Here is a 137,383-nt window from a genome sequence, read left to right on the forward strand (position 1 = left end):
CAAGATGAAATAATCTGAATAGCCCTATAACTATTAAAGATACCAAATTCATTGTTAAAAAACATTTTTAAAAAATCCCTGGGCCTAGGTGGTTTTACTGCCAAAGTCTATCAAACATTTAAAGAAATAACACCAATTCCACTTAATCACTTCCAGAAAATAAAAAGGAAGAGAACATTTCCCAACTCATTTTATAAGGCCAGCATTACTCTCATAGATACCATCATCAGATAAAGACACAAAAACTCTACAAATCCATATCCCTTACAAACACAGGTGCAAAAATACTCAACAAAACATCAGTGCATCAAATATAACAACATAGTAAAAGAAAAATATGCCATAACCAAGTGAAGTTTATCCCAAGAATGCAATGTTGGTTCACTATTTGAAAAATAAATCCATGTAATCCACCATATGACAATCTAAAGATGAAAACCACATGATTATATAAGTTGGTACAGAAAAATCACTTGGCAAAATTCAACACCTATTCATGACAAAAATTCCCAGCTAACTAGACACAGAAAGGAATTTCCTCAAACTGAGAAAGGGGATCTACAAAAAAATTGGGAACAAGGCAAGGATGTCCACAGTTACCACTCCCAATTCCACACTATATGAGAAGTCCCAGTCAGTACAATATATCAAGAAAAAAAAGCATACAGTTGGAAAGCAATAAAAACTGTCCCTAGTATAAAACCCTAAGGAATCAACCAAAAATAACTACCAAAGACCTAGAATAATAAATGGGGCTAGTAAAACTGAAGGATATAAGTTCAACACACAAAAATCAATCATTTTTCTAAAAACTAGCAGTGACCAAATGAAAACTAATATTTAAATAATTAATATTACCTGCAATGGCTCCAAATTATTAGAAAACTAGACATAAAACCAATAAAACATGGATGGGATATGTAGACTGAAAACTATAAAATGGTGATAGAAGAAATCAAAGAATCCCTAAGTAAATGGAGAGAGATGCCACGATCACAGACTGGAGGACTCAACAGAGCAAAATTGTCAATTCTCTCCAAACTGATCCGTAGATTTTAATGCAATTGAAGTCATGGCAGGATTTTTTTTTTTATATAAATAGAGGCAAGCTTATTAAAATTTACACCAAAAGGGAAGGGTCCTAGAATAGCTACAACAATTTTGAAAAAGAGGAACATAGAGGAATCCCACTACACCATTTTGAGACTTAATATAAAGCTAAAATAATCAGTTGTGTGGCAAAGGGTTAGACATATCGATCAATGGAACAGAATAGAGAAACCAGGAATATACCCTCAATATACCCTGGATTTTGACAAGGATGCAAAGGTATTTCAATGAAGAGTGGATAGTCATTCAACAAGTAGTACCAGAAAAACTGGTTGTCTCTAAGTTAAAAAACGAAAACAAAAAAGCCACCTCAATCCAAATCTTACACCTTATCCAAAAGTTTACTCAAAATGAAAATCATAAAGCTATAAAACTTTTAGACCAGGAGAAAATCTTCATGAGCTAGGGTTAGGAAAAGAGTTTTTAGTCATGATAACAAATATACAATCCATAAAAGAAAAAAAATTAGTAAATGTTAAAAACTTTGTAAGACACTGCTAAGAAAATGAAAAGACAGCTGTAGATCAAGAGAAAATGTTTGCAAATCACATAGCTGACAAAGGACTTATTTAAAAATGTATAAAGAACTCTCTAAATCAACATTAAGAAAACAAACAATCCAGGAGAGGGGCCAAGATAGCAGAACAGCATGGAAGTTTTTTTGCATCTCTCATCCCTGAAATACAGCCAGATCAACACTAAACCTCCCTGCACACCTAGAAAACTGATTTGAGGATTAACACAACTATCTGCACAACCTGAACCACAGAACTCAGCAGGTATGCAGCAAGGAAAGGTGAACTGGAGGAGAAAGCCACAGAGGGCAAGGAGCTGTTTTGCTTTTGGAGAGAGGACAGAGATGGGGAGAGTACGGGAAAAGCACCCCTACTCCCCTCCCCCCACCAAAAGCGCTGGAAAGAAAGTAGAAAAGTGGAAACACCCGCAGGAACCGAACAAAAAAGGGAGACAGGAGAAAGGAGAGGGTTTAAATTCCATTAAGATTCTATAAACAGGGGGAGTGCAGAGTCTGAAACTCTCCAGCTTGATACCTGGCAGAGCTCTGGTGGGAAGGGAGAATGCCCAGGAGCAGACAGTGAGGTCCGAGGGGTCCTCAGGCCACACGGGGAGAGGTAGTTCCCCTGTGGGGAGGACATTTGGTAAAGGCTGTGCTGCCACAGCAAAGGTCCCAGCGGACCCTGGAGAACAACCACATTCACTGGTGCTAGAACAAGGACGTTAAGGGAGAAGCCTGGTGCCAGATGTGTGTTGTGATTTACCATAATCCCTGAAACACTGCTATTACACAATCGCGTGAACTTTTTCTGGGGTGGGCTGGCACCCAGGCGCAGTCTCTGGGCACTGGCAGCAGCACAGTCTCACGAACATTCCTGGGGGAAGACCAGCACCCAGCCATTGCTCGGTGAGACCCTCCCCCAGAGGGTCAGAACGGGTCAAAGCGGCAGTCCCTCAGAAGTGAGGGGTTGGGAAATATAGCCACATCTGAGATAAAACTCAGGAAGGGGGTGCTGCCTGGCAACCTGATGGCTTGGTCACGGATGGTGTAAAAGCCAGGAGTGGATGGAAGCCAGAGAAAAGGGCAGGGTGCGTGATTGCTGGTTGGGGAGAACAGAGTTCCAAAACTAGAGACTGGTAGCTGGGTGACGCCATTTTCACCCCTCCTACACATCAGCATACATACCTACATGCGCCACAACAATACACCCCAGTAAGCTAAGCAGTGCCATCTAGTGGAGAATGGAGATGTTACACTAAACCCCGTCCAACTGGGCCAACCTTGCTCTTCAGGAACACCACAAGTCTCTCCGCCTGCTTGGTTTACGAACTATAAAGTGCTTCATAGTTTGACCTGTAGGGGAAACCAATGTAATTTCAATCATGCTTAAGTCTGTTTGCTGGTCCATCTATTCAATTTCTTTTTTCACTTTTCTTATTCTTGAATACAGAAAGAGAAAAAATTTATCTTTATTTTCCATTTTTATTGAAAATATTTTTAATTTCTTTCTACATTTTTACTTTTTTGTAAATTTTTCAAATTCTATTTACTTCCATCATTTCATTTTATCCTATTTCATCATATTCATTTTTTTCAAATTTTCAAACATTCTTCTTTTTTTGGCTTTTCTTATCTTTCCCTTTATTATCTAATCTATCAATCTCCTTTCAACAACCAGACCAAAATACACCTAGGATCTAGCATCCTTTATTTGATTTTTTTGTGTTGTTTTCAATTTTTTAATTTTAATTTTTTGTCTTATTAATTCCTTTTCTTCCTTCAAAATAATGAAACAGGAATTCACCCCAAAAGAAAGAACAGGAAGAAATGACAGCCAGTGACTTAATCAATACAGATACAGGCAAGATGTCTGAATCAGAATTTAGAGTCATGATAAGAATACTAGCTGGGGTTGAAAACAGATTAGAATCCCTTTCTGTGGAGATAAAAGCTAGTCAGGATGAAATTAAAAATGCTATAACTGAGCTGCAATCTTGAATGGTGCCACAACAGCAAGGATGGATGAAGCAGAGCAGCAAATCAGCAATGTAGAGGACAAACTTATGGAGAACAATGAAGCAGGAAAAAAAAAGGGAGACTAAGGCAAAAGAGCACGATTTAAGAATTAGAGAAATCAGTGACTCATTAAAAAGGAACAACAACAGAATCATAGGGGTCTCAGAAGATGAAGAGAGAGAAAAAGGAGTAGAAGGGTTATATGAGCAAATCATAGCAGAAAACTTCCTAACCTGGGGAAAGACACAGACATCAAATTCAGGAAGCACAGAGGACTCCCATTAGATTCAACAAAAACTGATCAAGCCATATCATAGATCAAATTCACAAAATACTCAGGCAAGGCAAGAATCATGAAAGCAGCAAGGGTAAAAAAGTCCTTAACCTACAAGGGAAAACAGATCAGGTTTGTAGCAGACCTATCCACAGAAACTTGGCAGGCCAGAAAGGAGTGGCAGGATATATTCAATGTGCTGAATCGGAAAAATATGAGCCAAGAATTAATTCTTTATCTAGGAAATCTGTCATTCAAAATAGAAGGAGAGATAAAACGCTTCCCAGACAAACAAAAATTAAAGGAGTTCCTGACCACTAAACCAGCCCTGCAAGAAATTTTAAGGGGGAATCTCTAAGGGAAGAAAAGATGGAAAGTACAAAAAAGACCCAAAACAACAAAGACTAGAAAGAACCAGAGAATACCACCAGAAACTCCAACTCTACAGGCAACACAATGGCAATAAATTAATATATTTCAGCATTCACTTTAAACATCAATGGACTAAATGCTCTAATCAAAAGACACAGGATAACAGAATGGATAAGAAAACAAGATCCATCTATATGCTGTTTACAAGAGACCCACTTTAGACCTAAGGACACCTTCAGATTGAAAGTAAGGGGATGGAGAACAATATATCATGCTAATGGTCACCCAAAGAAAGCCAGAGTAGCCATACTTATATCAGACAAACTAGACTTTAAAATAAAGACTGTAACAAGAGATGAAGAAGGGCATTATATCATAATTAAGGGGTCTATCCACCAAGAAGACCTAACAGTTGTAAACATTTATGCTCCAAATGTGATAGCACCCAAATATATAAATCAATTAATCACAACATAAAGAAACTCACTGATAATACCATAATAGTAGGGAACTTCAATACCCCACTTGCAGCAATGGACAGATCATCTAAACAGAAAACCAACAAGGAAACAATAGCTTTGAATGACACACTGGACTGGATGGACTTAACAGATATATTCAGAACATTTCATCCTAAAGCAGCAGAATACACATTCTTCTCCAGTGCACATGGAATGTTCTCCAAAATAGATCACATACTGGGACACAAAATCAGCCTTCAACAAATACAAAAAGATCGAGATCACACCACACATTTTCATATCACATTGCTATGAAACTCAAAATTGATCACAAGAAAAAATGTGGAAAGATAACAAATACTTGGAGACTAAAAACCATCCTACTAAAGAATGAATGGGCCAACCAAGAAGTTAAAGAGGAAATTAAAAAGTACATAGAAGCCAATGAAAATGATAACACCACAGCCCAATACCTCTGAGAGACAGCAAAGCGGTCATAAGAGGGAAGTATATACCAATCCAGGTCTTCCTGAAGAAGGAAGAAAGGTATCAGATACACAACCTAATCTTATACCTTTAAGAGCTGGAAAAAGAACAGCAAATAAAACCCCAAACCAGCAGAAGACAGGAAATAATAAAGATTAGAGCAGAAATCAATGCTATCAAAACCAAAACCAAAACCGAACAGATCAACGAAACCAGAAGCTGGTTCATTGAAAGAATTAACAAAATTGATAAACCCCTAGCCAATTTGATCAAAAAGAAAAAGGAAAGGACCCAAATATATAAAATCAAGAATGAAAGAGGAGAGATCACAACCAACACAGCAGAAATACAAACAATAATAAGAGAATATTACGAGCAATTATATGCCCATAAAATGGACAATCTGGAAGAAATGGACAAATTCCTAGAAACATGAACTACCAAAACTGAAACAGGAAGAAAGAGAAAATTTGAACAGACCCATAAGCAGTAAAGAAATTGAATTCATAATCAAAAATCTCCCAAAAAACAAGAATCCAGGGCCAGATAACTTTCCAGGAGAATTCTACCAAACATTTAAAGAAAAGTTAACACCTATTCTCTTGAAGCTGTTCCAAAAAATAGAAACAGAAGGAAAACTTCCAAACACTTTCAATTCCGAAACCAAAGACCTCACTAAAAAGGAGAACTATAGACCAATTTCCTTGATGAACATGGATGCAAAAATCCTCAACAAGATATTAGCCAACCGGATCCAACAATACATTAAAAAAATTATTCACCACAACCAAGTGGGATTTATATCTCAGATACAGGGCTGGTTCAATATCCGCAAAGCAATCAATGTGATTCATCACATCAATAAAAGAAAGGACAAGAACCACATGATCCTCTCAATAGATGCAGAGAAAGCATTTGACAAAATACAGTATCCTTTCTTGATAAAAACCCTCAATAAAGTAAGGATAGAAGGATCATACCTCAAGATCATAAAAGCCATATATGTAAGATCCAATGCTAATATCATCCTCAATGGGGAAAAACTGAGAGCTTTCCCCCTAAGGTCAGGAACAAGATAGGGATGTTCATTCTCACCACTGTTATTCAACATAGTATTGTAAGTCTTAGCCTCAGCAATTAGGCAACACAAAGAAATAAAAGGTATCCAAATCGGCCAGGAGAGGTCAAACTTCCACTCTTTGCAGATGACATGATACTCTATATGGAAAACACAAAATATTCCACCAAAAAAATGCTAGAACTGATCCTTGAATTCAACAAAGTTGCAGGATATAAAATCAATGCACAGAAATCAGTTGCATTCCTACACACCAATAATGAAGCAACAGAAAGAGAAATCAAGGAATCAATCCCATTTACAATTGCACCAAAAACCATAAAATACCTAGGAATAAGTCTAACCAAAGAGGTAAAAATCTATACACTGAAAACCACAGAAAGCTTATGAAAGAAATTGAAGAAGACACACACACAAAAGGAAAAATACTCCATGCTCCTGGATAGGAAGAACAAATATTGTTAAATGTCAAAACTACCCAAAGCAATCTACATATTCAACACAATCCCTAACAAAATAACACCAGCATTCATCACAGAGCTAGACCAAACAATCCTAAAATTTGTATGGAACCAGAAAAGACCCCAAATAGCCAAAGCAATCTTGAAAAAGAAAGCTAAAGCTGGAGGCATCACAATCCCGGACTTCAAGCTATACTACAAAGCTGTAATCATCAAGACAGTATGGTAGTGGCACAAAAACAGACACTCAGATCAATGGAACAGAATAGAAAACCCAGAAATGAACCCACACACGTATGGCCAACTAATCTTTGATAAAGCAGGAAAGAATATCCAATGGAATAAAGACAGTCTCTTCAGCAAATGATGCTGGGGAAAACTGGACAGCAACATGCAGAAAAATGAACCTGGACCACTTTCTTACACCATACACAAAAATAAACTCAAAATGGATGAAAGACCTCAATGTAAGACAGGAAGCCATCAAAATCCTCGAGGAGAAAGCAGGCAAAAACCTCTTTGATCTTGCCTGCAGCAACTTCTTACTCAACATGTCTCTGGAGATACAGGAAACCAAAGTAAAAATGAACTATTGGGACCTCATCAAAATAAAAAGCTTCTGCACAGTGAAGGAAACAATCAGCAAAACTAAAAGGCAACTGACGGAATGGGAAAAGATATTTGCAAACGACATATCAGATAAAGGGTTAGTATCCAAAATCTATAGAGAGCTTATCAAACTCGATACCCAAAAACCAAATAATCCAGTGAAGAAATGGGCAAAAGCCATGAATTGACACTTCTCCAAAGAAGACATCCAGATGGCCAACCGACACATGAATAAATGCTCAACATCACTCAAAATACGAATCAAAACCACAATGAGCTACTACCTCACACCAATCAGAATGGCTAACATTAACAACTGAGGCAACAACAGGTGTTGGTGAGGATGCAGAGGAAGAGGATCTCTTTTGCACTGCTGGTGGGAATGCAAACTGGTGCAGCCACTCTGGAAAACAGTATGGAGGTTCCTCAAAAAATTAAAATAGAACTACCCTATGACCCAGCAATTGTACTACTAGGTATTTATCCAAGGGATACAGGTGTGCTGTTTTGAAGGCACACATGCACCCCCATGTTTATAGCAGCACTATCGACAATAGCCAAAGTATGGAAAGAGCCCAAATGTCCATTGATGGATGAATGGATAACGAAGATGTGGTATATATATACAATGGAATATTACTTGGCAATCAAAAAGAATGAAATCTTGCCATTTGCAACTACATGGATGGAACTGGAGGGTATTATGCTAAGTGAAATTTGTCAATTGAAGAAAGACAATGATCACATGGTTTCACTCATATGAGGACTTTAAGATACAAAACAGATGAACATAAGGGAAGAGAAGAAAAATAATATAAAAACAGGGAGGGGGACAAAACAGAAGAGACTCATAAATATAGGGAACAAACAACAGGTTGCTGGAGGGGTTGTGGGAGGGGGATGGGCTAAATGGCTAAGGGGCATTAAGGAATCTACTGCTGAAATCATTGTTGCACCATGTGCTAACTTGGATGTAAATTATAAAAAATAAATAATTAGATTTAAAAAAAAATCCAGGGGTGCCTGGGTGGCTCAGTCGGTTGAGCATCCAACTTTGGCTCAGGTCATGATCTCACGGTTCATGAGTTCAAGCCCCACATCAGGCTCACTGCTGCCAGTGCAGAGCCCACTTTGGATCCTCTGTCCCCTTCTTTCTGCCCTTCCCTGGCTCACATGCTCTAAAAATAAATTAAAACATTAAGAAAAAAACACATCCAAATAAAAAGCAGGCAAAGGCTTGAACCTAAAGTTCACTAAAGAGGTCACTGTATATGAAAGGCAAGTAAGAGATCCTCTTTCTCCACAGTACCCAGTAGCATGGCTAATGTAAAAAGCACTGGCAATACCAAGTGATGATGAACAGGCAGAGTGCTAAAACTCTCTTTAATTGCTGGTGTGAATGCAAAAATGGAACAGCCACTCTGGAAGAGTCTGACAGCTACATTAGACCATATGACGTACTCCAAGGTATTTACGCTGCAGTAATGAAATCTTATGTTCACACAAAAACCTCCACACAAATGTTTATAGCAGCTATATTCATAATTGTAAAAAAAAATGGGAAAAACCACACCGTCCTTCCATTGGTGAATGGATGACCAGCTGTGGTCCATCTGTACAGTTGGATACTATTCAATAATCAAAAGGACAGCATCAACAATACACAGAAGAATTGGGATGAATTTCAAAGGCACGATGCTCAGCAAAAGTAACCAATTACAAGAGATTACATAACTCATGCTTCTACTTACACGACATTCTCAAAACAGAGCTATGGTGTGGAAATATATGTCAGTAGGTAGCAGGGCGGGGTGGAGGACAGTTGGGAGGGCTACATTGCATGAGTTAGTGCTTGGGAGAGAGGACTGATTGGGATCTTAGTTGTGGTACTGGTGACATGAATCTATATACATGCTAAAATACAGAGACCTACACACCTCTTTAAAATGGGACCAGACAGGAAATCTAACTTTGAAAATCTGTTCTGTAGCAGTCACTTCGAATGTAATCTCATTAAATCCTCACAGCCCGCACGATTGGTTTATTATCTCTATCTTGCGGACAAGGAACCTGAAACTCAGAGATACTCATGAACTTGTGCTGAGTCACATCACAGTGAGTGGTGTGGACACCGGAGTCCACTACCCAGACCCTTCCTCCACCTCAGCCCCTGGGATGGTCAAGTCTGCCCACAGAAAAGACAGGCTGTCCTATTTGTTGATGTCACTTACATGTCTGGCTTCTATGCACAGCTGTGCTTGGCTGGACCTGCTCAGCTCTAGTCACGTGAACTGCAGCAGGATCCCTTGGGCTTCTTGGGCTGCTCTGCATATGCGGGTTGGACTTGGTGATTTTGAGGTATGTGATAATATTGACCTAATGGGAAGAATGCTGGACTAAGACCCACCTATGTTCAATTCTGACTCCTCCCTAGGTAACTCCATCCACTTCCAGGAAGGTGTTGCTGTCTCTTAGCAATGCATTTTAAGCCCAGATAGGATGTCAACCTGAGCTTCAGACAGTATTCCTAACTACCTCTTCATACATATCTATATGGCTGTCCCACAGGTACCATTTCCTAAAACCAAGTTCCTCACTACCCAGCAGCCCAGACAGCAAAATGCTCAGTGTAAGCCAGACACCTAGGAATCAGGGGGGGTCTCCTGAAAACCCCTTGCTCCCCACAACTCTCAGATCCAACATACCTCCCATGTTACATCTAAAGCTCTAGCATCTACCACTTCTCCATCTCTGTACCACCTTCCTGCCTCAGCCTACTTCCAAGACTTATCCCTGGATTCCCTCCAAATTAGTCCCTACCCAGCAGTAATGGGAATTTTTCAAAAATACAAATCTGACCATATTGTCCCAACTAAGTATCCTCCAAGGGCTTTCCAGTATCTTGGGATAAAGATAGTATCTTAATGCAGCTTCGTTGCCTGTCTCTCCATTTCCTTCTCTATCTTCCCCTGCAGCTTCCTGCAACCCTGTGTCCATCCTGGCTTCAAACACAGCGGCTTGCAGGTATCGAGCTGCGTTGTGCCCAAGGCCTTTGGACGTGCATTTCTATTGGCTGACACGCTCTTCTCCTTCCCAGTCCTACCTTTTGCCAAGTTAACCTGCTTCCTTTAAGGAAGCCTTTCCTGACATTCTACACTATAGAGCCACACTGTCCTCAATGTAGCCATTGGCCATGCAGTCCATCAAGCAACTGAAATGCATGACTGCTGCTGAGAACTGGACATTTTAATTTTAATTAATTTCAACTTAAAAACCAGTACCAAGTTCAGTCATATTTAAAACAACGAGGGGGTATGAATCTTGTTTTTTAAACTATAAACTTAATGAAATCTAAATACAGGTCAAGTATTTCCACAAAATTTAGCATCTGAATTGAGAGGCACTGTAAAAGTAAAGTGCATACGAAATTTCAAAGACTCCACAAAAAATAGAAATGTCAAATATCTCATTATATAAAAACACAGGCTGTATGTTATAATGATAACATGTTAGATATAATGGCTTAAAAATAAGAATACTAAAGTTCGTTTCACCTGTTTCCTTTTCCCTTGCATTAGTCAATGTGGTAGCATCATATTTCTATCAGATTCAGAGGGCATCATCCAGAGCAGGCATGGATGGCCCTCCAGGCTGGGGTTCTCACTGCCTACCCTCAGTGGAGGGCAGAAGGTCTCGTGGGCTGGGATGGGTATCCTTGATTTGAGCCAGCCTTGTGTACCAGGCCAGTCTTCAGTTCTCTCTTCCGTCAGACGCCCACCGAAAGGAAAAGAAATTTAAGATGATGGTAAAATAGCTCCACCTAGGTAACAAGTTCCCTACCAGGATATCATTACACGGTTACCTTTGCCAGAAATTAGTTTGTAAGGCACATTATCACATTCAAGTGCTCCCACCTGAGACTGGCAAGCCACCTTGGGTCTCGGGCAGGTAAAGTGTGCTCCACAAGGCAAAGGGAGGAGGCAGAAAGCTCGGCGGCAGCCCCCCTTCTGTCCCCCTATATGCTTTGCTGCCAGGCCACAGCGTATTGGCAGTTATGGAAAAATCGAAGCACATTTAGTGATAGAGCAGGAATTTAATTAATTCATCACTGCACTTATTGTACTGGCACCAACAGCATTCAGTTCTGGATACACCATAGTGAGCAGCACAGGTGGTCACCTCAGAAGGGAGTAGTTTAGGGCTTGGATCTCCAGATCCTTATTACACTCTTAAAAATGACTGAAGGACTTCAAAGAGTTTTTCTTCAAGTGGGTTGTATCTATCAATTTTTACCATGTAAGAAATGAAAGCTGAGAAAATTTTAAAATATTTTATTAATTTGTTTTAACAGATAAAAACTAGCCCCATATATGGTGACATAAATTAATAGAAGCAGCTGGATTCTTCTATGTGCAGTCAGGTCAGCCTGTTGTGCTATTACCCATCACATGGCCTCTGGGAAATAGCTGTGCACTGAACCATACACTCCTTTCTAACATTTGAAAGCTGAGTTTTCAAGTTAATATTTTTCCCCTTTGGAGGACACATCATGAGGATGGCAGAATCAGCAATTTATCCACAATCATCAAGCATTCATCCCTGATGAAAACTATTAAGCCAAAATTAAGTATTTTAGTAATATTTTTGTAGCACAAAAAATGAAAACTAAGGTAAGAGGAATGTGAAGGAATCTACAAAACCATAAATAATATTGCTTTAAATCTTGACACAACCTAGGCTCTGAGAATGAATGGGCGTCCTATCAGCTGAGTCTCCATTTCTCTTCTCAAAGGCACAGTCTGGGCAACATATCCAACAAAGGGGTCTTCCTTGGGCTCCAGTGCCCTGCTGTCATTTACAGGTACTGTAGTATTTGAAACCATCCACCTCTGCAGATGCAAAGACTATCTGTTTAAAGCTCATTTTGATGGCTCCCCAGACCCCTTCAGGCTGGACTTCTGATTTCTCCTTTCTTTTTGACCCTGAATTCGGAAGAGCTTCTTCCTGAGGTCCTTCTGTCGCTTCAGTTTCTCTTCTTCCTCCTTCTGCTTCACCTTGAAGTGTTCTTTATTGTGCAAATGCCGTTGTTCCTTGGCCTTCTTCATCTTCTGACTGTGCACCGTACTTAGAGCATCCAGCAGTGCAAGGATCTGACAAGGACAAAACGCATGAGCATCAGAATACTCTTACAGCATGCTTTCCTTCTAAGTTTCCAGGGGCCTAAACACCTCAGTTGATGTATCAAAACTAGAAGCAATCCATGATCCAAATGAACATTAACCTAGGAAAAATTTACCCTGAACTAGGACATCATAATTTGCATGGAAGCAGAAATAGGAGCGTATCTAGAGCAAAATACTTAAATAACGGCTTTCACCACAAAACCACCTTTGTTAATCACTCTGGATACTATGGACAACTACGATACAGTGACTTGTCAGCTGGATGCTTCCATTACTCCCCATTAAAATGTGTAAGACACAGCACGACTAAACAAAAGGGAAATGGACTCTGGCCTCTCCTCTAAATTTTGGTGCTAGTGCCTTGAATAAGTCTGGCCCTTACACTTTCCCAATGAAAAATGAGAATGCAGTAGAAGCACATGTGCTACTTGAAAGTGCTATTTTCACATCTAAATGCAAGATGCAGGAAGCCATTATCGACAGTACCTTCCTTTCATGAGGTTCCCGTATGACGGCTGGTCTCCGCCTGTCCTTCGGTATCTTGCCTGCCTTTGCTTGGGTCTTGGGCTTGTTCTTAAATGGCAGGGCCTTCTGCAAGGCTTTTGGAATGTGCAGTGAATTAAAATGTTTCTTTTGCCTCATGATTGGCTGAAAAGAAAAATAAAGACAGTGATGTATTTGAATGATGCTCTATATGCATTTAAAACTTGCCTAAAATCTTCTCAGTGAATTGACTTTTCCATATGATCAGTAACACCAGAGTCTGCTGATCATCAGAAATGAGGATTCAATTGTCTATCAAATATGGATTGCCTCAATGGATGTATACTTCTCTGTTGCAAAACAGAGAAATACATAGAATATATTTATAGTTCTTCCAAAAAAACAACTGTGTCCATGTCTATGGTATGAACTATGGGGATCTCAACAGAGCAGATCAACAGATCCAAAGTTTCTTTTAATGGAAAACCCACACCTTATTTTGGGGGCACTGAGGTAGTTTCTTGTATCTGAAGAAGAATAATCTAGCTGTTCATCTTCACAGTCAACCTCTGTGAATTTAAGGTCATAGTTCTTCCTCCAATCAGCAGCAGCTGAAGTGTCCCCATCCCCAACTGCCATTAAAAAGTTTAACTTTATTCTGTTTCTAATGGAAAGCCAGCTGAGAAAAAGGAGATTAAAATGACAGATAAAGGCCAAACACCCTCTGCATTCAATTTTTACAGGAGTCTAATTTCACTGCTTAAATTGAGATGATCAAAATTCTTAGCTGCCTCAAAAATACTAATAAGTTGAAAGTCTTGCCCTAGGTCTTTACCAAGGCCAACATCAACTATATAGAGAATATTTCTGCCACGTCTTTAAATTTACTATGAAAGACATCATCCATGATAATATTCAATATTCCTCTATTTAGGAACCTAAAATGCTTGGAATGAAGGAACTTGGAGAAGTCACATTCTGAAAAAAAGACTAAGCATCATAAGCTAGACAACAGGTACCACATCCTGTAATACATTTTAACAGAAATTCGCATAACATAATTCAAAACTGTATTATTAACTATTTCATTAAAAAAGTAATGACTGGGAAACTTCTGTTTCTGGCAGAATGGCAGACTGATATCCTGAACTACCCTCTTATTACAAAACAATTAAATACCCAGCATTAAAATAAATCTTTTCAAATGCATTAACGTGTGAAGAAAATAATAAAAGTTCTCCAAGACCAAAATCCAAATGAAATGGGATTTTGACAGGCACTGAGAACTTAAAATAAAAAAAAAATAGTGATGACGCCAACTACTGGCAACTATTGGTGGTGGGAATCTAACCTGGTATGGCTCCAGAATACTACAAGCATCATCCAGTGAAGCTGAACACATGCATACCCTATACCTGGCAATCCTAACCTGGGGGGGGGTCTATGTAAAAGAAATGTGTGCATATGTATATCAAACAAGTCACACGTAAGTATTCAGGGTAGCATTTATAATGGCTAAAAACTGGAAATAATGTCCAACAATGGATAAAACTGACACTGTCACATAATACAATTCTACTTGACAGTAACAAATGAATGCCTGCTATACAAAGAACACGAATGAGTCTCATAAAACCGAATGAAAGAAAACAGGCAAAATAGTTTATGCTGTATTTTATAAAACTCAAAAAATAGGCAGAAATAATTTACCTGTCAGGAGTCAAGATAGTGGCTATCTTTGAGGTGGAGATGGGGTATTGACTAGCAGTCATAAGGGAGGCTTTTGTTGTGCTGGTAATTCTATTGCTTGATCCAGGTGACAGCAATTTTGGGTGTGTTAAAATTCATGAGCTGTATGCTTATGATCTGTGTAGTTTTCTGTATGCATGTTAACACTTCACTACAAAGTTTATTAAAACTTTCAAAAAAAACCCCACCCACATTGCTTCAATAACAATTAGCACATTAGTGTTCTTAAAAGTAATACATGTATACGGCAGGAAAAAAACAGTTCAAAAGAGTATACAGTGAAAAGTCTGTCTCCTTTCCAACCCACGAAAACTATTACCACTTTCCTGCATTCTTGCCAAAATACTCTATGAATATACAACATGTTCATTCAAATTTAACATTAGATTTCCTACTTGAAAATTCAAAACATTCAAAAACATTATGTACAAAGCATCTGGATGACCCCCATCTACAGAGCACATGTGTGACCATACCTTATACAAAGAATCCTTGTTGGGCTTTAGTCGGACACCATGGGCAAGCCGGAGTTGACCGGTGGTCCGCATTCCTGACCATGTGTCTTTCTCACCAACTGGTTTTAACAAAGAAGTCACTGGGTTATAGAAGGCTGGAATGGAGACGGGATACCAAGTCCTCATGAAGACAATATCTGGAAAGAGAGGTAATTTACTTTAACATTTTCAAAAGAAAATTCGTAACGATCCTGTCAAACAAATGAACATTCACTCCAAACTTCTCTAGTTAGTTGCATGGTATTTGAAGAGAGACTTCACCAAGTAAAATTTTAAATATCACAAAACTCTTACTGGGTCTGAATCACATGGCTCCACACACAGCATGACTTAGCCTAAGATGCTCCAACTGGGGAGAGCTGGAGCTGATTCCAATTTCCTAAAACCTAAACTACAGCCTTGAATCCACACTGGCTAGAAATCAACAGTGAACGGTAACATGCTGTTATGATTACACCACGATTATATTTACCACTCATCAACAACTTATCCTCAAAGCTGGCCCGGAAAGCTCCTTCTGGAGCCCGAAGTGCTTTCTTGATCTGTCCCCTTATGCCACTGACAGTTCGAATCACAGCACCTTCAAATTTGGCCACTTCCAAAGCAGAGTTAAACATTCCCTACAGGTATAAGAAAAAAACAGCCCACATAACACAAAATCAGATACGTTACTTCCTAGTTTATAAATAAATCCTTGGTTAAAAAAACAACTCATTTAATGGTGATAAAATAATCAAAATGTATTTTCCCCACTACGAGTGAACTACTACGTCAAAAGGAATACAACTCTATTTCATTTTCCCCAAAATAATATTAAGATTCTACTGTAGGTTCATTAGCATGCTCATCACTGATATCTCTGTAGAAGAAAAGATCAAAAAGATATGTACTAGACTGAACAGCCCTAGATAGCCTCTGCTGTCATCTCACAGGGCTGGACTGCAGCTCATATCCTATGACTTAGGTGCACGTGCTCAGGAAATAATGAGTGTGGATAAATGCTGGTGATATTATTACTTTATATAAAGAATATTTTATGATCTTCACACTGTATTTTTAATGGAAACACCCTACTAATAAAATTTTCAATAAATGCCACTCAAACCACCTTCCCACATTACACTGCAGAACAGAGCGTCCATTTCTCTGTACCCCTGGCCAACAAGTATTTTACAAAATACTTGGTCTATTTTTCTACCGAGCTATTTAACAAAACTATGATTTTCCCCTTTTCTTAACACAAAACAAAAGGACAGGAAACAAAACCCAGTGAATGAGATTATATATTTTCACTATTAGCTCTGTCACAGTCTCACATGGAATAAGGAATAGCCTCAATTAGTAAATATCTCTGTTAACTTGATCTTAAACTTTTCTGAGCATACTTAAGTAACACAGAAACCAATATAAAGAAGTAAACCAATATCAAAGACCAAGTTTATAAAAGATTTCAATACTCTTTTGAATGCATCAGACTGTATTTTAGAAGTATTTCATTCCTTCTTTCACAAAATATACATTCATAAACATGAATATACAGATATACGGACCTTAATGAATGATGTATTCTTGAAAATTTTATATGGAAAACCAGTTAGCTTTAATTTCTTCACAATTTTTATGGATTTATCCAGATCAAGGACAACTCCTGTGGCAGCTATCCGGAAATCAGGCTGGGAAGAACCCCCAAAATTTGAATACAGGAGTAACATCAAGGAGAAAAACTACAATTCTATGATGCAATAAATTACCATAGTGCATTTCACTTACAATCAACTAAGAACAAGAAAGAATATGTGAACATGCAAAGCAATTATTTTAGAAAAAACAATGTGAAACTCTAATACATGTAATAAGCCAAACTAATGATGATGTCTTGAATATTCTCCAGAGGGTGATTTCATAATCACGTAATTTCACAACAATGACTGATTCAGAATGGAAAGCAATATGAAAATCTGGTTACAATGTTTAAGAAATTAAATTTTAGACCCCCAGGGCAGATTCCATCTGCTCATTGTTCAATTTTTATGTCAAACTGGGCCGATAAAACCTGCTCTGATTGATCAAACGAAGACTGTGTGAACATACTCTGCTAAACAAGCAGTACCAAGGGGTAGTCTTATGTCTACCTGGTATCTGGTATATCCCTAGAGCCGAGTACAATGCTTAGTACATGGTGAGCACCACTTAAATATTTTTAGAAAAATAAGTCCAAAAAACGCATACAAATATAAAATGTTATCAGTACCATAATAATTCTTCTACCTCTCCCTTCTCCATTCCCACACCTTACTTAAAAAGACACAGGAAAACTAAAAGCAAAGAGAAGCTTACTATAAATACTAAAAACATGTCACTTGCAACTTAAAGTTTCATGTACATATTCCATATTTAAGATATATTCCTCAAACATAATCTGGAAAATAAAACATTCAAGATATTTACCATTATGCCACTAACAGACTGTACTGCCAAGAACCCAGTTCCCTGTGGAGTAATAGGACCTTAAAGAAAATAAAAAAAAAAAAAAAAAAAAAAAGAAATACAGTGAATCACAAATTTTGGATTCTATTTTAAATATGTACTCCAATCCAAAAACAAGAGAAAGAAAAATCTTATGAATTGAGATTTAATGGAGAAAAGCAAAACTATAATGATAACAAGTAAACGGTTTAAATCAATCTACAAGCAAGTTATTCTAGTAGCGTATTACCCCAAAAAGTTGCTCCACAATGCATGTGCTGTGGAGTGTACTTTAGAAGCCTCTGTCTCCCATTGTGGTCTTCGATGTAATAGAGTGGAATGGTCTGAAACCTCCTCCACCCCACAGAGAAAATGATTGGATCTCGGGACTTGAGGATTTTCTTATACCAACGATGTTTCTTCAGACGCATCTGAGGGGAGAAGAGATTTCAATTTCAATAAGATTATTGGTGGAAGTACATCCAAAGAACCCCAATTGTCAAGCATGCAGCAAAGGGTACCTACCTGTACATATCCGACATTGCCTTCGCTATTGCCCAAACCACCCAAAATCATTGGGTAATGGGGGTCGAAGTTAAGCACAAATTCACAGGGGACATTTTCTATCTCAATTCGAACATACATCCCAGGTCGAAAACCCTCATATTGAACTCTAGCTTCATCATCTTGATCTTCAAATTCTGCTCGATTAAGCTATATATAAGGGGGGGAAAAACAATAAAAAAAACACATAGCTGTTATCTTAATAAATGTAAGGTTAACATTTTTAAGACAAGCAATTTCTCAATAGAGGAACATGGACAGAATCATTTACGCTTTATCCTTATTAAAAATAACATGCACTCTTATCTTTACGGTTTGTTTTCTTCCTTGCTACTCCAAGCACAGCAAACGCAAACAACTCTGAAAGCAGCCCTTCATGCTGGTCAGCGAACACTCTTAACTTCTTTCTTTTCTTACTCTGCAAACAACTGTTTCACACTTTTTCTTTCTTTGAATATCCAGTATCTCCTCCCTCATTCTCACTCTCAGCTGCTGTTTCTTAATTCACTCAGGATCTAAGTAGTCTAAAAGAACTTCCATAGTCAACTCCTCTACCAGGGTTTACGCCCCCATTCAGCCTTTTATTATAGCTTGTTACCATTATATCTATAACTTATTATATTACTGCAATTAATTAAAATTAAAAATTTTAAATTCAGTCCCCCGGTCACAATAGTCACGTTGCAAGTGATCAGTATCAACACGTGGCTCGTGGCTACAATGCAAGACAGCACAGATATACATTTCCATTATCACAGAAAGTTCTACTGGGCAGCCATTATAGCTTATTTATCCGTGCCTCTATTCAATGCCAAACTTCACTTGCAATACTAGCTATCATTCACTTTTATTCTAACAGGTCTTGCCTGTTATTTCTCCGGTCTTAACACCTTCTTTTGACTCTTTCTCCAACTATTGCCCCATTTCTCTGCTTCTCTCTGAAGTAAAATGGCCCAGAATTTTTCTATAGTCATGGCCTCCAGCCTCTGCTCCCATTCTTTTGAATCCTCCCCAAACTGGTCTTTAATCCACACTCCATAACAATGCTTACCAAAATCATGTAAGGCCTCCACATTCCCAACCCAGTTGTCAATCCTGTCTTCATCACAGTTAACACATCAGCAGGATTTAAGATAATGTATCCCTCTTTCCACAGTGGTTTCCAGCATACCTCATGTTCTCTTAGATGTCTTCTATCTCCTGAGCGCTGCTCAATCCCACTGCTGCTTCCTCCTCTCCAGCTGGCCTCTTACAATGGAGCAGCCACTGTCAGTCCCCGTCCTCTCTCCTGTCTCCATGCTCACTCCTCAGGTCATCCCATCCATTTTATGGCTTTAAGTAGCATCTAGATGCTGAGGGCTGTACATCTGAGTCCCTGGCCCCAACCTCTTTCCAGAGCTCCTCACCGACTACTTGATGCTCCACTTGTCTGGGACAGATCTCAAACCAAACAGCTCTAAACTTCACCTTCCTGGACAAACCTGCACCAACTAGAGGCTTTCCTATCTTACTGACAACTCGACTTCCAGTAAGTCATCCTTGTTTCCTCTCACACACCCCGCACTCAATCTACCTTTAATCCACCTTTCAAAAGTATACCCAGAATTTGACTCTCTTTTTCCTCCATGCCACACACCGCCCCACCCCACAGTGTGAGTCACCTTAATCTTACTGAACTCTTGCCACAGCAATGCTTTCAAAGGTAAGCAGGTCACACATATCTCTCCTCTGTTCAAAACCCCCATTGATCCCCATTTCACTCAGCATAAAAAATTCAAAGTCCTTTACAATGGCCTACAAGATTCTAGGTGATTTTACGTAATAAATGAATTGAAGCAAAGACTTCAGAACTAGCTTTACATGTCTTAGTTACTTCTATCAAAGGTCAGTACAGACTTGGAACCTACACATTAATGGCTAACCAGGAGGTACTTGAATAGATGAAGGCCTAGGTTGGGCAAAGCCTGCTGACCACATTTTTACAAATCACATTATTTAACCTGTATAAGATGTATTAGGGTATATTCTAGCTTAAAGGCATTCTTGGTACCCCCCACCCTTGTCAAAGCGCAATTCAAACACTCACCATCACCTGCACACACATCTTTGCGTGTCCTTCAGAGTGAGTTCATCAGCTCAGTCTGTTTAGCATAGCAGGTAGGAGGGCCAGATTACCTCCTTTTCAGCATTCTACATGCTCCCTTTATCTCCATATCTGACCTGACACTTGAAATATCCTGTGAACTCTGCCCAAGGTGAGTATTTAGAAAAGCTTCCCTGGAGAGCATTGGTACATGCATAAGACTGGTATTTGCAAGAATCACCTGCCCATTCAAATTATTTAATTATGGTTCCAGGGACCAGTAATCAGAATGCTACAGCAATGCTTGTATTTAAATAAATAAATCACTACACTGTGAGATCCTCAACAGTTGCAGCCTATCTTAACCATTTTTGCTACCTCAATGCTTGGTACAAAATAGACACTGGTATCTTTCTGGTCCATTTCTGACTGAAGAAACTATCAGATGATCACATGAATAAACACTCATCTGCAGCTTGACCTAAGAGTCCAAACAGGAGGCACAGAAGCAGGTCAGGGAGTAGAGACCTAAACAAAATTACATATTCACAATACTGTACTATAGCCTTGAAATGAAGCTGATAAGAACCAAGTTTTCTTACCTGTGCTTGTTTATGCATTTCTCCTTTAAGATCATCAAAATATGTGCTTTCTCCTTCATCATATTCTGCATCAAACATCTCCTTCAATTTTCTCTTTTTATCCAAATGCTTTTTCTTGGCACTTTCCTCTGCATTGGGGTCAATTTCTTCCTTAACTTCTTCTACATCTTCAGTCTTAAATTTCCATAAGAGAAACAGTTGTAAAAGTTTGTGGAGATCTTTTCTTTAAACATTAAAGCAGATTTTTAAAGTTCTTTTTTTTTATGTTTATTTCTTTTGAGAGAGAGAGAGAGAGAGAGAGAACAAGCAGGAGAGGCAGAGACAGAGGGAGAGAGTGGGTCCCAAGCAGGCTCCACAGTCAGCACATAGCCAGCACGAACCATGAGATCATGACCTTGGCTGAAATCAAGAGTCAGATGTTTAACCAACTGAGCCCTTCAGGCGCCCCAGATTTTTAAAGTTCTATCCGAGCTGCAAAAATCTTGGTTGTGATCATCATGAAAACAAAACAAAACAAAACACAGACTTTGGCTCTAAAAAACATGTACTGCTACAAGAGGCATTTAGGCATCTGCAGCACAATAAACTGTCACTCCTTAATCTGGCTGGAATGCCAAATATAAATAAAAATAACAAGTATTCCCACCCAGATGCTCCCCAGAAATTGTTCTAAAGAAATATTGGGGAGAATAGGGATTTAATTATTTTAAATGGTACTTAAATTTAAGAAGAAGAGAATGATGGCAAAAGGAACGGTAGAGAGAGAGACAGTGACTTGGGAGATAAACTTCTATGACTGAAGAATTATAATAACAAGAGGCAGTAGGTGTCACCCAAAAGATCAAGAATAACTAACAACTTTGATCTATTCACAACCTCCATATTTTTAGGAAGGAATCCATCCACTCTGTAATCTACACAGATAGTAAGATGTGCATTTCTTTTTAATGATAATTTTTTTTTAACGTTTATTTATTTTTGAGACAGAGAGAGACAGAGCATGAACGGGGGAGGGGCAGAGAGAGAGGGAGACCCAGAATCGGAAGCAGGCTCCAGGCTCTGAGCCATCAGCCCAGAGCCCGATGCGGGGCTCGAACTCACGGACCACGAGATCGTGACCTGAGCTGAAGTCGGACACTTAACCGACTGAGCCACCCAGGCGCCCCAAGATGTGCATTTCTTAATATGGGCCTCTCTCAAAACATAATGACCACAGATCAAGGACCATAATTCACAGCCAGCCACGGCAAAGTCATACCTGAGTATCTGGGCCTGGTTTTCCCTTGTGTACATCCCCTGTTTCCAGGTCTTCAAAGTCACCATAGAGCTCTTCTGGGAAAAGAACATCCAAATAAATCCTCTGTGAATAGGGCCAGCATGTGACACTCTAGCATTACCACATGCACTGTGCATTCTGAAGCCCAAACCTCATTTTTAGCCTTCTTATTGCTACACACCCCAGGAGAATCCTATACATACATAGCCTTCTTTTTCTTGTTAAATTATCAGTATTTCATTACCTGTTTAAATTTTTTTTTTAATGTTTATTTTTGACAGAGAGACAGAGAGACAGAGCTTGAGTAGGGAAGGGCCAGAGAGAGACAGAGACACAGAATCTGAAGCAGGCTCCAGGCTGCAAGCTGTCAGCACAGAGCCTGATGCGGGGCTCAAACTCACGAACTGTGAGATCATGAACTGAGCTGAAGTCGGACACTTAACCGACTGAGCCACCCAGGCACCACTTTCATCACCTGTTTAGATGAAGCAAATGGACACCCGCATTTCCTTCCTTTACTTCAACCAAGAGCGATCTTTCTAACACACGTGATAAACACTGTAGCAGAGACGCACACAGAGATGCGTGGATTACCCTGCAGGTGAGTCCCCAAGACCAACAGTAACCCAAAAGTGACATGAAAAAAACATGGCTTGATTAATAAATCCCACATGGGAAAAAGAGTCTGAAAGTAAGATCAACACAGCACAATGAGTGACATATCTAGGAAAAGTCTCAGATTACATAAAATACAGCCTTTAGAGTAAGACTGGTAGCTAAAACAGTGCCAAACCACATGAAAAGCTCATTAATTCATTCATCCTTTTGTTTTCGGAACTCTAAGTTTAGCTCTGGGTCCTATCCTTAAAAGAAAAAGATACTGAAACTCCTTCAGGAAGCAGTATTTAGATAAAACATTTTCATATAGGGGCGCCTGGGTGGCTCAGTTGGTTAAGCGGCCGACTTCGGCCCAGGTCATGATCTCGCGGTCCGTGAGTTCGAGCCCCGCGTCGGGCTCTGTGCTGACGGCTCAGAGCCTGGAGCCTGTTTCAGATTCTGTGTCTTCCTCTCTCTCTCTGACCCTCCCCCGTTCATGCTTTGTCTCTGTCTCAAAAATAAATAAACGTTAAAAAAAAATTTAAAAAAAAAAAAATTTTTTTTCATATAAAAAAGAGCCAAAGAACCACAGAGCCAAGGAAGATACAATAGATGAGAAGATTCCATTTGTCATAAAAACAAAAAAAGGATAAAATACTTAGTAATTAGCCTAAAGAGAAATGTGCTGGAACTTTATTTTAAAAATTTAAAAAAGCATTAATATGCTACCAAGGAACACATGGAATAACATTAGCTAACACTTTCAAGTGCTGTATATACCAGGCACTACTCTAAGTGTTTTTATATGTCTTAACTACATTCTTCAACATGACCTAATTAAGTAGGTATTATTAATGTTATCTACTAAACAAATATAGATTACCATATATTTGAAAAAGATGACTCAATATCAGGAAGCTGTCAATTCTCCCTTCACCAGTTATAATAAAAACCACCATCAAGAAAAAGACCACTTATGGAATGGGAGAAGATATTTGCAAATGACATAGCCAATAAAGGGTTAGTATCCAAAATATATAAAGAACTTATACAACTCAACACCCAAGAAAACAAATAATCCAATTAAACGTGGGCAGAAGATATGAATAGACATTTCTACAAAGAAGACAAACAGATGGCCAAAAGACACATGAAATGATGCTCAATATCACTTATCATCAGGGAAATGCAAATCAAAAACCACAATATCACCCTACACCTGTCAGAATGGCTAAAGTCAACAACACAAGAAACAAGTGTTGGTGAGGATGTGTAAAAAAAGGAACCTCTTACACTGTTGGTGGGAATGCAAGCTAGAAAGACAACATGGAGGTTCCTCAAAAAATTTAAAATAGAACTACCATATGATCCAGTAACCATACTACTGGGTATTTACCCAAAGAATATGAAAATACTAATTCAAAAGGAATATGCATCCCTTTGTTTATTGTAGCATTATTTACAACAGCCAAGTTATGGAAGCAGCCCAAGTGCCTATCAATAGATGTATATAAAGAAGATGTGGTATAAATATACAACGGAAGATTATTCAGCCATCAAAAAGAATGAAATATTGCCATATGTAACAACATGAATGAATCTAGAGAGCACAATGCTAAGTGAAACAAGTCAGAGAAAGGCAAATACCATATGATTTCACTCATGTGTGAAATTTAGGAAGCAAAACAAATGAATAAAGGGGGAAAAAGAGACAAACCAAAAGCTAGACTCTTAACTAGAGAGAACAAATAGATGGTTACCAGAGGGGAGGTGAGTGGGAGGTAAGTGAAAAGGGTGAAGGAGATTAAGTGCATACTTACCATGGTGAGCACTGAATAATATACAGAATTGTTGAATCACTACATTGTACACCCGAAACTAATATAACACTGTATGTTAACCATATTGGAATTAAAATGCAAACAAAACAAAACACCACCAAGGATTTCTGGTCTGGAAAAGATAGTATAGACATTTTCTTCTGTTCCTCCCAACTAAAGGTAGAAAGAAACAGAGAGCTGGCGAGGGTCCCCAGGACCAGAGGAATGACGTAATGACCAGTAGCTCACTACACCCACAGAAAGGCAACTGAGAGCCACTGTTTCCCAACCTCCAAGCTAGCAACCGAAGGTAGACCAGATAGACTCATTTCCTACCCCAGACAAATTTGGATCTCAGCAACACTGGACAAACGAGGCAGCACTGGCAAAGAAGTGCTTTGAGAGCCCCACTGACAATAAGTGATGAGAAGTGTTCACCTTCCCTGAAGAGCTTGAATCTCCTTTCCTCCACACCAAGATATACTAGGTGGCCAAGGGCTATTGGCAAAGGGACATTCTGCCAGGCCTGAGACTCTCCTCCCTCATCTAAAAACAACGTGTGCCCAGGCAGGACCAGCAAAGATCCTCCTACAGCAAGCAAACTTGCCCCACAAGCCAAGACAACCTTCCCCTACCTAGCCAAACCAGGGGGCCCAGACTGAGGAAGCTCCTCTGTCCTCTCAAACAGCACCTGCAGAGAGGCCAATGGCATAAGATAAACTAAGCAGATCAAAATAGCACCACAAAGGCTCTAAAATCGAATTGTCATTAGAACCAGCATCCACAAAGTACACCAGGACCTGCACACTAAACCCAAACAGGATGACTGCCTGCGAAAATAAAAAAATTACACAGAACCAAGTGTCTCCTAACGTAATAACCTAAATGTGCAGGACACAATAGAAAATCACTTTGTCATACCCAAAACTGGGAAAATTATAAGTATAATGTGAAAAGACAACTAACTGACTGACACCAACACTAAAATGAATCAGATGTTGAAACTATCTAAAATCTTACAGAAGCCATTACAAAAATGCTTCATCAAGCAACTACAAATCTTATGGCAACAACCCAAAAACTGAAAATCTCAGCAAAGAAACTGAAGAACCAAAAAAATTATAGAACTGAAAAATGCAATGAAAGAAATTTAAAAGCTTGCTAGATGGGATCAATAGTAAGAGTGGAGATGACAGAGGACAGAACCAGAGAACCTGAGGCTAGATCAACAGACTTCACCTAGTCTGAACAACATAGAGGGAAATAACCAAAAAACAAATGAATAGAGCCTCACGGACCTGTCGGACAGAAACAAAAGATCCACCACTTATGAGATCTCACAAGGATACTGGGGTTGAAAGATATACTGATTGAAGCTTCTCAAATTTGGTAAAAGACATAAACTTACAGATTCAAGAAGCTGAGAAAATTTCAAACAGAGTAAATCCAATGACATCTATACCAAACTTCTGAAAACTGAAAGCAAAGATAAAATCTCGAGAGCAGCTAGAAAGAAATGACAGATTACCTGTAGAGGCACACCATCAAAGTGACAGTGCTTTTCTCCTCTGAAATCATGAAGGCCAGAGGAAGTGGTACAATATTTTTTATGTGCTGAAGAAAAGAATGCTTTGCTATGAATTCTACATCCAGTGAAACCCCCCTTCTGAAATAAGGGGGAAAAGACATTCTCAGATGGAGAACTATAGGAATTTGTCACTAGCAGACCTCCCTTGAAAAATGGCTGAAGAAAGTTCTTAAACAGTAAGGAAATTATAAAAGGAGAAATCTGGGACCATCAGGAAAAAAAGAAAAAACAACAGAAATAAAGATACATACAACAAACTAGCCTTCTTATGAGTTTTTAAAATCATATTCAATGATTGAAAAAAATTATAACATTAATATTCAAGCCAATAATATTTAAATGTAGGAAAGATAAAGGGACCTAAATGGAAAAAAGGTTTCCATATATTACCCAAAATGGTAAAATGTTGGCACTAGTAGGCTACTATATTACAATGAGCAACCACTACAAAAACTATACAAAAAGATACTCTCAAAAACACTGAAAACATATCAAGATAGAGGGAAGAAAATGAAAACAGAAGAAAAACAGAAAAAAATAGAAAAACTAAAGCCAGAGTAAACAAACAACAAAATCAGGGCACCTGGGTGGTATAGTCAGTTGAACGTCCGACTCTTGATTTTGGCTCAGGCCATGATCCCAGGGTTGTGGGATCCAGCCCTATATAGAGGCTCCACACTCACTGTGGAGCCTGCTTGAAATTCTCTCTTTCCCTCTGCCCCTCTCCCAGACTCGCATGCTCTCTCTCTCTCAAGAAAAAAAATATCAGACTTAAGCAATTACATATCAGTAAGTACCTTAAATGTAAATGGCATAATGTACCAATCAAAATACAGACAAATACAGAGACGACAGAAACACATAAAACTATTATATATGCTATTTACAAGAAATTCCTTTCAGATTTAACGACCCAAGTAAGCTGAAAATAATGAAGAAAGATATACCATGCAACTCATCTTTTAAAAAAAGCAAGAATGGTTATATTAATATGTCATAAAATAAACTTCGGAGCAAAGAAGAGGATCAGGGCCAAAGAAGGACTTAACTGAACTGTAAGACCTAAAATTTCATGTGCTGCCTTGACATCTTTGAGCCTCACAGGGTCTCAAAGACTTAGTTGTGAGCAGACCTGCCAGCCATGTTCCTGCCCTACAAGAAAGGCTCCCCACTCTGTTAGTTCTTTTTCAGTTGGACCACCTGCACCCTACCTACTCCTCAACCTAATACATTTCACTTCACCTCTCTGCCAGCCCACAAATTCATTCAAACACATTAATTACATCATCTCAGGGGAACCAATTGTCATCCTATGCTATTTAGGTGCAAAGCCTGCCTCCCAAAGCCCCCTGGTTGTTCAATCCCTGTGTGGCATGCAGTGTTCTCTTCCCTCAGACTGTGAGCATATGTGACTGATAAACTGTTGTCAATCACATCTGTCCACTGTCAGGTGCTGTGTGTTTGGCCTTCTCCATAACCCTAGAGCGGGAATCTCTCCCTCACCAATGGGGTAAATAGGAGGTGACCATAATACATAGCAATAAAAGGATCAATCTACCAGAAAGACATAATAATCCTAAATGTGTGTGCATCAAACAGAACCTCAAATATAAAAAGCAAAAATTGATAGAGCTGCAAGAGATAGGTAAGTCCAGAATTATACTTGGAAACTTCAACATCCTCCTCTCAGCAACTGATAAAACTAGTCAGAAAATCACCAAAGATGGAGCACCTGGGTGGCTCAGTCAGTTAAGTGTCTGACTTTGGCTCAGGTCATGATCTTGTGATCTGAGACTTCGAGCCCCACATCGGGCTCTCTGCTGTCAGTGCAGAGCCCACTTCAGATCCTGTCTTCCTCTCTCTCTGGTCTTCCCACACTCACTCTCTCTCCCCCTCTCTCTCTCAAAAATAAACCTTTTTTAAAAAATCACCAAAGATATAGAAAACTTAATACAACCAACCTAACAGAATCTGACATATATAGAACACTATACCCAACAATTTTTAAAGTACCCACAGAACATCTACCAACACAGGGCACAGTCTGGGTAATAAAGTGAATCTAAACAAATGTAAAAGATTTGAAATCGTAAGGGGATGTTCTTATAATATAATGTAATTAAATTGAAAATCAATAACAGAAAGACAAGAAAATTTCTAAACATTTTGTAGTTAAATAACACACTAAATAATGCACGAGTCGAAGAGAAGTCTCAAAGGAAATTCATGAAAATGAAAATACAACATAAGAAAATTTGGGCAAAACAAGTAAGCAATGCTGAGAGAGTAATTTACAGCACTAAATGCTCACAGCAGAAATGAGAAAAGGTCTTACACCAATAATCTAAGCAGACTGAAAAGTACAAAATAACCTAACACAAGCAAAGAACAGAAATAATAAAGATATGAGCAGAAACCAACAAAATTAAAAACTGGAACACAGATATGAAACCAAAAGCTGATTATTTGAAAAAAAAATCAACAAAATTAATAAACCTTACTAACAAAGAAAAAGGAGGACACAAATCACCAGTATCAAGAATGAAATGGGGGGCATGTGGGTGGCTCAGTCAGTCAGCTAAACATCCAACTGGCAATTTCGGCTCAGGTCATGATCTCACAGTTTGTGAGTTCAAGCCCCATGTCGGGCTCCACACTGGCAATGCAGAGCCTGCTTGGGATTCTCTGTCTCCCTCTCTCACTGCCCCTCCCGTGCTCTCTTGCTCTCTCAAAATAAATAAACAAACTTAAAACAAATAAACAAAAAAAAAAACAGAACAAAATGGGATTATCACAACAGATTCTGCAGCTATTGAAAGGTTATCGGATGAACACCAGGATTACTACCCACTCATAATACCCAAGCTAGCTTCTTGGAGAAGGCACTTAATGAAACTTCCACTTCCCCAAATCCTTCGAAATTCCTTGAAAACCAGATAGCAAAATTTGGACAAGATGGAATAAACTAAATTATTTAAAGTATCCTATAACTATTAATGAAATAAAATTTGTCATTATAACTGCCAAGAAAGAAATCTCCAGGCCCTGACCTTTTCACTAGAGATTATACCAAATATTTAAAAAATTACATTCTAATTCTATACAATCTCTCCCAGGAAACAGAAAATTGGGAATACTTTGCAACTCATTTTATGAAGCCAGTATTATTCCAATACCCAAACTAAATGAAGATGGTACCAAAAAAACAAAACAAAAAAAAAACCCCCAAAACAAAAAACCAACAACACTATAGACCAGTATTTCATAAACTTAGATGCAAAATCCCTTCACAAAATACTATCAAATAGGGGCGCCTGGGTGGCTCAGTCGGTTAAGCATCCGACTTCGGCTCAGGTCACGATCTCGCGGTCCGTGAGTTCGAGCCCCACGTCAGGCTCTGGGCTGATGGCTCAGAGCCTGGAGCCTGCTTCCAATTCTGTGTCACCCTCTCTCTCTGCCCCTCCCCCGTTCATGCTCTGTCTCTCTCTGTCCCAAAAATAAATAAACGTTAAAAAAAAAAAAAAAAAAAAAAAAATACTGGGGCGCCTGGGTGGCGCAGTCGGTTAAGCGTCCGACTTCAGCCAGGTCACGATCTCGCGGTCCGTGAGTTCGAGCCCCGCGTCAGGCTCTGGGCTGATGGCTCGGAGCCTGGAGCCTGTTTCCGATTCTGTGTCTCCCTCTCTCTCTGCCCCTCCCCCGTTCATGCTCTGTCTCTCTCTGTCCCAAAAATAAATAAAAAAAAAAAAAAACGTTGAAAAAAAAAAAAAAATTAAAAAAAAAAAAATACTATCAAATAAAGTTCAAAAACATATACAAAGAATTATATATTGGGGTGCCTGGGTGGCTTAGTTAGGCGTCTGACTTCAGTTCACGTCATGATCTCATGGTTTGTGGGTTCGAGCCCCATGTCGGGCTTGATGTGGACTCAGAGCCTGGAGCCTGATTCGAGTTCTGCATCTCTCTCTTTCTCTGCCCTTCCCCTGCTTGTGCCTTTCTCTCTCTCTCTCAAAAATAAATATAAATAAACAAACCTTAAAAAAAAAAAAAGGATTATATATCATGACCAAGTGGGATTTATTCCAGTATGCAAAGCTGGTTCAAATTCAAAAACTGGGGCACCTGGGTGGCTCAGTCAGTTAAGTGTCCAACTTTTGGTTTTAGCTCTGGTCATGATCCCGGTTTGTGAGTTCGAGCCCTGAGTCAGGCTCCGTGCTGGTAGTGTACAGCCTGCTTGGGATTCTCTCTCTCCCTCTCAAAATAAGCAAATAATCTTAAAAAATTCAAAAATTAATCAATGTAATTTACTGTATCAAAATTCATACATGAAAAAAAATTCATATATGAATAAAATTCATATGATCATATCAACTGACACTGAAAGGCATTTGAAAAAATTTACTACCCATTCATAATTAAAAAAAAAAAAAAAAGAAAAACCACCTCCCAGTATACCAGGAATAGAGAGAAATGGAACACATAAAGAGCATCTAGAGAAAAAACAAACTAACATCATACATAACAGTGAAAACCATTGGGAAAAAGGCAGAATTTCCTCTTAGCACTAATCCTAGTCATTACATATAAAAAAATTAAAAATAAATATAAATATATTTAATATACATATAATTATAATTGCACTGCTGGTATTTACCCAAAAAATATAGAAACACTAATTCAAAAGGTACACGCACCCCATGTTTATTGCAGCGTTATCTACAATAGCCAAATTATAGAAGCAGCCCAAGTGTCCACTGACAGGTAAATGGATAAAGAAGATATATGTGTGTGTGTATATATATATATACACACACACACACACACACACACACACACACACACACACTGGAATATTATTCAGCCGTCAAAAGAATGAAATCTTGCCATCTGCAACAACATAGATGGATCTAGAGAGTACAATACTAAACAAAGTAAGTCAGAGGAAGATAAATATGATTTCACTCATATGTGGAATTTAAGAAACAAAACAAACAAGCAAAGGAAAAAAGAGAGACAAACCAAGAAACAGACTCTTAGTGATAGAGAACAAACAGATAGTTACCAGAGGTGAGGTAACTAGGGGGAGAGGGATTAAAGAGTACACTTACTATGATAAATAAATAAACAAACAAAATGATTATTAATAAATAAAAATAAATGGCACACAGGTTGAAAAGAAACAAATGATACTGTCCCTATTTGTAGATAACACAATTGTCTATGTAGAAAATCCCAAGCAATCTACAACAACAAAAATCCTCTCACAACTAATAAGTGAGTTCAGCAAAATAAGATAAACACACAAAAATCAATCAAAATGAAATACTAAAGTATAAACTTATCAAAATATATTCATTATCAGGATGCTGAAAATTACAAAATACTTATGAAGGAAATTAAAGACAAATAAATGGAGAGACATACCATCCTCCTGGATTAGAATACTCAAAATAGTAAAGATTCTCCCCAGTTAATCTATAGGTTTAATGCAATTCCTATCAAAATCCCAGCAGGTTTTCTGTAGACACAGACAAGATTATAAAATTTATACACAAAGTCACAGGCCCAAGGATAAACCAATATTGAAAAAGAAGAATAAAGTGAGAGGAATCATTCTACCCACTATTAATGTTTACTACATAATCACAGTAATAACCAAGATATGGGTGGTATGGGTGGAAGGACTGCACATGAATCAATGGAACCCAGAAATAAACCCAAAGATGCTCAACTAATTTTTTTACAAAGGTGCAAAAGCAAATAAATGAAAGAAAAAATGCTGGAGGAATATACACCTCAGGCAAAAAACATAACCTTTAACCTAAACCTCACACTTTATAAAGAAATCAAGATAGATCACTATCATACATGGAAAAGAACAGTTTAAAACTTTTGGAAAACATAGGCACCTGGGTGGCTCAGTCAGTTAAGCTTCTGACTCTTGATTTCAGCTCAGGCCACGGTCTTATGGTTTTGTGAGTTTGAGGCCTGCGTTGGCTCTGTGCACTGACCACACGCAGAGTCTGCTTGGGACTCTCCCTCTCCTCCCTTTCTCTCTGTCCCTTTCCTGTTCACGCTCTCTCTCTGTCTCTCTCAAAATGAATAAACAAGCTTAAAAAAAAAATAGGAGAAAAGCTTCGGGATCTAGGAATAGAAAATAATTCCTGGACTTGACATTATTCCTAAAAGTGAAAAAATGATAAACTGGACCTCATCAAAATTAAAAAGTTTTGCTCTGTGAAAGGAACTATATTAAGAAAATGAAAAGATATGCTACACACTAGGAGAAAACATCTGCAAACCACATATCCAATAATGGAATAAAATACATAAAGAACTCTCAATATTCAACAGTAAAAAAAAAAAAAAAATCCAGTAAGAAAAAGGGCAAAAGACATCCACAAATATTTTGTAAAAGAATACATTGCAAATTATAAAATGCAGCAAAAATGGCAAAATGCTCAACATCATTAGCCATCAGGGAAATATAAAATGAAACCACAGTGAAATATCACTATCAGATTAGCTAAAATAAATAATAGGGCACTGAATACTGGCAAGGACGTGAAGAAACTGGATCATTCATATATTGCTGGTGGAAATACAAAACAGCCCAACTACTCTGGCAGTTTCCTATAAAGCTAAGTATGCAATTACCATACAGCCCAGCAACTGTATTCTTAGGCATTCATCCCAGAAAAATAGGAAGTTTATATTTATATAAAAATCTGTACACAAATGTTCATAGCAGTTCAATTCTCAAAAGTCAAAAACTAGAAACAACCCAGATGTACTTCAGTGGGTGAATGGTTAAACAAAATGCTACATCCTTATCAGGGAATATTACTCTGCAATAAAAAGGAATGAACTACAGTCACATGGAACAACTTGGATGGACCTCTCTAGGAACTATGATGAACAGGAAAAAAAAATCAATCATAAAAAGTTACATATTCTATGATTCTATTTAACATTCTTAAAAATATAAAACTGTAGAAATGAAAAACAGGTAAGTGGCTGATGGGTCAGAACTTGGGGATGGGTGACAGAAAGGAGCTAAATGTATTTGTAAGAGTAATACAAGGTATCCTTATGGTGATGGAAATGTTCTGTCTGGTAACTGTGTGTAGACACATAAACCTACACGAACTAAATACAGAGAACTAAACACACACACAAACAACACATATGAGCATAAGTAAAACTGGGGAAATCTATATAAGATCAGCAGATGTTATCAACGTTAATATACAGGTTGTGGTCTTATACTATACAGTACCCAATACAAGATACAAGAAACCTATCTGTATGAAATATATATTAAAAAAGCTATGCATTATAAACGAGTGATTTGGCATGGTTGCAGGATAGGAGATTAATATACAAAAATCAGCCATTTCGTGTAATAACAAATAAGTGCCAACTAAAATTAAAATATCATTTAAATATTAATAACAATACAAAATATTTAGGAATATATTCGTTAAGAAATAAGTGAGAACAGCATCCTAAAATCACTGCTAAAAGAAATTAAAAAACAGAGGCAGCTGGGTGGCTCAATTGGTTAAGCGGCTGACTTCGGCTCAGGTCACGATCTCATGGTTCATGAGGTCGAGCCCCATGTCGGGCTCTGTGCTGACAGCTCAGAACCTGGAACCCGCTTTGGATTCTGTGTCTCCCTCTCTCTCTGCCCCTCCCCCACTCACACTCTGTGCCTCTCTCAAAAATAAACACTAAAAAAAATTAAAAAAAAAAAAATAAATGGAGAGATTTACTTATGTTCACAGATCAGAAAATTCAATATTGTTAAAATGTCAATTTCCCCAAAATTGTTTTACAAATTCCACAAAATCCCAATCAAAACTGCAGGGTTTTTTTTTTTCTGGCAGCAATGGGTAAGCTCATCTTAAAACTTAAATGGAAGTGCAAGGGACCCAAAATCGCCAGAACAACTTTGGAAAAAGAATAAAATTTGAAGACTTAAATTACCTAATTTCAAGATTAATTATAAAGCTGTAATAGTGCAGGACACCTGGGTGGCTTAGTCGGTGAAGCATCCAACTCTTGGTTTCAAGCTCAGGTTATGATCTCATGGTTTGTGGGTTTGAGCCCTGTGTCAGGCTCTACACTGCCAGTGCAGAGCCTGCTTGGGATTCTCTCTCTCTCCCTCTCTCTGCCCCTCCCCTGCTTGTGTTCTCATTCTCTCTCTCTCTCAACATAATAAACTTTAAAAATAAATAAATAAAAATAAGTTAAGCTATATATAACAGTGCAGTATTGCTATAAAAATAAACAAATATATGAATGGAACAGAGCCCAGAAATCTTGCCCATATATGGTCAACCAATGAAAGGCAATTCATTGTGGGTAAAGGACAGTCTTCAACAAATAGTGCTGGAAAAAGTGGATATCCATAAGCAAAAATAAAAGGAAACCTTGATCCATACCTAATACCACATAAAAAATTAACTCAAAATGGATCACAGAACTAAATGTAAACCTAAAACTGTAAGAGTCATAGAAGAAAATATACAACCTTGAGTGGGGCAAAGATTTCTTAAATACATTATCAAAAGCACAGTCCGTTAAAAAAAATATGGCCTTCATCAAAATCAAAAACTTTTGTTCTGCAAAAGACACCGTTGAAAATATGAAAAAACAGGGGTGGCTGGGTGGCTCAGTTGGTTAAGCATTCAACTTCAGCTCAGGTCATGATCTCGTGCTTCGTGAGTTCAAGCCCCACATCAGGCTCTGTGCTGACAGCTCAGACCCTGGAGCCTGCTTTGTATTCTGTGTCTCCCTCTCTCTCTCCTTCTCTCAAAAATAAACATTAAAAAAATTTTTTTTTTTAGGGGCGCCTGGGTGGCTCAGTTGGTTAAGCGTCTGACTTCAGCTCAGGTCAGGATCTTGCGGTTCATGAGTCTGGGCCCCACACTGGGCTCCGTGCTGACAGCTCAGAGCCTGAAGCTTTGCTTTGGATTCTGTGTCTCCCTCTCTCTCTGCCCCTCCTCTGCTCGTACTCTGTCTCTCTCTCTCTCTCTCAAAAAAATTAACATTAAAAAAAATTTAAAAAAATTTTTTTTAAATATGAAAAGACAAACTACACACTGGGCAAAAATAATTAAAATCACAAGTGATAAATGACTTAAAGAAATTAAATAGATTAAAATACTGGACAAGAGGTTTGACATTCACCAAAAAAGAAACAGATGGAAAATAAGCACACAAAAATGCTCAATATCATTAGTCATTAGGAAAATACACAATAAAACCATGAGGTATCATTCTATATCTAAAACTAAAAAGACTGTATCAAGTATTGGCAAGGATGTAGAATAACTGGAAGTCTCATAAAGTGCTAATGGCAATACAAAATGATACAATCACTTGGAAGAACAATTTGGCTATTTCTTAAAAAATTAAACATACATCTGCCATATCCATTTAACCCACTGTGAGATATGTACTCAAGAGAAATCAAAGCAGTTGTTCATGCAAAAACTTGTGTAAGAATGTTCACAGTAGCTTTATTTGCAATAGCCAAAGCCCAGAAATAACCTAAATGTCCACCAACAGGTGAACAGATAAACTGCAGTGCATCATACAATGGAATATTACTCACTAATGAAAAGAAATTAAGTATTCAGCAATAAAAATGGATGAAGATGCAAGAGCATGAACATATCTCAAAATAATTATGCTGAGTAGAAGTTAGCCAGAAAAGGGTACATCCTGTATGATTCCATTTATATAAAATTCTAGAGGGTACAAATTACTGTATAGTGACAGAAAGCAGGTGAGTGGTTAAAGGCACTCAAACACACAAAAATGAAGAAGGATAAATATCCTTTAAAGAATAATTTGCAAATCAGAAAAAAAAAATATATCTATATATAGATATATATAGATAGATGTATCTATATATCCCATTAGAAAAGTGAGCAAAGAACACAAAGAATTCGCCGAAGAAATGCCATACCCAATACATCTGAAATAAATATTCTCATTTACTGGTAATTAAAAGAATGCCAGTTATAAATTTAAGAAACAATTTTCCTTTATCAAACTGCCAAAAATAACATTTTTTTATGGGTGGTATTCAATATTGAATGAAAGCAGTAAAATGTTAAGTACTAAGATACACTGCTTACGGGCACATAAGTAAGAACAACTTTCTGAAAAAGCTTTTGGCAGTTGTGGTCCATAAAAATCACTCAATAATTCTAACTTTTATGAATCTAACTTATGAAAATAAAAAATGTGATCCAAGAGTTATTTCAAGGTGGCCCAGTGTAGAGTTACTTATAATACAGGCAAAGTAAATTGCTTAAATGACAAACTGTGAACTGAATTGGCATATGATAGAATAAAATCGCAAACATGAAACCTTTGAAAAAATTTAACAACAGTGTATATAAAGTAGAATTATAACTAGAAAATTTTTAAATTTATAAAAAACTAGAAGGAAAAAAATCTCAAAAAATTAATAAAGGTTTTTTTTAACACAGGCGGAGATTATGGTATGACATGAACTTTGTATTCTAAATGTTCTACAATGTATACTACCTTCATCATTAAAAGAAAATGTTATTTGAGTACATTTTTCACACACACAAAAATCCATTTTTAACAAACACATGATAAAAGTTATGGAAAGCTTCCTACTTTTCTTCAAGGTCCATATCTAATAAGGCAGTTAACCAAGGGAAGAAAGTAAGATCATGATAAAAAGAGGAACCAGAATACTACCCAGAAACTCCTCTGTCAGCATTCCCCAAAGCATTTCGCGTTTGCCTATTATTTCCGACTGTTAAAGATATGGAATAAAACAAAGTATAGATAACAGTCTTCTCTGAAGAATACTGTCCTTTACTTACCATCTTCTGCTAAGATCTTGGCTGCATCTTTATCATCTTCCCACTTCCCAGTCACAAAGCAATCTCTGATACTGTTCATGACCTTACACAAAAAAGTCAACACTTAGCTGACATGCTCCAATTACTCAACAAAACAAGTGCTATTAAGAAACAGTAGCAGGTGAAAACTTGCCTTTAAATACTTTTCAAGACACATTTTTTTGGAAATTCTCATTTCAAGTGGGTGAATGAGATAACCTTATCTTTGATGTAGATAGTATAATCACAGAGATAAAAACTTGTGTCTTAACATTAAACAATGGTTGAAGTGCTATTAGCCCACTGACCTCGTAAGTAAACAGATATTTACCAATGCAACTGATTTTCAAAGTTCATTAGTGTTCCTAAGGCAATGCAGTTAGATAGCATTTAGGAAGTTGGTCTTACTATTTGTTAATCCAGACTTATTATGGTTATTTGAAAATTCAACTCTTTGGCCAATGATAATATTCTGACAATGGCAAAATGTCTTATATGAGCACAATAGGGCAAAAAGTACTGATGAGGATCCCAGTCTCAGACCTGCTGGATCATCTAGTATATACATGTAGTAGATTCTGGGTACCCCTCTTAAATATAGTAAAGCCTTGTACATAACTCTCTGTTTCACAGTCTGTTTCCTGGGGAACCTAAGATAGCACATGTCATTTACTACCAAGGCTTCAAAAAGCACACTTACAGAAATCTTCAGACAGGTCCTGGCTTTCACCTCAATCACATTCTGGTCATGAATCATGTTTTTCATACACAACCTCACTCTCAAAGAGTAGCCTTGAGGCTAGCATGATTACAATGGATACAGAATCAAATTCATTAGCGTTGGTGGTATAGTGGTGAGCATAGCTGCCTTCCAGAATCAAATTCGTTCATATACTCATTCCTTCATGCCTATAATCACTCACCAAATATTTAAAGAAAATCTGCTCTGTGCTCAGAAGCTTTGCAGGGCACTGAAGGATGAAAAACTGTTAGAAGAAAATCCTTACTTAATGAAGATTAACAACTGACTTAGGGAAACCAAAGACCGAAAAATAATAAAAGAGACCTTTGGTGATAAAAACACTAAACAAACTAAGAGTAGAAGGGAACTTCCTCCACCTGATCAAGAGCATCCATAAAAAAACCCCACAGCTAGCATCACACTAAATGGTGAAAACTGAGGGCTTTCCCCCTAAGATGAGAAGTAAGACAAGGATGTCTCCTCTGACCACTTCTATTCAACACTGTACTAGACGTTCTAGACCGGACAATTAGGCAAGAGACTGAAATAAATGCATCTAGTTTAGAAAGGAAAACTACCTCTACTCACAAATGATATGATCCCATATATAGCAAATCCTAAGGAATCCACTGAAAAACTATCAGAATAAATGAGTTCAGCAAGGTTGCAAAATACAAGATCAATATAACAACAATAAATTTTGTTTCTATACACCAGCAATGAGCAATCCAAAAATGAAATTGAGAGAATAGCTTCTTTTGCAATGGTATTGAAAACAATACTAGGAATAAATTCAACAAAAGAAGGTCAGAGCTTATACCCTGACAACTAAAAAATGTTCTTAAAAGAAATGAAAGAGCAGGGGTGCCTGGGTGGTTCAGTCAGTTAAGTGTCCGACTTTGGCTCAGGTCAAGATCTCACAGTTCATGAGTTTGAGCCACGTGTTGGGCTCTGTGCTGACAGCTTGGAGCCTGGAGCTTGCTTCAGATTCTGTGTCTCCCTCTCTCTCTCGCTCTCTGCCCCTCCCTGTTCACAATCTCTCTCTCTCAAAAGTAAATAAACATTAAAAAAAAAAAATGAAATGAAATGAAGGAGGCAAATAAATGGAAAGGCAGCCCATGTTAATGTAACAGAAGACTGACTATTGTTAAGATATCAATACTATCCAAAGTGATCTACAGATTCAATGCAATCCCTATTAGAATCCCAATTGGCTTCTTTGGAGAAATGGAAAAGCTGATTCAAAAATAAAGAAAACACAAAGGATCCAGAAAAGGCAAAACAATCTTAAAAAAGAAAAATAAAGCTGGAGAACTCATGCTTTCCAATTTCAAAACTTACACAAAGCATTAGTAATCAAACAGTAAGGTACTGGCATAAAGAAAAATAGAAGTCAGTGAAATATAATTAAGAGTCCATAAATAAGCCCATGTATCCATGGTGAAGTGATTTACACTCAGGGTGCCAAGACAAGGCAATCGGAAAGAATAGTTTTTTCAACAAATGGTGCTAGGACAATTGGATATCCACATGCAAGAGAATGAAGTTGAACTTTTCTCACACCAAATACTAACATTAACTTGAAATGGATCAATGACTTAAATATAAGAACTAAACTATAAAACTCTTAGATGAAAACATAGGAGTAAAGCTTCATGATCTTGCATTTGGCAACTTTTTTTTAGATAGGATACCAAACATAGAAACAACAGAAACATAAACAAGTTAAACCTCATCAAAATTTAAAACTCTGCACTTCAAAGGGCACAGAAAAGACAACCTACAGAATGGGAGAAAATATTTGTAAATCACATACCTGACAAGTTGAATATATAAACAACTCTTCCAACTCAATGACAAAAAGACAATGCAATTTTTTAAATGGCCAAACAGTAAGAATAGACATTTTTTTAAATGGCTAGTAAGCACATGAAAAGATGCCTGGGATGCCCAGGTAGCTCAGTTGGTTAAGCATTCAATGACCGGTTTTGGCTCAGGTCATGATCTCATGGTTTGTGGGTTTGAGTCCCATGTCAGGCTGTGCTCTGACAGTGCAGAGCCTGCTTGGGATTCTCTCTCCCTCTCTCTCCCTTGCTCATGCTCTATCTCTCTCTCAAAATAAATAAATAAACATTAAAAAAAAAAAAAAAAAAAAAAGATGTCCAGCACCATAAGCTATCAGGGAAAGGCAAATCAAAGCTGCAATGAGATACTACTTCACACCAATAGAATGGCTATAGTAATAATTAAAAAAATATATATGCAGATAATAACAAGTGTTGGTGAGGATGTGAGAAATCAGAAGCCACACACACTGCTGGTGAGAATGTAAACCTACGTAGCCACTTTTGAAAAGAGAAATGGGGAAACATGAGGAAAACAACTTTGTTTTCAGTAATCATAGTAATACTAATACATGTAATGTTATTCTGACACTGTTTTGTACATAGGTGGGGTAAGGAAATTAGTAATTTTCTAATTTCATCATCTTCAAAGTCAAATGGAATTAATTCTTTAGTGGAAAAACAAAGATACACATGTAAGATAAAAGAGGTTAAATAAGAACTCTGCAGGTCTGCATCTGAATTGGATTCTCCTAGCTCTGGTCACTGAAAGGCCTAGAAACAATGACCAATCCATAGCAGTGTGTATTCCTATGCCTAGACTGTGATGCTGAGATGCCATTTTCCTCTAAAAGGAATCAGGACTTCTTATGGCTGCTTCCAAGTCTGGCATCAGAAGTGTACGAGACGATGCTGGAACACCTCATCAGATCAGGCAGAAACAAAGCAATCAAAGACTACTATCTCATATCCCAAAGATATGGGATAAATATGAAAGAGTATCAACAAGGATAACAAGTTCAGTGGAAGGAAGCATTCAATGATATTAAATTCTATGAGCTGAAAATGATACTAAAAAACAAAGTCACTTTTGGAGAATCATTCTGAAAACTAACAAAAAGAATCAAATATTCATCCTGCTTGTATAGAAATGGGTAAGCAAATAGATGAGGGGAAGTTTCCCTTTAGCGGGGTATTCCAGCTAATAAATTAAGAGCAATTTGAACAGAATATCACCATTTTACATCCTTAATAAATTAATAGATCTAGCTAGGCATTGAGGCTCAACAGATTTTAAAATCGTAAGATGATTTTATGTGCCTCCTAAAAACAAACACCACAATCTATGGAGCAGTCTTGACAAAACAACAAAAATCAAACCTAAATCTAATCAAATTCTAGATGTGCTGTCCATAGGGTAGTTGTAACCACATGGTTATGTACATTCTAATTAATTAAGATTAAATAAAACTAAAATAAAATTAAAAACTTAGTTCTTCTGTCTCATTGGCTACATTTAAAGGTCTTAACAGTCACAAGCAGCCACACTGGACAGCTCAATGATGTACAGATCATTTCCATCATCACAGACAGTTCTATTGGTATTGTTCTGTACCATTTTATAGGAAATACAGAGAGGAGCCTCATAAACTGCACTTAAGGATGTAATGCAATCCACAGAAACCAAAATATGAGAAACTCTACACATCAAACACTTAGTTTCTTAAATGAATAAAATATAAGAGGAAAAAAAAAAAAAGAGATGTGTGCAGGGGATTTGCAGACTAAGAGACTGAAAAGGCATAGTGAGAAATAAACCAAAAAAATCTGATAAAACTAACTTATGGTGTTTATTAATGCAAACTTGAAGGATGAAATTATGAAGAAAAGAAGGAAATGATTATCATAAAAGTCATGGTTCCTTCTGCAGGGAGGACTATGACTGGGACAGACACATGGGTTACAGGTGTAACCTCATCTAATCCATTAATTTAGATGGTTGTTTTTATGTGGTTTTCTATAATCTGTATGAAGTTTTACTTCAAAAAAAATTTACATAAAATCTCTTAAAGTGCCTAAGTGCTACTCAGTGAATTATATTAGGAATATGATAGTGATTGGGCCTCTCCTGAGAAGTGATATTTAAGCTAAACTGAATGATCAAAAGAAGCCAGCCTTAAGAACATCAGAACATTCCAGAAGAGAAAACTGAGGGTTTTCTAAGATGGGATTAAGCCTGTTAAGTTTGAGAACTTAATGAATTCCGGTGTGACTAAAGAATAGTGAACAGGGAAAGAAAATTTACCAGTGTCACGGATTTGTTTGCTTACAAATAGAAATTATAAATGTTAACTCAGGGTCATGAGGTATATCCTAGTTATAAAACACAAAATATTTCAAATATATGAAAACTTACGTGCAATGCTTCAAAATAAAGATTAACACTACCATCCACATTTTCCTTTTCTCCATAACACATGCACATAGTCTACCTAAACCCAAAACACATTATTGCTTAGGATGCATAAAATAAGTAGTCCAATATCTGGGGGAATGTCCTATTATCTTACAAAAATGAGGAGCCAATAACAAATAGGCAATACTGAAATCACATAATCTTCTTTTAGAACAATTCCTTAGATGTCTCTTAAGTCAAACATATTATTTCAGCCTTACCTCCTCTAAATCCCAATCATGGGGCGCCTCCACATGAAATCTGGAGCAGTCCAAAGAATCAAGCTTGTGCTTACATTCTCTTGAAGGCTGGCTGACACGGAACAATCCTCCGAGTTCCTCCCTGGTATCACCATCTTCTCCTTCATTGTCCTCTGTCACTGAAGAGACACCATGACGAAAAAGTGAGAAGAAATCTTCACCCTAAAGGACTGAGGGTCCCTGTTTGTGGTAGGTATGGCGGTGCCCCTGAGTGCATCAGCTATAGGCAGAGAAAAGGCCAGGGAACTACTGCTCACAATGTCTGGAGGACTTAGGCCCTCCTGCAAGAAAGCAACAAAGAATCCAGTAAGGAGATAGAATATTGGGGGCTGGGAAACGAAAGGACACTTAAAGGCAAGCTTTTAACCAGCATAAAGCCATTCTCTTGAAGACTGCTGAGTCTCTAATCACCAACAGTACTTAGGCAAAACCTGAAAGGAAATCAGTACACACCAACCCTTTGATTCAATGCTCTGCTCCTATACACTCCTTTGGCATTGTTCTAACCACACAGTAACTGGTGACCACAATACAAAATGCACCACTTTGTTCTTTTCTGGCACTCAATTCTACCCAAAAAAAATCCCATGAAGGACCTTGTATAGAGGGTATAAAATGACATAATAGAGAGTACTCTCATCAACAGTTTTATGGCAAACCTGTGAGCTGATGATTAAAAACATCTGCCACATACAAACTATGACAGTCAGGGATATCATACGGATATCAAAAGGACCACCCAAATCCTTCAGTCAACTTCATCTCCTTTCCAGAAAATTGTCTAAGAAACTAAAACGTTTCTGGATCTGAACTAGAGCTCTTACCTGTCCCATAAATAAGCTTTCGAAGGTTTGGAGTTGCCTGTTGCTGCCTCAGAAAGGCCTCAGCTGCCTTTCTGGAAAGGTCTTCCTTCCACTTGAGAGCGCCTGAAAGGACCAACACCAACATCAGTTAAGTCTGTTTATTTGTCCTCTCTGTATTCATCCTGAAATCCCATGAGGTGCAATATTTGAACAGTTAACAAAATCTCCAAAAGAGCAGACTCCCAAATGTAGACATTCTTTTTTAAATTTTTTTAATGTTTATTTATTTTTGAGAGAGAGAGCTAGATCATGACAGGGGAAGGGCAAAGTGAGAGGGAGGCACAGAATCTGAAGCAGGCTCCAGGCTCTGAGCTGTCAGCACAGAGCCTGATACAGGGCTCAAACCCACACACCACTAGATCATGATCTGAGCCAAAGTCAGATACCCAACGGACTGAGCCACCCAGGTGCCCCTGTAGACGTTCTATTGGTAGAACATTTTCAGTGCCAAGTTTATACCAACAGCTACATTAAATTTAAGCACACCTGAAGTTTCTGTGGAATAGTTATTTTCTTCCTTGTAATCTTCTTCCTCTTTGAGTAAGTCTTCTACATCACTGGTCTCATCAATTAAGTTCTCTGACCCCAGTCTCTGACCACTGGCCACTTTAGAAGACTCTGGAAACTTTTTCTTAATAGCCTCTTCATTTTCTGAGTCCTCGTCCTCTGTACTGAGAGAGGAGCTTTCTTCAGTTTCATCCCCAGATGCAAATGCCTCTTCAGCTGTGCAATGACCTGAATCTGAAGTGGTGAGGGTTGCTTTTCTGATTGTCAAAGGATTCTCCAGGTTCAAACTGTCACTCAAACCATTAGTTTGTAAAAGTCCTGGTTTACCACGGTCTCCAACAACCCTAGATTCTAAACTATCCCTCTCTCCTGAAGTGGAATCCTCTTCTTCACTGCTTTCATCAGCTTCCTCTGCGTCTCCTTCTTCCTCTGAACTCCTCTCAAGGTCATCATCACTATCAGCAAATGCTGGCAAATCCACCTCATTGTCTTCTTCCATCTCCTCAAGTCTCTGCCGTTTGACACCTTTACCCACCATATACATTTTATTAGTCATTTCAGCATCTGCTTCCTCTTCCGATTCATCAGCACTAGAGCCATTTTCCAACCTGTCGCCTTCAGACATCTCTTCATCATCTTCTTCATCACTATCTCCAGACTCATCTTCCTCATCTCCAAAAATGGCTTTCCGACGCACTCGACCGGTTTCCAAATCTATCTGCCTTTCTTCTTTTGGCATCCAGTGTCTATATTACCAAGGAAACACAAAATAACTCAATTTGTACAATAACTGGCTACTCTAGGAATGGCAAGTCAATAATTATGCACAGAAATAGAAAATAATATCATGGAATGGTTATAAATAACACAGCATAGAAAGGAATGATTTGATAAAAACTAGAATATATGATATGCAAACTCATGCACAGTTCCCTAACACCTCTCTTCAAACGAACTTACAGAGAATCAAAAGGTAAACTTCAAAAACAAAAATTCTGGCATTAGGGAAAAAGTGCTCCAAAGGGAAGTGACTGTTTAATCAATCTTTTAGAAGACTGATATTTTTTTTTTTAAGTAAAAAAAAAAGTTATTTTTGAGAGAGAAAAGAGCATGAGTAGTAGAAGGGAAGAGACAGAAGCACATACAGAACCTGAAGCAGGCTCTAGGCTCTGAGCCATCAGCACAGAGCCCAATGCGGGGTTCAAACTCACAGAACCATGAGATCATGACCTGAGCCAAAGCCAGACACTTACCCAACTGAGCCATTCAGGCATCCCAAGACTGACCATTTTCAAGCTCAAAATAGATGGTCCTTAAATACTGACTCCAGATCCAAGGCAAGGAAAGTACAAAGTAAGCCTGGAACACATCCTATTGTGTCAAAAGCAGTGCTCAAAGGCTAAGAGGGAAGTGCCAAAAGGACAGGAGACAGACTGAAGGGACGATATAGGCATGAAAAAAGAATGATAGCAATGGGATAATAACAAATGGAATTTTTTAAAAAGTCAATTAGTCAACAGTGTTATTAAATAAAAAGGTGTAAGAGCTTCCTGTTAAAGAATGACAGCTAACGAATGTAAAAAGAATAACATATCAAGAATATTGTACTTACCTACCATGCTATACCATCTGCTAGTTAGAGCAGATGAATGTTTCCAAAAAATTTTCCATGGTTTGCATACATTTACAATAAATTCTAACCTAGATAATTTCAAACATTTTCAGACTGATTTTTTATTGGGAGTCATACATAAATCACTACAATAAAACCAGAACATTCACTATGTATAAGGTATACAAATTCCCAACCCAGACTGAAAATAATTCACATGAGCTAGATATTAGTGGATACGACCCAGAAGATAATATAAAACAATTTAAAGAAAACTTTTAGAGACAAGATATGTAGCTTCTCAACAGCCACCTGAACAAGCTTCCTTACTCTGCCTGTACTAGTATTTGGCCACTAAGAGAAAGCCAAGTGGCCTCAGGTCTCCTAAGAAACCAAAAGCAACCTACAGAAAACATTTTGTGACATCTGAGGAGTATTCTGGGTCTGCTAAAAACTGAATCTTGTATAATATTTCAAGAATACCTCCACGTAATGTCACATAACTGAAAAGCCCTCAGAAACATATGTACATATAAAGCAGAGCAAACAAAACAAAACCAGCTTGGAATGCATCCCACCAAAATGTATATTGATGGCAGAATTATGGGTGATATAATCTTATAATTATAGGTAACATATTTTTTATGAAAAACAGGAAAATGGTAAACTTACCCTTGATTATCTATATCCTCAGATCCCAGTGGTTTAGAATCAGAAAAAAGTGTCACTCTACTTGAAGCCATCTTGGCATCAATAGTGGAATGGGTGGAAATGAGGCTCTGTACCAGTTCGTGGGTGGGCCTCACCTCGTCCTGTCAAGGCCACCAAGAAAGGGAAAGTGAGGAATACACAAGGATTCTGAAGAGAGACACACTGGTTTCAATCAGTTTCTCAAAATTATCCTAAACATAGTTCCTAAAATCATTTCTTACTGCCTCAAAAATAAATAAAAAGATAAAAAATAAAGAAAATTCTTATAACCAAGTCTAAAATTGACCTCTGTCTTCATTAAACCTTTCCCAGTCCATGGAGCATACAACCTGATAACCTAAATACTTAGCTACACAAACCGTAAGTGCCAATGCTACAGAAAATATTTATTCTGGCCCAATAAAACCCCTCTGCAGAATAAAGAAATGAAAATCTGGAGTCCATTAAAAAAAATTCTGTCTTTTGATCCAAAATTTTCATCTCAAGGAATTTACTGCATAAAAAGATCCCTCCCAATAAGCAAAACTGCATAATCAAGAGTACTAAGTGAGGCAATGTTCAAACCAGGGGAATCTAGGGGTGATCCCCCGCCCCCCGCCACAGACTGCCAAGGGTTGGTTCAATAAACAAGGTTTATCCATACAGCAAAATATCACACAGCTCTAAAAAAAGACCAAAGCAGCTCTACAAATACTAACAGGGAACAATGGAATCACATATTCTTTGGTGCCCCCCCTAAAGTTGCAAAAGCATTTAAAGTTGAAGCCCACATAATATTACTTCTCTCTGTCTCACAGACACCCCTACACACAAAGACCATATATGTACACAAATACATGGTATTGACATGTAATATGTAATAATCTAAATATACATAATATAACCTAGATAAATAAATATATGTTTAGAGAGAAAAATAAAAAAAGAGAAAGACCAAAGAGAGCTAAAAAACATACTGCTATTATGCAGGCATACTCCAGAGATACTGTGGGTACAGTTCTAAACTACCACAATAAAATGAGTCAAATGAATTTTTTGGTTTTCCAGTGCATATAAGAGTTAATGTTTATACTATACTGTAGTCTATTAAGTGTGCAATAGTATTATGTTAAAAAAGCAATGTGCATACTTTAATTAAAAATACTTTATTGCTAAAAAATGCTAATCATTACTTGAGCTTTCAGTAAGCGATAATCACTTATCACAGATCACTGTAACAAACATAATAATGAAAACAATTGTTAGAATTGCCATAATGTGACACAGAGACACAAAGTGAGCAATGCTGTTGGAAAAAATGGCACCAACAGACTTGTTCGAAACAGGGTTGCCACAAACCTTCAATTTGTAAAAAAGGTAAATTTTTGGCAAAATGCAATAAAGCAAAGCACAATAAAATGAGGTATGCTTGTATAGAGAGACGGGAAGTACAAGTACAGACCGCATGCAATGTTCACACTAGAAGACCTAGGATCCCCTGTGTGTCTTGGCAACAGAATGGAGGACATGACTTTTACTTTCTCCTTGGTAAAACTACATCATCTGTATATTTACAATACGCATTGTGGTTTTTACCGTAATTACAAATAGAGATAAAAAAGCTTCAGTGTGTAAAAGCTGACTACATCACTTCCTGTGACTTTCCTCTCACCGATTCCTGGAAGCCATGGCTGCCACCAAGATCAACATAGACCGCATCTTTGTCATACAGCACACCACCAACTCCAGACAGCGGCGCATAAACCAACTTCTCTTTCTCATTTAAACAGCGCTTCTTTTGTTGTTCAGGAAGCGCACAGGGGTCTGGGAGGAAACTGACATCACTCACAGCAAAATCTCCTACACCTGGAAGACAGACACAGAAAGACGGCTTCAGCTATAGGCGTATCAACTGTTGGCAAAAATGGCCCACAGTTGGAAGGCTTCAACCACAAGGGTATCATCTGACACTGGTCCTGTGCCTCTCTAGCTAGCTGACACCATCAGAGCAGAGGGATTTGGTCAACTCAACACCTTTGTGAGCTGAGGCAGAGTCGGGTTAGTCTTAAAACGTCTAGCAATGTAGCTCTATCTTGCTTGGCCATTTTTCAGCTTTCCTGAGAAATGAAGCAAGCCATCCTAATGGTTCTACAAATACAGTATATTTTATAACAAAACGATACCTGGCATGTGAATTTGGCTTTTACTTTTCAAGTGTGCTCCTCTTAAATAACCATAAAGAGATACTTTTCGGTCACACTTGATATTTTTTCGAATATCTTCTGGGTTTGTCAAATCTTCCATCCTAGAAAAATAAAACCCAATCATATAGCAGAAATAAATGTCAAAGTTCTTGTACCTCCCTTCACATGTCAAAGATGGATCAAATTCACTAGTTCACTAAACATATTGTTTAGAAAATTATAGAAAATACAGAAAAAATGAAGCACAGTTCACCATCTACCAGAGGAAAAGAAGCAAACAAATGATTGTATTGCTCTTAGGCTTTATGTGATATACGTTCTGTGAATAAGACACCAGAAATGGGAAATAATGTGCAATAGGGGTCAAGAAGAGATTAGAACATATCCAGAAAACCCCTTCATGGAAGAAGATTAAGCTTTAACCCGAGTTTTTTGGTGTGCCTTGAATTCTGGCAAGTAGAGAAAAGGGATTCCAGGCTGAGAAGACAATTTGAAAAAAGGCATAAAGGAAAGAAAGCACAGGACACATCCGGGTGACTGGAGCACAATGATTCAAAGACAGTTATCACTGAAAATTAAGGTTCAAAAAGCAGGATAGGACCACATCTTATAGCCTTAAATGCTCCAAAATCCTCACATTTTTCTAAGTGTTTCATACTTTACTCCTGAAGCCACAGCACCTTTTAGGTAATGATGCAAAGAAGTAGATCTCTTCCACCAACTACAATGCCCCCTTACTATTAAAAAATAAGCACAAAGTAAGCTCTATTATTGCTCTTTTTCTAACCTTTGTAGCTTTGAAATATATGGGCCAGGAAGAAAAACTTCACATGCAGTTTTTACCTGTCTGCCAGGATATAGGGATGAGAGGTCTGCCACGTAAGAGGCCTAAACTTCATAACTGTAATAAAACGGCCCAGATTGTGAATTTCTTGGTTTTGATATTCTCCATGTACCATTCCAGAAAGGTAGAACAGCTTAGCACCCTAAACATTAAAAAAGCAAAAAATTAAATTTCAATTAAATTCTTGTCAATACTACATCAAAATAAAGATGTGTAAATAAGGCGCAATCCTAAGGGAGACTTCTGGCATGCGACTTCTCAATGTTTCCTGAACTTCTCCGCCTCTTTCAGGACTCATCTTGTTAAGGCTTAGTACAGTCAGAACTGCAAATACATTTAGCTTCAAGACTGCTCTCCAGCCAAGCAGTGGTGTCTGGAGTATTGCATGGAGAGGGCAGTGAGGCTCCCAGACACATGAAAAATTCTATGACGCTGAGCCACAGCAGTATGCATGGGAGGGTGGAGTGGTGATATGTATGTACTGTAGTTGCTGGTCCTATAATTAGGAGAAACTTCTGACAAACTCTTTTAAACAATCACAAATGTAAAATACTTAGAGCCAGATACTGCCTGGTGCTGGGGGGGCTACAGAGTAAAGGAGATACACCAAAAGATCTGAAATACACACTATTTTGAGAAAAAATTGATATATAAGAACAGATATATAAAGGAAATTCCAAAGGTGAATCCTGAAGGATGTTTGTTAAGCTCTCCTATTGCTCCTATTTTTTTTTTTTTTTTAAGATTATAGTGTTAGTATTCAAAAACGAATTCTCTCCCTACCGGGTAAACTTCTGTCCAGAACCGGTGTTTTAATCGCTTCTTTGTCTTCTTCAGTTGTTTATTATACTTAAAGGAATCTAAGTGAGTGAGAACACCCATAATTTTAGGAAAGCCATGTACTTGACAGATGTTTAGAAACTCAAATGTTTCCATTTCAAAACCAAAGCTGGCATCTATAAGCATCAGAACCTAAAAACAGAAAACACAATTACTCAAGGAAACTACCCAAAATAGACCATAAGCAAACTATGGTCCGTGGACAAAATCTGAGCCATGACCTATTTTATAACTAAAGTTTTATTGGAACACAGCCACATTAATGTATTTATGTATTGTCTACCCCTGTGTCTGCACTCCAACTACAAAGTAAGTAGTTGTAAGAGAAAGTATGACCCGCAAAGCTTAAGATATTTACCATCTGGCCCTTTACAGAAAAAGTTTGCCAACTCCTATTCTAGACTAAATCAAAGCATTACTTAGGGATCATGATGACAGAGAAAATACTACCCTCTGACATTCCCCAAAAGACAACCATGAGGCAATAACCACCACAATATAAATTTCCACTTCAAGAATTTGGATATATTAGAAATAACTCAGAAAAAGCTAGGTCTAACTTGCCCCTCACCTGGAAAATTCCTCACTTCAAGAAATAAAGTTTTGTGTAAGGTATTTTTAAGCCAAATAACAGGTCTCTAACAGGAAAACCAAATAACAGATCTCTGACATCCAGAAAATGGGACAAAGTGGTAATCAATGAAAAATAGCAAAAATATAAGAAAATCAAACATTTTTGTTTCAGTCTTCTAACAGAGGGAAAAAAAAAGTTGCTGGGAGATAGACAGTAGGAAAACTCTTCTATGTTAATTTGTAACATGCAATTGCTCAGACACTAAAAAAAGCTTCCAGTTTAGAATTAATCCAAAAATAGTAAAGTTATGAATGCTAAGAAAATAGAAGCATATAAGACAATCTTTAAAATTTTGACTCTTCTGGGGCACCTGGGTGGCTCAGTCAGTTAAGTACCTGACTCTTGATTTTGGCTCAGGTCATGATCTTACAGTTTGTGAGTTCCAGCCCCATGTTGGGTTCTGTACTGGCAGTGTGGAGCCTGCTTGGGATTCTCTGTCTCCCTTACTCTCTGCCCCTCCCCTGCTGGCTCTCTCTTAAAAACAAATATACATTAAAAAATAATAATAAAATTTTGACTCTTCAAACATGCAAAATAACTTCAGAGCTGATTCTTCTAGAAGTAAGAAACTTCCAGTTTTAACAAACATATTAAAGACATCTCTGTTCTCACCTTTTTGTAGCTAATTCAAAAAACCACACACACAAAACCAGAAAAACTTATCTTTGGTTAAATTAAGGAACAGTCATAAAAGCACAAAATACATGAAGGTGGGCCACCAAGCACTACGAGAAAATGCAGCCGCCACTGCAGACCGCAGGCCAAGCTGGCGCAGTTCTTCCTCGCCACTGGACCAGGCTGAAGGTGAGTGAGCCTGCAGTGGAGTATCACCACACCCCATCTGACACCAAAGCGTGCCAAGGGGCAAGTGGTTCGTTGTAGAATCACAAGAATAGGTAGCAAACAGTCCTTTAGCGGACAATCTTGTCAACTAAAGATAAATGAAGCCTGTATTATTCCTTCAATGCACATACGTGCACATATACATAAATCCAGGTACTGTATGTGTCTTTGCTGGGACTTAGGAGGCTTTATGACAGACAACCCAGAGCAGAGCGATCAACATAAGACAAGTTAAATAAATTATGGTACATACAACAAAATACTTAAAAAGAATGAAGTTGAGCTACAGTACTTACATACCTTTAAGACACATTAAATGAAAAAAAGCAAAGTACAGAACAGTGTATATAATAAACAGTGTGTGCTTTAAAAGGGTTGCATGTATATTTCCATACATATCTAGAAGAATACTGCTTTGAGGGAAACTGAGAGACCAGGGGTCAGAGCAGGAAAAACACGCATTGTACCCTGTAGTATAGTTTGAATATTTACCAAATACATGGGTTCCTAAATCTTAAAAAAAGATGTATATGAAAAATATCTTTCTTAATATGCGTATGCTTTTTGTACTTAGGGATTTGGTACATTTTACACGAAAAACAAACCAATGGAAAAAAAACAAAAAACAATGACTTATACGCGAATCTACTTTAATCATTTCAAAAACACAAGATTTAATATGTTTATACTATTTTTTACCGACAATAACACTTATTTTTATTAATAGTAGCATTATATTAATAGTAGCATTCAAAATTTGAATGGTATTTAGTTTTCTGATATTATAATGGCACAGCTATAACATTCACACTAAATTACTTTTTATTTTCTATTTTAGAAGACTTCCTAGGCTACAGGATAAAATCTGTAGCTCTTGGTCACCAAGTAGCTTTCCAGAAATTGTTGAACCAAAAACAAACAAAAAGAGGCCTCTGTTACTCCAATCTTCCTAATCGATACGGCCTTACATTTTTTTAAATTGGATTTATTTTTGTTAATTTAAAATGTAACTAGGAACACTTGGTTGAGCGTCCAACTCTGGATTTCAGCTCAAGTCATGATTTCACGGTTCGTGGGTTCAAGCCCTGCATCGGGCTCTGCGCTGACAGCTCGGAGCCTGCTTGGGATTCTCTCTCTCTCTCTCTCTCTCTCTCTCTCTCTCTGTCTCTCTCTGCCCTTCCCCTGCTCATGCTTGCTCTCTCTCTCTCTCTCAAAATAAATAAGTAATCTTAAAAAAAAAGTTAATGAACATTACCACTAAATGTAATCAAAGCTACACAATTTCCATATGCTGCATACTATCTAGATTTTTTATTATAAATTCTGACAACTTCTCAAAGGCAACTCATGTACTTATTTTGTCACAATCATCAAGAATGGAAGTTCTGGGGGCACCTGGGTGGCTGAGTCAATTAAGCGTCAGAATCTTGATTTCAGCTCAGATCATGATCTCACGGTTCATGGGTTCAAGCCCTGCATCAGGCTCTGTGCTCACAGCTCGGAGCCTGCTTAGGATTCTCTCTCTCCATCTCTCTTCTCCCTTCCCCTGATCATGCTTGCTCTCTCTCTCTCAAAATAAATAAATAAACTTCAAAGAAAAAAGAACTTAATGAACATTACCATTAAATGCAATCAAAGCTACACAATTTCCATATGCTGCATACTGTCTAGATTTTTTATCATAAATTCTGACAACTTCTCCAAGGCAACTCTTGGAGCTCCTCCAAGGAACTCTGGAGGTTCTGGGGGCACCTGGGTGGCTCAGTCAATTAAGCATCTGACTCTTGATTCCAGCTCAGGTCATGATCTCATGGTTTGTGGTTTCGAGCCCTGTGTCAGGCTCTGTGCTGACAGTGCAGAGCCTGCTTAGGATTCTCTCTCTCCCTCTCTCTCTGCCCCACTCCCAACTCACTTGTGCATGCGCGCTCTCTCTCTCTCTCTCAAAATAAATAAATTAAAAAAAAAAACTAAAAAGAAAAAAGAACAAAGGTTCTGGCACTATCAAGAGCAGAGTCCCCATCCTCAGACAAACTACTTAACTTCTAGGACCTCCATTTCATCCTATGTAAACTAGAGAAAATACCTACTTACCTCCAGGGCACACTGGGGGATTAGATGAACTAAATTTCCAGAAAGGTGTTAGCACAGTGCCTCATAAGAGTCCAAGAAATAGTATTTACTATTATATATTTGTATGTCAGTATGTCTATCTGTATATCTTAATTAGCAATGATCATTAAATGGTTTCTCTGTAATTTGCTTTTAGATTTGAGAAAACATTTCAATGTGCATATTCCATTTTTATTATAATAATATCATCATCATCAATTCAAACACATCTATGGTATCCCTGATTAGACTCATCATTCCTTTAATAATCATAAGCCTTTCTTTCCTTCACATAAAATAATCTAACACACTGTTGTTAAGTCCTCCTCAGAAATTCAGACTGTCCCTACTGACTTACCAAATCTGCCACTTTAGCCAGATCAATCATCATATTAATGTCACACCCACATTCAATGATGGTAAGTCTGCGCTTTTTACCTATAAAAGACAAAAAGTTTCCTTCTAAAAAAATCTTGGAAAAAATGTAGCTATTAACTCTAATTACTATTTTAAATTGTATCCAGTAAAGTACCATACACACTTACAGAAAGTATGCCAGAAGTTCAATTTTATGAGAGAAAACTAATAAATTCCACCTTCGTTTTCTTGCTACATACATTCTTTAATTATAAATAATACCAAAAGTCTATGTACAAGAATAAAGTGCTCAAATAGGGAAAATTCTGAGTGGAATGGACAGACAAGAAAGCTTCATGCTGACCGTGATCCTGCTGTTCAGCAGCAGGCCAACATTTCATTCTTTATCAAAGTTTCCCATGTTCTCACTATAGCTAAAAACATCCTCAAACCTAATGTAACAGAATCTTCATGGAACAATCGTTATTTCTAAATTAAAAGAAATCAGTCTGCTACTCTTGATCTCGGAGTCAGGAGTTTGAGCCCCAAGTTGGAGTTAGAGATTAAAAAATTAAATTAAAAAAAATTAGGGTGTCTGGGTGACTCAATTATGAAGCATCTGATTTCAGCTCAGGTCATGACCTCACAGTTTGTGAGTTCAAGCCCTGCTGTAGGTGAGCACGAGCCCCACATCGGATGAGCACAAGCCCAGCTTCAGGTGAGCTCGAACCCCACTTCTAGTGAACATGAGCCCCACTCTGGGTGAGCCCTGCTCCTCTCTCTCACTATCCCTTGTGGGATACTCTCCCCCTGCCTCTCTCTCTCTCTCTCTCTGCACCTCACTCACTTGTGCCCTCTTTCTCTCTCAAAAAAGAAAAAAAATTAAAAAAAAAAAAAAAAAAAAAATGGGGCACCTGGCTGATTTAGCCAGAGCATGCAACTCTTGATCTCAGAGTCATGAGTTCAAGCCCCACAATGGGGGTAGAGTTTACGTAAAACAAAAACAAAAACAAAACAAACAAAAAAAACAGTAAGAAAGAAAAAAAAATCAGTTAAAATGATAGAAATGCCTTTAAGATAAAGAAAAATCTCAATCCAACTACATTACTGCTACAGTAAGAATTTCAGAAGCACCTAGCTGGCTCAGTAGGTGGAGTGTGCGACTCTTGATCTCAGGGTTGTGAGTTTGAGCCCCATGTTGGGTAAAGAGATTACTTAAAAATAAAATCTTTAAAACACCAACACCACCACCAACAAAGAAATCTTAGATTCTTCCACTGGCATTTTGGGAATGTGTTTCACTTTCCCTCAAACAGAAATGTCACCATCTCCCAGAGCAGGCAGATTCTCACAGAAAAAGAGAGGAAAACTCCCTCACTTCCGTAACAATGTGGCTTCATGAGGGCGAGTAAGTATGCCTGACATACTAGAGATACTCACTCCCTGTTAAAAGAAGGTGGTCACCAGGACCAACCCAGGGTGCCCAGGCCTGCCAAACCTTTCATAGATAGCAAATCCATGTAGCAGTGAGAATAGGGTATACATCTACATCATTATTATTTTTGGGAATCTATCCTTTTCTGAAGCTACAGCCAACTCAGCACAAGAGAGGTAATATGAAGTGACAATATTACTTTAACATTTAGAAATGTTCAACAAAGCCAAGCCTGTGCCTCAGACAACATATGCCATATCAGCCTGGGGTAGCACGCTCCTACCTGACACGATCGTAACAGGGCCTCTGATCTCTGTCAGTTTCTGCCTAGTGAAGTTCCGAATTAGGCACTGGATCAAAGTGCTCTTTCCAACTTTTGGAGGCCCCATCACCACTACCACTATTGGTGGGGGCTCTAATGGAGTTCGATCAACCACCGGAATGTGATGCTTTTTGGTCTTCAAATCCTGAGTCCTATTTGTAACAAGAAAAAAAAAAAGTAAATCCACTTTCAAAATATGAAGGACATCATCCTTATAAATAAAGATTTTTAAAAAGACAGCAGAACAGACAACATGGATACTACTAATTGGTTAACTTCTAGGCCCAATCCAAATGACCCCTTCAGTAAATACGTAACAAACTGACTTCGACCATACAAAGTACTGAAAACTAACCACAACTTAAATCTAATGGTTTTACTAGATGACTGTAATAGTTTAAAAAAAAAAGGTAAACATGCAGGCAGAAGATCACAATGAATAGCAGCAGAGGCTTTCAAGTTAAATTTGGCTCTCCTATAAGGAGAATTTAATTCAGCAATGTTTAAAGTACACTGCCTCGCATATAATAAGGACTCATTAAATAAAGCTACTCATTACTATGAGTTATATGAAACAAATTCAGAAAAAAACACAAGCACACCTATTACTACAGAACAAACAAATTCTATAAAGAAAAACTCAGAAGCTTTTCTCTTGGGCAAAAAAAAGCCAATCAACAGGCTGATACTGGAGGCAAAGTGGCTTCCACAGGGAAGACTACATGTTCCCATTTTAGTAAAAGGAATATCGCATGTATCTTCATGTCCTTCAAAGCTGTTACAGACTCAGGAATCCAAGCATCATCTGGGGAGGCGCCTTGGTGGCTCAGTCGGTTAAGTGTCCGACTCTTGGTTTCGGCTCAGGTCATGATCTCACAGCTTTGTGGGTTCGAGCCCCACATCAGGCTCTGCCCTGGCAGTGTGGGGCCAGCTTGGGATTCTCTCTCACTCTCTCTCTCTCTCTCTCTCTCTCTCTCTATCTCTCTCTGCCCCTCCCTCACTTGTGCTGTCTCTCTCTCATTATAAATAAAACCTTAAAAATAAATAAAAATAAAAAGGAAAAATGGAAAAACAGCTAGACCCCAGCTAAACATACCTGTGAAAGGATCGAGCCATCCGCACAGCAGACTGTACTGCAAAGGCTTTGGGGTTTCTCTTCCGGGCATCTTCCTCATCTCCAATTTGGAGATCCTGCAGATGCCGTTTCTTCTTCTTCTCAGCTTTGGGCCCACTGTTTTTCTTTCTGTGTTTCTTCTGGTCCTTAGTCTCCATAGTGGCTTTTTACCAATTCACAAGTAACTCTAACCTACATTGATGAGGCAGGGATGGGGGAAGAATTTTACAATCCAGACAACACCCAAGGAAAAAGAGTAAATTTCATTTATTTCTTTAGGAAGAAATATGTGTTCACACAAGGATAGAAACTGCTTAATACTATCCCTAATTTCATTTCTCTGTTATGCTAGAATTAGATCTGTTAGTTATTTCTGCTTAAATTACTTTTTATTCATCTTAAGTGTCTATATCAACTGCCCATTTCTTCAATGATGCAAATACTCCATTATATCTATACTTTCACAGTGGCCACTAACCACATGTGGCTTTGAGAATTTAAAATGTATCCAGTAAAACTGAAACATTGAAATTGTATATAATTTTAGTTAATTCCATTCTAAATTTAAATAGCCATATGTGACTAGTAGATACCATACTGGACAGCTCAGCACCTAATATCAATTGGACTAATGAAGTGGTTTCCAAACTTAAAGTATTTTGAAGACATTTTCTTTTTAAAACTTAAAGCATTTTAATGAACCTCCAACATGATAGCAGTGTTACTTTCTAGTACCTGTTGATACTGTAAAATTTTTAAATTATAATAATCACGTATATACATTTAAACAAAAACAGTAACATCTACATGTGTAAGATATGGCTGGTTGTGGAGGATGCCTGGAGACCACACGGATTTGCAGAAACCCTTACAAAGATTTCTGAGCATCCCGGAATTCATGGCCCATTAATGAGAACCACCAGATTTAGTGAGCTTTTTAAGGAAACCAGGCTGTATACAATCTGAGCGCTTGGTTAATTAAAACAAAACAAAAAGTCTCTTCACTCAGTTAAGGCACTGAATTAATTTCAGCTCAATAAATACTCGTGTCTGCCTATGATGTACGAGGCATTTTGCCAGGAGGGGACTACAGCTGTTACCTGACTAGCAAAAGAAATCCAAACCACTATCTTCCATGCCACACAGTAAGGGCGAAGTCAGAAGGCTGCACTTAGGCGATCAGAGATTTCCCACGGGCACGCACCAGCGCAAACAGAAAGTCCACGTATATACCAGCAAGAAACACTACCCAGGAGTGAGGGGAGCCGAGTTCAGGGAACGCTTTGAAACTAAACAGATATGTGATTTCGGGGCATTATTTTTCTTCTCTACCTTGTTTTGGTCCCGAACTTGTACTGACACTTTTCGCACTTTCAGGACGGGGTGGGGGGAGGCGGAGAGGGATGGGAAAAGCACAACTGGGAATCAACAGATGTAGCTCAGGTCTGAGCCACCTGCTAGGATTACCCCGCCAAGAAAAAAACTTCTCACTTCTCCCTGTCACCTCCCCACCCTGTGCCGACTCTCCGCACGAATTCATTCAGCCATTCCCAACGACCTCGCAGCAAGTCTCCGGCAGGTACGACGTGTGACTCTCCACCTGAGCGCCTGAGGCGCTCTTCGGGGGCAAAGACTGTCCTGAAGGACCTCGCCAAGTGCGACTAGCAAAGCTCTTAGAACCCCAGGTCCCGGGACCCCACCACCGCCGCCTCCCCTAACCCGCGGCCGTTACCGGGTTCACAACTGCTTCTTCTCAAGTCCGCATGGACAGCGCCGGAAACGGAAATGCGCCCTACGCGCGGACTAAACACGCCGGCAGGAAACAGAGAGGCAAAAGAAAGAGACCGACGCAAGGGCGAGTCTGGGAAAAGCCTTAAGGAAGGCTCCTGATTGGCTGAGGAGGGGCGCAGGAGACGACTGCGCGCTTGCGATCCAACCTGAAGCCACGCCCCGTGCCGCCGCGCTTCCAGTCTGGCGGGGACAGCCGCCGCACTGCAAATACTGGGATTTAGAGTCCCATGCATCCCGCTCCCCCGGGATCCCCGGAGGCTGTGCTGACAGTGCGGCCTGGAGTTCGTTCGTTGGTGCAGGATGAAAGACGAAGTAATATATTTAGTCCTGGTCAACCGGAGTCACGGCACTCGTCCCCTCTAAATGCCAATGGCATCGCGTCCCTCCGTGGCCTAATGGAATATCCTACGGTTGGGAGTCTCTCTGACATATTTGCCTGCCCTTCCTTAAAGATGACAAGAGCTGGAGGCGCCTGGGTGGCTCAGTCGGTTAAGCGTCCGACGTCAGCTCAGGTTATGATCTCACAGTCCGTAAGTTCAAGCCCTGCGTTGGGCTCTGTGCTGACAGCTTAGATCCTGGATCCTGCTTCAGATTCTGTGTCTCGTCTCTCTCTGCCCCTCCCCTCCTCATGCTCTGTCTCTCTGTGTCGCAAAAATAAAAACATTTAAAAAAATTTTTTTAAAGATAACAAGGGCTGACCATTTCTCGGACTCTTTTTTTTTTTTTAATGTTTTATTTATTCTTGAGAGAGACAGAGTACAAGCGGGGGAGGGGCAGAGCGAGAGAGGAACACCCAATCCTAGCAGGCTCCAGGCTCTGAGCTGTCAGCACAGAGCCGATGCTAGACTAGACCTCATAAGCCGTGAGATCACAACCTGAGCCGAAGTCCACGCCCAACCGATTCAGCCACCCAGGAGCCCCTCTCGGACTTCTTTAGTGGTGTAATTCCCGGGTTTTGCCAGCACCAACAGACTCAGGGAAGTGACAAACATCATCACTTTTACTGGGCCATTCCCATCACCATAAAATATGCAGCTATTTCTCTCCTCTTCCAAAACAAACTCCTCTCGGTTCCATTTTCTGTAACAGACACCACACCTTTTCTCCGTGCCCCTTTGTAGCAAAATTTCACAAAAGAATTGTCAATATGTTCTCCAGTTTCTCTCCTATTCTCTATTAGATTCTCTGCGCCCAGCACACCACCAACAATCTTGGCTGCTCCTTCTCAGTAGCCTTTGCTGAAGATTCTTCCACTCCTACCTGACATGCTTAAGTTAAAGACAACCCACAGGGCTCAGCCTTTGGTCTTCTTTTGTGTCTATACTTATTTCCTAGGTGATCTCATTATGTGGTGTGATTTTACATGTCCCCTGTATCAGTTAATGTATCTCGGCTACAAATTCATTCTTCATTGCCTACTTCGCATTTTTCCTTTGACGCTGGCATATATGTTAAGTTTTGTCAGTAGAGGGCAGTGGAGAGACCTTGTAGGAGCAAGCTTTCTGGTCCTGCTCTGCTCCTTGGTCAGGATTCTGTAGATGGGTCATTTCTCCAGGGCCAGCTCCTCCAGTATCTGGTGGCCAGCAGTGCCCCACTCTTTCTCCACGTTCCTCCACCTCCTGGAATTTTTGTCATGGAGTGACTCCCCTGAGACACTTACCTTTTCCGTAGCACCCGGAGAGGGATTTCCAAGTTCCAGTGGTGCAGCATCATAGGGACCACCCTGACACCAGTGGGCCATGGCCATACCCCTTCAATGAGGTCTAGCTCTCCACAGATGGAGGTTGGGGGTGAGGAGTGGGATTGTTCCTGGGCCCTCTATCTCTGTCCTAGGGTAGTAGCTACTCCTCAAATCTGCTATTCTTAATATTCTTTAGAGTTCTCTTCTTACTAGCCCATACCCCATTGCTCCAATCCCCTGTTGTAGCTAGTAAGTTTTAATGTAAACTCTCCCTGTTCAAATTACAGTGTAGTTTCTCTTTCCTAATTAGACCTTTAAAATACACCATCATTTGCCAACAACTCCCATATTTATATCAATGACTCAGACCTCTTTCTTGAACCCCAGCTGCCTCCCTCACATATCTATTTGGATGTATAATAGACATTTCAAATGTAACATGCTCAAAGAAAACCCCTGATCTCTCTCAAACCAAACTGGCCGTCCAGTTTTTTATCTCAGTTGATGACTGTTCTAGCCATGAAGTTGATTAGGCCCAACACTTCAGACACATCCTTGTCTCCTCTCTTTTTCTAGCCTCCATATCCAACCTATCAGGAAATTCCTATTAACTCTACCTTCAAAATGCAACCGCAGGGCACCTGAGTGGCTCAGTCAGTTAAACGTCCGACTTTTGATTTTGGCTCAGGTCAGGATCTCTTGTTTCATGAGACTGAGCCCCAAGTAGGGCTCTGCACTGACTGTGTGGAGCCTGCTTGGGATTCTCTCTCCCCCCTCTCTCTCTGCCCCTTCTCTGCTGTCTTTCTAAGATAAATAAATAATTTTAATTTTTTTTTAAAAAAAGACATGTACAAGAGTGTTCATAGCATTGTCCAAACTGGGAAAAAGCCAAAAGTCCATCAGCAGAAGCATGACTAAACTATATTGATACAATGGAATAATATGTAACAATGAAAATAAACTACCATGAGCAACAATATAGATGATATTTAGCAAAAGAAGCCAGACACAAAGGAGAACATATATGTTCCTATTTATATAGTCTGAAACTAGGCAGAATTGACATATGGCAATGGAAGTCAGGATAATTGTTCCTTTTGTAGAGGAGGGGAATATATGAGTGGGAGGGGTCTTGCAGACAGCTCTGGAGTGCCTAGTAGTGAGTGTTCTGTTTCTTCATCTGGTGCTAGTTTCTAGGTTGTTGACTTTGTAATTATTGAGCCATACACTTGGGCTTTGTGTATTTTCAGAATGTATATTCTATTCATGTTTACAAGTCATGTATTTTTTTAGTCAATAAATTGCCATTTTAGGTTCTTTGCCCATTTTTCTTTCCCTTTAATACTTAATTATGGATTAAGATTACCCATTTATATTTAGGAACCTTCCAGAGATTGCTGAGGGGCTCTTACAGAAAGCGGTTCTTAGCCTACTGGGGGCAATAGATCCCTTTGAGAATTTTATGCATGTCCAGAAAAATTCACTTTTTCACCCTCATATACAGTTGTTAAAATTTCACACATTTCTGGACCCATGAAAGCCTACCATAGCCCAGATTAAAGTTTTCCAAAGTCTACTTCTAAAATTCTCAGGAGTTCTCCTACAGGAAGAGGAGCAGGTATCCAGCGCTGGGCAGGCCTTCTGGGCAGTGGACCAGGCATGAGGCAGGGCATCCCTAGCGCACAGAGGCAGACCTGGGAGAATGGACAACAGTAAGTGAGGTCCTTATTCATGTCAGCTTATTGAGGTCAGGCTGTTCAACTTCACGGAAACAGCTAAGGTTGAGCATGGCTTCACTGGATGATTTCTGGGCCAGTTCTTGTCAGTGGGATGACTGTGTTCAAAGTTTACCATGAGCACGCTATGGTCAGGCAGGGGCACCCAGACAAAGTGCGTCAGGTTATGTGGCCACCAGCTCAGTCTCTATGGCAGCATAAAGATGCTGTGCACGAAGGACAAAACCATCTCTACTTTGTGGGTCTTCCATTTGCAAGAAAAGGACTTGTATCCCTGGTAAGGAGAAGTGCTCAGGGTGATAGAAGTCAGTACAGGACAAGCACTACTCCTTGGGGCTCCTTACTTGTAAACTCAAGGCAAGCTTCATGAGAGCAATTTCAAAAACAGGCTGGAGGACTTGGGGAGGTGGAATTGGAAGAGCTGATGGCCACAGTAAGAGGATGCTCTAGGGCCATGGTCTTCAAATCTAGCACACATCAGAATCTCCTGTGGGGCTCATTAAAACATAGATTGACAGGGGTGCCTGGGTGGCTCAGTCGGTTGAGCATCCGACTTCAGCTCAGGTCATGATCTCACGGTTTGTGGGTTCAAGCCCTGCCTCAGGCTCTGTGCTGACAGCTCGGAGCCTGGAGCCTGCTGCGGATTCTGTGTCTCCCTCTCTCTCTGCCCCTAACCCACCGCATTCTGTCTCTGTCTCTCTCAAAAATAAACGTTAAAAAAAAATTAAAAAAAAAAAACATAGATTGACAGTCCCATTGGAGTTCTGATTCAGAAGTGCTTGGGTAGGGCCCAAGGATTTGCATTTTAAGAAGTTCCCAGGTGAAGCTGATGCTGCTGGTCCTGGGACCAGCATTGAGAGCCACCAGTCTACAGGATTTCGGGTTTCCAGGAGTCCCTGCCTTTGTGGATGTGTTGCCTATCCTGTTGATCTTGGAGACTCAGGTCCTGCCCATAATTTTGGCTTACCAAATTCTTCTCTGTGGCACAAAGGATGACCAGGAGCCAGTAAGAACCATTTCCTGGATGCAGCAGAAGCCAGCCAAATGCTCCTAGCTGCACAATTTATCTTTCAGTGGCCTCGGCCTTCTCTCCTCAGTTGCACCTGCTGGGGAATGAGGCGTGGATCTGGCCTCCATAATACGCCCTGTCATTCACTGTGGGAGGCAGGTCACGCAGCTGCACTGGCCTCAGGTCCTAAGTTGTCAGGTAGGTGAGGGCAGGCAGGTGCTCACAAGAGCTGTGCACACTCATACACAGTCAGGTTCAGACACCTGGACACACACCATGACTCAGGCCACAGGGGGCAGGTCCAGCAGCTCTAGGGGTCCAATTCTCCTCTGCAGTCCTTAGTTAAGCAGCATATCCAGTTTGTAGAGAGAAGAGCAAGACTAAGAGAGTCTGAACACCGCTTTGTTCTTCAGTACTATAACCCCGAGCTCTCTTGCTTAACCCAGAGCCCTTGCTTTCTCCAGCGAGCTGCCCACCAGGGCACACCGTGAGAAGTGCTAGGATAGGAGGACTCAGGGCAAAGTCACCTGCCAGAGTGTGTGCGAGGTGGCATCAGGCCTGCTGCCTCTGGGAGCCTGGATGAATCTAAAGGAAAGAGAGAGGTGGGCCATGACCAGTCAGGTGGAGCTGTGCATTTTGGCCATGGCCCCACCAGGCCCCTGCTCCCCCTTTTCATCCTAATAATATCCATGAATGCCCACTGGGTACCAGGCTCTGATGATCTAGAAGCCATAGGGACAGCCCTGCCTTTAGGGACCCCACAGCCTTGTTGAAAAGAGCAGACACGTTATGGATACCTACAAAAATGAAGTAGAAATAAATCAAGAGAGAAAACCACCACTTATTTGGGGAGCACCCAGGAGGGACATCCAGGTGTGCCCTTCCAGCTGCTTCGTTCCTCTGAGAAGCAGCCTAGGGCCCCTCGGCCTCTGATCAGGTGCATGTAGGTCTGAAGCAGAGCACATTTTATGCAGTGAAGGCCTGCCAGCTTGCTCAACACTAGATTTCACCACCTGAGGAGAGCTCAGGCATCATACATAGTCCTTGGAGACATGAGCTCAGAAGATTGGATTCCCAAATATATTTTATGTATGTATATATAACTGATATATAAAAAAATCAATGATATATTAATATATATGTTCTATTATTACTTCCTATTACATTTCACATATTACCAGACCAATTTTGTATGTTCTACTTTTTTATGCTTTCCTTTTGCCTGACTGACCTTGACTCTTGATATTTTATTTTGTAAATTACAGTGACTGTTTTTAGACTCATTGTACGTAAGGGGGTAGTCATCAGAATCATCTGAGGAGCTTTTTTTTTTTCTTTTCTTTTGACAATCCATGTGTCTCTTTGTCTCTTTTATCTGAAATTCTCATTAAAATAGTCTAGGGTACAGCTCAGTCTTGGTTATTTAAATTATATATCCCCCAGGTCATTGAGATATGCACATCTAATTTAGAAGAAAAACAATCACATTCTGTAATAGAGCATCTTTAAATATTTCCTAAACATCCTTATCATCAATTTCTCTCACCCACGCAATAAGAATAGTAACCTTTGACCAATTTTTATGAAAAGCTAATTCTTTGTTCTCTTGTATTTTACAGCACTATCCTTCAATTTCCTGTTCTCTCTTGATTTACATTGGGCTGTTACATTCCTTATTTTAGTTCTTCTATCGTTTCCTTTAAAATATTTCTTTTGTAGTTTGGCATTGTGAAGCCTTCCAAACTAGCACACTTTACTTAGACTTGTTAGCACACACTTTCTCCCATTAATGGTTTTATTGGTTTGCTGACCTAATGCTAGCCCCATCCCATGTTTATGTCATTGGCTTTTCAAACATAATGTTTCTCATTCAACAATTATTCTGTTTGTTTATGTGTCATTTCTTTTGAGTCATTGGATGTCTGAGAAAATCTTGGTTTCTCCTACGAGGGACAATCTATTGAATTAAAAAAAAATTGATGTTTGGTTTATTTGTTCTTCTTCAGGAAAACATTTGGGCTATACTGTAAGTATTGCTACTAAAATGTTTGCTTTGCAAACAAATACAAGTGATGTATTTAAAGAAAAAATTGTGAAAATAATGGAAAACTGGAACTATGATTTGTTTAGGTATGAAATTCTATGTCAAATTTTCCCACACCATTATTATCTTGTTTTTCTTAAAGCTTATTTATTTTGAGAGAGAGAGAAAGAGAATCTCAAGCAGGCCCCACACTGTCAGCACAGAACCCAAAGTGGGGCTCGATCTCATGGACCGTGAGATGATGACGTGAGCTGAAATCAAGTGTCAGATACTTAACCAACTGAGCCACCCAGGTGCCCCTCACACTTTTATAGTTCTTAATGAGATGGTTACACTGGCTCCCAAATTCTCTGCAGTTCATGTAGGGACATTTGTCCAGCTTTGGGGCTGTGTACTTCTTTTGTCCACTTTTCATGTCTGGGAGTTCCCCCCACTACATGTTGTGCTTTCCTGAGATGAAGTCGGAGCCAGCATTCCAAGATGTCCTTGCAGCTGGTGTGGCTAGACTGTGGGCTGAGTCTGCAGCCCTAATGCTGGGGTGTCCTTACCTGAGACTAATGTTGGTGGTGGGGGAGAGCCACATACTGCAAAGATTCTTCTGGCAGTCGTGGCAACACAAGCGTTGGCCAGACCTGAATCTCTACCTCTCCTAATGACCAATATTTACAATTAATTTCAAAAACTGTATAAATATGGAAACAGTGACAACCTTAGTAAAATACGGGAAATAAGACTTTTTCTCTGTAGCTAAGAAAAAATGCACAAAACCAATTTAGTAGATTTCTATTTAGACCATATAGAATTATAAATGCACACCTGGTGCCCAGCTTCTTCTTAGCCCTAAATACATGCGTCAAATACAATCTAATCACCTAGAAAACTTGGAGAACATCTCTTGCCCTTCTCTTACCTTGGGGTGTTAAAGGGAGAAGTTAGGGTTAGGTGTTGAATGACTCAGGAGTGACAGTCTGGCTCCTTCAGTTGAGTGTGATTTTTTTTCTCTTATCCATTTAGTTCACAACTACATTCTGCTATGGTTTAAAAGCTAAAACAGGGGCGCCTGGGTGGCGCAGTCGGTTAAGCGTCCGACTTCAGCCAGGTCACGATCTCGCGGTCCGTGAGTTCGAGCCCCGCGTCAGGCTCTGGGCTGATGGCTCGGAGCCTGGAGCCTGTTTCCGATTCTGTGTCTCCCTCTCTCTCTGCCCCTCCCCCGTTCATGCTCTGTCTCTCTCTGTCCCAAAAATGAATAAAAAAATGTTGAAAAAAAAAATTTAAAAAAAAAAAAAAAAAAAAAGCTAAAACATAAGGTAAGGTGGGTAGGGATAGTGTCATTTTCATCTCTCTATCCCTAACTGTTCTTAGAACATTCATTATATATGAATATCTATGAACAAAATCTCCACCTTCAGAAAAATCTTTTCACATAAGTATTGATCACAGGCTCATGTAGCTAAGGTGTGATAACCTTTCTAGTGCCAATCCTCTCCAGAGCTGAAATGCTAGAACCCCAGGACCCCAGCACAAAACTTTATTTTCCCCCTTAAAATGACCACATAATATTGTGCTTAAAAAAATTTATACTTGCCAATTAGAAAATAGAATCTAAGTAAAGACATCAAAGAGGAGATTTCCATGGGCATGAAATTACATGGCATCTGCAATGGAAGTTAGGCCCCCAACTTGCATCTACCCTGTGTTACTTGCTTCCCAATATACATTCTCTTTTTCACCAGACACCACTATTTTTTTTAATTTTTTTAATGTTTATTTATTCTTAAGAGAGCGAGCATGAGCAGGGGAGGGGCAGAGAGAGACACACACACAGAATCTGAAGCAGGCTCCAGGCTCTGAGCCATAAGCACAGAGCCTGATGCAGGGCTCGAACTCACAAGCTGTGAAATCATGACCTGAGCCGAAGTCAGAAGCTTAAATGACTGAACCACCCAGGTGCTTCAGACACCACTATTTAGATTTTTCTCCTCAATGCTCCTCTGTTTAGTCAAGGGGGTTTCATAAGGCCTGAGCATATGCTGGAGAGAAATATATGTGGATATAATAGATGATGAGAGGATTTTCAAAAATCCAGGGAGAGAGAGTCAAAGGATGGTGATGTGTTAATACCCAACGCCTAGGCTGGAAACTTTTGCACCATCCTAAGATCATGCCTCCCTCAAAGAAAGACCATCCTAGGAGACAGTATTAGTCAGGGTTCTCCAGAGAAACAGAACCAAGAGTACATACATACAGAGATAGAGGTAATAGGATTTATTTTAAGGAATCTGCTCATGTGATTTTGGAGGCTTGGCAAGTCCAAAATCTGATGAAGGAGGCTGGCAGACTGGAGACTAAGGAAAGAGTTGTAGTTTGAGTCTGAGGGCTATCTGCTTGAAAACCAAGAGGAGCCAATATTGCAGATGAACTCTGAAGGCAGTCTTCTGGAGAATTCCTTTTAAACCCAGGCCTTCAATTGATTGGATGAGGCCCAACCAGGAGAGCAATCTGCTTTATTCAATCTCCACCAATTTAAATGTAAATCTCACCCAGAACACTCTCAGAGAAACGTCCACAATAATATTTGACCAAATACCTCAATTCTGTGGCCCAGCCAAATTGACACATAAAATTAATCATCACAGGGACCTGCTTCTCTAGGGCATGGAAACAAGTACCATCACCCTGGGGCTTCTGGCAGGCCTCCCTTCTGGAAGATACCTATCTCCCTTAATTCCACTACATAGCTATCTCCCCATACTCACGTGGCTTGGTCTAGGGGACATCAAAGGGGCTTCAGATATAATATGAAAAAAAGTCCGTGCATTTGCTCTATCAATGAGTACATCTGTTTTCATTCAATAAGTTGTCAATATTTTATAAGTAATCCAGAATCTTTTGGATACCTTAATGATGAGATCTTTTGGATACCTTAATGATGAGATCTAAATTATATTTAGATCTGCACTTGATGGAGACAATTATACTGCAGACCCACAGTAGTCATGTGGGTCTAAATAATGGTGCCTAATCCACTGGTGTTGGTCTTTCCTGAAGCAGCCTTGAGACTATTAAATTTACTGTTCTGCTTATTGCCATTTAACAAACAACCCCAAAACTTGGAACAACCACAAAATTTATTTTGATAGCTTTGTGCAACCCAAGATCACAAACACTTCCTCCTTTGTTTTCTTCTGTAAGTTTTATACTTTTAGGTTTAACACTTAGGTCTGTATCCATTTTTATCTAACTTTTATATTGTAAAAGGTAAAGATCTAAGGGTTTTTTGCATAAGAATATCTAAATGTTCCAACACCATTTGTGGAAAATACTACCCTTTCTCCATTGAATTGCCTTTGCATTTTGCTCATACAGTTCTCCATATATATTCTGGTCTATTTCTGCGCTCTGTTTTCTGTCCAAGTAATATATTTGTCAACATTTATGCCACTACCACCCTGTCTTGATTGATGTAGCTTTACAAAACTCAAAACCAGGAAATCTTTTCTTTTTATTTATTTTTTAATGTTTATTTATTTTTTTAAAGAGAAAAAGAGTGAGCAGGGGAGGGGCAGAGAGAGAGGGAGACACAGAATCTGAAGCAGGCTCCAGGCTGAGCTGTTAACACAGAGCCTGATGCAGGGTTCACACTCACAAACCTGAGATCATGACCTGAGCAGAAGTCGGATGTATAAACCAACTGAGTTAGCCAGGCATCCCTCGAAACAAGGAACTCTTAATCCTCTTTGTTCTTGTTTTTCAAAGTTGTTTTCATTATTCTAGGCCCTTTACATTTCCATATGAATTTTAGAATCAGCTTCTCAATTTCTATATTTTTACAAAAGCCTGCTGAAGCAGACGGACAAGGGCCTATAATGGCAGCTGCCAGCAGCTCCTTGCTCTGATTCACAGCAGGTATAGCAATGACCTCCCTCCCTACTCCTCTCCCAACTGGCCTCTACCCTGGCCAGCACAGGGCCACCCTCCCTCTAGCTGTAGGCATCTCACCCTGGGCCCTGGTAGCAGGAGGGACCTGGGACCTAGGAGAAACATGAGCCTTTCTCAGAGGGAGTGGGTAAAGGAAAGGGCCCTGTGTCCCAGACACAACAGTACTCCATCTGGGGATGGTGCCCTATATCCAGCTCTAGTGGGTTTGTCTGAAGATAGAATGGAAACACTCGGAAGTGGAAATGGGCCACGCTGCAAACCCAGATAGCATTTTTGCAAGGAGAAAGAAAAGATCAAGAAAACATGAAGTACTTAGAAGAAAGGTGTTAGCATGTGCACTAAAACAAGAAAGGGTAAAATATCACAAATTAAAATATGGCACAAAACTGAGCCATGATGGTTTGAAAATGCTATCTTTTGAATCAGAACAAATCAAAGATACAGAGGCTCCCATAGAACCTCAGAAGATCCAGTTAGAGTGGAAGCAAGGCAGCCAGCTGTTACGATAACATCTTCAGGAAGCAGGTTACACAGATACATTCTATGTACAGTGTCAGCAGGTAAGGTCATTACTTGGACAAATTCAGAACCAAATGGAGGAATGGACTCACCTGAATGGAGGTGAGTCTTCTAAGAAAAAGGGACAAATCCAACGGTCTTTTGGTGGTGTTCCTGAGACACTGTTTCTTAGAAAATGCTGATGAGAGTGATGAAGAAGACGATAATGGCATGACTGAAGGCATCCCAGAAAGAAAAGACAAATGTCAGACGAATAAACACGAAATAGGTAATGAAGGTTTTGCTACTGACCTAATGATCCTGATACTGAGGAAGAACTGAAAGAATCTGATTTTTTAGGGACTGCTGAAGACGGTGATGGAGATGAAGAAACTTGAGGTGCAGGGGAGGGCACAGAACCGGCTGAACCAATCACGTTTCTACCTGGAGGCGGCTAGTCATTTTTTAATGGGTTCTGATGCTAAGCGTATTGGACTTTGGAGACCTTGCAGACTTGCCAGTAATAAATCATGCAGACTATGGTTATGGCTTGTCTGGCTGTCAATAAAGATGCCTTTCCAAAGACATGGAACCCCAAGTATACACTATGGAAGCATTTTGATGGAGTACAGGCATTTGCTTTTCATCCTGTGGAACTTGTGCTGGTCACTGCCTCTGAGGACCTCTCTGAAACTTTGGAACTTAAACACACACACACACACACACACACACACACACACACACACAAAACAAAACGGCTCCAGCCCCAAAGAGTGCTTCTGTAGATGTAGAGCCTAGCTACACATTTAGGGTCCACACTGGCCATGTTCTGTCATTAGCTATTAGTTCTAATGGAGAACAGTGGTATAGTGGTAGTAATGATGCAACCATCTGGGGGTAGAATATGCCTAGCCCGAATGTGGATCCATGATACATATAAACCAAATGTTTTAGCTGGCACTTTAATTGCTTATACAGATGCTGTTTGGGGTCTTGCTTATACTGGAATTAAAAAAAAAAAAAAGTCAGTTACTGTCTTTCTTGTTCAGCAGGTGGCACTGTTAAGTTGTGGAATCTGGAAGAAAAATTGCCAGGTATTTGCACTTACAATAGAGACAAGGCGGGTGTAATACTGAATATCGGTTCACTCTCCAGCTGGGATCCAGTTCATGTGGTGACCTCTTTCAACACTGGCAGAACAGTTAATTTATGATTTAGAAATATCAGTCATTGGTGATGATTTCATCACAGATAGATTCTGGTTTACAATTCAATAAACACATTAACAGAGTAGTAAATCATCCCATACTTCCTGTTACAAAAACTGCTAATGAAGATAGACACATCCATCAAATTTTTCACAATATAAAATGGGTAAAATGATCCATTCTATGGTAGTTCCTTTGGATGCTGTTACAAGTCTAGCAGTAGATCCTGATGGAATCTATTGAATGTCTAGAGCCATGGTTGTTTCATTAGATTGTGGAATTTAGACAGCACATAGGAAGATACTTGGTAAATCAACATGTTATACTGCTTGCCATCCATCAAAAGCATGCATTGCCAGGGCAGAGGCTGATACCCTTGCCAAAGTATTTGTATGAATCAACAAAAACTTGCATCACAACAACAGATGTGCTTAGACAGAAAGAGGATTTTGTTGTGGTTCTCAACTACTGGATTTTCTGTATAGATGATCATGTTTCTGTGAAGATGCTATTACTTATACAATGTGGATGTGTTCTGTTTCTTCTCTGCATTATTGTACTAACTAAAATCCCTGGTACAATGTTCAATGGAAGTGATGAGAACAAATATCCTTTTGTTGTACTGATCTTTGGAGAAGAGCATTCACTCGCTCACATTTAACATGGTGGTAACTATATTTTCATAGGTTTCTATTGTTTCTTTTTCCCCCCTCTTGCTCCTTACCTTTGTGCCTTGGTGATCCTCTGTGGTGGTATGCTCTGATTCCTTTATCTTTTCTACTCAAGGTAGAATCTACTCTAGGTTTTTGCTTTGTGCTTATCATAAAACATCTTATAGATATAATAGTCCATTTACACTGGTAGCAGCCTATCTTCAATTCCATACAAAAATTCTACCCTTTTATTCTCTTTTGTTTTTATATCACAATTTCCCTTTTATGTTGTATATTTGTTAACAAGTTACAGTAGCTATAGTTAATTTTAATATGCTTTTCCTTTAATCTTTATACTATAGTTGAGCGATTAACACATCATATTACAGAATTAGAGTTTTCTAAATCTCCCTATTATATTTACCTTTATCAGTATGTTATATATTTTCATGTTTTCATGTTAGTTAGTGTCTTTTCACTTTAGTTTGAAGACCTCCTTTCCCCATTTCTTGTAAGGCAGGTCTAGTGGTGATGAACTCCCTCAGCTTTTGTTTATATGGGAAATTCTTTGCTTCTGCTTCATTTTTGAAGGATATCTTTGCCCAATAGAATGTTTTTAACTGGTAATTTTGTTCTTTCAGCACTTGGAATATATCTGCTGAAAATCTAATCTTTTTTTCTCTAGCTGCTTTTAGGGTCTCTCTCTTTGAATTCTGACAGTTTAATTATAACGTGTCTTGGAGAAGATTGTTTGGAATTGAAATAATGGGCTAATGTATTAGCTTTATGAACTTGGATATCCAAGTCTCTCTGAAGATTTGGGAAGTTCTCCATCATTATTCTCTTTAAATAAGCTTTATGCTCCCTTTCCCTCTTTTCTTCTTCTGAAACCCCAGTTCTGTTATTGGTTCTTTTGATGGTTTCCCAAGGATCGCATAGGCTTTCTCAGCTCTTTTTCATTCTTTTTCTTTGTTCTCTGACTGGGTTATTTCAAAGTGCCTGTCCTCTGGCTTCTGCCTGACCTGCTCGGCTGTTGATGTTCTCTATTGTATTTTTTATTTCATTCATTGAATTCTGCAGTTCTGGAACTGGTTTGGTCCTTTTTATTTTTTGTTAAATTTCTCAATTTGTTCATGTGAGAAATTGAATTTTGTTGAATTGTCTTTCTGTGTTTTCTTCTAGTTCATTGAGTTTCTTCAAAACAGCTCTTTTGAATTCTGTCTCTGGTAGACTGCAGATCTCCATGTCTTTGGGTTTGGTATTGGAGGATTATTATGATTGTTTGGTGATGTCATGTTTCCTTGATTCTTCATATTCCTTGGAGGGTTTTTGTTTTTGTTTTTTTTGCATTGCTGTGTTTGCATTTGAAGTAGCAGTCATCTCCTCTGATCTTTACTAGCTGCCTTTAGATGAGAGATACTTTTTGTAGGTCCTGTTTATGTTCTGGAACTTTCCCTAATCTTGTATGAACATATCTGTTCCACACATCTTTCTCCCTCTTGTGGTAGAATTCTGAAGCATGTAGATTTCCTCTTCATCTTATAACTCACCAAGTCAGCTGATGGTGACCTCTTTAGTTTTCCCAAAGATGGCCAAAGAACTTAAATTTGTGGTTTCTCCCTTACCTGCAGACATTGGTTTGTTTTCTGCATATACTCCATCCCCTGATCTTGCTCTTGCTACTGCCCTTGGAAGTCCACATAGGAGCTGGCTGCAAGTGGGGAAAGGTGTGGGTTTGGCACCTGGGGCATTAGTGGTGTCCACACACCAGTAGAGGGGATCTCAGGTGGCACTTTCCCAGCGATTCATGAGTGGGCTTCCTGCTGAAGTCTAGAATGCAGTCAGTAGGAATTGCATCCCTTTAATGCCTTTTAATATTCTTAGCTGCATCTTTACAGATCTCCTCCCCCCCCCATCCCCCACCCCCGTCTTGGAACTCCAGCTTTAATACTCTGGGTGATGTTGGAGAGATGGGTTTCTTTAGCAGCATCCCACACAGCTGGGGAAGTTGGGCATTCACTCTCTCCTCTCTCTTTTCTTCCATGGAAGGGATCCCCAGCCTTTTTCTCTAAGCAGTGCTGCCTTGAGGAAAGAGATGAGGTAGGAAAGCTCCTCTTACTAATATGTCCAAAGTCACTTGTTTTGTTTTGGTTTTGGTGCAAGGGAGTACTGGGATTTCTCCTCCTGAGACCTGGACTTCTACAAAGGATGTCTCATCAGTGGGTGTCTGCCCAATTCAGTGCGTTCCAGGTGTTCCTGGACTGCAGCCAACAGGCATTTAATACCATTTCACAGGCTCCTCTCAGATCCACAGCCCATATGGGGATCTGTCTGCTTATTATGCGAAGCACAGGTGGGTAAGGTACCTCCTGGGTCCCTTGGAGGATTGTACTGGATCTCACAGTTCCCACAAAGGTACTTTTGGTCATGGATAGATGCTGAAACTTAGGTGTTGAAAGGGGGGGGTGAAAACAAGGGATGTCTTAGGCTGTCATGATAACATTCAGTCCCCTGTATTTTTTCTTTTAATTGTGAAAACATTTTGCAACTTCAGGAAAGTTCAGTACAAAAATTCATGCATATATTTTACTCAGAGACCAAATTCAAGTTTCACCAACTGTTCTAATAATGCTCTTTTAAGAAGGATCCTTCAAGTGCCATGCAGTTTACTCAGGTGTCCAATCTTTCTAGTCTCCATCAATCTGAGACAGTTCCTCAATTTCCTGGACTTTGATTACCTTGGCGCTTTTGAGGATTATAAGGCAGTCACTTTGTAGAATATACTTCAATTTTGCTTGGCCTAGTATTTTCTCATGAGTAGACCCAGGTTATCCCTTGGCTGAACTGCCACTGAAATACTGTTTTCTCACTGTCTCCACTCAGGTATACATGATGTTGATCACAAGGGGCCCATGATGTAGATTAAACCATTTCTGATAGGGTTAACTTTGATCACTTGATTAAGATGCTGTCTGCCATGTTTTCCTGAGTTATCTTTTTCATCTTTTATAATTAATAAATGTTTTGTAGGGAGATACTTTGAGACCATATGATTCCTCATCCATTTTCATCCACTAGTTTTAGTATCTACTGATATTTTCCTGAAGTAATCATTCCTGTGATGATAATGAAAAGTTAATTTCTCAGTTCCATTATCTCCTTCTACATTTACTGATATTATTCTGTAAGTAAAAACATGTTCTTCTCCCCATTAATTCATTTATTAGTATAGACTCGTGGACCCCTATTTTGCTCAGTGTTGTACGATCACATTATTTAAATTCTTATATTGGCCCAGATTCTGTCAGTGGAAGTCCCTTTAAGTGTTCTTAAGCCATGTCCTTTTGACACAGTTCCATTATTCTTTAGCACTTGCTCCCTCTTACACACAAAAAAATGTTCCAGGCTCATCTTGTAATTTCCCTGACCCAGTCCTGGAATCAGCTATTTCTCCAAGAACCCTGGTTCCTTTTAGTGAAGAATGGTATTCAGAAACCAGAATGTAGGAACTAGCTAGGTCTATTACACTGTTGCTGCTACTGTGCCATTTCAGTGGCCAGAGCTAAGAAATGTATGTGATTGCATACACCCACGTATGCACTTCTGTTTATTTATTGTATTAATATTGGAAACCATAAATTCATGTTGGTAGCAATGCAACACCACAGTGTTTATTCCAATCTCCCTTATCTGTAAACAAAACTCTTATTCTGTTCCAAGGAGCCTCATGCAACAGAAATCCTGCCTAATACATATTCCCAAAAGTAAATCCTATTTCATAAATCACTTTTTAACGCTTACAAGTAAAATGTAATCATTAGTATTAGCCTTTGAGATTTGTAATTTTTATTAGATTCATTTTCTCTTTCAATTTTCCCCATATTTGTAACCTAATTGGGCTCTCTATAATAGTTTACTCAGAAATTACCTCTGAAACTTACATTTTTAAAATACACTTTCCAAGTCTTCTTTTTTGCTTTCCCAAAGGCATTTTTGAACAGATACTGAGTTTTTCACATACAGAATTTGGTATTTCTGTCAAATATCCTTAAATGTTGTACTACTCCTACTGGTTTTGAAAAATCGCACCCCATCATGATTCCTTATAAGTGACTGATTTTCTTTGTTTGGAAGCTTAGAAGACTCTGGTCTTGAAGTTAAAAGTTTTTATTATGATCTATTCATTGTAATCTTCTTAATTAATCCTAACCAGTACACAGTGCCTCCATAACTTTTATGTCTGAGAGAACTGTAATGAATAAGCAAATACTGAACATACATTTTTCATTTGATCCAGTGCCACTACTCATAAATATTTACACAAGTTAAATGAAAATCTGTGTCCACAAAAAACTTTCTACGTTAACGTTCATAGGAGGTTTATTCATAATAGATGGAAGTTGAAAATAAATGAAATGACCTTCCACAGGTGAACGGATAAACAGGTTGTGGTACATCCACACAATGTAGCACTACTCAGCAATAAAAAAAAATAACAAACTACTGATGCATGCAATAACATGGATGAATCTCAAAAGCATTTGTGTAGACATAAATGATTAAATAATCCATGATTCCATTTATATGACCTTTGAGCAACGGTGAAGTTGTGGGGGTAGAAAACAGGTGAATGGCTGCCAGTCTGTCTTAAGCATGGAGGTAGATACACAATTACATATATTTGTCAAAACTCATCAAACAGTACACGTTTAAAATGGTGAATTTAATTTTATGTAAAATTATACCTCACTAACCCTTATTTCAACAAGGTCTGTCGTTTTCCCATTGCATGTTCTTTTCTCCTTTGCTAAAGATGAACAGATCCATAGAATTACGGGTTAAAGGACTTACTCTATAATAAAAAGCATTATAAAGCCCTATTAAAGCCATATTAAAGAGAACATTACCTTTGGCATAAGCATAAACAAATAATTTAGTGAAACAGAAGGCAGAAATGGATCATGGTACACAGGGGATGTTAACATTTGTTGGCTTAATAATAAAACAAGAACAAGACAGTGTGCATCTTTGCAATATGCAGAAAAAGGGAGTCAAGCACAGACTGGTTTTGTGCAACATCAAGATTCCATCTGCCTCTTAAATGTTTCTCTCCACATGTTAACTATTTTCCTTCATGCAGACACTTTCTCATGGCTGCTGAAGTCCCAAGGTCACCAACCCACAGAACATGATGTTCTATTACAAAAGTCCCAGGTAGGGCTCTTACTCACCCATTTGGATCAAACGTCCTTCCCAGAAATAAATGTTAAGCCAAGAATGTTTGGGAGATCTATTAGCTCCTGGGTCACGAGGGCAACTTGATTACTAAAAAAATAAAGGGGTGAAGTCCTGAGCAAAAATACTCCCTAAAAATGGTAATTTAGCACCTGATAAAGATAGTACTTCAAACTTCAATCACACAGTGTTGAGAACTGATTATTCATTTGGGAAAACATTAGATCCTTATCTCACACCATATCTAATCAAGCAATAACACAGAGACAGATCAATGGACAAATTTAACTTAATGTTCATTTCACATATTTTTAATGTGAGACACACGATGTAATGATTTTCCAAGTACTTCTCTTGTGCAGATGCAATGAAAGCTCAATGAATTAAACACTTGTTTCATATAACAGAATAACAAATAGCTTTATTTCTTTTTTTTTAAGTATTTTTTAAATGTTTATATCTTTATTTTGAAAGAGAGGGAAAGAGAATGTGAGCAGAGGAGAGGCAGGGGGGCTGGATCTCACAACTGTGAGATCATGACCTGAGCCGAAATCAAGAGTAGGACACTTAACCAACTGAGCCACCCAGGCGTCCCAAATCGCTTTATTTCTAATGGTTAGGCTCACTACATGGAGATTTACCGGACTGAAAAACAGCCACCCCTGAATCAGTTTCTCATAAGAACATATTCTCCCCTGAGGCTGATTAATATTAATGTTAATCAGTTATACCTCTTCAAAAAGGTATACCTGTAAGTTGATTAAACTACCTTCAGCTCTAAGAAACAGAAAATCTCAACTCAACTCAGGTATCATTAGAAAAATATATACCTCATATAAAAGAAGCTCCAGGGGTGGTTAATTCACCTGCTCAAAAGACACTGCTGACCCAACTCCTTCCCAGCTTTGTATTCTGCCATCCTCAGATACTACCTTAGGATCAAAAGATATAATTGGATGTCACATCCAGTCATAAAAATATCCAGCAAAATCATAGGCCTTTTATATCAAATGTCTGTTAACCACTGGGGAATCCTGTTCCCCCATATTTCACTGAAAATTATTTTAAAGTTTTTCCCCTGCCAGAGCTGGGTCAGATGCTTATTTCCTTTTCTCTTTAAAACTACCTTTTTAGGGGTGCCTGGGTGGCTCAGTCGGTTGAGCATCCAACTTCGGCCCAGGTAATGATCTCGTGGTTTGTGAGTTTGAGCCCCACATCGGGCTCTGTGCTGACAGCTCAGAGCCTGGAGCCTGTTTCAGATTCTGTGTCCCCCTCTCTCTTTCTGTCCCACCCCTGCTTGTGCTCTGTCTCTCTGTCTTTCAAAAATGAATAAACATAAATTTTTTTTTTAATTTTAAAACTACCTTTTTAACTTTATTTATTTTGAGAGAGAGTGTAGGGGCAGAGAGAAAGGGAGAGAGAGAATCCCAAGTAGGCTCCGTGCTCATAGCACAAAGCCCAACATGGGGCTCGAACTCACGATCTGCAAGATCACGACCTGAGCCAAAACCAAGAGTCGGATGCTTCACCGACTGAGCCACCCTGGTGCCCTCAGATGCTTATTTCAAATGAATCATTAATCAGGACACATTTTTCAAAATTAGGTTAGACCATAAGGATCTAATGTATAACATGGGACTAGAGTTGATAACACTGTGTACTGTATAAATGAAATTTGCAGAGAGTGGAATGTAAATGTTCTCACCAAAAAAAGCGGGGGTGGTAAATATGTGAGGTGATAGTTGTGTTAATAAACTTGATGGGGGAATCCTTTTACAATGTATACTTAAATCATCACATTATACATTTTAAATATCTTACAATTTTATTTGTCAATTATACCTCAATAAGCTGGGCAAAAATTAGGTTAGATCAATCATTATTTGTTTCCTGAATCATACAGAGGGAGGTGGACAATGAAACAAAAAAAACTGGTCTGCTGGCATGGAGTGAGGGACAGCTGTTGAGTAGATAATCAAAAGCCTATAAAAGTTCCAACAAATCTATTGCTACTCATATAATAGCTATCATTTGTAACATTCTATACAATGGTCTAGTACATTATATTTATTAATTTACCAAATCCTCACTGGAACTCCATGTGGTAGGGTAATGTCATTATAATCATTTTGCAAATAAGGAAACTGAGGAACATTGTTCAGGGGTTTGCCCCAGGCCACACAACTAATACGCAGTAGAACTGGGAACTTGAGCCTAGGAAGTCTAGTTTCCAGAGTCCACTAGATCAGGGGCCAGCAAACTTGGCTAAATCTGGCCAAGTCTGTTTTTCAATGGCCCATGAGCTAAGAATGAATTTTACATTTTTAACAGGTTGTAAAAGAAAAAAAAATGTTAAGAGGAAGCATATGTAGCCTGTAAGGCTAAAGTATTTACTATATGGCCTTTTACAGAAAACGTTTGCCAACTCTTGCACCATATGTCATGGTTGTTAATACTAGGAAGTAAAGGCAAAGAACAATATATGGCATGCTACCGTACAAATAGTTCCCAGGCTACATCTAAGTTAGGTTTGGCATATTCAAACCTATTTAGGTTCCCCAATTAAACATTTCAGGATATTCAAAGATGGGGTTGTTTTCTTCCTTCCTTTCTCTCTTTCTCTTTCTTTCTTTCTTTAATGTTTATTTATTTTAGAGAGGGAGAGAGAGAGAGCATCAGCATGGGAGGGGCTTTGTGCTATGAGCACGGAGCCTACTTGGGATTCTCTCTCTCCCTTTCTCTCTGCCCCTACACTCTCTCTCAAAATAAATAAAGTTAAAAAGGTAGTTTTAAAATTTTTAAAAATTTTTTTATGTTTATTCATTTTTGAAAGACAGAGAGAGAGCACAAGAGAGAGAGGAGACACCGAATCCGAAGCAGGTTCCAGGCTCTGAACTGTCAGCACAGAGCCCGAAGTGGGGCTCAAACTCACCAACTGTGAGATCATGACCTGAGCCAAAGTTGGATGCTCAACGGACTGAGCCACCCAGATGCCCCAAAGATGGGGTTGTTTTCTCAATGAGCACATTTTATGGTGGTAAGTACAATGAGCTTACTGTTCCCAGTGGCTTCCTTACATTCAGACTTGTGTAAATGTAAAAAATGTGTACTTGGCCTTTGTATTTCCTGTGACAACTTAAACATTTTTTTTCTAAAATTTTTTAATGTTTATTTCTGAGAGACAGAGAGAGAGAGAGAGAGAGAGAGAGAGAGAGGGGAACAGGAGAGGGAGAGAGGGAGACAGAATCCAAAGCAGATTCCAGGCTCTGAGCTGTCAGCACAGAGCCTGATACAGGGCCCAAACCCACATACCACAAGATCGTGACCTGATCCAAAGTCAGATGCTTAACGGACCGAGCTACCCAGGTGCCCCAAACATTTTTTCCTAAAGAAAAAAAAAAATTTATCTGTATTTTCTTTTCTTGTGTTTATTTATTTTTGAGAGAGAAATAGTACAAGCAGGGGAGGGGCAGAGAGAGAGAGAGACAGAGGATCCAAAGCAGGTTCCATGCTGTCAGCACAGAGCCCCATGTGGGGCTTGAACCCACGAGCCATGAGATCATGACCTGAGCTGATGTTGGATGCTTAACTGAGTCACCCAGGCGCCCCTCTCTGTATTTTCTAAATTCAGTTTCCCTCAGTAATAATTCTCTGAAATCTAATAAATTATGTTTTGTTGAAAACTTTCAGAAAACCATGTATTTATAAGGTTTCAGTCTACTATTATTTACCTGAGGTTCAATGAGATAATAACCTTTTCAGAAAGGCTTTTCTAAATTTGTTGTGATCTCTGGGTTTCTCAGTTTGGATTCTCCAGTGACAGTAAGTTTCATTTATGGATTAGGTTTCTAAACATCAAGGTGATGTTTCTACTCTTGTGTGAGTTCACTAACACACAGTGTGTGCTGACCCCTCAACAGAAGGCTTTCTACATCCTACCCCATAGAGAGGAGAGAACACGAAGAGTTGCCGTGGGGGCCTTTATGTGTCAGACCTACAAGTGAATTACCTCATTATGCTCACATCCCATTGGCTAGCTCTCATGCATACTGTCCCACCTGGATGCAACAGCAGCTGAGAGATAAAGACTTGCTCTGTGTCCAGTTTGGTAAAAGCATTGCCAGGTATCTATTGTGTGTGAGTTCTATGAAGGCTGACTTTTGGTAGGACTTCCCACATTCATTACAACCACAGGGAGGGAGGGATATGGATATATCCATATGGATATACTGTCGGGCCAACAGTTCTCAGTTACAGCAAGATGGTTTCACACATCCATCTTTACAGTGTTTCTCTTCTATGTGTATTCTCTGATGTGTGGTGAGATTTGGTTTGTGGCTGAAGGTCTTCCCACATTCATACATTTACATAGGGTTTCTCCCCTGAGTGAATTCTCTTACATTTAATGAGGGTCGAACTATCATAGAAAGATTTTCCACATTCATTGCATTCAAAGGGCTTCTCTCCCATGTGTGTTCACTGATGTACATTGAGGGATGCCTTCTGGCAAAATGTTCTCCCACATTCTTTACATTCATAGGGTTTCTCCCCTGTGTGAATCCTCTGATGTTGAATAAGTTGGGACTTCTGGCAAAATGCCTTCCCACATTTGTTACATTCAAAGGGTTTCTCCCCAGTATGAATCCTCTGATGTTTACTGAGGGTTGACTTCTCAGAAAAGGTTTTCCTACATTCTACACATTCATAAGGTTTCTCCCCTGTGTGAGTTCTCTGATGTTTAAGAAGAACTGACTTCCCACAGAAGGTCTTCCTACATTCATTGCATTCATGTATTCTCTCCCCTGTATGAAGTCTTTGATGTTTACTGAGGGTTGACTTCATATAATACATTTTCCCACGTTCACTACATTCATAAGACTTCTCCCCTGAGTGTATTCTCTCCTGTACATTGAGTTTTGACTTTATACTGAAGGATTTGTCACACTCATTACATTTACAAGGTTTTTCTCCTATGTGAGATCTCTGATGCACAGTCAGGTCTGACTTTTGGGAGAAAGATTTTCCACATTCACTACATTTTAAGGCTTCTCCCCTGTGTGTGTTCTCTGATGTTGACGGAGGGCTGAGTTCTGGTAGAAAGTTTTCCCGCATTTAACACATTCATAGGTCTCTCTCTTGTATGAATTCTTTGATGTACAGTGAGGGCTGGCTTATGGTAAAAGGGTTTCCCACATTCATTACATTCATAGGGTTTTTCTCCTGTGTGTGTTTTCAGATGTACGATGAGGTTTGACTTACGGAGGAAGGTTTTCCCACACACATCACACTCGTGGTATTTCTCACCCATGTGAATTCTATGACATTTCTTCCAAAGGACTGACTTATCACAGGTTTCTCCACATGCCTTAAATTTATAGGGATTCTTCCTTGAGTAAATTATCTGGCCTAACATGCGGTTTGACTCACCCCTGAAAGTTTTCTCACATTCATTATAATCACGGAATTTCTCCCCTGTGTGAGTTCCTTTATGTGTAATGAAGAGATCATTACTGTGGAAGGCTTTAATGCATTCACTATATTCAAACAGTTGCTCTGCAGTGTGAATCTTTTGTTGCCAAACAAAATCCCCATTATGATAGAAGATGCTCTCATTTTTATTAAATTCATTGAACTTCTTTCTAGTTATGAGTTTCCTCATGATTAATATCCAGAAGCAATTTCTCACGCCCACTGGCATCATCGGATTTCTTTCCTGAATAGTTTCTATTACTGGTGGGTAACTCTGACATATTTTTTAAACCAATTCCACCTAGATTATATTTACTAGACATTTTCCTGGAAGGAACAGATTAAATGTTTTCCTTAATACATTTTCTCTCTGTGTAATCACTTTTTGTTATTGATAAATGCATCTTGCCATAAATGTCTGTCTTGGTTTTCTTTGCTTTCTACCATGCCATCAACTAGAAATAAGAAAAACATACTTTATGCATCTGAAACTAGTTCTTAAAATTGGGCCAACACACAAATATCTTTCATATACCCAACTCTTTGCTTTCAGACCCAGTCTTTTGGCATAAAAGCAATACCAAATAAATATTTTCCATTCCCCGTAATTTGCTGAGGAGCAGGGAAAGAGGTGACAATAACCCAATCAATCAAACCTATTGTGGTGGAAGAAGGGAAAGTAAGACTGGCAATGAATGCACACACATTTATTTGGTCCTTCACAAAAGTACATTTCAAAATGGATAGAAGGGGTAAAATAAACATAAAGAATAGAAAATAAAGGATTCAGTAAGAGTGGATGGATTACAACGAGCAGAATTCACAGTAATATATGCTCAATAAAAAAAAATATATAGTAAATGTGACATGGAAAATAGGTAGACAAGAGTGTTGTTTGAAGAAGTTACCAGAGGAAACAAAGTGCTCAGAGGAGACGAATCAGAGTCTAGGTGCTAACTTTGTTAATCCTGCCTTCAAGAAGACAGCCAGAATTCCATCACTCTGCACAGTCTATTACCTTGAACCTAGTTTATGGCACTGTCGTTTTTCCTAACTGGTCTCCTTGCTTCTACTCTCTTCTCTCATGGCGATCAGCTTCCTACATCTCTCTCCTGCTAATATAAATTCTGTGAGATCAAGGGACTTATTTCACCACTGCTCTATCCCTTTCATTTAAAACATGACTGGCATGGAGCAAGTGTTCAGTTAATATTGGTTAAACTAATCTATTAATTCCTGACAACAAAAGAAGTCCTTGAAAATGAAGGGAATATGGGAAGCTGAGAATGCTAGAGTAAGGAGACTCACCAACATAAAATATCTTTTAAGACACAGGAATGGATTTTAAGGTACAAGTAGAAGGGAGTAAACTCTTAAAAAGGCAAAAAAAAAAAAAAAAAAAAAAAGAACATCAATGTGTGAGAGTACATCTGTGGTGAATTTAGGTATCTGAGGTATGCGGGTTAAACATCCTTAGTCACTTCTAAACAGAGTCTCTTGAAAGAGGGTCTTGAAAACACTCCGAAGATGCCTATACCTGAAACAACAACCTGGAATCTAATTTCCCTGGATTGCTCACGTAGGTAACACTGGCTTGCAAACTCCTCCTCTAATATCCATGATGCTCCTTGCTCTAACTTGAAGATCTCCTCTGGTTTGGTAATGGAATGTCCTGATAATGGAAAACAATATGGGACACAGGAAAAGCTGCCTGGCTTTAGGAATGCAGAAGAAAAACCAGAGTCCAGCTGTAGGTTCTACACACTGAAGGGACCCATTGGAATCTTTCAATGGGGAGGTGAAAACACAACAATATTCCTGGCGTCCAAACCTAAATATCATTAAACTCTACAAAAGATCCATATGCTTTGGTCACAACAGGAGGACATGCGTGATGCTGTTGCTCAGAAAAGCTTTGCTTACCCAGTGAGATGAAGAAGCCATCGTTCTCCAACATCACATCCCTGTACAAAGTCCTCTGATCAGGGTCAAGTTGACCCCACTCCTCCTGGGTAAAGTTCACAGTCACATCCTCAAATGAAATTGATCCCTGTAACACACATATCTGATTAATCAGAAGTGCTCAAAACTGTATGACAGAGGAGGAACTAATTCTTCACCATGTTCACTACTGAGTTTACTCAAAAAAGTTTATATAGGAGATTTACCATATTGCCTGTTTTGTTTTATATGTGGTGACAGAAACAGAAATATAAGAAGAAGAAATACGTACTCATATACATGAAAGTGTCCTCGTTTCTGGAGACACTAAAATACATAAAACACTGTTTCTTCTACTCTCAGGAAGCTTACAATCTAGTATGGATGCAGACAGGATTAAATAATACCATAAGATCAGGAGAGAACTGAATTTGGGGCTTTAATGATATAAAATGCCCTAATGTGGTAATTTGGCATGGTTCATTTAGACAAGAGTTCTCCAGAGTATTTGGTGACTCACTCTTTTAGGGAGGAAAACTTTTAAGCATCAAACTGCCACAAATTTGTGGCAATATATAGGTATGTCTGAATGTTTATGGGCTACTCTACAGGGAGTCCATTCTTTGCATGGTCCTGACATGCACGAATTTCAGTTACCACAATTTATTTAGTTGAGTAACAACAGTCCCCAACAACCTGATCAGATTTCAGTTACTATGGTAACTGTGAGTAATCACATCAAATATAAACTTCGCTGCTGGCTCTTCAATTCACAAATCACTACATAAATAACAGACACACATCATGAACAATGATCAATCACATCATTTCTTTCAAAGTCTGCCAGTGACTGACCACTGCACATCTGTTATTCAGTTCACACACAGACAGCAAGACACACAAAAACACCTGTTGCCTCCTTGTCTCCTAGCAATATGGCATTTTCCAAAAATGGTTAAATGGTTTGCAAAAGGGAATTGGCCAACAGCGATGAAAGAGCAGCAAAGAAATGAGAAGTGATTACAGAAGTGAAATTCAAATTAAATATAGAGTTTTAGAAGAAATACCTGACTGTGGGAATTTGAACAATGTTTCCATTTGAGACATTCTAGATCTACAACCAAAGATCTTACTGAAGGAGTACTCAGTACTAAATATTACAGTATTTCTTTCATTTTTATATACATTTATAACCAACAGAAAGATTTTTAATGTTTTCACAAATATTTTTGAAGACTGCAGAACAGCTACCATTTTCCCCACTGATTAAGCCTGCTTTGCATGGTTTCAGTGTATATGCCCATTTTTCTAGCCCCACACTACAGTGCAAAGTAAGGACTGTCTATGTGCTACACATAGATATCCACATACGTTCAGTATATAGTACATATAGCCACCAAATTCACCTAAGCTCAAAGTGGGCTGTGTGCTGATTGACTGGCTGAAGAATTAACTGAAGGATTATCAGAACACTCTGGGCATTTGCCACTCTGTATAATCACAGCTGGGGGCTGAAGGATAAAACATTAAAAACAAAAATGTTTTAGGTAAATGCTTCAGGGACTCCGGCAATGACCAAATCAGCCAGAAAGAAAATGGGTACTGGTTTTGTTTTAAGGCAGGTCTTTGATGCGATAGGTCATGATGGTCTAACTCCATGGTATGAACGATCTGTACTTCAGAAATCAATAGTCCCTTAAAGTTGCCTATATACTCCCTGCTGATAAACTGAAAGGAAATTCACCAGGTTATATCTTTCCAACAATTTCCTTTACAGATCCCTGAAGTCAGTTCTTTCATTGATGAGAGAAAATAGATAAAGGAATAGCATTCTACATTTCTGAATAAACTCACAATAACCAATAGCTACCTACATGAATCAAACCAAATCTTCACACATAAACATAAATGGACAATGAAGGTTTCACTAGAAATTTAAGAACCAGTAACACAAAAGACATGCACCAGATGAAGTGAAAAAGAAACTATGAAGAAAACAAAACTATGTAATTATTATGATTCCAAGAATAGGAAACGACTGTTTTTAAAGACACTGGAGATTAATAGTATTTAAAAGAACATCACTTCACCTTACACCCATTAGCAAACAAAAGTATTGATGAGGCTGTGGAAAAACTGGAACGCTTGTGCATGTTGGTAGGAATATAAAATGGTATAGCTAATACAGAAAAGAGTACGGTGTGTCCTCAAAAACTTAACAATATAATTTGCTAATTCTCCCATAACAAAAGTGCCTACCACACACTGGATGGCTTGAGCAAAGAAATTTATTTTCTCATTGTGCTGGAGGCTGGAAGCCCAACATCAGGATGTTAGCTCACTGACCTCCTCTTGTCTCTAGACATTTTAATCCAACTACCTTTGAGATTAGAGACAATAACCAGGTAGTTGTCATATCTAACAAACGATTTTTAAAAATCTATCATATTAAAAACTAATTCAGATCATTTCTATAACACATGAGATGTGAGAGGAAAGGACAGCAAAATATGTAAAAGGTCAGGTCACATCTAGAAAACGGAAATTCTTGATGTTGATGGAAAAAATACAAATACAAACCTATGTTAAATGTTTCCAAGAGAACCAGTGGAAAAAAACAGAACCCTGAATTTCCAAACCACTAGAAGGGAGATATAGAATCGACAGAGAAAAATTAAAGAAAGGAAAGAGGGTGGGATAAATAAAAATACAAATAAAAAAGGAAGGACTAAAACTAAACATCATCAGTGACCATAAAAAATGTGAATGAGGGAAAATTCCCAATATAAAAGGAAATCAGGTCATGCACAAAAATAATCCAGCCAAGTACTGTTGACTAGTCACATGATCATAAAATAAGTATGTCTATATTTATACACGTATTTATTTATATACATACCACACACATATCGATACATATGTGTATATTTATACAAAGTACATGCATACAATATAGAAAATAGATCAGCACCTCACTAATACCTTTCCTTTTTTTTTTTTTTTTAATTTTTTTTTTTAACGTTTTATTTATTTTTGAGACAGAGAGAGACAGAGCATGAACGGGGGAGGGGCAGAGAGAGAGGGAGACACAGAATCGGAAGCAGGCTCCAGGCTCTGAGCCATCAGCCCAGAGCCCGACGCGGGGCTCGAACTCACGGACCGCGAGATCGTGACCTGAGCTGAAGTCGGACGTTTTAACCGACTGAGCCACCCAGGCGCCCCACCTTTCCTTTTTTTTAATGTTTATTTATTTTGAGAGAGCACACGTGCGTGAGTGGGGGAGGGGCAGAGAGAAAGGGAGACACTCCCAAGCAGGCTCTGCACTGTCAGCACAGAGCCTGACGCAGAGCTTGATCTCACAAACCATGAGATGATGACCCGATCCAAAATCAAGAGTCAGCGCTCATCCAACTGAGCCACCCAGGCGTCCTGTTACTCATACCTTTCTTACAGGACTTGTGACGGTTAGTCTGACATGTCAATTTGGTAGGCTATAGTACCCAGTTATTTAATAAAACACTTACTATGGTGGCTCAGGCAATTGAGCATCCAGCTCTTGATTTCGGCTCGAGTCGTGATCTCACAGTTTCATGAGTTTGAGCCCCATGTTGGGCTCTGTGCTGATGGCACAGAGCCTGCTTGGGATTCTCTCTCTCTCTCCTTCTCTCTCTGCCCCTCTCCTACTTGCACTGCCTCTGTCTCTCTCAAAATAAATAAATAGACTTAAAAAAAAAAAACATAACACTTACCTAGGTGTTACTATGAAGGTATTTTGTAGATGTGGTTAATATCTCAATCAACTGACTTTAAGTAAAGAAGATTACCCTCAATTGGGTGGGCTTCATCCAAATAGTTAAAGCCCTTTATGAACAAAAACTAAAGTTTTCCCAAAAAGAAGGAATTCTGCCTCAAGACTGCAGGATTAACTCCTGAGTTTCCAGCCTGCTGGTTTTCCCTTCAAATTTTAGACTCACCAGCCCCACAACCACATGAGCCAATTCCATAAAATGAATGTAACATGTGTATTTATATGTGCATATGTATTATATGATACAAGTACAGGCACATCCTATTGGTTCTGTTTCTCTGGAGAACACTGATTGATACAGGCTTACAAAATACTTTTCTTCATCTTAGTTTTTTCTCCATTCTATCTCCTACCTCTCTCCCCAAAGCCACCAGAAGCTGAAAGAGATGGGGAATGGAATCTCTTCTAAAAGTTTAAGCAGGAGCACACCCCTGACAACACCTTGATGTCAGAATTCTAGCCTCCAGAACTGTGAAAGGATAAATTTCTGTTGTTTTAAGCTACCAAATTTGTGGTAACTTGTTATAGCATCCACAGGAAACCAATATTCCAACTCTCTGCAAAAACCCGATAGAAAACCAAGTTTGCTTTGCTCAGTGAGAATATATATCACCAGAGATAGCTCTCACTTAAAACAGGCACAAAATTCAGCTTTTGAATTTCAAATTGAGTGGTTGTTCATCCTTTGATATAGTTAAAAAAACCATGGAGTATGATCTCAGTCAAAAATAATAAGATAAGAATTATAATGGAACAAAGATAATCATGTGAGGCTAAGCTCTGCTAAAAGGCAACAGGAAGAGGGGCAATTCTGTGAAGCAGACAAAAGTAATCATCAATTTCAATCAGCTAAATTATGCTTTGACCTGCTGTTCTCTGTGCCCATTAAAGAACAACCAGAAGTGAAGATTATGGGCAGCATTCATTTCAGGCTTGTTGACTGAGGTTGTCAACTACCTTAATTTCATGAAGACAGAGAATTTATTTATTTATTTTTTTTCAGATTTCAGGCCAGGAAATCTTTGTGTTCCATGAAGAATTACTCTTGTTTATTTTTGTGGTCAAAGAAAGCATTTCCCTTTTGGACAGAGTATCATATTTGCACATAGTTCTTATAAAAAGTACTATTATATAATACAATGTGTAATATATATGTTAACATAAAACAATTATAATTATCTCCGCAAAACTAACATCCTGACCTTTCCTTGCTTCGGATCTGTTAATTCCATGTATTCCTTGATAGTTTTTATCATTTTTATCTTTTATTGTTTTAATGCAGTGGAAAACAATGTGAAAAATGAAAAAAAAAAAAGCTCACCCGGGATTTGTTCTTTTTCTGTTCCTTTTGGGAAAGTATAGAGAAGGTTGAATGTATAGCTATAGGAGAAGAAAACAGTAGAAGGTCATGTGAGATTTGGCTGTTATAGACTTTCGAGATTCAGCTCCTAAAACCCTATGCCCACCAGGTGGTTAAATACCACCCTGTAGAAAAAAGTTCTTTGGCCCCTGAGAAGAGTCAGCAAGAACCATGTGCAGGTAGAATTCACATGTGTGACTCTGACAGGAACTGTAGAGCTTGGCTGAGCAATTTTTCACTGGGTTTATTTCCAAATGATTTATTAATTTCAGTTTTCATTTAGAACCAATCCAGAACTAACTTAATAATTATATCAGAAGGCAAATCGTTATTTTTCATCAATGTTTTAGGAAAAATACTCAAGATATTTGTTTACTTATATTCCTACTGAGTTGCTTACCCTTAGAGTCAGAGAAATCACTCTGCAGAAAAGGATGGCGTTGCTTTACAGACAGGTCTACTTTAAAAACTGTTTCTAACTAAGTTGTAACAGACTTGGTGGACTTACCTCATGGACAGTTTTCTGGTCCCGGTACTGACACTAACAAATTGGGTGACTCTGGGCAGATTACTTACACACTCAGAGTCAAGGTTTCCAGCTTTGAAATTAAGCACACAGAGGACCCTACTCTGTGACTCTGTAAAGGCAGGGTAGAAGGAGCAGCAGCATACCTCGAGAGGGCACATAAAACGAGGGACATACAAGAACATCTCAAAATCTAGAAAACGTGAGTGGAGGTTGGAGGCAGGGCATGTTTATTAAAGGCTGGTGATAGAATTCCTTCAGTTGTGCCTGGTGATCTCTCCCTGCAGACCATGCCGACACGAAACCTCTAATGAATTAATATTTCCCATGCAGGCTGCCCCTCACCCACCACTCTCAGTGCTCCACTCACCTATCTTTTCTGAAACTTGGTCCCGACCTCTCACCATCATGGTGAGGCCCTCTGGATGTGGTGATAGTGAAACAATGCTCCTTCTGAGCAAAATAAAGAACGGCTACTTCAGACTACGCAAACCTAGGACCTGCTCCTTTCTAGCAGTTTCCTGCCTCTGCTCTAAAGACTGTGGTAAGAAGTCTGAAGTCAGAGGAGTGATCTTCAAGGTAGGATTCCTATTCCTGGGGCTTCTTCCTTCTTACTTAACAAAAGCTGCTTTTTTCCAAGGGAGCTGGCACCTAGGCTTAAAGGACAAAATCATTTTATTTAGAAGTTTCATGCAGGGATCCAAATCTCACAGAACTTATCTGCCTAAACTCTAAGGCCACTGAGGATGCTGAAGGTTGGACAATGCAAACGGCCAACAACAGTTAATGCCACCTGACCCAAGGGTTCCTAGATGTCAAGAAATCCCAAAATACATGATCATAAGGTGAGATTCAGCTCATACACTTTAGGATTGTTTCCTTGGGAGCTGAGAAAAGTGCTGTGAGAAGTACGATGCCGGTTTTAGAGAGGGTTGTCTACGTGGGCTGTGAGTTCTTGAGTATTTCACTGGAGCCCTCTGAGCCTCAGTTTCCTTGTTTGCCAAAACAGAAAACAGTTACATAAAGGCTGTTTGCAGCATTAAATAAAGTTTAGCCAATTAAAAAAACACACAGTATCTCCCAAATAACTTAACAGCTAATATTAACTAAGCTCTGTTCCGTCTGTTAAAAACTATACGTACTTTCAAAACGTAGGTAAAAAACAGAATCCTCAGGACAACCCCACGTGGCACATAATACTCTTGTTTCCCCGAGCAGGCGACCACGTAGCTCAGTCATCTCGCCTGCAGTAACTGACTTAACAGCCGCTCCACCAGGATCCAAAGCTCACGCCCCCTTCCCGCAACTGCGCAGACACGGCGGCCCCACGCTGGACACCGCCCCCTCTGCAGGCAGAAGCGCCCACCCTGGCAGTCCGTCCCAGAGGCCGCCCCCGCCCGCCTTTGGCTGACCCACGTGCCGGGGGTCTCGCCGCGGGGCTACTCCTCCCCCCCCTCCCCCCCCCCCGCCGCCGCCCCGCTGGTCTTTGCCCACCCAGCCTGGGCGCACCCGCCGCTCGCGCAGCGCCAGCGCCCCGAGCGCTGCAGGATTTCCTCAGCCGGGAGTGGAAACGCTAGGAAGACACCTGAAGACCGAAATACACATGCGCACAATGAGCCTCAAGCGAGTCTTTCGCCGCACCTGCGCTGTGCGAGGCAAGGAAACCTAGGACTACGTTTCCCATAAACCCTGGCCCCACGCCCCGTGTGAAGAGTTTTCCTTGAAGAGCAGAGGTCGCCCTCAGGGGCTGGGTGGGCCCGATTCTTTCTGGGCCGCGGGACGCTGCAAAATCATGCAGGGTGATGCGACGTGGTTAAAGAAATCTTGTTTAAGAGAATAAACTGTAAAGGACACGTTGGGGACCACTAGGGAACCGTGAGCTATGTGGTTAAAATATAAACAGGTTAATTTTGTCCATTGTAACAAGTAGAATAGTATTTCCTTGCCTTCAAATTCATGTCCATCAGGAGCCTCAGAATGTGACTTTATTTTTTAATATGATCATCGCAGATGTCATTAATTAAATTAAAATGAGATCGTGCCAGATTAGGGCGGACCCTAATCCAATGTCTGGTGTCCTTATAAGAAAATAGAGGAAATATAGGCCTTGTGCACAGGGAGACAGATTGGAGGGAGGTGCCTGTAAGCCAGTGGGTGTCAAAAGATTGCCAGAAAACATCAGAAGCTAGGAAAGAAGCATGGTACAGATTCCCTCTTAGAACCTCTATTAGGAAACAACCCTGCTGACACCTTAATTTTGAAGCTGGCATCCACCTTTTTAGTTCAGATGAAGTAATGAACACTAGGGGTCATATTGTCCCTAGGCACAGCTGGACCAGCCAGCCTGGGGCTCAGTGGGTTAAGTAGGGGACTTCAGCTTAGGTCATGATCTCACAGTGCTTGTTCTGGCAGTGCGGAGCCTGCTTGGGATTCTCTCTCTCTCCCTGCCCCTCCACTGCTCTGCTCTCTCTCTAAAAATAAATAAACTAACAAAAAACAAAAAACTCCACTGGCTTTTCTTTTTCTTTCTTTCTTTTTTTTTTTTTTTTTTAATGGAGAAGTCTATCCTCAAATGCATACGGAATTGCAAGGGGCTCCAATACAGTCTTGAAACAAAAGAACAAAGTTGGAGACACACTTCCTGATTTCAAAATTTACTACAAAGTTACAGTAATCAAAGCAGTGTGCTACTAGCATAAGAACAGACACATAGACCAATGAAATAGAAATAAACTCATGCTTCTATAGACCACTGATTTTCTACACAGGTGCCAAGGCTGTTCAATGAATGAGGAAAGCTCAGTGTTTCCAACGAATGGTGTTGAGACAACTCGATTTCCACATGCAAAAGAATGAAGCTGGCCCCCTCCCTCACAATATTTAATAAAATTAACTCCAAATGAATAAATGACCTAAATATGATATAAAACCGTAACACTTTTAGAAGAAAACAAGAGTTGAATCCTTGTGGCTTTGGATATGGCAATGCATTCTTAGATATGACACCAAAAGTACAACCAGTCAAAGGAAAACATTAATCGATGCCATCAAACTCAAAAACTTTTCTGCATCAATGACACTATGAATAAAATTGAAAAGACAGCCCACAATTTAACGTTCCCAAGCACTTGGCTTACATAACCAAAAACAGATCAAGAATGAATGAGCTGGTATTAGCTGGTGCCATGGAAAAATAATCACAATCTCTCACCCAATTTTCATCCCTAAGCCAGTTCTGAGACAATTTTTGGTGGAAGGAAAGGAAGGATTGTCTTGGGGGTTCCCAATGCCCCAGCAATATATATATGATAGCTAGTCCCTTAATCTTTTCCTCAAAGAAATCTCCATCCATTTACCAGAGCAACAGTATACTGGCAAAAGAGGAATATCTAGATCTTTGAAATGTTTATATTCATAGTCTGAGTTGATACAAGGAGACCCAAAATGCCATCATTGAGCTTGTTTGGTTGTGACCATACAGAGTCCTCATCCAAGTCCCTCTTAAAATCCAAAGCATATACAGAAATGCTTGAGTGAATAACTGAAATCAATACACTCAGCAGCTGATAGAACTCTCACACTGCCTTGCTGACTTATGGAGTAAGAGCCGTTACTGAAGGAAAGGTATGTCAAGTGGTACCCATTACAACTATTTTCCTTTGCCTGGCTAAATCAGCAAATCAAAGTCAACATGGATCCCAGAATGTTAATAATCATAGCAGATGTGGTATCTTTAGTTGAAAAAATTAAGTGTCTAGAGCTTAATATGCAGCTATTAAATTGCAAAAGCACTCTTTCCAATTCTCCTAAAGGAGACTTGAAGCCAATTCATCTTATTCTGGGATGGGTAGCTGTACCTGTTCAATCTTGCCCTAATCATGTTTACTCTCCTGTTCTCTGTTACACCAGAGACAGTCTTCAGTCAGTTCCACAAAACATCATCCTGGCCCACTATACTGATGATAAGTTAATGAAACCTGATGAGTAGGAAGTGGTAAGTACTCTGCTTAACCTGATAAGACAGACATTCAGTATAGAAGATAAAGATCATACATCAGAGGTTTGGGTGTCTGGGACAAGGGTGAATATTCCCCTCAATTCAAGTTCTTACACAACTTGCAATTCCCACCAAGAGAGAAAGTACTAGGAAGTTCCACTTACACCTTGGAAAAGCACCTACAAGACACTGCTCCGTCCCCTTTGTTGGGTGGCTTGGAAGGATGCCTATTTTGACTCAGGCACAGGGCAACAAAAGGTTTCAGCAGGTTCCATCTGTTGTTCTTAATCCAATGGTGTGAGTATTCTCAATGGTAAAACATGACACTATGTAGAGCTTCTGGCAAGTCAAGATAAGCAATCGCAGTGCAGACCTCTAGGATTCTGGAGCAAAGCCATGCCCCTTGCAGCAAAGAACCTCTCATTATTTTAAAAGCAGCTCTTGGGGTGCCTGGGTGGCTCAGTTGGCTAAGCATCCAACTTCGGTTCAGGTCATGATCTCACGGGAGGTGGGTTCAAGCCCCATGTCAGGCTCTGTGCTGACAGCTCAGAGTCTGGAGCCTGCTTCAGATTCTGTGTCTTCCTCTCTCTCTGCCCCTCCCCTGCTCACGCTCTGTGTCTCTCTGTCCCTCAAAAATAAGTAAACGTTTAAAAAGTTAACAATAAATAAATAATAAATAAACTAAAAGCACCTCTTACATGCTATTGGATCCTAGTAAAAACTGAGCAGCTAACTATGGCAATTCTGTGATTAGAGCTTCTCATCATGTGGAGACATTGTCAGACCCACCAAGTCACAAAACAGGTGGGGACATAACAGCATTTATTGTGCAAAAGAAATGTTGCATTGGGAATTGGGCCTGAGTAGACACAGACAAGTCAAGTAATTTGTTACATAAACAGGTGACTCATAGCGGTTTCCTGGGTTGTACAAATCTCTCTACTTCAGTTCACATCTAACACTATATGAGACTGTTCTCTGTGACCAACTATCAGAGGAAAAACCCCAGGCCTGTTTCCTTCATGTTGGTGTCTTTTCTGGCCACTCCAATTCCACTCAGAAGTATTTCCGAAAGGCAGTGGTGAGAAGGGTATCATCCTAGTAAGTAGCATTTTAAATTGTACACTTGTTCATCACCTTTGTGGCAGGAAAAGTGATCAGAGGTAGGGATATATTCATACTCTTGAAGACTAGCAAATGGTTTGACCAGTTGGAGCAAGACTGGAAGACTGGAGCCAAGGAGGTCTGGGAAAAAAGTACATGGCCGGATATATGGTGTTGGGCACAAAGTGTACAGATCTTTGAGACTTTGTCAATGTCAATCAGAGAGCAGCTACCACGGAAGAGCAATGAGCATTAGGGTAGATGGAATCATTCACCCAGGGTATGTCGCCCTCAGCCCCCTTAGTCCAAAAATGGAGTAATTGTAGCTGGGATGGAGACTATTCATGGGCCTGGAATTATGAGTTTTATCTATGTATTATTTGTGTTTATATTTACCATTTACTACTAAACAGCTGACCTTTCAGAAGTGGAAACCAATGCAGAGCACTCAGTACAGTACCATTTCTTTTTTTTTTTTTAATTTTTTTTTAAACGTTTTTATTTATTTTTGAGACAGAGAGAGACAGAGCATGAACGGGGGAGGGTCACAGAGAGAGGGAGACACAGAATCTGAAACAGGCTCCAGGCTCTGAGCTGTCAGCACAGAGCCCGACGCGGGGCTCGAACTCATGGACTGTGAGATCATGACCTGAGCCGAAGTCGGACACTCAACCGACCAAGCCACCCAGGCGCCCCAGTACAGTACCATTTCTTGCAGAGATTCTTTTAGCAGATACTTTGGCAGGCAGATTTCACTGGAGTCCTTCCATCCTAAAAGGGCAATAATTTTTCCTATTTGAGATTTGAGTATATTCTGATTATGGGTTTGTTTTTCATGCCCTGGACGCCTCTGTGTCTAATGTCATTCCCAAATCATTGGGGAAGGGTAGATATCCAGGTTGACAAAGCAGGGAAATAACGTGGAATGACTTGTAGAGTAGGCAACCTAGTCCTAGTATTCGTTTCAAGGAATTCCAGTCAAAATTAGGAAGGGGGACTGGGGTGGCTCAGTTGGTTAAGTGTCCGGCTTCGGCTCAGGTCATGATCTCAAAGTCTATGAGTTCGAGCTCTGTGTTGGGCTCTGTGCTGACAGCTCAGAGCCTGGAGCCTGCTTTGGATTCTGTGTCTCCCTCTCTCTCTGCCCCTTCCCTACTCATGCTCTCTCTCTCTCTTTCTCTCTCTCTCTTCCTCTCTCTCTCTCTCTCTCTCTCAAAATAAATAAGCATTAAAAATTTTTTAAATTAGGAAAACAAGAGGAAAATGTACTATATGCAATATATAACTATATTGTAAAAAATAAAGCTACAGAGAATTTTGGGGTTGTGTAGTTTTGATGCTACACATGTTTATTATACATAATACCCATTCCATTGAAAAATAAAAGGAGTATTAAAGATCAGTTTAGCTGTTTTAAATAGTACTACTTTTTACTTTATAAACTTCAAGGTATAATATAGTTTACAGCTACTTTCTCTCATAAAATTCATTTTGTAGTATTAACAATTGTACCCCCAGAATTGCTTATTTTATGTAAATTTTGATTTACCTGAACTGAATAAATGAAGAGATTAAAAGAGAGAATATTGTTATAATGATGATTCTCCCCAAATTTAACGAAAGATTAAATCCAATCTCTACTAAAACTTCTCTAGGCTTCTTGTGGAAATTGACAAGCTGACTCTAAATTTAAATGCAAATTCAAAGGATCTAGAATAGCCAAAACAATACTGATGTATGTTATGTATGGTTCTGGCATAAGTACAGGCATACAGATCAATGGAATTTAATTGAGAGTTCACAAGTAAACTCTTATTGCACAGGATGCTGTGAGTCAATGGTCAACTGAATTTTGACACAGATGCCAAGGCCATTCTAGGGAAAATTAAGTTCTGTGCTAAGACAAATGAGATATCCATAACTACTGCTGGGACAATTGTATATTCACATACATAAAAATGAACTTAGACTCTAATAAAGCATGATAAACAAAAAGTAAAGCAAATGGACCAAAGACCTAAATATAAGAGCTTGAAGTATGAAATGTACAGAAGAAAATGTAGGAGAAAAAACTTTGTGACCTTTCCAAAGAATTCTTAGATAAGACACTGAAGGCACAATCCATATAAGAAAAAATTGATAAACTGGATTTTCGTTAAAGTTAAAAACTACTGTATTTCAAAAGACAGTATTAAGACAAAAGATAATCTACAAATTGAGAGAAAATATTTACAAATCATCTCTCTGATAAAAGTCTTCTAACCAGAATATATAGACTTAAAACTCAATAAGGCAAACAACTCTATTAAAAAAATGTGCAAGACTTGAATAAGACATTTCACCAGAGAAATACAGAAATGGCTAACTAGCAAATGCAAAGTTACCAAATCCCATTAGTCATTGGGGAAATGCAAATTAAAACTACAAGATACTAGTTCAGACTTACTAGAATGATTATTAAATTTTTTTTAACGTTTATTTAGTTTTGAGACAGAGAGAGACAGAGCATGAACAAGGGAGGGGCAGAGAGAGAGGGAGACACAGAATCTGAAACAGGCTCCAGGCTCTGAGCTGTCAGCACAGAGCCCGACGCGGGTCTGGAACTCACGGACTGTGAGATCATGACCTGAGCCGAAGTCGGACACTTAACCGACCAAGCCACCCAGGCGCCCCCTAGAGTGATTATTAGAAAGACAGGTGATAATACCAAATGACGGTGAGGACGAGAGAAACTGGAACACCACATAAATGAACCTACAAAAACCAAGTTAGTTAAATAAAAGAAGTTAGACCTAAAGGACCACACATTTATATGCAACATCTTGTTCCAGAAAACAGTTATGTATAAAGACAGAAAGCATATCAGTGTTGGCTGATGGCAGAGTAAAGACAGACAGAGTATTGATTCAACAGAATATTTCTGGGTGATAAAAATGTCCTAAGATTGGACTGTAATGAGACATGCACAACTCTAAAAATATACCAAAAACCACGAAATTGTACAGATGGTAGGTGAATGTTATGGTATGTAAATTATACCTCAATGAAGCTGTTTTTTAAAAGCCAATGGAAATGCCTCCTAGGAACAAATTCCTCTCTACAGATTAATTTTTCAGATTCTGTAAGCTTACTTTTAGGTGGAGAGAGCAACCATTTCCGGGAGGACTCAAAGGTAAAGTATCTACCAAATACTGGTGTCAGCTAAAATGGTGTTTTATGGTAATCCAAACAGACAAGCCACTTTAAGAAGAGTGTGTTTGGGGGCGCCTGGGTGGCTCAGTCGGTTGAGCGCCGACTTCGGCTCAGGTCACGATCTCGCGGTCTGTGAGTTCGAGCCCCGCATCGGGCCCCTGTGCTGGCAGCTCAGAGCCCAGAGCCTGTTTCAATTCTGTGTCTCCCTCTCTCTGACTCTCCCCCATTCATGCTCTGTCTCTCTCTGTCTCAAAAATAAATAAACGTTTAAAAAAAAAAATTAAAAAAAAAAAAAAAAAAAAAAAGAAGAGTGTGTTTGGCTATCACCTTCTCAGTACCTGAGGACAATAAAGATCTCTTTCTCTCTCAGGTAAGATGTAAATATAATTGCAGAACACCAGACACCTTATTAAGTTATTCATTTCTTACACTAGGGCATCAAAAGTGGAAAATCCTAAAACTATACAAAGCTGCTGGCAATTAGCACCTCTGTGTTTTTTTACTGTAGGAAGTGTCCTCCAACAAAATCTGAAAATGATCTTTTGAGTAATGTCAAATCTACATATCCCTTTTGGAGTCTTATTAGGCACTCAGCATGGGACAGCTCAAACCAGGACTCTACAACACCCACTGAATTGGGTTAGGAGCCTATAGGAACAGACTATCATCAGCCTGTATTCATCTCTTTACAGGTGGACGCTGACAAATTTTATGCAGATGGTAAAAAAAAGTTATATATTTCCCAGTGAACAAATATTTGCTCTAGACTAGAACAAAAAGAAATTCCTCAGATTAATTTACTAAGAATCCCTTAAATTATAGGACCCTCTCAGCACTTAAATTATGGAAGCAGGAAGTAAATGAATGAACTAGAAGCCTTATCTTTTCTTTCTACTGTGCTTAAAGCTACCTTGACCAATACCCCCAGTATTTACTGGGTTGGAAATTTGTAGCAAGATGCTGCTTATCACTTATCATGGGGTTTTCGTGTTTTATATATAGCTTTCTGGCTAGTGAACTTCCTTTTTTCTTTCAAGCTGGCTCCAAATTACCTGTAAATATTCTAGATAGCAACCGTTGGAAATACCAACTAGTTAATAGAAATGACAGAAAATGAAAATGCTCAAACTAAGCAAAGGTTGCCACTGCAACCTTGCAAGATTCACTTTAAAATATTTTAAGTGATCATTATCATTTTGGTGGTAATGATCTCACAACTACAACTACCATGAGGAATTGATACTATATTTTTTTCATTGTACCAAAAAGATAAATGGTAAAAATGATCAAGGTATTTTACCTTGTCAAGACACACATTTTAAAGGACTACATGCTAATTCAACAGCACTGGCTTCCTCACCTGTCAATCCTATAAAACCCTGCTCATTTCCACCCAAAACTGGAATATTCACACTTGTACAATCTTCCTCATCAGGACCGTAAGTTCCACTTTTCCTTTTTTTTTTTTTTTAAGTTTATTTATTTATTTTGAGAGTGAGAGAGAGCGCAAGCAGGGAAGGGGCAGAGAGAGAGAGGGAGAGAGAGAATTCCAAGCCGGTTCCACACTGTCAGTACAGAGCCCAACAAACCGTGAGATCATGACCTAAACCAAAGTCAAGAATGAGTCGGTCACTCAACTGACTGAACCACCCAGGTGCCCCTAAGTTCTACATTTTATTAACTGTTATCCGGTACTAGTTCATACAGCTTCTTACGACCAAAAAAAAAAAGGATGTTTTAATTAATTCTGGGGGGGTGGGGAGAGCTCTGTCTTCAGAGAGCTCTTGAAAATGTACAGTATAAATATATTGTAACTATAACAAAGACTCAGATTCTCATCTTGGGCCTGAAAGCTGGGCTATGTATTCCTCTTGTATTTTGTTGTTTCTTTCTGTAGTATGTCAGTAGTCATTTATTCTGTGAAATGAGAATGCACTGATAAAAGATTTTGAGTAAATGTCTAGGAGGTTTAACACAATTATCAGTTTCAGGGATATGCAATCCCTGTCTTTTCTGTGTGGTGCATTTTTGTTTTTCATATACTAATTAAAGAGGTGGAGATCAGTCTCTGTCTTTTCTGTTGAACTTGAAATAGCCACCATACTAATGGAAGTGAGACAGATATCCTTCCCATTTTGATTATATTCATTAATTTCAGTAGACATTTCTTCAAGCTTAATATTGAAAAGTGACTTTCCACATACATCACATCCATCAATCACCTTTCTTACCCAGTTTCTATTACCAATCGTTAACTCTGAAATATGTTTCAAACTTTTCTCCTGTGAGTCACATTTATAGTGGACTATTCTTGAACCTATAGGATTCATACCCATGTTAACTGCTTTCCCACATGAAGTATTTTTCTCATTAATCAGTGTTTGTTTGTTTGTTTGTTTTGATTAATATAAGTTGCCTGGATCGATGGTCTTGGATGTTCTGGCCTCTCCAGACTTTTTCTGGAATAAAGGAAAATTAATCACATCTGATGAATTATATTGGTTATGACTTGGCTCTCTAATTGTACTTAAATGTGGTTGAGTTTTGGCTTCAAGACCAGTCTCCCAGAAGAAAAGGCAAATTCCTCATAACTGGTGATGTTCCACCCATTGATCAATCAATCTATGGAAAAGAACCTTTTGCAGCATCAAAAAAGGAGATAAGACAATAAAATACAAGTACCTTCAGTATTGTCCAAATGTGACCTTTAACATTGAGTAAGAAATATGTAGACCCAGTGGTGATCCTTGCATCAAGGCCAAATTAATAGATTTATTTTGAATGCTGATTTCGTTATTTTAGTTCATCAGTGCTGATTAATACTGAATCTACGCTAATCATGAATTCCTATTTCTTCCCTTTACAATATTCTAACTTACTGGGGTTTTTTCAAAGTATTGCTTTATAATAATCTTCTTAACTCGAGCTAATATCTTAGTTCACACATCTGTAATTTCTATTAATTTTAGGAGGGAAGAAAAAAGGTTTTTTCCTCAACTGGCTCCTCTACCAACTAATTAGATAATCACTGAATATATAGTTCTGGTACACATAAACATGAGGAAGAGGGGAAAAAAGGCACTTATCTAGAAAAATTATAAGTAAGTTGAGAGAAAGAAACTCAACACACATAAGTCTTGGCAGAACACCTATGTGCAAGTGGAAAACAAGGAGGGAGAAAACAATAACATCTGATGCTAATAAACACTAACCATATTTAATACTAAATCACACTTAATTTGTTTAATCCTCAGAACCCTTTCAGATAGGTTCTCTTACTGTCCCCATTTTACAGATGAGGAAACTAAGGCATATAAAGATTAAGTAGCTTGTCTAAAGCCATACATCTAGAGTGGTAAGGAACAGTTTCTTGAAAACAGGATTTGAGCATAAAATTAAAGGTTTAAAGTTTCTAGGGAGGCAAAACGCAGTTCAATAAAAGATCTAGATATGTTTCAGGATATTTAAAAATACAGATTAAATGGAATTTAGGATAAGTTTTGGGAAAATAGAGAAAAATAAAATTTGGACAGGCAACATAAGGCTATCATGATAGTCCTTATTTTAAAAAAAGTTGTAGGGGCACCTGGGTGGCTCAGTCAGTTAAGCGTTCGACCTCAGCTGAGGTCATGATCTCATAGTTCATGAGTTCAAGCCCCACGTTGGGCTCTGTGCTGACAGCTCAGAGCCTGGAAACTGTTTCAGATTCTGTGTCTCCCTCTCTCTACTCCTCCCCTCCTTGCACTCTGTCTCTCTCTCTCAAAAATAAATAAACATAAAACAAAGTTGTAGATTTCAGAACTATATAGTAAGTACCAGATTTATCTTCTCAGGTTAGCATCAAGATAAAGGTCACAATTTTGGTAATCAAATCTGACAAGCACAAATAAGAATTCACCTATGTGACAATATGGTTCTGGTCGAAGTTCATGATAACTGAGCACGCTGGGGGAACTGAAAGCATAATAATAACAAGATACTGAGATAAAATGTATGAGAGGATGGGAGAGATGAAAATTTCAGGATGACTCAATCCATGCAAACGGGAGAACAACAGAGCCCAGTGACTAAAAGGAGAATTTGGAAAGTGAATAGACATTGTAAAATGGAAAGTTAATGACTTCAGTTTCTGACATTCAGAGGATGAAGCAAGTGGGACTTCTTGATGGAAGTGACCTTCCAACAGGCCAAATGCTGCTCTGTGAGGCAGAAGTAAAGTATACTAGAGACAACAGGCAGCACAGAACAGTTTTAACGAGCATGGTCTCTAGTACTAGGTAACTTGGGTATGAAATCAAGGAGCACCACTTATTTACTGGAGGACGTTGGGCATGGAATTTAATCTCCTGGGACTTCAGCTCGTTTATCCACAGAAATAATAATAGTATATGTCCCAGGGGACGGTTGTGAGAAGTAGATGAATTAATACATGTGAACTGCTTAGAACGGTGCCTTGCGCATCACAGGCTGTAACACAAGTGTTGACTACAATGATTGTAATTTTGCCACCAATTTTGGAGCCATGAACATAAAGACAGGTGACGCCTTAAAAATCGATTAATAGATTTGAAACATCTAGGAAGAGTAGGAGGTATGAAACAAAGCCTTTTAAAAAATCCTAGATTGGGGTACCTGGGTGGCTCAGTCGGTTAAGCGTCCGACTTCGGTTCAGGTCATGATTTCATAGTTCGTGAGTTCAAGCCCCACATCGGGCTCTGTGCTGACAGCTCAGAGCCTGGAGCCTGCTTCACATTCTCTGTCTCCCTCTCTCTCTGCCCCTTCCCTGCTCATGCTCTGTCTCTCTCTGCCTCAAAAATAAATAAACATTAAAAAAAAATTAAAATAAATAAATAAATGAATTAATTAATTAAAAATCCTAGATTGAGTGGAATGATTGCATAAATCAAGATTTATTGATTTAATTAATATTTCCTGTATGCCAGCAGTGTGATGAGCCCTGGTGCTGGGTGGTAAACTAGACAAACTTCAGAAGGATAAATAGTTAAGGAAGGTGGTGTGACCAAATTAGTTCTACTTACCAAAAACAAGTTTAGGTGTATTCTAGAGAGAATATTGAGCACCACCAAATAAAGCACAAAGGTACACAGGCAATTATCATTCTGGGCCAAAAACCCAATGGCTATGAAATCTTAGCAGCAGGGACAAAAGAGAAAATGGATAGTGAGTCAGAACACAGAAAAACATGAGGCACTTCACCATGAAAGGATAGAAGGAAGGAGTAGAGTTACATGATGGAGCACAGATGTTTGTAAATCACTAGACATTTAGCTATTCCTAAAGAAACTGGGGTGCCTGGGTGGCTCAGTTGGTTAAGCGTCCAACTTCAGCTCAAGTCGTGATCTCACAGTTTGTGGGTTCGAGCCCCGCACCAGGTTCTGTGCTGACAGCTCAGAGCCTGGAGCCTGCTTTGGATTCTGTGTCTCCTTCTCTCTCTGCCCCTCCCCTGCTCATACCCTCTCTGTCTCTCTCAAAAATAAATAAACATTTAAAAAAACTTGGGGCGCCTGGGTGGCTCAGTCAGTTGAGCATCCAACTTCAGCTCAGGTCATGATCTGAAAAACTTAAAAAAACTTAAAAAAAGAGACTATATCCAACATTGATGAAAATCAAAAGGAGTATATAAAAATGGGAAGAAATTGGGCAACTGAAGAATAATGAAGAAATAAATATTGAAGATACAGTAACTAGAAATTAGATTTGGGTAATGTCAGAGTGCAAAGTGTCTCTATAAACATCAAGTAGAAAATGAGCACATTCAAAGAGGAAGGTGATATTACAAAATGTTAATTTAAACATCTTGGGAGTGGTGGTCAGACATCCTTCAATATTTGTGAAGGTATGAAGTCTCTAAAATAAGATTTCCAAAAATGTTTCAGAGATCTCACAGTAGTCTGAATAATGTCCCCAAAGTTCATATCCACCCAGAACCTCAGAATGTGATATATGGAACTAGGGTCTTGGTAGATATAATTAGTTAGGATGAGGTCATGTTAGATGAGGGTGGGCCCTAAATTAGGGGAGGACACAAAGAGGGAAGGCTAGATGATAACAGAAACAGGGATTAGAGTCAGCTGTAAGTCAAGGAATGCCAAGGATTGCTAGCAACCACCAGAAGTTAGGAAGAGGTAGGAAGAATTTTCCCCTAGAGGCTTTGGAGAAAGTATGGCCCTGCTGACATCCTGATTTTGTACTTCTAGCCTCCAGAAGTGAGAGAATACATTTCTGTTGTTTTAAGTAACCCAGTTTGTGGTATTCCATTACTACGGCCCTAGGAAAATATTACAGGTGCCAAGTAACCAACTGTCCACTTTAAGATCTGATTTCCAGTAGCTTCCATCTCTTGGGTACACAATAACTCACCTGGAAGACTCTGGCTTGAGAACATCACCTCTATTATCCATGGTTCTTCTCCAACTGGGAGATCACATCTGGTTTGATTGTAAGACACCCTGTCAATGAGAAATGACACAAGACTCACGTCTACACACCTTGTGCTTCATGATGCCTAAGGACTGTCATGCATGATGACATTGCTTATTTCAACCCCAGCAGAGCAGTACCTCTCACTAGAGGTGAAGACACTGACATCCTTCCTGAAGGCCTAAAGCAATTAAGTTTTTTTTTTAACCAAACCCTTAGCAATAAAAACAATTCAACTCATGTCAACTATACTCAAATTATATATATATAGATATATATAATAAAACAATAAAAATTAAAGGGGTTGCCTGGGTGGCTCGGTCGGTTGAGTATCCGACTCTTGATTTAGGCTCAGGTCATGATCCCAGGGTCATGGGATCGAGCTCTGCATCAGGTTACCTGCTAAGCATGGAGCCTGCTTAGGATTCTCTCTCCTTCTCTCTCTGTCTCTGTCTCTGTCTCTCTCCTTCTGCCCCCTCCCTCGTGCACACACACACTCTCTCTCTTTCTCTCTCTCAAAAAAAAGTAAAAATAAAAATAAAAACAATTCAAGCCTTTAGAGGTATGACATGTTTCATCAACTCAGAATGGAAATTCATGCTCTAGGAAGTTACTTGGGAAACTCTACTTACCCACTGAAACCAGTTTGCTGTAGTTCTCCAGCATCACATCCCTGTACAGGATCTTCTGAGCTGAGTCCAGCCACTGCCGCTCCACCTGGGTGAAACTGACTGACACATCCTTGAATGATACTAATCCCTGTAAAAACAGTACATTCTGTTTAATCTGAATTAACAACTGAGGAATATGCAAAATGTTTGCTGCATGCATTGATAGAGCTTGTAAAAAAATTCCGTTTGATGCATATAATGCACCTGTTTTCATTTTTAGGGGAGAAATAAATACTGTATTAGAAATATCTTGTCACTATGCTAATTGCTAGGGGGCGGGGAAGGCCTATTGAGCTTTCTATACCTGTATATGGAAACACTCTTGTTGCTGTGAAAAATCAAGATGTGTTTGTTCCTGTTCTCAATAACATTCTGGTAGATATGCAAACACCTTTACAATAAGGTACTACAGGAGCTAGGTTAGAAATGTTCACAAGGTATATAGCATAGACAGAAAGAGGGAAAAGTTAGTTCCATTCATGTTACTAGGTCGGTGCTATGAGGCTGAAAATCTTTGCAAGAATATGCATTAGCCTCCACGTGGTAAAATGCACGAAGTATTTTAAAAGTTAAGTATAGGGGAAAGCAAATAGCATAGTGTGTTAGATGAACAGGATGAGCAGATGTGGTAAGAAAAAGATACTCAACAGGTATTCAGGGGCCAGATATGGAATAATTTTGGACAAGTTCCTATATATCAATGGTTTCCAAATACCCTTTGATCATCACTCCATCATTTCAAATGATACTATTTGTACTTATGTATATAAGTACATATAATGACAATCCAAGCATTATTTCTTAATTATTTTCTTAATTTTAGATAAAAATAAAATGCAAATTGTAACACATATTTCAGAGACCCTGGTAGGATAGCTTTGCACACTTCCTGAGATGTCTACCTTCCTTTCTGGAGACCCCCATTCCAGAAAACATGAAACCAGTGAAGAGATGTGAATAAGCCCTGGATGATCCAGATAAATCTGGATTTCAGATTTAACATTCTAGAAAAGGTGGTTCTCTTAGAAAATATATAAATCAGGCTCAATGATGCTATTTTTTAAATGGGAAGATGTCAAACTTACAGAAAAGATGCAAATAAAATATGCACAGAGAACACCCATATGCCCAGACTCATTTATTGTTAACATGTGACTCCATTTATCATTTGCATGTATTCTCTTCCTGTCTACATACAAACACAAAAATAAGAAAATACGCACACAATTTTTTTTTCTGTGCCATTTTGAAGGTGAAATTATACACATCATGGCTTTTTACTCCTAAATAATTCAGGGTGTATATATAACCATAGCAATTATCAAATTCAGTACATTTAACATTAGCATGGTACTTTTATCTAAGTAACCTTTCTTATGCCAGTTTTGCTAGTTGACCCAATAACCTCTTTTACAGCATGTCCCCCCTTCCAGTACAGATCTAGCCTAGTGTCCATGCATTTTGTTGTCATGTCTTTTTTAGCTTCCTTTAATCTGGAACATTTCCATATCTTCTATCTTTGGACATAGGCATCTTTGAAAAATATGGTTCTCCACTCTTTTTTTTTTTTTTTTGAAAAAAATAGCACGTTCACTCTTGGTTTGCCTGATATTTCCTCATGGTTAGATTTAGGTTATGTGGTCTAGACTGGGAAGTCCATAGGTGATGTTTCATGTTTCCTTCACAGGTATCCCATCCGTGGCATATGCTGTCATCTGTCCCTCAATGGAAACGCTAATTCTCATCATCCAGGCAATGAGTTGTTTGATCTCTCCACTGTGTAATTACTGCCTTTTAATCTCCCTGAGAACAAACAAGCAGTCTGTGGGGAGATTTTAAGACCTTGTAAATCCCTTAATCCTCATTAGACTGTCTCCTACGTTTAGCATCAGTTGAGGATTCTCGCCTGATGCGATCTCTACTGTGACAGATATAAAATGCTGCTTTTCTAACTCCTACGTTTCCTCCACATTTACCAGTTAGCTCTTAGCATTTTACCATAAGCAAGAAGCCTCTCTTCAGCGCCATTTAAGTATAGACTCATGAATTTCTATTTTCTTCCAATGGTTTACAATTGATTACTGTACTTAATTATTTTGGTCTTCACATTGTCCCAGATTTGGCCAGTAAAAGCCCCTTCAAGCTGACATGCCAGCATGATTACTTTGAGTGCTTCTCTACTTTCTGGCATAAAATGATGTTCCACACTCATCTTATATATACCCTGCCCAGCCCTGGAATCAGCCATTTCTCTAAAGAGCGAGCCCTGGTTCCTTTTAGTGGGGAATGGTATTAGACACTAAGCTCTAGACCATACACGTATGCCATGATATGGTTTTTATTTCTAACTTTCTAATTCGGATTTTCAAACCTGAAAAAAAAAGTTGAAAAACACATAAAATGAACACTTGAATTATCATCACCTAAATCCTTTTTTGCAGTATTTGCTTTACCTCTTCCTATATATAATTGTATCTTTTGCTGTATCATTTGAAACCTGCAGCTATCATGACAGTTCACTCTTCCATATTTCAGCATGTATTTCCTAACAATAAGGCCATGTTCTCATACACCACATCCACACCTAAAGAAACTAAAATTAATTCAATTAAATTGTCTAAAACACAATCCTTATTTAAATTTCTCAAGTGCTTCAAAATAGTTCCTCAATCCAGAATTCAATCAATTCTCACACATCCCATTTGGTTCCTATGATTCTTCCATCTTCTCTACCTAGAACAAGCCTCTCTACCATTTTTGTTTACTTTGATTTTTTTTTTAAAGAATCCAGGCCAGTTGTCTTATAGAATATCCCATTCTCTGGATTTGTCTGATTGTTTCTTTATGATTAAATGCAGAGCAACTTCTTATCTTTTGGACAAAAAAGCAAGAGATGATATCACATGCCTCTTATTGCAACATATAGGGGAACTAAACATCCCATTGTCCTTCTCTTGGTGAAATTTAGTATGATTGGTTAAAGTGGTGGTCACCAGCCAGCTCTCTCCTTTGCAAAGGCATATTTTCCCAGTAACTGATAAGTAATCCATGGGCAGCAAAGCAATATTTTGAGGCCATATAATTATCCTGTTCACCTTCAACCTTTCAATCAGTGGTTTTAGTATCAATGGATGATTCCTGCCAAATTAATTATTGCCCTAGGGCTTACAAAATGGTGATTTTCTTACTCTCTTCCATATTTGCTAGTTGGATTTTTTTTTTTTTTTTTAAGTAAAGAAGAGCTTCCCCCTTCCTCCGAAGTCTTTTTCTCTCTTCTGTATCACTAGAAACTCATGGACATTTTTTTGGTCACTGTGTAATAATAACCAGTCACTCTTTTTGGTGCTAAGCTACTCCAATTTGGTCAATGATGGGGTTCTGTGTCCTTTTATGAATCCTTTCAGTACATCTTGTTTCTAGCATAAAATTATATTCCAGAATTAATTTATACTTTACATGTTCCAGAGTTAGATTTCTTTCAGTGGAAAAAAGAGTATTTGGGAACCAAGATTTGGCTATTAGGTACACAACAGATGGGCTAGTGCTTCTAGGCCCTTTCAGAAGCCAGAACAAAAAAATATTCATTTTTTAAAATATCATGAGTGGATATTGATTCCTCCAATTCATATCCAACAACATTTTCCCATTCAATATCTGTAATTCCCTTCTAATAGAACCTGGTTTCTAAGCACTGCAATATATTTACCCATTCAACTGATACAAAGTAGTTTTAGAAATTATAGTACCAATCCAGTACCAATAACAGATCTACTAAGTTAAAGATTTCTTTGCAGTTCTTAACTTTTTATTTTTAAATAATTTTAGACTCTGTGAAAAGTTGTATATATTGTAGAGTTCTTGCATACCCTTCACCCAGTTTTCCCAATGTTAAGATCTTAATTAACATATATATTTACTAAAATTAAGAAATTAATATTGGTGTGTTATTAACCCTCCCCTGCTTGTGCATGCTCTCTCGCTCTCTCTCTCTCTCTCTCTCTCTCGCTCTCTCTCTCAAAATAAATAAATAAACTTAAAAAAAGTATTTAAAGGGTTGACATGTATATCTCTCCCCAACCCCATGTCACTACAAATGGCGATGGTGTGGTGCATTAACACTACAGACATCAGAAAACACTACAAACCAGGGGGTGGGATTCTCCTAAGAGAACTAGTTGTTAAACATTTACCAGCACACCACCGACAGTATCCTAAACACATAAAATATTGCCTAGCTAAAAGCAATGCTCAGTTGACAGCTAAAGAACTAAGGGATACAACTGACTTCCAGCAGAAGTACAAAATGATACAACCACTGTTCAGGGCAATTTTGTAGTATCTATGAAAATTATGAGACGGCCTAATTTTGACCTAAGACCCAGTTATTCTAATTCTAGAAAATTTTTCCTTAAGTTTCACACATACGAAATTACATTTACATAAGGTTATTCAATGAAACATTGCTAGTATCAGCAAAAAACTATACATACATGTCCTTCAACAGCAAACTGGTTAAATAATCAATGATAGAGGCACCTGGGTGGCTCAGTCAGTTGAGTGCCCAACTCTTGATTTTGGCTCAGGTCACGATCTCATGGTTCATGGGATCAAGTCCCATGTCAGGCTCTGTGTTAGCAATGCAGAGTGTGCTTGGGATTCTCTCTCTCCCACTCTCTCTGCCTCTCCTTGCTCGTGCACTCTCTTTCTCTTTCTCTCTCTCTCTCATTCGATCAAAATAAATCAATAATTGTTTAATTAAAGAAAATCAATGACCAATGCATACAGTGGAAACCATGCAGCTATACACGATGAGAAACAGAAGTAATAAGAAGCAGAGTCAGGACTTCCAAAAATTCCTCCATAAAATAAATAAGAAAACTAGCAAAAATTCTAAGAATCAGCTTTTTTTAAAGTTTGAAACTAACCACAGTCTTGCATAAATCCAGGGAGCATTCATTCAATAAACACTGCTGGTTTGAGGTTTGTGAGGTTTGTGGCATTTTAACTTGCTCCATTTGCATCCTTTACCATCCAGCTCCACGGGAGGCTTGAAAACAAACAGCTTGTAATCACAGTGAAAAGCAGCAACAAGGCAGCCACCAGAGAGAGCAGAAGAGGGATAGAGCTCTTTCAAAGCCTCATCCCCAGAGAACGGTCATTATTTACCTGTCTGATGGTTCCTTGGAAGCCTCTACTGTCTTTAAGCTAGCTTGGAGCTTCCACAGTACAAACAGCCTTTTCCCCAGGGGACATGCTTGGAAAAGAATTAGAGGAAAGTTATTCACTTCGCAGCCACCTGAGGTGGTGAATAACAGTTGGAGCAAGCAAGAGGCTAATTTAAAAGCTAAAAAAGGAAAATCTCATAATGCCCATAGGAACTTTGAAAGCTTCAACGTATTCCTAGGAATCTAGAAAGCCACATACATGCCCAGGGACACGCACATGCTCAGGAAAGACCTAAGAAGACCCTAAGCTCTTATTCTCAGCTGACCTTGAAGCTCTGTACATGCAGAAGTAAAGACTAAGGCAGAGTTGTCAACAGCACATCTGAGTGTTGAAGGTGTGTGCCACCAATGCACAGAGAGCACCTGGGCACAGACCAGGAGACTTATTAACTCCAAGCATTTGAGGAAATCTGGTAAATCATTAGCTGACTAACCTACTGAGTAGAGATTTCAGTGGCCACACATGATAAAGAATACAGACTTTACACAATCAATCAGTTTAGAAAACTCACTAAACAACATAACAATGACAGCGATAACAACAAACACTGGGGAGGGGAGACTCTGAAAGCTGCCAAGTAATATTATTTAAAATGTCTAATTTTCAACAAAAATTATGAGTCAAGCAAAGAAACAAGGAATAATATCTGACACAATAGAGGAAAAAAACAATTGATACAAATTGTCCCTAAGGAAGCACAGATACTAGACTTGCTAGACAAAAGACTTTAAATCAGCTATTTTAAATATGTTCAAACAACTAAAGGGTAACCACGTCTAAAGAACTAAAGGAAAGTAATAGAACAATGTCTTACTATGTAGACAATATCAATAAAGAGATAAAAATTATTTAAAAAAAACAAAAAGATATTCTGGAGTTGAAAAGTACAATAACCAGAAATTAGAAATTCATTAGAAGGGCACAAGATCAGATTTGATGTGGCAGAAGAAATAATGAACAAACTTCATTGACGACAGAACAGGTCAACTGAATTTATCCAGTCTGAAGAACAGAAAGAAAACAATGAAAAATGTTGAACAGAGCCTCAGAGACCTGTGGGATATCAAGTATTCAAACATATGCATAATGGGTTCCTCAAAAATTAAAAATAGAACTACCCTATGATCCAGCAATTGCACTATTAGGTATTTACCCAAAGGATACAAAAATACAGATTCAAAGGGGTACATGCACCCCGATGTTTATAGCAGCATTATCAACAATAGCCAAACTATGGAGAGAGCCCAATTGTCCATAGACTGATGAATGAATAAAAAAGAGGTGGTATGTATATGTGTATATATATATATATATATATATATATATATATATATAATGGAATATTACTTAGCCTTCAAAAAAAAAAGAAATTTTGCCATTTGCAACGACACAGATGGAGCCAGAATGCATTATGCTAAGCAAAATAAGTCGACCAGAGAAAAACAAATACCATATAACTTCACTCATACGTGGAATTTAAGAAACAAAACAGATGAATGTATGGGAAGAGAGAGAAAAAGAGAAGAAAGGGGAACAAACCACAAGAGACTCTTAACAATACAGAACAAACTCGGGGTTGATGGAGAGAGGTGGGTGGGAAATGGGCTACATGGGGGATGGGTATTAAGAAAGGCATTTGTTGTGATGAGCACTGGATGCTGTTATATAAGTGATGAATCACTGAATTCTACTTCTAAGCCAATATTAACTAACTAAAATATAAACAATTTAAAAAATGGTTAAATGAAGAAAATATATATGCATAATGGGAGACCCAGAAAGAGAAAAGAGGAAGGGACAGAAACAATAGCTGAAGAAATAATGGCCAACATCTTCCCAAATTTGACGTAAGATATGAATCTATACATCCACAAAGCTAAACAAACTACAAATAAAAGTTAAAAAAAATCAATTAACCACACACATCATAATCTGTTAAAGGTGAGAGACAGAATCTTGAAAGCAGCAAGACGAAAACAACTCATTGTGTACAATGGATCTTCAATAAGATTAACAGCTAGTTTTGCTTCAGAAATCACAGAGGCAAGAATGCAGTAGGAAGAAAAAGACTATCAACCTAAACTATCCTTGAAAAATGGAGGAGAGGGAAGCCTGGGTGTCTCAGTCAGTTAGGCATCTGACTTTGGCTCAGGTCATGATCTTGTGGTTAGTTAGTTCAAGCCCCACGTTGGGCTCTGTGCTGACAGCTCAGAGCCTGGAGCCTGCTTCAGATTCTATGTCTCCCTCTCTGCCCCTCCACTGCTCACCCTCTGTCTCTCTCTCTCTCTCAAAAATAAATGAACATTAAAAAAGAAAGAAAGAAAGAAAGAAAGAAAGAAAGAAAGAAAGAAAGAAAGAAAGATGGAGGAGAAATTTTAAAAATCCCTGGATAAACAAAAACTGAGAGAATTCATTGCCACCATCTCTGCCTGACAAAAAGTACTAAAAGGAGTTCTTCAGGCTGATAAAAGGACATTAGACAGCATCACAAATCCACATGAAGAAACAAAGAGCACTGGTAAAGGTAATACTATGTGAGTAAAAAATAGCATAAATGAATGTATTCTGTAATTCTTTGTGTCTCCTACCCGATTTAAAAGACACTTTGCAAAGAAAAAAAATATAAATCTGTGTTGATGGCACACAATACATGAAGATCTACAGGACAATAAAAGCACAAAGGAGGGGTAAAGGGATGAATAGAGCTATATAGGAATAGAGCTATATAGCATATTAAGTGTTTATATGCTATTGAAATTAAGTTGATATTAATCCAAATTTGATTTTTTTAATAGGTGAAATGTACTGTAAATCATTGTTTACTTTCCTGGTTAAAGAAAAAAAACCTTATAGTCAATTCTCCACTCACAAGTAGAAGAGGAATAGAAAAAACTCGATTGTTTTTAATCTGGCATTTATGTGTACCTTTCATTTCACACGTACAGTTTACTGGGTATTACTACCCACCACCAGCAGAATAGATACAAGTAAAACCAAATATCAGAAAGGAAAAAGTATTAACAAAAGGAAGCTCAAAAAGATGTCTTCAGGAGAGTGGCCAGGCTAGTCAGTAGGAGCAGACCGTGTGCAGTAAGGCTCTGCTGCTCTTCTCCTCCAACTCCTATAGCAGCTCATCAGTCTCATTCTCTATATCCTCCGTGTGCTGAATGCAATGGCACAACTCACAGATAAGGAATGCGTCCAGGGTGGCCTCTTTATGGTTGTCCTGGATGTCCACATTGGTTACATGCACTGGCTGGCAGGTGTCTTGCTCTTTGGAATTCAGATCTTCCACCACCTGATTGTATACTCTATCTTCACAGGTGAGAATCAGATCAAACAGTCTCTGCAGCTCTGAAACCTTTCTGGCCAGGGCTTGATCCTCTTATTTCTATCCAACAGATGTAAAATGCCATTCTGCATATAGAGTTCTTTGTCTTTCCTAAGGAGATTGTGGTACATCTGGTCATATGTAGTTTTGAAATTGTAAACTTTTGGCTTGTCAAGTGCCAGTCCTGGGAGCTTAACATGAGTTCCTGTTCCAAAGGACCAGAAACTGAATCTCTGTTTGCTGAGAATGTCGTGCATCTCCATGCTCCGGTTCTGGTTGCTCGAGCACACCACTGCCACAGACAGCAGCAACGATGGCATACTGGTGACTACACTGACCACAACACACCCATTCAGGGACTCCCACCCAGCCATGGCACTTCTGTGCAAGCCAATCCAAACCTGATTGTTAAAAACTAAGATGTTAATTGTAAATCCCAGGGCAACCATCAAGAAAATAACTAAACATAGCAAAAGAAATGACAAGGGAATTAAAATGGTACACTAAAAGATATCTATTGAACAGAAAAGAAGGCAGTAATGGAGGAATAGAGGAACAAAAAAGCTGTAGACCACAAATAAGAAAACAACAGACCTAATCCTGCTCTATCAGGAATTACACTAAATGTAAATTGCTTAAACACTCTAATTAAAGGGCATAGTGGATACCATACTGGATAAAAAAACAAAACAAAAACGTGATAAACAGTGTCTGAAAGAGACTCACTAATAAACAGTGTCTGAAAGAGACTCACTAATAAATAGTGTCTGAAAGAGACTCACTTGAGATCCAAAGACATAAACAGAAAAAAGGATGGACAAAGATACACCATGATGAGAAAGACAGTCTCACGTGTACGGTCTTTCAACCCCCACTCAGCTACATAAGAATGAGCCTTGGGTCTGGAACCTTCCTTACCAAGAGATAAAGAGACCACACAGCCTATATAAGCCATTCACCTTGTCAGAATATCTTTTATTTAATTGCTCCTCTGTTCTGATTAAGCATATACTAAATGCCCCTCTGGCACAACCTCAGCTTTCAGTATTCTGGATTTGACAGTAGTAGGGTTGGACTCCTGCTGTGGCATAAGAGGTGTGTGCATAGGCCAACTGCCCTGCATCAGATGCTGGGGGCACCCACTAGCCTTGGGGGTCCAATCGCATATTATCAGAACTGATCTTGCTTTACCTCTTAAGTGTATAAAAGCACTGTTCCATCCAATGCTTGACTCCATTGTGTCTTCCTTGGTAACTCTGAAACCAAGATGCAGTGGCAGGAGTATTTAAATTTTTATTCCTGTACACTGGCATAATGACGATGTTTGCTATCTCCATCATGGTCAGTGTTGGCATTGGCAACTTGCGAGAGGCATTCTGCTCAACACTCTCACCAAAAGACAGCTGGGAAGGCTATATTAATATCAGGTAAAAGAGAGTTTAAGACAAAAATTGTTACTTTGAAGAAAACACATGGTTAAATCTTTAAGATTTTGGATTAGGCAATGGTTTCATAGATACGACAAAGCATGAGCAACTAAAGAAAAGATAAATTGGACATCAACAAAATCATTAAATTTTATGCCTCAAAAAACATTACCAAGAAGGTGAAAAGACAATCCAAAGAATGGGAGAAAATATTTATAAATTATATATCTGACAACAGTCTATATCCAGTATATAAAGAACTCTCAGAATGATAAAAATTAAACTAATTAAGGGGCGCCTAAGTGGCTCATTCAGTTAAGTGTCCAACTCTTGATTTTGGCTCAGGTCATGATCTCACACTTTGTGAGATCGAGCCCTGCGCCCAACTCCGCACTGACAGCATGGAGCCTGCTTAGGATTCTCTCTGTCCTTCTCTTTCTGCCCCTCCCCTGTTCACGCTTTCTCTCGCTCTCAAAATAAGTAAAAAAAATTTTTAAATGTGTCCAAAATGGAACCAAGAAGTTCAATCTAAATAGTAATCAAATCTATCCTTAAGGCAGATAGAAAAACCACTAAGTATCATGGACATTCAAAACTTAGGCTGTAGGAAGAAACTTCTTTAATGGGATAATTGGTGTGTACCGAAAACCCACAAAGACTATTCCAGCGTTGGCTAACACTTCTCGAGTTATCTTTGAAAAATCAGGCACAAGGTAAGGATGCCAGGTTTCATGAAGCAAGACTGAAAAAGGTGTAAGAAAGAACATGATGAACCTAAAGAAGAATGAATTAAGGACTAATGCAATGAATTAGAACGTCCAGCAACAGATGTGTGCAGACACGGTAATATACTGGATAAATGTGCCATTATAATTCATTGAGAAAAACATTAATAAAGAATTGGTGCTTTATGTGTTAAAAGATAAAACTAGATTCCCTGCCCATATTATCTACAATAACAATTTCCAGATTGACTCGAGGCTTAAATATTTTTAATCGTACTAATATTAATTAAGCAAAAATTTTAAAATATCCTTAAGTTAGGGAAGAATTTTAAAATTCAAAAAGAAAACAGAAAAGTTAAAAAGACTGGCCTATGGAAAAATATAAAACTCTAATAAGGCCAGAGGCACTCTAGAGGTAAAGGTCAAGGGACAGACTTGGAGAAAACATTCACAACAAATGTAACAGACAAAGAATTACTGTCCAAAATACATAAAGTATTCTTTAAAATTAATACATGAGATGATTAAAAATGAAATCATTCACAAAAGCAATGAAAAGCCAATAGATATATGATGTGCAAGATCATCAGCAATCTCAGAAATGCAAATAAAATGGTGAGTTTTTCTCAGAAGTTAGATCGGCAATAAATCTAAAGTCTGACAACGCCAGGAACTGGCAAGTAAGTAGCGGTTAAGTACAGTCACAAATACTACAGTGCCACAGTCTAGGTGGGGGAAATATTTATGCAGAGCCATTTAAAGGGCACGTCAACCATTCGGCTGTCTTCCAGATATTCTACACCGCTGGACCAAACAAGACCATTAGAAAATTGTGTCCTCAAACTCTGTTATGAACTGAACGCTTGTGCCCCCCCACCAAACTTCACATGTTGAAGCCCTAATCCCCAGTGTGATTTTAGTTGGTGATGGGACCTTTTGGAGGTAACTGGGTCATTAGTATGGAGCCCTGATGACATTAGTGCCCTTAGAAGAAACTACACGAGAGAGCTGGCCCTCTATTCTCTCCCCACCATGTGAAGATACAATGAGAAGAGGGCCATGGGCAAACTGGATGAGGGTCTTCACTAAAGAATCAAATGTGTTGGCACCCTGATCTTGGACTTCCCAGACTCCAGAATATGAGAAATAAGTGCTTGTTGCTGAACCACCAGTCTCTGATAATTTCTTACAGCAGTGCCAGTGTGTTAGTGCCCTAAGAGACTCGTTTTTCTGGTTCTCCTTTGCTGTCAGCAAACTTGCTGTTCAACTTTGATAATTCTGGGACTTTACAGGACCAGCATATATCTATATGCTGACTTTGCTCAACTCTTGACCTGATAGTCTACAGTTAATCTGATGTTGATTTTCATCTATTTCTGTTTTTCTATTTTAATTTCTGTTCCCTTACACACCTCACAAAATCCACTGCAAAACAAAGCAGGAATAAACAGCTCATCTGTGATTCAGTCATTTCCTGCTGCTCTTGGAAAACTGAAGAGAACTGTAAAGGTACAGCTGGGAAAGAAGGAAAGAAAATGAGGTCCTATGCAACCAGGTGAGCTGAGCAGAATTATCTGCCTAGCAAGCTTCACACAGCAGCTACATACAAAGCCCCTGTGGGCCATGCGCTTCAACCCTAAGGGCAGGGCAGAGCTGATGGAGGAGTACCCATTGTCTATGCAGACTCTGACCCGTCACAGCTCAGAATGCGATTTTTCATTAGGTGAATATAAACATTTCCTACTAACTTCCTGCTAAAAAGAATTTACCTTCCCCTCTATAGTGACTAAAATAAATAAATAAATAGTAACAACCAAGGACTAATCAAACAAAGAACAAACAACACAGGAAGACATTGCCTTTATTTCTCTGCATTCCTAGGGACAGTGTTTGGCCCTTGAGTTACAAAATCCTCATCAGCATCCCCCTGGAAAGTGCAGGGGTACTTTGTTTATTCTAACTTGGTTATGGTTTCTCAAAAGGATCTTTTCGTTAGAAATTTGAGGGGCGCCTGGGTGGCTCAATGGGTAAAGCATCCAACTTGGGCTCAGGTACATGATTTCGTCATTGGGGGGTTCGAGCCCTGCGTTGGGATCTGTGCTAAGTTCGGAGCCTGGAGCCTGCTTTGGATTCTGTCCCTCTCTCTCTCTCTCTGCCCTTCCCTCACTTGTGCTCTCTTTGTCTCTCTCTCTCAAAAATAAACATTAAAAAAAAAATTGATGTGACATCATTGTTAAGGATAGACAGCAAGAAGTTCCCTGGGCATGCCACTAATAAATTATGTTACTCTAGACAAGTCACTCCCTTATCTTCTAGGCCCTTTTTTTTTTCACCTCTTAAATACAGACAAAATTTTAAAATCTTTAAACTCTTTATACATTAGTTATTTGATTTTTTACTATCAGAACAGAATGATGCACCCTCTAGGTTGTAGAGCAAGTGCAGTGAAGGGAGTATGGCTGATGAGGGTGAACAAGGTCAATTTCTCCTGTGGCTGGTGATTCCTTTCCCTGAACTGTGTCCTCACAAACTTCCTGTGAGGTACCCTCTGGTGTGCTGCCCTTTGCTCATGTTGCCAGCTTTATTTCAAATCTTAAAGCTGATCAGTGGACAGCCTGCAATGATTTCTGGTTATGGTGACATCACCCAAGCATTGCTCCTTCTGTAGAAGGACCAAGAATTACTTCTGTCCTGGCAGTCTGAGGATATAGTCTTTCCTGGGCCTCTTCCGTTTCTGTTTTGAGTCTTTGATGAGAGGTCTCAGATCAAGGGGTGATTTTCCAGGTGGGGTTCCTGGGTGATAAGGTTTTGGGGGTGATCCAGAGTTGACAGCCAAGAAAGAATTCTTGAAGACATCTTTGGTGCAAAAAGGTGATTTTATTAAAGCATGGAGATAGGACCCATTGGCAGAAAGAGCTGCCCTGGGACCATGAAGAGACATTGGTTACATACTTGGGAGTTAGGGGAGGTAAAATCAAGGGGACGTTTCCAATGAGATTTTCATATGCTAAAGAAGACAGTAGGAAGTTCCTGGAGAAACATTTTACTCTGCCAGCCTCAAGTATTTGTCAGTGGGCTGCAGGTTATAAGGAAATTCAATTTTATCTGCCATTTCCTTCTGCCTTTGTTTCCCACATCTCACCTCAAGAGCTGTTTTGCTCCAGGAGCCCCTGGGTGGCTCTGTTGGTTAAGCCTCCACGTTTGTGGGTTTGAGCCCCACGTGGGGCTCACTGTTGTCAGTGTGGAGCCTGCTTTGGATTCTCTGTCCCCCTCTCTCTCTGCCCACCCTGTGGCGTGCTCGCTTTCTCTCTCTCAAAAATAAACATTTCTTAAAAATTTAAAAAAGTACAAGAGCTGTTTTGCTCCAAAAGAGATGGGACCTGGGCAGTGGGGACAAATTAAATTTAGTTGGAACTTTCAAACAGGGCTCCCAACCTGACTCTAATACATACTTTCCCCAAGAATCAAGAGCTTTGGCCATCAACAAACTCAAATGAAGTTCTCCAAAGACAAAAGCTAGACAGGGCAGACCGGACCCAGAAATTGTGCTACCTGACGCAGGCACTCAGAAGAGTAAGAAGAATAATCAAATATCCCAGAAACCCAAGGCCAAGACATTATGCAGTCCCCATATACCTCATAATTATTTTCCTGATATTACAGTATCAGACATCATCAGTGCTCAGTGCTGTGAATAACAATGCTGGGTTTTAGGCAAGACAGTTTATTAGAAGGAACATGAGACGTGCAGAAAAATGGATTGAAAACTAGATTCCCACCGCTGCTGTGTGGTCTTGGCACTTCACCTCGCCTGGTTTACTATTCTCTTAACATGGAGACAATTAAGCTTACCTCAAATATGGCCGTTGAGAGCCTTTGATGGCAAAAATCTACGTATATCTAGCATAGACATTAACAGCGCAGAACAATCGCATGGGTCAGGTATAAAAACATTCTCATTCTGCAGAAGATAAAACTGAACGTCTTTGCCAGGATTGCTCAGTAACTAGAACCGAGCTCCGCCCGCGGCTGCCAGCGCCCCCTGCTGCAGCAGCCGCCTTTGCGCACGGACCCTGCAACCTCCCAGGACGCGCGCCCCCGCGCCCCCGCCTCCCCGCGTCCCCGCGTCCCCGCGTCCCCGCGTCCCCGCGTCCCCGCGCGAAGCCGGCCCTTTCCGCTGAGAGAGGAGACCTGGCCCGGTCGTCCCTCCTCCAGGATGAGGCTGCCCCAACCCGCCCTTGGGGGGCTCAAGTGCCAGAGGTCCCGCCGCAGGGTCCCCCCACAACCCTAGACCCGCCGGCTCCCGAGCACTGCGGACGCTCGTTTGCCTTCGGCCAACCCCAAACTCCCCTGTCCTGTCGCACTGGACCCTAGGGAGCGCAAAGACTCGGTGATCCGAGAAGCGCCACCCAGGAGAAGGTATACCCTAGGGGAAAGATTTACAGACCTGGAGGCAGTGAGCACGCGCAGAGTCAGCCCGGAAAGCCAACACCAGAGTGAAAACTACATTTCCCATAAGTCTTTGCTCCCGCACTTTTGGGGGTGTTTACCAAACTCCCCCTTTTCCCCTGCTCTTTTTGGTTTGAATTGACCGATCCAGCTTTACTCCAGGAGCCCCAAGACATTTTATTCAAAGAACACCATAAAAGCTTGTGCCTCAGGTGATGCCTCCCTCCCTCTCTCTCTGCAGCCTGTCTTGACCTTCCCACTTGGGTCCAGGGCCTTGAGTAACATACATGTCTATTTCAATTTCCTTTGTAGTCTTTTGTTAAACTGCAAAGAACCACCTTTTCCCATATTACTTAAATAAAACTCGCCATAGACCCGTTTACCTGCTACAAAAGCAGACACACAACCTAAAATTCCCATTCTATGTCTCATAAATGATCAGCTGAACAATTTGTCTCCATGACTAATCAGAACAAAATACCTGTAAATTTAACATAACTAAATTTCTATTCTCCCCCACACCGTCCTGAAATTTGACTTTCTACTAAGGTTTAACAAGTATAGGAATGCCAAACAAGCCCTCTCAAAACTTGGCTGACAATAAGGAAAGTTGTTTCCTGATCTTGCCACCTACTCCCTGCTCCTGACACCCAGTTCTTTCTAGCCTTGTTTACACCTCCATTAAAAGAATGAGTTTCCCTCTTTAGTTTTCATTTCTCTGCTACCAGTGGGAGTCTGCATTGTGTGAATGGAGATGTGGGTTCTTGGATTACCCAGGAAAGATTTACCTGAGGATCAGCACTCCAATGAAGACAGGAAAGTAGCAAACCCAAAGCAGTGTAAGGACAGTACACTCTCAAAAAGGGAGGAGACTGGGCAGCCCCCGGAAGTGGCAACCCCAGGCGGATTAAGGGTATCTTTTCTTTTTGTGTTTGCAGAGGTTATGGGTCATAGTTAGGGCAGTCTCTGACAGAAGTTATTTCTATTCGTCTACGGGACTCCTGCCAGTTGGGAGGCAGAGTTTTGGGCCCTACAAGGTTCTTGCAGGAACTATCCTGGCCATCTTCCCCCATTTGGGTAGGGGTGGGTTGAAACCACAATGTAAATGTATGATAATGAAACCATAGGTTACCCTGGGGCAGAGGTTGAGGGTGGCTCTTGGTTCTTCAGTCCTGGGGTGTTGGAATCCCTAAAGCCAGGATGTTAAAAGCCACAAGTCAGGATGTTGTGCCCTCAGTCTTCTAATGTGTCATCTATTCATCCCTACCTTTGTCTCCAGCTCTAACTGCCTACTCTATGAACTCTTTCCTATTTGTAAATACACACACACACACGCACACACACACACACACACACAAGTATGTATGTGTGTGTGTGTGTGTGTGATTTGTGTGCTTACACACAAATTTGTGACTACTCTTTCAGACATTTGCAGATCTTCAGAGCTGCTTCCCTATTGCCATCATCACCCTCTTCCATTGCAGTAATCACCCTCCCTTACTGCAATAGTTTTTTTTTTTCTTTTTCACTCAATACATTTTATTTTTAGAACACTTTTAGGCTTGTAGAAAAAATGCACAGGAAGTACAGAGTTCTAATATACCTGCTTCCTCCACACCCTCATCCCTCCTACAGTTTCCTTATTATTAATGTTATGGAACCCAAGTTTGGCTGCCAGTCCCTAGAAAGGCCATTACTCAAGAGACAAGTTTTGGGGGCACCAGGGTGGCTCAGTCAGTTGAGCCCGACTCTTGATTTTGGCTCAGGTCATGATCCCAGGATCGTGGCATCGAGCCCCACATTTGGGCTCCACACCCAGCTTGGAGCCTGCTTAAGATCTCTCTCCCTCAATCCCTCTGCCCCTCTCCCCTGCTTGTGTGCTCTCTCCCTCTAAAAGAAAAAAAAAGAAAGAAGGAAAGAAACAAAAAGAGATGAGTTTTTGATTGGAAAGGAATTTGAGATAAAAGATTCAGGAGGCCAGCAACCTCGGGAGAAGGTACTCTGAGGTTTCTGCCTGGCTCAGGGGTTTTTAAAGGGGTTTAGGGTAGTTAATCAGCAAAGGGAGTGTAGCGGCCTGCAACATTTCTTGATTATGTGCAGATTCCATGATGTCAGCTACAAAAGTTATCCTAGTACTTGGGGGTTGTGTGAGGGAGTCTGGTTCTTGTTTTATTATGTGCAGGAGTACTCTGTTCTTTCTGCAAAGGAAGGCAATGCCTATGGATACACAAAGGGAAGTCAGTAAAATCATTTGTGTGACCAAAAAAAGAAAAACATTTTACTAAAAAAATTGCCGGGCTAATCCTAAAGCTGAGTCAGCCTCAGACAGACTTGCTGGTTTTTTGGGCCTGGGAAAAGTTCTGGTTCTTCATTCCTCAAGGACAGTGGTCTGCAAATCTCAAAGAAAATTAGTTCTGTTGAAGATCAAGGGATTTAGGTCAGCAAGTAAGGAAAGTTAACCTGAAGCAAGTTAATCCTTAAGACCTGCTGGAGTGCTGTTACACTAACATCTTGCATTTGTGTGGTATATTAGTTCCAGTTGATGAACCAATCAATATCGATACATTATTCCTAAAGTCCATAGTTTCCAGTACAGTTCATTCTTTGTATTGTACATAACATCAAGTATCTACCATTACACTATCATAAGAAGAGTTTCACTGCCCAAACATGCCCTGTGCTCCACCTCGACCACTCCCCCTAAACCTCTGGCAAGGACTGACCTTTTGATTATTTCTATAGTTTGGCCTTCTCCAGAATGTCATATAGTTTGAATTATACCATGTGTAGCCCTTTCAGATGCTTCTTTCATGTAGCAATATGCACTTAATGTTCCTTCGGGTCTTTGTAGCTTGATAGACCATTTAACTGCTGAATAATACTCCATTGTATGGAGGTACCACAGTTTATTCATCCCTTCACCTGCTGAAAAACATCCAATTTTGCTTCCAATTTTGGCACCATAGAGGGTACCTGATCCCTGAGAGGGAATGGGTATGATCTAGCTCTGTACCTTTGCTTCTCTGAGTCTATTCTGTTCCCAGATGGTATTTGCCTGGAAACGTAAGGACCTAGATCTCACCTACAGGCCATTGAACAGTTGATGACCTTCAGGAGCTACGACTACCAAGACACCTGAAACAAACTCATGCTCGAGTGGACACTAAGGACATATACCAAATACTGGGCCCTATTATATATATTATATATATATTATATATATTATATATTCATATATATTATTATATATTTTATATATATATTATATATATTTATATATTATATTCATATATATTATATATATTATATATTATATATTCATATATATTATATATATATATATAATATATATATATATATATATATATACATATTCCATATACCAAATACTGGGCCCTATTATCTAATAGGCCCTATTATATATATTATATATTCCTATTTCTAGAATACCAAGTTGGTTGTCAGCCGGCACTTTCACAGACACATATTCCCTCTTACCTGCTTCTGCAGGATTACTGTGACTTGACATACAGATCTGATCTGGTGGTCCCAGGCCAGGGCCTTCTGGAAGCTTTAGTATGTGCTGCCAGCATCACTGCACATTGCACGAGTCGCTTCAAACCTTCAACCTCCCTTAGCAGAGAATATTCCTTTGGGAGTATTCTGTAAATAGAGAGCCAGCAGGACTATGATTCTGCCAAATGCTTCAGCCAAAAGATCAAGAGTTAACTGAAGAAGGTTTTTTTCTGTACCTAGGGCAACCAACATATACTGCATTTGAATAAATGCTTATGAATCTGTCTCTCCGCCTAAATAGCAAGTCACTTGAGAAGAGGAAATATGTCATACACAGGTACCAAAAGAGCAGCATGCATATAACTAATGATTGTCCGTGGCTTGCTGACTTTTTAAAAAATAAGGAGCTAATGGCAACAAAGGCTACCTCCGACAAGCCAGCAACATGTTTGAACTGCAGGCTCCCTAAACATCTGAGGGCTTCACAGAGCTATGACAATGACATGAGTAGTGGAACTAATGCTTTTCAGCTCAATGTAGAATTCTAAACTTCAATTGCAATTAGAAAATATCTTTGGGGTGCCAGGGTGGCTCAGTCGGTTAAGCGTCTGACTCTTGATTTTGGCTCAGGTCACTATCTCATGGTTTGTAAGTTTGAGCCCCACATCGGGCTCGTGCTGACAGTGTGGAGCCTGCTTGAGATTCTCTCTCTCTCCCTCTCTCTCTCTCTCTGCCTCTCCCCTGCTTGCGTGCTCTCTCAAAATAAATAAATAAACTTTAAAAATAATAAAATAAATTACTGGTAATTCTGATCCCTGGTCCTCACTGCCAGAGATTCTGATTCCCTGGACTAGAGACTAGCTCACATGTCAGTATTTTCTTCTCTTCTTTCTTCTCTTCTCTCTTATTTTCTCTCCTCTCCTCTCCTCTCCTCTCCTCTCCTCTCCTCTCCTCTCCTCTCCAAAGATTCTCAAGGAGTTTTCTAGTTTGCAGCCAGGGCTGCAAACCACTATCCAAAGCTAACCACTTTATTTAACTGATAAGGGAACTCCTAGAATTTGACTCACCCAGCTTGTCAATCCAACACAGAAGTGATCCTGGAATTCTGATATTGGACCTATAGTTCTATGCGTAAGTTTCATTTCTTCAAGTAGAAACCCTATCCGTCCAAAGTGAGTTTCCCTGTTTAGTTTTCATTGCTCTTTCCTACTTGTAAATACACACATATATACACAGACCCATTTATAATGGCTGTTTTCTCTCTCCTTAATGCTGCTGTCCTGTGTAGTTTGTGGGTGTGCTTATGCCAAAGACACAGTGGGTAATATTCTGCATACCTAATCAGCTGAGTCAGAGCCCCACAGAACCAGGACTGCTGCCAAATTCACAGTGATCACAAGGTAAACACTTGCTCTGTTTCTCTGGCACACTGTCACTAGGTGCCAATAGGTGAAGGGGATGAAGAGGTTAAATCCCTCAGTTATAAAACAAATAAATTATGCAGATATAAAGTACAGCACAGGAAATATAATCAATAATATTGTAACAACTTTGTATGATGACAGATGGTATAGACTGACTGTGGCGATCATTACATAACGTAGATAAATGTTGAATCACTGTGTTTTACTCCTGAAACTAATACAATATGTCAACTACTTCAATTGAAAAATAATTTTTATGTGCAATATTATTGCGCAAAAAATTCCAAAGCCATACTGCTATTAGTGCAAACAGCCCTTCCAGCCTTTATTTCAGTATTTGCTGGCATTTCCATGCCTTTATTTCAGAGTTAGGTTAGAGATGGTGCCTTGCAGAAAATGTTTTCACCTGAAAATTCAGTTGGTCTGCTAGAAACATCCCATCTGATACAGAACGAGGAGAGAGCTGAGAAGTGATCCCTGTTCCAAAATTTCTTCTCCCCCACACAAGTCAGTCCCTCCAAGGGAGGGGCTGGATGCTTGCCATCCAAGAGGCTTTGCCAGTCTCCATGTATGGGCATGCCCAGGGCTTCCTGACTTGGGCCCTAAGGTGGGAAGATCTAGGCTGCCCTGGCTTGAGGATCACAGCAGAGTGCTCTGCCTTAGCAGCTTCACAGTCAGAGACATGACATAATCCCCCAAATCATAATGGGGAAGGGTTGCAGCTGGAGGTTAGAGCAGACTTCCCACTGCACAGATGGAGGGACGTATCATACGTCATGAAAATAGCACCCACAGTTACTGAATGCTCTTCAGTATGAGAAGAATGAGACACACTTTCCATGTGTTATTCCATTTCACTTCACTACGACCCCATGAGGAAAGATCTATTACTATCCTGATTTCATAGGCATGGAGTTGTAGCTTAGAAAAGTGAACCAGGGTGCCTGGCTGGCTCAGAGAGAAGAGCATGCAACTCTTGGTATCAGGGTTGTGAATTTGAGCCCCATGTTGGGTGTAGAGATTACAATAAACAAACAAACAGACAAACAAACAACCTTAAAAAAATGGTGGACCAACCAGCTTATGATCACACAGCAAGCCGCAAAGTTCAATATTGAAACTAGTGTGATTCCAGGTGGCTTTTGCCACTGTGTCTTGTGAACACAAGAGCAAATGAAGATGAAATGTCTTAATATTTCTCATTGTGTCCCAGCTGGGAAGGAGTTAAAGGAATCTCAGGAAAAAATGTCTCACTGGCCTTCTATCTGGCAATAAAGATTGTTCTGTGATGGAGCTTTATGCTCTTGTACGCAGCGCACATTGCCCTAAAATAAGTGAGATGGTGTATGTCTGAGAAATCCCCAACCATCAGGTAGTTCTGTCAAGGGACAGGTCTAAGAGGTTCTAATGCCTTAGGTTCTCACCTCCAGGCAGAAAACGGTTTGTCTAATAGGCACTCTTTCCTTTACGTGCATTTAGGCTTCCATTGTGGGTCAGCCAGGCCATGGTCCCCCTTCTTTTGTTCCATTGGGTAGTTCTACTCTCCCTTTCTGTGCTTTCATTTTGCTTGGAGAGTTTTACAGCCTACTTCTATAATTAGGCACATTTAGGGAGTGGGATTGGGATTCTTGTTATTTAGGTAATCTTGATTTGTTGGGTTTGGAAATGAACACATGGATCTAAACCATATCTTGTGGTCATAAGATGTCAGGAGGGTCAGCACATTCTTCTAGGAACTAGGAATGGACAGATGTGGTCTACCTCAAGTTAACTGAAGTTAATTAACTTCAGTGAAGAAAGCAGACATTTCCCCCAAACCTAATGCAGCTAACAATCTAGTGAGAAAAAACAGCAAAACAAGAACAGAGTCAATTAAAGGTCAGCTTTCTCCATAAAGAAGTTTGGAATGTAATTTGTTCAATTGTGCTAAGCAGTTCTCTTGTTTTATGCCATCTGGTTTGAAGCACTATTTATTCAGTCATTTGCTGGTATTGATTTAGTTGCATCAAAAAAACATGAAAAGGTTGCTACATTATTTGAGAGATCATCACTAGCAATCACCTTTGATCATGACATTTTATTAAAAGGCATTGCACACCAAGTAATATTTTTAAAAGGAAAAAAATAAAGAAACAATGTTACTGTTTTCTCATTTTTGTATTTGCTTTGGGGGAGGATGTATTAATTTCCCATTGTGGCTGTAACTACCACAAAATTGGTAGCTTAAAACCATACAAATTTATTGTCTTATAGTTCTTGAGGTCAGAAGACTGAAATGGGTTTCAGTGGACTGAAATCAAGGTGTTGGCACAGCCACACTGCTCCCAGGGGCTCTAGGGGACAATCATTCTTGTACCTTTTCCAGCTTCTAGAAGCTCCTTACATTTCTTGGTGGGGACCCCTAATCCACAAGATTACAAGTCCCCAAGGAATTCAGAGAAATATCTGATAGGATTTTGGATTTCTACTGAAATTCTACAGGAATTACAGAGGAAGCAAACTTTATATCATTGAGAGTAGGCATCAGAGTCAAATAGAAGCCATCTGCCCAACTTCTTTATCACTAAAACAAGAGATTTGTTAGTTTTAACAAGAATGATATCTTAAAGTGCTTGTGTTTGGGGAAAAATTCTGTGTGTTGCCAATTCTCCCAGAGTGAGAAATATTAAAGGTAAATAATTGTTGGATGATTGCTTGATTCTTCATCAGGCAACTCTTCCCGGTATTGCTATATATCATTTGCACCCAGAAAGCAGAGCTCATTGATGTAAAATAAATCTCTGGATTATGTGATGTGTTTGTGTGAGGTGTGTTGGACAATCTCCAGAGATCATGGCTACTAGAGTGTCTTATAACCTAATACCATGTCTCTGTCCCATCCTTCCCCATTCTGGGAGAGATCTCTGCACTTCCCAGGGCTCAATTAACTCTAAAGTGTGGGACAGGCTGGATGTCTGCAGAGAATGACAACAAGCAGCAAATCCAGGAAAACAGATGCTCTTTGGTATTGAAAATGCTTTTGCTAAGCTTACACATCAATATTTCCAGGCACTAACAAGTGGTCTCTTTAGATTAACAGCTGAAGTTCATGAGCTTGTTACTCCCATGCACATGACTGACAGCACCCCATTGGTGTCCTTTTTTATTTATTTATTTTCTTCCAATTTCTTAATTTAAATTCTAGTTAGTTAACACGCAGTGGGATATTGGTTTCAGGAATAGAATTCAGTGATTCATCACTTACATACAACACCCAGTGATCATTATAACAAGTGCCCTCCTTAATCCCCATCACCCATTTAGCCCTTCCCCCATCCACCTCCCTCCATCAACCCTCAGTTTGTTCTATGATTTGCTTCCCCCTCTCTTTTTTTTTTTCTGCTCCCATATGTTCATCTGTTTTGTTTCCTAAATTCCACACATGAGTGAAACCATATGGTATTTGTATTTCTCTGACTTATTTTGCTTAGCATAATACACTCTAACTCCATCCACATTGTTGCAAATAGCAAGATTATATCCTTTGTGATGGCTGAGTAATATTCCAGTGTGTGTGTGTGTGTGTGTGTGTGTGTGTGTGTGTGTGTGTACATACATACCACCTCTTCTCTATCCATTCATCAGTCGATGGACGTTTGGGCTCTCTCCATAGTTTAGCTATTGTTGACAATGCTGCTATAAACATTGGGGTGTATGTGCCGCTTCGAATCTGTATTTTTGTATCCTCTGGTAAATACTTAGTAATGTAATTGCTGGATCATAGGGTAGTTCTATTTTTAACTTTTTGAGGAACCTCCATACTGTGTTCCAGAGTGGCTACATGAGTTTGTATTCCCACCAACAGTGCAAGAAGTTTCCCCTTTCTCTGCAACCTTGCCAACATCTGTTGTTTCCTGTGTTGTTGATTTTAGCCATTCTGACGGTGTGAGGTGGTATCTCATTGTGGTTTTGATCTGTATTTCCCTAATGAGGAGTGATGCTGAGCATCTTTTCATGTGTCTGTTAGCCATCTGGATGCCTTCTTTGGAAAAATGACTATTCATGTCTTCTGCTGCCCATTTCTTAACTTGATTATTTATTTATTTATTTATTTATTTATTTATTTATTTATTTATTTATTTATTTATGGATGTTGAGTTGGATAAGTTCTTTATAGATTTTGGATACTAACCCTTTGTCAGATATGTCATTTGCAAAAGTCTTCTCCCATTCCCTAGGCTGTCTTTGAGTTTTGTTGATTGTTTCCTTTGTTTGGTGTCCTTGTTTAAAGTTACCCCCACTCAAAAATTTCTCCAAGTGTGCAGGGAGTATCTCTCATGTTCTCCTAAATGAGGCCAAACCACAGTTCCTGCCATTCACTACTGTTAAGGTACTCCAGCCCAGGTCTTTGCTAATTGCTATCTACACCCTACTACTGGCTCTAGCTCCTTGGGGATCACCCTAGCCACCAGTGTCTTCATTTCTATGATGCTGTTAGAACTGGAACTACATTGGGACTAAGGGCCCCTGCCTATAGCCTGCCCAACTTGAATGACCCACCCTCAGTCTGAGTCCACTGCTCTGTAGCTTATCCCCAGCCATGCCAAATGTGATACAGCCACCTCAGTCCTGGAGTACATGGTGAAGGGATTAGGCCTCCTGGGACATTCCCCTTGATATCTCTCCTTTCACCCAGGCCTCCTCCAGCAGCACCCCCAACTGCTTTTATCTGTATTCAACCATTCCTCTCCTACCTGAAGCCCACTTCCTAGCCCTTTCAGACTGTGCTGTGAGGATCAATTCAAATAAATTAGGTGTATAAATGAGGGTATTATTTACAGCAGTGATTCTCAATGGGAGTTGGACATAACAGGGGAGAGGAAGATTTGGTGCCTCAGAGCAAATAAAAAAGCTGCTTTTGCTAACTTATGGAGACAATTTTTTTTTTTTGGTCACAACTTCAGAGTGCTGCTGACATCTAGTGGGTTAAAACTCTGTCTTTAAAAAAAAAAAAAAAAAAAGATGCTTCTTAAACATCCCACAATGCTGGACAGGTTCCCACAACTAAGACTTATCCAGCCCAAATATTAATAGTTTCCAAGGTTGAGAACTCTGCCTTATATCTATTTCTTAGAGGAGCTACTACTTAACTTTCAGTTTCTCAAGCAGATTTCAGAATAGTTGCCATGTTTCACTTTCTATTTCCCTTTTTCTCTAGTTTCTGTGTTTCACATCTTGATAAGAATCAATTCAAAAGACAATGCATTACTGATTTTCCCAAGAATGCACCCAATCCAACATTCTGTGGAAAAAAAAAAGATTGATATTCAAATTTCATCTAGTAATTTTAATATGTTCAACACCCACCCACCAGTCAGGTCTTTGTTTCTCTTCAAACCTGAAAATGTATATTCTTTAAATTTTTTACAGATGGTTTTTGCCTTTCTGAATTTGAATTCCCAACAATATAAGTAGACAACCAGGATTTTTTTTCCTTTGATGTTTACCTCTGATTGCTTAATTGCTATCCATTTAAACTCTAATAAGTAAAGACCATCTCTTGGCCCAAATGTAGCTGAGAGAAAGGAAGGAAAAGAAGTAGGAACAAAGGAGAAAACACATGATCAACACACTGGAAATTAAAAAAAATTTTTTTTTTCATTTTAGAGAGAGCGGGGGAGGGGCAGAGGGAGACAGAGAGAGAGACAGATAATTTTAAGTAGGCTCCACACTCAGAGTGGAGCCCAACACGGGGCTGGATCCCACAACTCCGGGGTCATTACCTGTGCTGAAATCAAGAGTTGGACAGTTGGACGTTTAAACAACTGAGTCACCCAGTTGCTCTGGAAATTTTTTCAAACACTGGACCACTATCAGATTTTTCTAATTCCTTGGGAAGGAGAAAATTCTGATTTTATTTTTCTGCCCACAGTAAAACATTCAGGGGAGAGGAGTTAAGATGGCGGAGGAGCCAGGGGACCCTAAGTTTGCCTCATCCCTCAAACACAGCTAGATAAATATCAAACCATTCTGAACATCCAAGAAATCTATCTGAGGACTGAGAGAACAAAACTGCAAATCTACAAGTAGAAAAATGACCACCTCATGGAAGTTGGAGCTGCACAGAGTCGATGTGGGGGAGTTGATAAGAACTGTGGGACCTGTGGAGGGGAGAGAGCCCTGTTTACAAGACTACTGCAAGTTATTATAAGCAGTGGAGTGTAAAATCTGAAGTTTTAGAAGTCTGCACCATCACTGGGGTTGGGTCTGGCCAGCTTAGTGGTGCTCCTATGGGGAAGGAGGGCCAAGAGGAGCAGGTGGTGTGGTCTGAGGATCCCCTGGGTCACACAGGGAGAAACAGTTCCCCAGTTTGGAGTGCCCTTGGGAGTGGCAGCATGGCCTATCTGGGGACAGAAGAACTGGTGGTGCCAATGTCCTACACTGTTCCCCAGCATAGGAGTGGGGACACTGGCTGAGGTCAGTGAGCCTTGATGCCAGCTTTCTGCTGCGCTTTACCATAAACTCCAAACTGCTGCACGCTCGTGCAGCTGCTTTTCTGGGAGAAACTGGCAAATGGCAAAAGTGTGGTGAGACCCTCCACCGGAGGATCAGTGAGGGGTCACACTGCACAAGTCCCTAAAATTTGGAGTTTTGAAATCCAGCCCTGCGCCTGAGATAAAACACAGGAGTACTGTGCCACCTGCTAGGCAGACAGCTCATTCACAGACAGGGTGAAGGCAGGCATCTGATGGAAGCTGGGGACACAAGAGGCGGTGATTGCTCTTCTGTGAAGTCTTCCTGAAGAGTGGTGGGTGGGCGTGAACTCTCCCGTCCAGGGACGAGACACCCAGGCAACTGACCAACTTCAGTGAACAAAACAGCACCACCAAGACACTTACACCAAACCCTGCCCCCTGCACCCTGAAGGTGCATCTCCACTAGGGCAAGTCCACCTGGGAATCAGTGCAATAGGCCCCTTCCCCATAAGACCAGCACAAACCCTTCACGTGCACCAAGTTTACTGATCATAGAGTGCTGCCAGCTGTAGGGAAAATAGGATCTAGCTTCCTTTAGATTTTTATTTTTTAATTTTTAATTTTTAAATTTTATTTTTTGGATCTAGCTTCTTTTAGCAAGCAGACCAAAACACACCTAGGATCTAGCTTTTTTTTTCTTTTCTTTTTTTCTGGACAAAATGACAAGGTGGAAGAATTCACCCCAAAAGAAAGGACAGGAAGAAGTAATGGCCAGGGATTTAATCAATACAGATATAAGTAAGATGTCTGAACTAGAATTTAAAGCAATTATAAGGATATTAACTAGGCTTGAAAAAAGCATAGTAGACACTAAAGAATCCCTTACTGCACATATAAAAGAACTAAAATCTAATCAGGCTGAAATTAAAAATACTATAACCGAGGGACACCTGGGTGGCTCAGTCAGTTAAGCATCTGGCTTTGGCACAGGTCATGATCTCACAGATCATGAGTTTGAGCCCCACGTTGGGCTCTGTGCTGACGACTCAGAGCCTGGAACCTATTTCAGATTCTGTGTCTCCCTTTCTCTACCCCTCCCCCACTAGCACTCTGTTTGTCTCTCTGTCTCTCAAAAATAAATAAATATTTTAAAAAATACTGTAACTGAGATGTAAATGTGAATGGATGCCATGACAATGAGGATGGATGAAATAGAAGAACAAATCAGTGATACAGAAGATGAAATTATGGAAAATAATGAAGCTGAAAAGAAGAGGGAAATAAAAGTATTGGATCACAAATGTGGACTTAGGGAACTCAGCGACTTTAAAGCATAGTAACACTTGTATCATAGGAGTCCCAGAAAATGAAGAGAGAAAAAAAGGAGGCAGAAGGTTTATTTGAGCAAATTATAGCTGAAAACTTTGGGGAAGGAAAACAGATGTTGAAATCTAAGAAGCACAGAGAACTCCCATTAAATTCAACAAAAGCTGAGACATACCATAGTCACCAAGACATATCACAGTCAAATTCACAAAACACACAGATAGGGAAAGATTCCTGAAAGCAAAAAGGGGAAAACAGTCCTTAACCTACAAGGAAAGACAGATCAGGTTCACAGCAGATCTGTCCACAGAAACTTGGCAGGCCAGACAGGAGTAACAGGATATACTGAATGTGCCGAATGGGAAAAATATGTGGCCAAGAATACTCTACCCAGCATGGCTTTCATTCAGAATAGAGGGATAAATTAAACAGTTTCCCAGACAAACAAAAACTAAAGGGTTTTGTGACCACTAAGCCAGCCCTGCAAGAAATATTAAAAGGGACTCTTGGGGTGGGGGGTGAAGGAGACCAAAAGCAACAAAGACTAGAAAAGAACAGAGAAGATAACCAACCGGAAACACGAGCTTTACAAGTAACATAATGGCACTAAACTAATATCTTTCAATAATCACTGTGAATGTACACAGTGCTACATGCTTCAATCAAAAGACATATGGTATTAGAATGGGTAAAAAAAAATAAGACCCATGTACATGCTGCCTACAAGAGACTCATTTTAGATATAAAGACACCTGCAGATACAGTGTGAAGGAATGGAGAACTATCTATCATGCTAATGGATGTCAAAAGAAAGACAGAGTAGCCATAAGTATATCAGACAAACTAGATTTTAAACAAAAGACTATAACAAGAGATGAAGAAGGGCATTACATTATAATTAAGGGGTCTATCCATCAAGAAGATCTAACAATTGTAAATATTTATGCCCCCAATGTCTAAATATATAAATCTAAAATATATAAATAAAATCTAAATATAAATAAATCTATAAAAAAATAAATAAATCTATAAATAAATCTAAACATCTAAGTCAATTAATCACAAACATAAACAAACTCATTGATAATAATAAATAATAGTAAGGGACTTTAACACCCCATTTACAATATTGGACAGATCATATAAGCAGAAAATCAACAAGGAAACAATGGTTTTGAATGACACACTGGACTGAATGGACTTAACAGATACATTCAGAACATTTCATACTAAAGCAAAAAAATACACATTCTTTTCAAGTGCATATGGAACATTCTTCAGAGTAGATCACATAGTGGGTCACAAATCAACAAGGAAAAAAGATTGATATCATGCATATTTTCAGACCACAACACTATGAAACTTCAAGTCAATCACAAGAAAAAATTAGGAAAGACCACAAATACATGGAAGTTAAAGAAAATCCTACTAAAGAATGAACGGATTAACCAGGAAATTAAGTAAGAAATTTTAAAATACATGGAAGCAAAGGAAAATGAAAACAAAACGTTTGGGATACAGCAAAGGCAGTCCTGTCCTAAGATTGAAGGATACTGCAGGGCACCTGGGTGGCTCAGTCGGTTAAGCGTCTGACTTCGGCTCAGGTCATGATCTCACAGTCTGTGAGTTTGAGCCCTGTGTTGGGCTCTGTGCTGACAGCTCAGAGACTGGAACCTGCTTCAGATTCTGTGGCTCCCTCTCTCTTTTCCCCTCCCCCAGTTGCACTCTCTCTTTCTCTCAAAAATAAACATTAAAACATTTTTTTTAAAAAAAAGTAATACAGGTCTACCTCAAGAAGCAAGAAAGTTCTCAAACATACAACCTAACTTTACACCTAAAGGAGCTAGAAAAGGAACAGCAAATAAAGCCTAAAGCCAGCAGAAGAAAGGAAATAATAAAGATTAGCGCAGAAATAAACACTATAGAAACAACAACAACAAAAAAACCAGAACAGATCAATGAAACTAAGAGCTACTTTTTTGAAATAATTAGTAAAATTGATACACCCCTAGCCAAACTTACCAAAAAGTGAAAGGACCCAAATAAATAAAATCATGAATAAAAGAGAGAAATCACAACCAACACCATAGAAATACAAATTATAAGAGAATATTATGAGAAATTATATGCCAACAAATTGGGCAATCTGGAAGAAATAGACAGAGTCCTAGAAACATACAAACTACCAAAACTGAAACAGGAAGGATAGAATATTTGAGCAGACCCATAATCAGCAGAGAAATTGAATCGGTAATCAAAAATCTCCCCCAAAAAACAAAAGTCCAGGGCTAGATGGCTTCCCAGGAGAATCCTACCAGACATTTAAAGAAAAGTTAATACCTATTTTTCTCAAATTGTTCCAAAAAATGGAAATGGAAGGAAAACTTTCAAACTCTTTCTACAAGGCCAGCATTATCTTGTTTCCAAAACCAGACAAAGATTCCACTAAAAAGGAGAATTACAGGCCAATATCCCTGATGAACATGAATGCAAAAATTCTCAAAAAGATGCTAATCAAATCCAATAGTACATTAAAAGAATTATTCACCACGATCAAGTGGGATTTATTCCTGAGCTTCAGGGGTGGTTCAGTATTTGCAAACCAATCAATGTGATATACCACATTAATGAAAGAAAGGATAAAAACCAAGTGATCCTCTGAATAGATGCAGAAAAAGAATTTGACAAAATACAGCATCCTTTCTTGATAAAAACCTTCAAGAAAGTAGGGATAGAAAGATCATAACTCAAGATCATAAAAGCTATATATGATAGACCTATCACTAATATCATCCTCAATGGGGAAAAACTGAGATCTTTCCCCCTAAGGTCAGGAACATGACAAGGATGTCCACTCTCACCACTGTTATTCAACATAGTGTTAGAAGTTCTAGCCTCAGCAATCAGACAACACAAAGAAATAAAAGGCATCCAAATTAGCAAGTAAGAAGTCGAACTTTCACTCTTCTCAGATGACATGATACTCTATGTGGAAAACCCAAAAAACTGCTAGAACTGATCCATGAATTAAGCAAAGCTGCAAGATATAAAATCAATGTACACAAATTGGTTGCATTTCTGTACACCAATAATGAAGCAACAGAAAGAGAAATCAAGGAATCTATCCTATTTACAATAGCACCAAAAACCATAAAATACCTAGAAATAAACCTAACCAAAGAGGTGAAGATCTATACACTGAAAACTATAGAAAGCGTATGAAAGAAATTGAAGACACACACACACACAGACACACAGACACACACACACACACACACACACACACACACACACACAAAATGGAAAAACATTCCATGCTCATGAATTGTAAGAACAAATATTGTTAAAATATCAATACTACCCAAAGCAATCTACACATTCAGTGCAATCGCTATCAAAATAACACCAGCATTCTTCACAGAGTTAGAACAAACAATCCTAAAATTTGTATGGAACCAGAAAAGACCCTGAATAGCCAAAGTAATCCCAAAAAAGAAAACCAAAACTGGAGGCATCACAATTCTGGACTTCAAGCTGTATCACAAAGCTGTACTCATCAAGACAGTATGGTACTGGCACAAAAATAGACACATAGATCAATGGAACAGAATAGAGAACCCAGAAATGGACCCACAAATATATGGCCAACTAATCTTTGACAAAGCAGGAAAGAATATCCAATGGAAAAAAAGACAATCTCTTCAGCAACTGGTGTTAGGAAAACTGGACAGCAACATCCAGAAGAATGAACCTGGACCACTTTCTTACACTATACACAAAAATAAACTAAAAATGGATGAAAGACCTAAACATTAGATAGGAAGCCATCAAAATCCTAGAGGAGAAAATAGGCAACAACCTCTTTGACCTTGGCTGCAGCAACTTCTTACTTGATATGTCTCCAGAAGCAAGAGAAACAAAAGCAAAAATGAACAATTGGGACCTCATCAAGATAAAAAACTTCTGCACAGTGAAGGAAACAATCAGCAAAACTAAAAGGCAACCGACGCAATGGGAGAAGATATTTGCAAATGACATACCAGATAAAGGGTCAGTATCCACAAAATCTATAAAGAACTTATCAAATTCAACACCCAAAAAACAAATAATCCAGTGAAGAAATGGGCAAAAGACGTGAATAGACACTCCAAAGAAGACATCCAGATGGCTAACAGATACATGAAAAAATGCTCAATATCATTCATCATCAGGAAAATAAGATCAAAACCACAATGGGATACCACCTCACACCTGTCAGAATGACTAAAATTAGCAACGCAGGCAACAACAGGTGTTGGCGAGAACATGAAGAAAGAGGAACCCTTTTGCA

At 39.2% G+C, this 137,383-nt stretch overlaps 2 protein-coding genes and 3 pseudogenes across 7 annotated transcripts; 2 read left to right on the forward strand and 3 right to left on the reverse strand.

The window, feature by feature from the left end:
• Window positions 1–11,697: 11,697 nt before the first annotated feature.
• Window positions 11,698–104,495, reverse strand: BMS1 (BMS1 ribosome biogenesis factor). Of its 6 annotated transcripts, XM_042907997.1 has the most exons (30): window positions 104,444–104,495; window positions 90,143–90,428; window positions 89,208–89,266; window positions 84,061–84,187; window positions 77,499–77,600; window positions 76,665–76,758; window positions 70,681–70,762; window positions 69,686–69,807; window positions 56,857–57,066; window positions 55,722–55,912; window positions 54,005–54,084; window positions 50,004–50,192; window positions 49,220–49,362; window positions 48,356–48,477; window positions 47,845–48,038; window positions 46,155–46,294; window positions 43,850–44,616; window positions 43,325–43,426; window positions 42,462–42,619; window positions 37,182–37,263; window positions 22,285–22,358; window positions 21,027–21,200; window positions 18,303–18,491; window positions 18,028–18,208; window positions 17,760–17,818; window positions 16,862–16,984; window positions 15,784–15,931; window positions 15,273–15,448; window positions 13,051–13,212; window positions 11,698–12,531 (listed from the first exon to the last, which is right to left on the reverse strand). In XM_042907997.1, exons 9-30 carry the CDS (start codon window positions 57,030–57,032, stop codon window positions 12,301–12,303), a joined length of 3,861 nt encoding a protein of 1,286 aa, XP_042763931.1. In that variant the 5' UTR covers window positions 57,033–57,066; window positions 69,686–69,807; window positions 70,681–70,762; window positions 76,665–76,758; window positions 77,499–77,600; window positions 84,061–84,187; window positions 89,208–89,266; window positions 90,143–90,428; window positions 104,444–104,495; the 3' UTR covers window positions 11,698–12,300. The 6 variants fall into 6 exon arrangements, with proteins under 6 accessions (XP_042763931.1, XP_042763930.1, XP_042763935.1 ...); XM_042907996.1 differs by lacking the exons at window positions 77,499–77,600; window positions 104,444–104,495 and adding an exon at window positions 90,915–91,083; XM_042908001.1 differs by lacking the exons at window positions 69,686–69,807; window positions 70,681–70,762; window positions 76,665–76,758; ... (3 more) ...; window positions 90,143–90,428; window positions 104,444–104,495 and adding an exon at window positions 58,812–59,118.
• Window positions 69,213–69,970, forward strand: LOC122201820 (annotated as a pseudogene).
• LOC122201821 lies at window positions 70,094–70,785 on the forward strand (annotated as a pseudogene).
• LOC122201822 (zinc finger protein 485-like) lies at window positions 81,145–107,202 on the reverse strand. The gene is made up of 7 exons (XM_042907797.1): window positions 107,173–107,202; window positions 105,136–105,262; window positions 91,282–91,357; window positions 91,064–91,118; window positions 84,061–84,187; window positions 83,675–83,809; window positions 81,145–81,758 (listed from the first exon to the last, which is right to left on the reverse strand). Exons 1-7 carry the CDS (start codon window positions 107,200–107,202, stop codon window positions 81,145–81,147), a joined length of 1,164 nt encoding a protein of 387 aa, XP_042763731.1.
• A 6,265-nt stretch (window positions 107,203–113,467) lies between these two features.
• Window positions 113,468–114,051, reverse strand: LOC122201950 (annotated as a pseudogene).
• Window positions 114,052–137,383: the final 23,332 nt, after the last annotated feature.

Source organism: Panthera leo, chromosome D2, assembly GCF_018350215.1.
Source record: "Panthera leo isolate Ple1 chromosome D2, P.leo_Ple1_pat1.1, whole genome shotgun sequence".
In the NCBI taxonomy this organism is placed as follows: Eukaryota; Metazoa; Chordata; class Mammalia; order Carnivora; family Felidae; genus Panthera; species Panthera leo.

What these genes read in the sequence shown, in the direction of transcription:
- BMS1 (XM_042907997.1), bottom strand. Translation starts at nt 57,032, where the DNA reads ATGGAGACTAAGGACCAGAAGAAACACAGAAAGAAAAACAGTGGGCCC. An exon ending in AAAGCTTATTTATGGGACAG is followed by an intron (nt 42,620 to 43,324) that starts GTAAGAGCTCTA and finishes GTGTCTCTTCAG; the next exon opens with TGACAGAGGACAATGAAGGA. An exon ending in AACCAGGCCCAGATACTCAG is followed by an intron (nt 21,201 to 22,284) that starts GTATGACTTTGC and finishes TGGAAATTTAAG; the next exon opens with ACTGAAGATGTAGAAGAAGT.
- LOC122201822 (XM_042907797.1), bottom strand. Translation starts at nt 107,202, where the DNA reads ATGGCGCTGAAGAGAGGCTTCTTGCTTATG. An exon ending in CAGCAAACTGGTTTCAGTGG is followed by an intron (nt 91,358 to 105,135) that starts GTAAGTAGAGTT and finishes TTCGGTCTTCAG; the next exon opens with GTGTCTTCCTAGCGTTTCCA. An exon ending in TGGCGCTGCGCGAGCGGCGG is followed by an intron (nt 91,119 to 91,281) that starts GTGCGCCCAGGC and finishes TTCTGCCTGCAG; the next exon opens with AGGGGGCGGTGTCCAGCGTG.